Source organism: Staurois parvus, unplaced genomic scaffold, assembly GCF_062004578.1.
Source record: "Staurois parvus isolate SC_StPar_1 unplaced genomic scaffold, SC_StPar_1.0 ptg000144l, whole genome shotgun sequence".
In the NCBI taxonomy this organism is placed as follows: Eukaryota; Metazoa; Chordata; class Amphibia; order Anura; family Ranidae; genus Staurois; species Staurois parvus.
Genome location: NW_028317940.1, coordinates 35,242 through 177,813, shown reverse-complemented (window position 1 = coordinate 177,813; position 142,572 = coordinate 35,242). Strand labels below are relative to the sequence as shown.

General features: G+C 48.1%; 8 protein-coding genes and 2 pseudogenes across 10 annotated transcripts in view; 4 read left to right on the top strand and 6 right to left on the bottom strand.

Moving 5' to 3' along the window:
• The window catches only part of LOC149464989 (uncharacterized), a 27,509-nt pseudogene extending 6,620 nt beyond the window's left edge, over positions 1-20,889 (top strand). The window contains exons 2-6 of the transcript XR_016312247.1: positions 17,209-17,553; positions 17,670-17,767; positions 17,857-18,063; positions 18,599-18,737; positions 18,929-20,889. The product of XR_016312247.1 is annotated as an uncharacterized LOC149464989 (transcript). The remainder of the gene's footprint in view (positions 1-17,208; positions 17,554-17,669; positions 17,768-17,856; positions 18,064-18,598; positions 18,738-18,928) is intronic.
• A 134-nt stretch (positions 20,890-21,023) lies between these two features.
• LOC149464988 (uncharacterized) lies at positions 21,024-36,782 on the top strand. The gene is made up of 12 exons (XM_089673783.1): positions 21,024-23,391; positions 26,310-26,419; positions 27,119-27,463; positions 27,580-27,779; positions 27,859-28,077; positions 28,200-28,341; positions 28,533-29,439; positions 30,997-31,090; positions 34,699-34,816; positions 34,933-35,132; positions 35,240-35,381; positions 35,573-36,782. The coding sequence occupies exons 3-12, from the start codon at positions 27,379-27,381 to the stop codon at positions 36,481-36,483; spliced, it is 3,018 nt and encodes a 1,005-aa protein (XP_089529909.1). The 5' UTR covers positions 21,024-23,391; positions 26,310-26,419; positions 27,119-27,378; the 3' UTR covers positions 36,484-36,782.
• Positions 36,783-38,283: 1,501 nt separating this feature from the next.
• Positions 38,284-45,786, bottom strand: LOC149464987 (uncharacterized). The gene is made up of 2 exons (XM_089673642.1): positions 45,609-45,786; positions 38,284-44,073 (listed from the first exon to the last, which is right to left on the bottom strand). Exon 2 carries the CDS (start codon positions 43,824-43,826, stop codon positions 41,439-41,441), a length of 2,388 nt encoding a protein of 795 aa, XP_089529768.1. The 5' UTR covers positions 43,827-44,073; positions 45,609-45,786; the 3' UTR covers positions 38,284-41,438.
• A 5,205-nt stretch (positions 45,787-50,991) lies between these two features.
• On the bottom strand, positions 50,992-97,512 carry LOC149464983 (uncharacterized; annotated as a pseudogene).
• LOC149464986 (uncharacterized) lies at positions 53,325-54,668 on the bottom strand. The gene is made up of 3 exons (XM_089673725.1): positions 54,162-54,668; positions 53,846-54,045; positions 53,325-53,756 (listed from the first exon to the last, which is right to left on the bottom strand). The coding sequence occupies exons 1-3, from the start codon at positions 54,337-54,339 to the stop codon at positions 53,475-53,477; spliced, it is 660 nt and encodes a 219-aa protein (XP_089529851.1). The 5' UTR covers positions 54,340-54,668; the 3' UTR covers positions 53,325-53,474.
• On the bottom strand, positions 66,545-69,863 carry LOC149464985 (gastrula zinc finger protein XlCGF66.1-like). Of its 2 annotated transcripts, XM_089673734.1 has the most exons (3): positions 69,774-69,863; positions 67,608-67,723; positions 66,546-66,978 (listed from the first exon to the last, which is right to left on the bottom strand). In XM_089673734.1, the coding sequence occupies exons 2-3, from the start codon at positions 67,689-67,691 to the stop codon at positions 66,655-66,657; spliced, it is 408 nt and encodes a 135-aa protein (XP_089529860.1). In that variant the 5' UTR covers positions 67,692-67,723; positions 69,774-69,863; the 3' UTR covers positions 66,546-66,654. The 2 variants fall into 2 exon arrangements, with proteins under 2 accessions (XP_089529859.1, XP_089529860.1); XM_089673733.1 differs by having other exon boundaries at positions 66,545-66,978; positions 67,608-69,839.
• LOC149464984 (uncharacterized) lies at positions 82,865-84,512 on the bottom strand. The gene is made up of 4 exons (XM_089673727.1): positions 84,063-84,512; positions 83,624-83,724; positions 83,289-83,423; positions 82,865-83,202 (listed from the first exon to the last, which is right to left on the bottom strand). Exons 1-4 carry the CDS (start codon positions 84,130-84,132, stop codon positions 82,885-82,887), a joined length of 624 nt encoding a protein of 207 aa, XP_089529853.1. The 5' UTR covers positions 84,133-84,512; the 3' UTR covers positions 82,865-82,884.
• A 160-nt stretch (positions 97,513-97,672) lies between the features above and the next one.
• LOC149464982 (uncharacterized) lies at positions 97,673-106,352 on the bottom strand. The gene is made up of 6 exons (XM_089673719.1): positions 106,282-106,352; positions 101,833-101,949; positions 100,246-100,501; positions 100,035-100,129; positions 99,749-99,955; positions 97,673-99,625 (listed from the first exon to the last, which is right to left on the bottom strand). The coding sequence occupies exons 2-6, from the start codon at positions 101,914-101,916 to the stop codon at positions 99,473-99,475; spliced, it is 795 nt and encodes a 264-aa protein (XP_089529845.1). The 5' UTR covers positions 101,917-101,949; positions 106,282-106,352; the 3' UTR covers positions 97,673-99,472.
• A 10,951-nt stretch (positions 106,353-117,303) lies between these two features.
• LOC149464981 (uncharacterized) lies at positions 117,304-123,391 on the top strand. The gene is made up of 5 exons (XM_089673782.1): positions 117,304-117,408; positions 117,807-117,941; positions 118,028-118,231; positions 118,496-118,739; positions 119,761-123,391. The coding sequence occupies exons 1-5, from the start codon at positions 117,325-117,327 to the stop codon at positions 120,903-120,905; spliced, it is 1,812 nt and encodes a 603-aa protein (XP_089529908.1). The 5' UTR covers positions 117,304-117,324; the 3' UTR covers positions 120,906-123,391.
• A 7,380-nt stretch (positions 123,392-130,771) lies between these two features.
• On the top strand, positions 130,772-133,625 carry LOC149464980 (uncharacterized). The gene has a single exon (XM_089673714.1). The coding sequence runs from the start codon at positions 130,823-130,825 to the stop codon at positions 131,885-131,887; it is 1,065 nt and encodes a 354-aa protein (XP_089529840.1). The 5' UTR covers positions 130,772-130,822; the 3' UTR covers positions 131,888-133,625.
• The last annotated feature ends 8,947 nt before the right edge of the window (positions 133,626-142,572 follow it).

The window sequence follows — 142,572 nt, the reverse complement described above, 5'->3', positions numbered from 1 at the left end:
TTCTGTACTGTCTGCAGTCTCCTGTCATCTTCTGTACTGTCTGCAGTCTCTGGTCATCTCCTGTAGTATGTCCGCAGTCTCTGGTCATCTCCTGTAGTATGTCCGCAGTCTCTTGTCATCTCCTGTGCTATGTCTGCAGTCTCTAATCATCTCCTGTACTATGTCTGCAGTCTCTAATCATCTCCTGTACTATGTCTGCAGTCTCTAATCATCTCCTGTACTATGTCTGCAGTCTCCGGTCATCTCCTGTAGTATGTCTGCAGTCTCCGGTCATCTCCTGTAGTATGTCTGCAGTCTCTGGTCATCTCCTGTACTATGTGTGCAGTCTCCTGTCATCTCCTGTTCTGTCTGCAGTCTCTGGTCATCTCCTGTTCTGTCTGCAGTCTCTGGTCATCTCCTGTTCTGTCTGCAGTCTCTGGTCACCTCCTGTTCTGTCTGCAGTCTCTGGTCATCTCCTGTTCTTTCTGCAGTCTCTGGTCATCTCCTGTACTGTCTGCAGTCTCTGGTCATCTCCTGTACTGTCCGCAGTCTCTGGTCATCTCCTGTACTGTCCGCAGTCTCTGATCATCTCCTGTACTATGTCCGCAGTCTCTGGTCATCTCCTGTACTGTGTCCGCAGTCTCTGGTCATCTCCTGAACTGTGTCCGCAGTCTCTGGTTATCTCCTGCACTGTCAGCAGTCTCTGGTCATCCCCTGTACTTTCTGCAGTCGCGGGTCATCTTTACTGTGTCCCCAGTCTCTGGTCATCTCCTGTAGTATTTCTGCTGTCTCTGGTCATCTCCTGTACTGTCTGCAGTCTCTGGTCATCTCCTGTACTGTCTGCAGTCTCTGGTCATCTCCTGTACTGTCTGCAGTCTCTGGTCATCTCCTGTACTGTCTGCAGTCTCTGGTCATCTCCTGTACTGTCTGCAGTCTCTGGTCATCTCCTGTACTGTCTGCAGTCTCTGGTCATCTCCTGTACTGTCTGCAGTCTCTGGTCATCTCCTGTACTATGTCTGCTGTCTCTAGTCATCTCCTGTACTATGTCTGCTGTCTCTGGTTATCTCCTGTAGTATGTCTGCAGTCTCCTGTCATCTCCTGTTCGATCTGCAGTCTCTGGTCATCTCCTGTTCTGTCTGCAGTCTCTGGTCATCTCTTGTACTCTGTCTGCAGTCTCTGGTCATCTCCTGTACTGTTTCCGCAGTCTCTGACCGTCTCCTGTACTGTGTCCGCAGTCTTTGACCGTCTCCTGTTCTGTGTCTGCAGTCTCTTGTCATCTCCTGTAGTATGTCTGCAGTCTCTTGTCATCTCCTGTAGTATGTCTGCAATCTCTTGTCATCTCCTGTAGTATGTCTGCAGTCTCTTGTCTTCTCCTGTAGTATGTCTGCAGTCTCTGGTCATCTCCTGTAGTATGTCTGCAGTCTCCGGTCATCTCCTGTAGTATGTCTGCAGTCTCCGGTCATCTCCTGTAGTATGTCTGCAGTCTCTGGTCATCTCCTGTACTATGTGTGCAGTCTCCTGTCATCTCCTGTTCTGTCTGCAGTCTCTGGTCACCTCCTGTTCTGTCTGCAGTCTCTGGTCATCTCCTGTTCTTTCTGCAGTCTCTGGTCATCTCCTGTACTGTCTGCAGTCTCTGGTCATCTCCTGTACTGTCTGCAGTCTCTGGTCATCTCCTGTACTATGTCCGCAGTCTCTGGTCATCTCCTGTACTGTCTGCAGTCTCTGATCATCTCCTGTAGTATGTCCGCAGTCTCTGGTCATCTCCTGTACTGTGTCCGCAGTCTCTGGTCATCTCCTGTACTGTGTCCGCAGTCTCTGGTCATCTCCTGTACTTTCTGCAGTCGCGGGTCATCTTTACTGTGTCCCCAGTCTCTGGTCATCTCCTGTAGTATTTCTGCTGTCTCTGGTCATCTCCTGTACTGTCTGCAGTCTCTGGTCATCTCCTGTACTGTTTGCAGTCTCTGGTCATCTCCTGTACTGTCTGCAGTCTCTGGTCATCTCCTGTACTGTCTGCAGTCTCTGGTCATCTCCTGTACTGTCTGCAGTCTCTAGTCATCTCCTGTACTATGTCTGCTATCTCTGGTTATCTCCTGTAGTATGTCTGCAGTCTCCGGTCATCTCCTGTAGTATGTCTGCAGTCTCCTGTCATCTCCTGTTCGATCTGCAGTCTCTGGTCATCTCCTGTTCTGTCTGCAGTCTCTGGTCATCTCTTGTACTCTGTCTGCAGTCTCTTGTCATCTCCTGTACTGTTTCCGCAGTCTCTGACCGTCTCCTGTACTGTGTCCGCAGTCTCTGACCGTCTCCTGTTCTGTGTCTGCAGTCTCTTGTCATCTCCTGTAGTATGTCTGCAGTCTCTTGTCATCTCCTGTAGTATGTCTGCAGTCTCTTGTCTTCTCCTGTAGTATGTCTGCAGTCTCTTGTCTTCTCCTGTAGTATGTCTGCAGTCTCTGGTCATCTCCTGTAGTATGTCTGCAGTCTCTGGTCATCTCCTGTAGTATGTCTGCAGTCTCTGGTCATCTCCTGTAGTATGTCTGCAGTCTCTGGTCATCTCCTGTTCTGTCTGCAGTCTCTGGTCATCTCCTGTAGTATGTCTGCAGTCTCTGGTCATCTCCTGTAGTATGTCTGCAGTCTCTGGTCATCTCCTGTAGTATGTCTGCAGTCTCTGGTCATCTCCTGTAGTATGTCTGCAGTCTCTGGTCATCTCCTGTAGTATGTCTGCAGTCTCTGGTCATCTCCTGTAGTATGTCTGCAGTCTCCTGTCATCTCCTGTTCTGTCTGCAGTCTCTGGTCATCTTCTGTACTGTCTGCAGTCTCTGGTCATCTCCTGTAGTATGTCCGCAGTCTCTGGTCATCCCCTGTACTTTCTGCAGTCGCGGGTCATCTGTACTGTGTCCCCAGTCTCTGGTCATCTCCTGTAGTATGTCTGCAGTCTCTGGTCATCTCCTGTAGTATGTCTGCAGTCTCTGGTCATCTCCTGTAGTATGTCTGCAGTCTCCGGTCATCTCCTGTAGTATGTCTGCAGTCTCTGGTCATCCCCTGTACTTTCTGCAGTCGCGGGTCATCTTTACTGTGTCCCCAGTCTCTGGTCATCTCCTGTAGTATTTCTGCTGTCTCTGGTCATCTCCTGTACTGTATGCAGTCTCTGGTCATCTCCTGTACTATGTCTGCAGTCTCTGGTTATCTCCTGTAGTATGTCTGCAGTCTCCGGTCATCTCCTGTACTATGTCTGCAGTGCCCTGTCATCTCCTGTTCGATCTGCAGTCTCTGGTCATCTCCTGTTCTGTCTGCAGTCTCTGGTCATCTCTTGTACTGTGTCTGCAGTCTCTTGTCATCTCCTGTACTGTTTCCGCAGTCTCTGACCGTCTCCTGTACTGTGTCTGCAGTCTCTGGTCGTCTCCTGTAGTATGTCTGCAGTCTCTTGTCATCTCCTGTAGTATGTCTGCAGTCTCTTGTCATCTCCTGTAGTATGTCTGCAGTCTCTTGTCATCTCCTGTAGTATGTCTGCAGTCTCTGGTCATCTCCTGTACTATGTCCGCAGTCTCTGGTCATCTCCTGTACTGTCTGCAGTCTCTAATCATCTCCTGTACTATGTCTGCAGTCTCTTATCATCTCCTGTAGTATGTCCGCAGTCTCTGGTCATCTCCTGTACTGTGTCCGCAGTCTCTGGTCATCTCCTGTACTGTGTCCGCAGTCTCTGGTCATCTCCTGTACTGTGTCCGCAGTCTCTGGTCATCTCCTGTACTGTGTCCGCAGTCTCTGGTCATCTCCTGTACTGTGTCCGCAGTCTCTGGTCATCTCCTGAACTGTGTCCGCAGTCTCTGGTCATCTCCTGAACTGTGTCCGCAGTCTCTGGTCATCTCCTGAACTGTGTCCGCAGTCTCTGGTCTTCTCCTGAACTGTGTCCGCAGTCTCTGGTCATCTCCTGCACTGTCCGCAGTCTCTGGTCATCCCCTGTACTTTCTGCAGTCGCGGGTCATCTTTACTGTGTCCCCAGTCTCTGGTCATCTCCTGTACTGTCTGCAGTCTCTGGTCATCTCCTGTACTGTATGCAGTCTCTGGTCATCTCCTGTACTGTATGCAGTGTCTGGTCATCTCCTGTACTATGTCTGCTGTCTCTGGTCATCTCCTGTAGTATGTCTGCTGTCTCTGGTCGTCTCCTGTAGTATGTCTGCAGTCTCTTGTCATCTCCTGTAGTATGTCTGCAGTCTCTTGTCATCTCCTGTACTGTATGCAGTCTCTGGTCATCTCCTGTAGTATGTCTGCAGTCTCTGGTCATCTCCTGTACTGTATGCAGTCTCTGGTCATCTCCTGTACTGTATGCAGTCTCTGGTCATCTCCTGTACTATGTCTGCTGTCTCTGGTCGTCTCCTGTAGTATGTCCGCAGTCTCTGGTCGTCTCCTGTAGTATGTCCGCAGTCTCTGGTCATCTCCTGTACTATGTCTGCAGTCTCTAATCATCTCCTGTACTATGTCTGCAGTCTCTAATCATCTCCTGTACTATGTCTGCAGTCTCTGATCATTTCCTGTAGTATGTCCACAGTCTCTGGTCATCTCCTGCACTGTCCGCAGTCTCTGGTCATCCCCTGTACTTTCTGCAGTCGCGGGTCATCTGTACTGTGTCCCCAGTCTCTGGTCATCTCCTGTAGTATGTCTGCTGTCTCTGGTCGTCTCCTGTAGTATGTCTGCAGTCTCTTGTCATCTCCTGTAGTATGTCTGCAGTCTCTTGTCATCTCCTGTACTGTATGCAGTCTCTGGTCATCTCCTGTACTGTATGCAGTGTCTGGTCATCTCCTGTACTATGTCTGCTGTCTCTGGTCGTCTCCTGTAGTATGTCTGCAGTCTCTGGTCATCTCCTGTAGTATGTCCGCAGTCTCTGGTCATCTCCTGTAGTATGTCTGCAGTCTCTGGTCATCTCCTGTACTATGTCTGCAGTCTCTAATCATCTCCTGTACTATGTCTGCAGTCTCTAATCATCTCCTGTACTATGTCTGCAGTCTCTGATCATTTCCTGTAGTATGTCCACAGTCTCTGGTCATCTCCTGTACTGTGTCCGCAGTCTCTGGTCATCCCCTGTACTTTCTGCAGTCGCGGGTCATCTGTACTGTGTCCCCAGTCTCTGGTCATCTCCTGTAGTATGTCTGCAGTCTCCGGTCATCTCCTGTAGTATGTCTGCAGTCTCCGGTCATCTCCTGTACTATGTCTGCAGTCTCTGGTCATCTCCTGTACTATGTGTGCAGTCTCCTGTCATCTCCTGTTCTGTCTGCAGTCTCTGGTCATCTCCTGTTCTGTCTGCAGTCTCTGGTCATCTCCTGTTCTGTCTGCAGTCTCTGGTCATCTCCTGTTCTGTCTGCAGTCTCTGGTCATCTCCTGTTCTGTCTGCAGTCTCTGGTCATCTTCTGTACTGTCTGCAGTCTCTGGTCATCTCCTGTACTATGTCCGCAGTCTCTGGTCATCTCCTGTACTATGTCTGCAGTCTCTAATCATCTCCTATACTGTGTCCGCAGTCTCTGATCATCTCCTGTACTGTGTCCGCAGTCTCTGGTCATCTCCTGTACTGTGTCTGCAGTCTCTGGTCATCTCCTGTACTGTGTCTGCAGTCTCTGGTCATCTCCTGAACTGTGTCCGCAGTCTCTGGTTATCTCCTGTAGTATGTCTGCAGTCTCCTGTCATCTCCTGTTCTGTCTGCAGTCTCTGGTCATCTCCTGTAGTATGTCCGCAGTCTCTGGTCATCTCCTGTAGTATGTCTGCAGTCTCTAATCATCTCCTGTACTATGTCCGCAGTCTCTGGTCATCCCCTGTACTTTCTGCAGTCGCGGGTCATCTGTACTGTGTCCCCAGTCTCTGGTCATCTCCTGTAGTATGTCTGCAGTCTCCGGTCATCTCCTGTAGTATGTCTGCAGTCTCCTGTCATCTCCTGTTCTGTCTGCAGTCTCTGGTCATCTCCTGTTCTGTCTGCAGTCTCTGGTCATCTCCTGTTCTGTCTGCAGTCTCTGGTCATCTCCTGTTCTTTCTGCAGTCTCTGGTCATCTTCTGTACTGTCTGCAGTCTCTGGTCATCTCCTGTACTATGTCCGCAGTCTCTGGTCATCTCCTGTACTATGTCCGCAGTCTCTAATCCTCTCCTGTACTATGTCCGCAGTCTCTGATCATCTCCTGTAGTATGTCCGCAGTCTCTGATCATCTCCTGTAGTATGTCCGCAGTCTCTAATCATCTCCTGTACTATGTCCGCAGTCTCTAATCATCTCCTGTACTATGTCCGCAGTCTCTGATCATCTCCTGTAGTATGTCCGCAGTCTCTGGTCATCTCCTGTAGTATGTCCGCAGTCTCTGGTCATCTCCTGTACTGTGTCCGCAGTCTCTGGTCATCTCCTGTACTGTGTCCGCAGTCTCTGGTCATCTCCTGAACTGTGTCCGCAGTCTCTGGTCATCTCCTGAACTGTGTCCGCAGTCTCTGGTCATCTCCTGAACTGTGTCCGCAGTCTCTGGTCATCTCCTGAACTGTGTCCGCAGTCTCTGGTCATCTCCTGCACTGTCCGCCGTCTCTGGTCATCCCCTGTACTTTCTGCAGTCGCGGGTCATCTTTACTGTGTCCCCAGTCTCTGGTCATCTCCTGTAGTATTTCTGCTGTCTCTGGTCATCTCCTGTACTGTCTGCAGTCTCTGGTCATCTCCTGTACTGTATGCAGTCTCTGGTCATCTCCTGTACTGTATGCAGTCTCTGGTCATCTCCTGTACTATGTCTGCTGTCTCTGGTCATTTCCTGTACTATGTCTGCTGTCTCTGGTTATCTCCTGTAGTATGTCTGCAGTCTCCGGTCATCTCCTGTTCTGTCTGCAGTCTCTGGTCATCTCCTGTTCTGTCTGCAGTCTCTGGTCATCTCTTGTACTGTGTCTGCAGTCTCTTGTCATCTCCTGTACTGTTTCCGCAGTCTCTGACCGTCTCCTGTAGTATGTCTGCAGTCTCTTGTCATCTCCTGTAGTATGTCTGCAGTCTCTGGTCATCTCCTGTACTATGTCCGCAGTCTCTAATCATCTCCTGTACTATGTCCGCAGTCTCTGATCATCTCCTGTACTGTGTCCGCAGTCTCTGGTCATCTCCTGTACTGTCTGCAGTCTCTGGTCATCTCCTGTACTGTATGCAGTCTCTGGTCATCTCCTGTACTGTATGCAGTCTCTGGTCATCTCCTGTACTGTATGCAGTGTCTGGTCATCTCCTGTACTATGTCTGCTGTCTCTGGTCATCTCCTGTACTATGTCTGCTGTCTCTGGTCGTCTCCTGTAGTATGTCTGCAGTCTCTTGTCGTCTCCTGTAGTATGTCTGCAGTCTCTTGTCATCTCCTGTAGTATGTCTGCAGTCTCTGGTCATCTCCTGTACTATGTCCGCAGTCTCTGGTCATCTCCTGTACTGTCTGCAGTCTCTAATCATCTCCTGTACTATGTCTGCAGTCTCTGGTCATCTCCTGTTCTGTCTGCAGTCTCTGGTCATCTCTTGTACTGTGTCTGCAGTCTCTTGTCATCTCCTGTACGGTTTCCGCAGTCTCTGACCGTCTCCTGTACTGTGTCTGCAGTCTCTTGTCATCTCCTGTAGTATGTCTGCAGTCTCTTGTCATCTCCTGTAGTATGTCTGCAATCTCTGGTCATCTCCTGTAGTATGTCTGCAGTCTCTGGTCATCGCCTGTAGTATTTCTGCAGTCTCTGGTCATCTCCTGTAGTATGTCTGCCGTCTCTGGTCATCTCCTGTTCTGTCTGTAGTCTCTGGTCATCTCATGTTCTGTCTGCAGTCTTTGGTCATCTTCTGTACTTTCTGCAGTCTCTGGTCATCTCCTGTACTGTGTCCGCAGTCTCTGGTCATCTCCTGTACTGTGTCCGCAGTCTCTGGTCATCTCCTGTACTGTGTCCGCAGTCTCTGGTCATCTCCTGTACTGTGTCCGCAGTCTCTGGTCATCTCCTGTACTGTGTCCGCAGTCTCTGGTCATCTCCTGTACTGTGTCCGCAGTCTCTGGTCATCTCCTGTACTGTGTCCGCAGTCTCTGGTCATCTCTTGTACTGTGTCCGCAGTCTCTGGTCATCTCTTGTACTGTGTCCACAGTCTCTGGTCATCTCTTGTACTGTGTCCGCAGTCTCTGGTCATCTCTTGTACTGTGTCTGCAGTCTCTGGTCATCTCTTGTACTATGTCTGCAGTCTCTGGTCATCTCTTGTACTGTGTCCGCAGTCTCTGGTCGTCTCTTGTACGGTGTCCGCAGTCTCTGACCGTCTCCTGTACTAAGTCCGCAGTCTCTGGTCGTCTCCTTTACTGTGTCCGCAGTCTCTGGTCGTCTCCTTTACTGTGTCTGCAGTCTCTGGTCATCCCCTGTACTGTGTCCGCAGTCTCTGACCGTCTCCTGTACTGTCTCCGCCGTCTCTGACCGCCTCCTGTACTGTCTCCGCCGTCTCTGACCGCCTCCTGTACTGTCTCCGCAGTCTCTGACCGTCTCCTGTACTATGTCTGCAGTTCATTGTTGCAGAATATTTTTTTTCTCGTTTTTTCTCATAAAACCTAGGTGCGTCTTATGGAGCGAAAAATACGGTATAGCATCTATAAACTATGGTATAGATACTGCAATTTACGCCATTTTTTGCTATACAGCACTGTGCTAGTTTAACTTACAATTGCGCTGTTATGCAATGCTGTACATAAATTTAATTTATATCTTTTTTTTTTTTACACAAATAGAGCTTTCTTTTGGTTGTATTTGATCACCTGTGTGCTTTTTATTTTTTGCGCTATAAACAAAAAAAGACCTTAAATTTAGAAAAAAAACAATATTTTTTACTTTTTGCTATAAAAAATATATAATAAACTATAAGTTAGTCATAAATTTAGGACAAAATGTATTCTGTTACATGTTTTTGGTAAAAAGAAATCCCAATAAGTGTATATTGATTGCTTTGTGTGAAAGTTGTAGCATCTACACACTATGGGATAGATAATAGAATTTACACAACTTTTACTTTCTGACTTCTCATCACAGTTCTTGAGGTGCTAAAATAACAGGACAATACAAACACCCCCAAATGACCCCTTTTTTGTAAGTAGACACCCTAAACTATCTGCTGAGAGGCATATTGAGTCCATGCAAGATTTATTTTTTTCCACAAGTTTTTGAAAATGACAAAAACATTTTTTTTTTTTTACACAAAGTTGTCACTTAAATGATATATTGCTTACACACGCCATGGGTATATGTAGAATTACACCGCAAAATACATTCTACTACTTCTCCTGAGTGTGGGGGTACCACATGTGTGAGACTTTTTGGGAGCCTAGCCACATACAGGAGCCTGAAATCCAATGACCACTTTGAAATTCTGAAGGTGCATAACTTCCTCATTTCACATCCTCACTACCTATCACAGTTTTGAAGGCCCTGACATGCCAGGATAGCACCAAACCCCCCCAAATGACCCTTTTCTGGAAAGTAGACACCCCAAGGAATTTAAAAAGAGGCATGGTGAGTATTTTGCAGATCTCATTTTTTCTCACAAGGTTTCGAAATATAAAAAAAAGAAAAAATTTGTTTTTGTTTTCTTTCTTCATTTTCCAAAAACTTGTGGCAACAAATGAGATCTGCAAAATACTCACAATGCTTTTTATCAAATTCCTTGAGGTGTCTACTTCCCAAAAAGGGGTCATTTGCGGGGGGGGGGGGGTTGTTTAGTGCTATCCTAGCATTCCAGGGCCTCCGAAACTGTGATAGGTAGTCTGGAAGTGTAATGAGTAAATAAAGTCCTTTAAAAGCCTGAAGGTGCTTATTGGATTTTGGGGTCCTGTACTTGGCTAGACTGCCAAAACGTCTCTCACATGTGGTACCCCCATACCCCATGGAGAAGTAGCAGAATGTATTTTGGGGAGTAATTCCACATATACCCATGGCATGTGTGAGCAATAAATTATTTAAGTGACAATTTTGTGTAAGAAAAAAAATTTTTTTGTCATTTTCCAAAAACATTTGGTAAAAAAATAAATTCTTCTATTGACTCAACGGGCCTCTCTGCAAATAGTTTGTGGTGTCTACTTTCCAAAAAAGGGGTCGTTTTGGGGGGTGGGGGCATTTTATGCCCAGCATTAGAAGTTTATGCCACACATCATTCACTCTTCTAACTACCTGAAGACCAAGCCTTTTCTGACACGTTTTGTTCAAATGAAAAAAATCTGTATTTTTGGTAGTAAATTATTTGAACCCTCAAACATTATATATTTTTTTAAAGCAAACACCCTAGTAAATAAAATGGTGGGTGCCAAAATTTTTTATGTCATATAGTACTTGCGCAGCGATTTTTAAAACGCAAATTTTGTGAAAAAAAACCTTTTTTTTAATTTTTTTATTTTAATGCACAAGGACACAATTTATTGGCAAATTATTTGGTAAAGTATACAAGATGATGGTATGCCGAGTAAATATTCCAAACATGACATGCTTTAAAACTGCGCATGCCCCGTGCAATGGCGACAAACTGCAGACATTTTTAATATCCATAGGCAACACTTTAAAATCCTTTAAAAGCTACCATTTTAGATTTACAGAGGAGGTCTAGTGTTAGAATTACTGCCCTTGATCTGACGTTCACGGCGATACCTCACATGCATGGTGCAACCGCTGTTTACATACTGGCACAGGGTCAACTCTTGCGTAAGCAGGTGCGCGGGGGGGGGAGGGGCAAGGATACTTTTTTTTTTTTTTTTTAAGTTATTTTGATTTTTTTAATTATTTGTACACTGTTCCTTTCATTTTTTTTAATCACTGTTAAAGCTATCACAGGGAATTCAAATATCCCCTATAACTTCAATGGGCATTGTCATAGATTCTTTTTTGAGAGATCTGGGGTCTATCAGACTCTAGATATCTCTTCTGCCCTTACATTATCTGATCTCACCAAGATAGGTGTGATCAGATGCTTTCCCAATTTACAAATGGCGCTGTTTATATCCTGCGAAACTGAAGTGATGAAATGCTTGTAGCTTCCGATTTCTTAGACTATAGAGATGATTGGCACCATTCTGGTCTCCATCAGCTCTATGGTCAGCTGGCAGAAACACCGACTGCATTCTCCGGTTCCCCCGATGGCACGGGACTGTCCGAAAAGACTTTGGAAGGCAGCGGGGGAGGGGCGGCATCTTCTCCCGCTGCTTGTAAAAGCAATCCTGCCGCTAATTAGCCACTAGGATTGCTTTTACATGAAAGCTGATCGCCGGCTAAAAAAAACAATACCAGGATGATGTCTGCAGCTGTAGTCCTCATCCTGGTATAACCATTCAAAGTCCAGTGATGTACCAGTACGTTGCTGATCCTTGTTGGGTGTATATGCTATGTTCTTTTTTTTTTTTATGCAGCCTGTGGGCTGAATGGAAAAAAAGAGAAGAAATCTCTGCCAGAAAAAGGGTGTGGTATGCCCACCATTAGAATATACCGCCCTGCATCCACCCACTTCTAATGGTGGGCACACATGAAATGTGCCAACAAATATAAAATATATATGCCGAAGCATAGGGGCCACCCACCCCAGGCCCCCATACTTTGGTATATATGCTCTTTTTAAACTCTGGATGAAAAATCTCATCCGACAGCGCTGTACACACCTACCTATGTCTATTCTGAGAGCAAGGCCCTGCTGCTGTCAGAATAAAGAAGTCGGTGCTGCAGCTGAATGACATTCCTGCAAAGAAAACAACAATGGTTAACAATAAAACAGTAACACAATAAAACAACTTTTTATTGAAATATCTCTGCAAGAAAAAGTGTGTGGTGGTATGCCCACCATTAGAATACCTCCCTGCATCGACCCGCTTCTAATGGTGGGCACACATGAAATGTGCCAAAAATATTATAAAATATATATGCTGAAGCATAGGGGCCATCCACCCACTGGCCACCCCAGCCCCCCATACTTCGGCATATATGCTCTTTTTTAACTGTGGATGAAAAATCTTATCCGACAGCACTGTACACACTTATGTCTATTCTGAGAGCAAAACCCTGTTGCTGTCAGAATAAACAAGTTGGCACTGCAGCTGAATGACATTTTTGCAAACAAAACTGAAATGGTTAACAATAAAACAGTAACACAATAAAACAACTTTTTATTGAAATATCTCTGCTAGGAAAAAGTGTGTGGTGGTATGCCCATCATTAGAATATTCCCTGCATCCACCTGCTTCTAATGGTGGGCACACATGAAATGTGCCAACAAATATATAAAATATATATGCCGAAGCATAGGGGCCATCCACCCACTGGCCACCCCAGGCCCCCATGCTTAGGTATATATGCTCTTTTTATAAACTGCGGGTGAAAAATCTCATCTGACAGCATTGCACACACTGATTTATGTATATTCTGAGAGCAAGTTCCTGTTGCTGTCAGAATAAACAGGTCGGTAGTGCAGCTGAAAGCATTCCTGCAAAGAAAACCGCAATGGCTAACAATAAAACAGTAAAAGTAGAACAGTAACAACAAAATAATAACTACTACTATTTTTGGTTTTTACAATTTTCATTTTTTTTTAGGTGATTGTAGCCGTATTAGTGCATTTGCGACAGAAATAATTGAGTACTGTCCATGATACTTTTTTTATTTGCACTAACATACAATTTTGGGTATGTCCCCTGATTCAAAGTCCAAGCAGTACTATACAAATCACAAAGTTTCAGCAGAATGTTAGAAGAGACGAAGAAAAAAAAATAAAGGCTGGAAATAAGATACATCAAAAGCGAGGAGGGAGGGGGGGGATACTACACTCACACAGAGGGAGTCAAGCTTCAGCTAATAGTCATAAAACTGTTGGATAATGAGTGAGGAATCCCATGTCCAAATTAAGGCCGTTATCTCTTGTGTCAAATAGAATTATAATTCTTAGTTCAAAAGTTTTTCTTTCCTGGATGGATTTGAAATTTCCTTTAAGAACAAAAATATTGAGGTCTCCCATTGTGTGGCCTGGTTGTGTGAAATGGTGTCCCACAGGTGTGCAAAAGTCATCTTCTTTATGTTCCTTGATGGTATGTCTGTGCAAATTCATTCTTGTCTGCAACTTCTGTCCTGTTTTGCCAACATAAGATCCTTTGCTACACTTTCTGCACTGGAGAAGGTACACAACATTACTGGAGGTGCAGCTGTATGATCCGGAGATATTGAAGATCCCTTTTGAGTGTCTGACACTTTTTGGTGGATTGATTTGGTTGCACAGTTTGCAGCGTTTCTTATTGCGGGGTGTGCTTCCATTATTTGTGACATGTTGATCAGAAGTAGGTTTTCTCTTCGTGTTCTCAAAGCTGTGTTTATGCCGGTGTTGATAGTTTTGTCCTTGTAACCTTTCTTATGGAAGCGTCTGCTAATGTCCCGAGATGTTTATCTGTCTCTTGGGTCAGAACATACTCGGTGGTATCTGATGGCCTGACTGTGTATGATGGCACGTTTCATGTGTTGGGGGTGGAAGCTGGAACTGTGGAGGTAGTTGCATCTGTCAGTGGGTTTCTTGTATATTGAGGTGTGAAGTATATCATCCCTGATGTATACTGTGGTGTCTAGGATTTGTACAGTACTGCTTGGACTTTGAAGAAGGGGACATAGCCCGAAAGCTTGTCCTTAAAATTGTATGTTAGTGCAAATAAAAAAAAATTGTTTTTGGAATTTGACCTTTTTATTTATTTTTACTTTTTTTTTTTTTTTTTTTTAAACTTTAACTTTTGAAAAAAGATTTTAGGGTCTCTCCAAATGCAATAGCCAGTCTCCTGACTACCTAACATCTTTTGAGACCCTGTGTATTTATTTACCCTGAGCTGTTCCGTGCTGTACCCTATACTAATACTCCACTAGTGTATGGTAGCGGCGGAAGCAGTCCTTGAAGCAGAGACCAGGTTGCTCAGGACAAGAGGGACAAAAAAAGTGGCGGTCACTCCTAATTCCATGTCTGCTACAGACACAACATCTTTTTTGGGGGGTCCTCTGGGTTGGGGTACCAGGAATGGCATTGGGAAAATGACTCTCATGCAGCCGGCTAACTGCATCTGGGTTGGGGGTTTGGGCCACAGCACCTTCTGGATACAAAAGGACCGTGATGATCTCTTCCTGGAATTTTAGGAAGGATCTACTATGTCCAGTTGCTATGTAAAGAACAAAAGCATTATATATAGCCAATTGAAATAAACTGACACTTTTTTGCACCAGCGTCTGGCTTTTTGGGAAACTAAATACGGCTTCATCATCTGGTTTTTGAAGTCCACCCCTCCCATGTGAAGGTTATAATCGTGGACACAGAGGGACTTCTCAACAACACCAGCTGCCGTGGTAATTTGGATGGCCGTATCTGTGTGAATGGAAGACAGGAGAACATCCTGTTTGTCCTTCCACTTCACTGCGAGCAATTCCTCATTTCTCAAGCAGGCTTTTTCCCCCTTTCTAAGATGAGTATTGACAAGCCGTTGGGGGAAGTCTCGACGATTAGGTCGCATGGCGCCACATGCGCCAATTGTACAAATGTCTAAATAGTGGCACGCTTGAATAAAAATTGTCCAGGTATAATTGGTACCCCATATGGAAAAAGAGTGACACCAAGTCCAAAACTATCTTGCCACTGCTCCCCATGTAGTCTGGGCATCCGGGGGGCTCCACGTAACTATCTTTTTTCTCGTAAATCCGAAATTTATATGTATAGCCTGTTGCCCTCTCACAGTTCTTATACACCTTGACCCATATCTGGCACGCTTGCTAGGGATAAACTGTTTAAATGCAAGGCAGCCAAAACAATGAATGAGGGACTCCTCAATGCCGATGTTTTGCTGGGGAGTATAGACAGCTGCAAATTTCTGGTTAAGGTGATTTACGAGGGGCCAAATTTTATGGAGCCGGTCATATTCAGGGTCACCCCGAGGACAACTGAGTGTGTTGTTGCTGAAATGCATAAAATGCATATATTCTCATATCTAGTCCTGGCCATGGCAGCAGAGAACACGGGCATATGATGAATTGGGTCTGTGGACCAATACAACAGCAATTGCCTTTTTTTTAGTAATGCCCATGTTGAGGGTTAGGCCCAAAAAAACTTTAAATTTAGAAACCGTAATGGGTTTCCATGCGAATGTTCTGGCAAGGTTTGAATTTGGGTTGGCGGCGATAAACTGTTGTGCATATAAATTGCTTTGATCCACAGTCAATACATTCAGATCTTCTGTGAAAAACAGCTCCATAAAATCAAGGGGAGTATTTAAATTTGCTGTTTCCACCTGAATTCTGGGTTGGGCAATGAATGGGGGAAGTACGGGTGCTGCATAATTTGTGAGCTGCCAATCGGGATTTGCAAGCACCTCCGGAAGGACACTATGGGCTCTACAGGCTGTGTGCGAATTCTTGGTGGCTGCGGGACAATGCTTGTGCTCGCCACCGCACCAGCTTGTACTGCACTTATGGGACTTGCCACATCACCAAGTGATACTGCAGTGCTGGTATGTATAAGACCAAGATGTACTAGGCAGCTGGTGCTCGCCAGTTCACCAAAAGGTAGCGCGGCACTGGTACTGGCACTCTGCTGCATATGAGCATCATCATGCATTTGTAACATCTCAGCAACCTGGAAATGGGGTCGGGTACGCCTGACCTTAGCAGGGACCTCTTCTCCGTCGTCCGAGCGATCTGTCTGGGTGCCGCTGCTGTCTACAGGTTCGGATTCTGTCAGTGAGTCTTCCCCTTCGCTCTCAACTGATATGCTCAGAATCCTGTAGGCCTCTTCACTAGAGTACCTTTGGTTGGACATTTTGGCCACTAAATTTACAGGTACCTAGTGCGACTCGCGGGAAAAAGAGCGCGTGGCTGTCAGGGACTGCTTGAACCGCTACAAACAAATGTACCTGCTAGTGCTAACAGAAATCAGGCCTGATTCTGCGAACACCGCGGTTTTGTGTGAAATGTATCAAGTGACAGTTATCTACTTACACTGCACTTGCTGGGGGAGAAGGGGGGGGTGTAGGGGCTAAACGCAGGTGCTGGCAGGTGTCAGGGCTGATCCCGCTTACGCTGCATTTTTGGGGGCGCTACACTAATGTGAATGCTGGTATAGTGTTGATCTGATCAAAGATATTGATCCGTTCAGACACTATACTAGCAATGGAGATTTATTGTGTATAAGCATCTTCCTAGCAATCAAGGGGTTAAATGTGATTACTGGTGTACTAGCGGACAATCTGACGCCATCTGGGAGGGACGCTAACTGACGCTAAGTCGCCAGCGACACTAATACAGTGATCAGCAAAAAAATCTGTACACTGTACTAATGGCACTGGTGACAGGGCAGTGAAGGGATTAAATGGGGGGGGACGATCAAGGTTTTAAATGGGGTTACTGGTGTACTAGCGGGCAAACTGGCGCTATCTGGGGAGGGGCGCCAACACTATCGGAAGTCTCCAGCGACACTAATACAGTGATCAGTAAAAAACCTGTACACTGTAAATAATGAGACTAGTGACAGGGCAGTGAAGGGGTTTACTGGAGGGGGGGGGGGTGATCAATGTGACCTAGGTGTGTTCTAACTGGAAATGTGTGCTGCTTTACTCACGTTTACTTCTCTTTCTGGGACGGAACGTGCCCGGGCAGAGAAGATTGACATCATATCCTGTGCTGTGTAACTGTCAACAGAGGACAGGTTAGGACAGGGACCAATCATCCGACTTTGGCCGGACATCACTGGCCGAAACCAAAGATTGATCCCTCGAGGATCGAATCGTGACACCCCCAGCCCGTGAAAATAGCGGGAATGCGAATTACGTTTATATACGTGATCCTGTGCACAGGGGCCGCCTTGTAGCAGTATATATACTGCGGGCAGTGCCCTAGTGGTTAATAAAACACAGACCTGACAGGAGAGGTGAGGAGGATTCTGGGAGGTCACATGACATCACTCTCATCTCTATTAATAAAATACAGACCTGACTGGAGAGGTGTGGAGGATTGTGGGAGGTCACATGACATCACACCCATCTCTATTAATAAAACACAGACCTGACCGGAGAGGTGAGGAGGATTCTGGGAGGTCACATGACATCACTCTCATCTCTATTAAAAAAACACAGACCTGACTGGAGAGGTGAGGAGGATTCTGGGAGGTCACATGACATCACTCTCATCTCTATTAATAAAACACAGACCTGACCGGAGAGGTGAGGAGGATTCTGGAAATATCATATGATGTTTCTGTTTTATGACAGAGATGTCCTCGTGTGAAGCCTGGTGACCCTATGACCATCACAGTGCCTCCATGTGACTCCCTAAACCCTGAGAGACACAACATGCAGAAGATTCTAGAAGTCACCAAGAAGATGATGGAGCTGCTGACAGGAGAGGTGAGCGGTGCCGGGAATTCTGGGACATTCTCCAGTAACAGACAAGGGATGTGTCTGGATGGTGACTGTATCATTGTGTGTGTCAGGTTCCTATAAGGTGTCAGGGTGTCACTGTCTATTTCTCCATGGAGGAGTGGGAGTATTTAGAAGGACACAAGGACCTCTACAAGGACGTCATGATGGACAATCAGCCGCCCCTCACATCACCGGGTAAGAGGAGACTTTATTGGAAAGGAGAAAGCAGTACGGAGGATCCACCTAGATCCCCCATCATCTGATAAACACATAGAAACAATGGATTCAGTCAGTGTGTGTGTTTCCTACAGATGGATCCAGTCATGGGAACCCACCAGAGAGATGTCCCCGTCCTCTGGATTCCCGGGATTCCACACAGGAAGCTCAAACCATCCCTCACCATCATCAGGTAGATGAGGAACAATCACTGATAGTATCATTAGGATCTGTACATTATCTGCATTGTTACCATTGATGTCATTTTTATTATATATTCAGAGTGGAAACCTTAGAGATTGTAAAGTTGATGGTCAAGAAGAGATAAAAGATGAAGATGAGGATGGGGGGATGGAGGAGTCAGAGATTCCAGAAGTACACAAAGATCCGTACCAGGACATCATGGTGGAGTCATCCAGCTACAAGAACCCACCTCTGTATTCCCGGGATTCCACACAGGAAGGTCACACCATCCTTCACCATCATCAGGTAGTTGATTGACAATTATTGGTGGTTCTGATTTATTCACAGCATGTTTGTTACAATGCATTGTTTATGATATATTACGAGTGGAATCCTCGGGGATGATATTATTGTTCCTAAAGAAAAGTATAAAGAGGAGAATGAGGAGTATGGAGTGATGGAGGAGTTTTCAGAAGGAAAAAAGGAAGATCACACCATCCCTCACCATCATCAGGTAGTTGGAACCAGTCATGGGAACCCACCAGAGAGATGTTCCCATCCTCTGCATTCCTGTGATTCCACACAGGAAGGTCACACCATCCCTCACCATCATTAGGTAGATGGATCCAGTAATGGGAACCCACCAGAGAGATGTCCCCATCCTCTGCATTCCCGGGATTCCACACAGGAAGATCTCACCATCCCTCACCATTACAAGGTTGGTGGGACGGAGAATCTAGAACATGGACTCATGGAGACAATGTGCGGGTTTTCTATGTGATGTCACAATAATAAATCTTCTATCTTACAGATGATATTTTCTCTCCTTCTCTTGATGTAGAGTGGAGATCCAATCGATATAGAATTTGAGGTGAAATCAGAAGAAGAGGCGTATGTGAGGGATGATCAGCAGTCTATGGAGGAGGATGGAATAACGGGGACATTTATAGAGGAGGACACTCCTACAGAGATCAGCACAGGTGGGTCATGAACACAAAATACATTCCTCCACCCATACTGCTCACTGATTGGTCACTGACCCATTTCCTAGTTACCTTGGTGGTGGAATTGTAATCTCTTCAGAGACCAAGCTGCCTGATGTGGGCAGAGTCCTGGTTTGGGGGAACCAATCAGCTCCTGTCTAGTAATCCTCTTTGTCTTTGTATTTTAGTCCATGGCCGGGAGATGAGGAAAACCTCCGAGGATTGTCTCACTTTGGCTCCAGACTGGAAAGTAGAAGATGATGCCATCACACAGTATAGTCCAGGAGCAAACCCGGCTCCCTCCAATGTCCATCCGGCACCACCCAGTGTAGATAGACCATCGGATTCCTCGTATCCTGAGGAACCTCAGACTGTGCGGGACCTGGCCGGCATTCACACAGAGAACAGGTTCTCATGTACTAAGTGTGGGAAGCGTTTCTATTTTCACTCTACTCTTAATATGCATAAGTCATGTCACACAGGTGAAAAGCCGTATTCCTGCCCTAAGTGCGGGAAATGTTTTTCAGCTCAGTCCGATCTTAACAGACATCAGATATCTCACATAGGTGATAAACCATATTGCTGTTCTGAGTGCGGGAAATCTTTCCAATATAAATGTTATCTTAATGTGCATAAAAGATCTCACACGGGGGAGAAGCCATATACCTGTCCTGAGTGTGGGAAATGTTTCCAATCTAAATATGGTTTTACTACGCATAAAAGATCTCACAGAGGGGAGAAGCCGTTTTCTTGTTTTGAGTGCGGAAAATGTTTCACTTTAAAATCGAGTCTTACAGTGCATAAAAGATTTCACACTGGGGAGAAGCCATATTCCTGTTCTGACTGCGGGAAATGTTTTTCAAAAAATTCATATCTTCTCACACATCAGAGATCTCACACAGGGGAGAAGCCATATTCCTGTTCTGAATGCGGGAAATGGTTCACTGCTAAATCCAGTCTTAATGTGCATAAAAGATCTCACAGGGGGGAGAAGCCACATTCCTGTCCTGAGTGTGGGAAATGTTTTTCAAGGAAGTACCACCTTTCCATACATCACAAATCACACTCAGAGGAGAAGCCATATTATTGCTCTGAGTGTGGGAAATGTTTTGCACAGGAACAAGAACTGGTCGTGCATCAACGATTTCACAGGGGAGAGAAGCCATATATCTGCTCTGAGTGCGGAAAATGTTTTAAACAGAAACAAGATTTTGTTGTGCATCAACGATCTCACACGGGCGAGAAGCCATATCCTTGTTCTGAGTGCGGGAAATGTTTTGCAAAAAAAGCACAGCTTGGCAGACATCGTAAAATTCACACAGGTGAGAAGCCTCATTCCTGTCCTGAGTGTGGGAAATGTTTTTTACGGAAGTCCTATCTTTCCACGCATCAGAGATCTCACACAGGGGAGAAGCCATACTCCTGTCTTGAGTGCGGGAAATGTTTTTCACAGAAGATCCATCTTTCCGCACATCAGAGATTGCACACGGGGGAAAAGCCTTATGCCTGTCTTGAGTGTGGGAAATGTTATGCAAATAAGTCCCGTTTGGATTCACATCAGAGACTGCACAACGGTGAGAAGCCATAATCCTGTCCTGAGTGCAGGAAATGTTTTACAATAAAAGCCCATCTTTACACACATCAAAGGACTCACGGGGGGGGAAGCCGTATTCCTGCCCTGAGTGCGGGAAATGTTTTTCAGATAAGTCCAATCTTTCCCAACATCAGAGATCTCACATGGGGGGAGAAGCCGTAGTCCTGTCCTGAGTGCGGTAAATGTTTTTCACAGAAATATATTCTCAACACACAGAAATCTCACACGAGGGAGAAGCCACGTTCCTGTCTTGAGTGAGGGAAATGTTCCTCACTGAAGTTCCATTTTCCTGTACATCAGGGGTCCCACACAACCTTGGAGGTGTATTAGTGCCTTGAGTGCGGGAAATGTCTTGTAGATGAATGTTGCTGGACATCCCAGCTCTCATGTGGGGAAGAAGCACCCCTAATATACACCTCAGATATACTCCATGGCTGATCTTCATCATGGAAGATACCATTCATAAGGAGGTCAGAGTTCACCAAAGACGTGGCTGAAGTGTGGGACTGGGTTGGCCATTGATGGCAGGAGAAGAATAAAGATGGCTTCCTGACCTGTCATTGTCTGAGTGCATTTTGTGGTGGGAGATTTCACAAACACTGAGGCTGCTTTGACATTGGTTCGCCTCAAAAACACCTGAAAAATGACTGTTTTTGGAGCGTTTTTCAAGCGGAACATCCTGGGCATGCGACTTACTTTTGTAGCTCAAATTCGGCAGATTTGTACCTTTTTAAATTCCCAAAAAACCGCTAAAATCAAGTCACGCGGTATTTTAGTTGTGAAAACCAGCTGCTGTCGGTCAAAAACGCTCCAAAAACGCACCGCACATGTGGGAAGGTCTGGCTGTTTCAGCCGTCGGTGGGATTCTCCACCGACAGCTGAATGTAAAAAAATTGCCGGCAATTAAAAAATTATAAAAAAGTGGTGTGGGTTCCCCCCCTCCCCTCCATCCATACCATGCCCTTTGAGTCTGGTATGGTTTTTGAGGGGAACCTCCATGCCAAAAGAAAAAAAAAAGTGGTGTAGGTCCCCCCCATGCATACCAAGCCCTTCGGGTCTGGTATGGATTTTGAGGGGAACCTCCATGCCAACAAAAAAAAAAAAAAATGAGTGGGGTCCCTCACTTCATAAATACCAAGCCCTTCGGGTCCGGTATGGATTTTGAGGGGAACCCCCATGCTAAAAAAAAAAAAAAATGCGTCGGGTTCCCCCTTCATTCATACCAAACCCTTCATATCTGGTATGGATTTTGAGGAGAACCCCCATGCCGAAAAAAAAAAGAAAACTGTCTTGGGTCCCCCCACCTCCATCCATACCAAACCCTTTGGGTCTGGTATGGCTTTTGAGGAACCCCCACGCCAAAAAAAAAAAAAAGTGTGGGGCCCCTTCCATCCTTACAAAGCCCTTTGTGTCTGGTATGGATTTTGAGGGGAACCCCCTCGCCAAAAAAAAATAATGCGTGGGGTCCCCCCTTCATTCATACCAAGCCCTTCATGTCTGGTATGGATTTTGAGGGGAACCCCCCATTCCAAAAGAAATATAAAAAGTGGCGTGGGTTCCCCCCCTCTTCATCCATACCAAGCCCTTCATGTCTGGTATGGATTTTGAGGGGAACCCCCACCCAAAAAAAAACTGCGTGGGGTCCCCTCCATCCTTACCAAGCCCTTTGTGTCTAGTATGGATTTTGAGGGGAACCTCCATGCCAAAAAAAAAAATTTGTGGGGTCCCCCCTCCATCCATACCAAGCCCTTCATGTCCGGTATGGATTTTGAGGGGAATCCCCATGCCAAAAAAAAAAACAAAAACCGTGTGGGGTCCCCCCCCTACATCCATACCAAGCCCTTTGGGTCTGGTATGGATTTTGAGGGGAACTCCCTACGCCAAAAGAAAAAAAATGGCGTGGGGGTCCCCCCAAAATCCATACCAGACCCTTATTTGAGCATGCAGCCTGGCAGGTCAGGAAAGGGGGGGACAAGCGAGAGCCCCCCCCGAACCATACTAGGCCACATGCTTTCAACCTGGGGGGGTGCTTTGGGGCGGAGGTGGCTCCCCCCCAAAGCACCTTGTCGCCATGTTGATGGGGACAATGGCCTCTTCCCCACAACCCTGGGCTGTGGGTAGGGGCCCTATCGGAATCTGGGCCCCCAGATCCGCCCCCCATTTGATTGAGTATGGGAAACATGGTACTGCTAACTATTCACAAAAAAAACCCTGAAGTGTGAAAAAAGACATTCTGTGACCAGTCCTTTATTAAAAGAAGGAAAATGAAAGAATGTCCAACGCAGTACATCCAACGTCAATCACAGTGTCCCCCCACCATCGCCGCCGACCAGGAAAAAAAAAAAAGGCTCCGCTCCCGACACCGGCTCCCTGCCGTCTGACTGCTCCACTGGCTTGGCAGTTCTTAAATATGTAAAGGGCAGGGCCAATGAAAGATGGACCCCCTTATATCAGTGGTCAGTGTAGTGGTCCCTTACATTGGTGACCGATGGGAGAAGGACCCCCTTATATCAGTGGTCAGTGTAGCGGTCCCTTACATTGGTGGCCAATGGGAGAAGGACCCCCTTATATCAGTGGTCAGTGTAGCGGTCCCTTACATTGGTGGCCAATGGGAGAAGGACCCCCTCATATCAGTGTTCAATGGGGGAAGGACATTCTTACATGGTCATCAGTGGGAAGACCTCCCCCCTTACAGATCATTGATGTCAGCTGTTACTGGGAGGCAGAAACTGTTCATTGCTCATGAAAGGCTGGACTAGGTAGTCCTATATTTCTGTCCCTCTTAGTGGGAGTGGAGGTCACCCCTCTATGAGGACATACAGTCCATACACACCCAGCACAAGGCCGGGGTCACACTACCAGACGGTTCTTGGGGCTGCAGTTCCTTTGAGCTCCACAAGAGGTGATCTCACTTCTACCCAGACAAGAAGTCTATGGAAGATAGGAAGTGATGTCAGGTACAGACAGGAAGTGATGTCAGGAACAGACAAGTTCTGGGTGAGAGGTGAGTTGGGAGGAAGTAGAGAGGAGACATTGCTGAAAGTGGCAGCAGAGGAGGTAATAAGATCTGATTTTCTATTTACACCCAGTAACCCCCCATCACGTCTGCCCTCTTCCTCTGCTGTCCTGTCCGCCCTCTTCCTCAGCTGTCCCATCCGTCCTCTGCCGTCCCGTTCGTCATGTCTGTCCTCTTCATCCGCCATCCCATCCGTCCTCTTCCTCCGCCGTCCCGTCCGTCCTCTTCCTCCACCGTCCCGTCCGTCCTCTTCCTCCACCATCACGTCCGTCCTCTTCCTCCATAGTCCCGCCCGTCCTCTTCCTCCGTCATCCCATCTGTCCTCTTCCGTCGTCACTGGAGTAATTAAGTAAAAAGCACATCCCCCCGCCCCCCAAAAAATTGCGGTCACCCCCACATATACAGATGTACAAATGTACAAGCACACGCTGGGGCGCCTATGCATAAAACCGTGGAGTGCGATACACATGTGACATATCGCCGCGAACGCCATGATGACAGCGATAATTCTAGCAGCAGACCTCCCCCGTACACTATACTGGTGACCTAGAAGGGGCTTTAAAAGCGTCACCTATAGCAAATACGAGGGACTGAAGTTCGTTGCCATTTAACGAGCGCACAAATTTCAGGTTTGACATGTTGGATATCTATTTACTCGCTGTGACCGAATCTTTTATATTTTACAAATAAAAGGTGATTTATTGCGCTTTTTTTTGCCCTAAAATTAACTTGTATTTTTTACTGACATTTTGCGGTAATATCCTGCGACATAAAAAATTGGACCTACCGCTATGATGTCATTCTCGCGGGTCTCGGCTTTCAGGAAATATCTCAGGTTTGGGGGGTTTTGTGTCATGTTCATGCCAAAAATGATTTTTTAAACGTGCAAAAAACGGCTCTGGCAGTGAAAGGGATAAAGGATCAGGTGGACATGCCCCTTTCCTGTAGAGCAGCCAATCGGTGCTCATTATACTGCAGGGTCTCTCTCCTCCCTTCTAGTCCCTGGGGGCGGGGCTGGAGACAGGCAGGGGGAGGAGGAGGAGATATACAGCACGAGATATACTGCTAGCCCCCTACTACCTCCCCATGCAGCAACTGCTCTTCCCCTACTACCTTCCCGTGCTGCAACTGCACTTCCTCTACTACCTCCCCGTGCAGCAACTGCTCTTCCCCTACTACCTTCCCGTGCAGCAACTGCTCTTCCCCTACTACCTCCCCGAGCAGCAACTGCTCTTCCCCTACTACCTCCCCGTGCAGCAACTGCTCTTCCCCTACTACCTTCCCGTGCAGCAACTGTTCGCCCCCTACCACCTCCCCGTGCAGCAACAGTTCGCCCCCTACCACCTCCCCGTGCAGCAACTGCTCTTCCCCTACTACCTTCCCGTGCTGCAACTGCTCTTCCCCTACTACTTCCCCGTGCAGCAACTGCTCTTCCCCTACTACTTCCCCGTGCAGCAACTGCTCTTCCCCTACTACCTCCCCGTGCAGCAACTGCTCTTCCCCTACTACCTTCCCATGCTGCAACTGCTCTTCCTCTACTACTTCCCCGTGCAGCAACTGCTCTTCTCCTGCTACCTCCCTGTGCAGCAACTGCTCTTCCCCTGCTACCTCCCCGTGCAGCAACTGCTCTTCCCCTGCTACCTCCCCGTGCAGAAACTGATCTTCCTCTACTACCTCCCCGTGCAGAAACTGCTCGCCCCCTACAACCTTCCCGTGCAGCAACTGCTCTTCCCCTGCTACCTCCCCGTGCAGCAACTGCTCTTCCCCTGCTACCTCCCCGTGCAGCAACTGCTCTTCTCCTACTACCTTCCCGTGCTGCAACTGCTCTTCCTCTACTACTTCCCCGTGCTGCAACTGCTCTTCCTCTGCTACTTCCCCGTGCAGCAACTGCTCTTTCCCTGCTACCTCCCCGTGCAGAAACTGCTCGCCCCCTACAACCTTCCCGTGCAGCAACTGTTTGCCCCCTACTACCTCCCTGTGCAGCAACTGCTCACCCCCTACTACCTCCCCGTGCAGCAACTGCTCACCCCCTACTACCTCCCCGTGCAGCAACTGCTCACCCCCTACTACCTCCCCGTGCAGCAACTGCTCACCCCCTACTACCTCCCCGTGCAGCAACTGCTCACCCCCTACTACCTCCCCGTGCAGCAACTGCTCTTCCCCTACTACCTCCCCGTGCAGCAACTTCTATTTCCCCTACTACCTCCCCGTGCAGCAACTGCTCTTTCCCTACTACCTCCCCGTGCAACAACTGCTCTTCCCCTTCTATCTCCCCGTGCAGCAACTGCCTGCCCGCTACTATCTCCTCGTTCAGCAACTGCCCACCCCCTTCTATCTTTCCGTGCAGCAACTGCTCACCCCCTACTATCTCTCTGTGCAGCAACTGCTCGCCCCCTGCAGCAACTGCTCGCCCCCTGCTATCTCCCATTCAGTAACTCTGCCTCTCATATGAGGTCCCTCTGCTGTTGGAGATGAATGGACAGCCTGGCTTTTATTTATTCTATGGTGATGGGGGATGTGTGGTGCTTTCAGAGCACACTGTTTATCGCGCAGCAAAGTGATGGCGGGCTGTGTACAGATGGCGCTCCAAATACTGTTCCATAATGTGTGTATGCTGCACACCCATTGGTTACATTTATTTTCTAATTCCCTCTAGTGTTCTCCTGAATTGTTACATTGTAGCTCCTCAACTCCAACGAGTGTCCTCCACTGTGATACTTCACTACTGGCCATAATAAAAGAAAAAGGTCTGAGGAATGTTTGTATTCACCCAACTGACATAAAAGAATGTAGATGGAGATTTGTTGAACAAATGATTATTCAAATGTTTATCAGTAGACCCCTAAGTAAGCCAATCTACGTGTTCTCATTCCCCCCGGGGGTGAACCAACTATAGACCCCCCCTCCTAATATTGTACAACCGATACAGTCCACATAATTCTCTGCTATCCGTCTACAGAGAAACCCACATACATCACATGACCAATGAGGATGGAGGAGGACCGAAGTCACATGACCGAGAGGATACTAAACCTCACCCTGGAGATTATCTACCTGCTGACCGGAAAGGTGAGGAGGATTCTGGGAGGTCACATGACATCACTCTCATCTCTATTAATAAAACGCAGACCTGAACGGAGAGGTGAGGAGGATTCTGGGAGGTCACATGACATCACTCTCATCTCTATTAATAAAACGCAGACCTGACCGGAGAGGTGAGGAGGATTCTGGGAGGTCACATGACATCACTCTCATCTTTATTAATAAAACGCAGACCTGACCGGAGATGTGAGGAGGATTCTGGGAGGTCACATGACATCACTCTCATCTCTATTAATAAAACGCAGACCTGACCGGAGAGGTGAGGAGGATTCTGGGAGGCCACATGACATCACTCTCATCTCTATTAATAAAACACAGACCTGACCGGAGAGGTGAGGAGGATTCTGGGAGGTCATATGACATCACTCTCATCTCTATTAATAAAACACAGACCTGACCGGAGAGGTGAGGATTTTGGGAGGTCACATGACATCACTCTCATCTCTATTAATAAAACACAGACCTGATCGGAGAGGAGAGAAGGATTCTGGGAGGTCACATGACATCACTCTTTATTAATAAAACACAGAGCTGACCGGAGAGGTGAGGAGGATTCAGGGAGGTCATATGACACTCTCATCTCTATTAATAAAACACAAACTGACCGGAGAGGTGAGGAGGATTCTGGGAGTCTAACATGATATTCCTATTGGTTCCCCACTACAGAGATTTCCTCTTCTGAAGTCAGGTAATCATATGACCATCACAGTGCCTCCATGTGACTCCCTAAACCCTGAGAGACACAACATGGAGAAGATTCTAGAAGTCACCAAGAAGATGATGGAGCTGCTGACAGGAGAGGTGAGCAGTGCCGGGAATTCTGGGACATTCTCCAGTAACAGACAAGGGATGTGTCTGGATGGTGACTGTATCATTGTGTGTGTCAGGTTCCTATAAGGTGTCAGGGTGTCACTGTCTATTTCTCCATGGAGGAGTGGGAGTATTTAGAAGGACACAAGGACCTCTACAAGGACGTCATGATGGACAATCAGCCGCCCCTCACATCACCGGGTAAGAGGAGACTTTATTGGAAAGGAGAGAGCAGTACGGGGGATCCACCTAGATCCCCCATCATCTGATAAACACATAGAAACAATGGATTCAGTCAGTGTGTGTGTTTCCTACAGATGGATCCAGTCATGGGAACCCACCAGAGAGATGTCCCCGTCCTCTGTATTCCCGGGATTCCACACAGGAAGGTCCCACCATCCCTCACCATCATCAGGTAGATGGATCCAGTCATGTGAACCCACCAGAGAGATGTCCCCGTCCTCTGTATTCCCGGGATTCCACACAGGAAGGTCACACCATCCCTCACCATCATCAGGTAGATGGGTAACAATTAGAGGTAGTCTCTGGTTTTACACAAGCATATGTGTTATAATGAATGTTTATTATATATTCAGAGTGAAAATCATGGAGAATATAACGTTGTTAAAGAAGAGTATAAAGAGAGGGATGAGGAGTATGGAGTGATGGAGGAGTTTTCTAAAGACCCCAATGATCCCTACCAGGACAATATGATGCAGTCATGTAATACCAGGAACCCCCCAGAGAGATGTCCCCGTCCTCTGTATTCCCGGGATTCCACACAGGAAGGTCACACCATTCCTCAGCACTACAAGGTTGGTGGATGGAGAATCTAAAACTTGGACTCCTGGAGACAATTTGTAGGTTTCCTATGTGATGTCACATTATTAAAGTTTGTATTTTACAGATGATAATTTCTCTCCTTCTCTTGGTTTAGGGTGAAGATTTGATAGAAATAAAAGTTGAGGTGAAGTCAGAAGAAGAAGAGGCGTATGTGAGGGATGATCAGCAGTCTATGGAGGAGGATGGAATAACGGGGACATTTATAGAGGAGGACACTCCTACAGAGATCAGCACAGGTGGGTCAGGAACACTAAATCCATTCCTCCACCCATACTGCTCACTGATTGGTCACTGACCCATTTCCTAGTTCCCTTGAGGGTGGAATTGGAAGTTCCTCATAGACCAAGCTGACTGATGTGGGCGGAGTCCTGGTTTGGGGGAACCAATCAGCTCCTGTCTAGTAATCCTCTTTGTCTTTGTATTTTAGTCCATGGCCGGGAGATGAGGAAAACCTCCGAGGATTGTCTCATTTTGTCTCCAGACTGGAAAGTAGAAGATGAGGACATCACACAGTATAGTCCAGGAGAAAACCTGGCTCCCTCCAATGTCCATCTGGCAGCACCCAGTGTAGATGGACCATCAGATTCCTCGTATCCTGAGGACCCTCAGACTGTGCAGGACCGGGCCATCTTTCTAACATGTAAAAGGTTTCCCTGTGCTGAGTGCGGGAAGAGCTTCTATTTTCAATCCACTCTTAATATGCATAAGAGATGTCACACAGGTGAAAAGCCATATTCCTGCCCTGAGTGCGGGAAATGTTTTTCAGCTAAGTCACATCTTAACAGACATCAGAGATCTCACACGGGTGAGAAACCATATTGCTGTCCTGAGTGCGGGAAATGTTTTTCAGATAAGTCTCATCTTAACAAACATCAGAGATGGCACACAGGTGAGAAGCTGTATTCCTGTTCTGAGTGCGGGAAATGTTTTGTACAAAAATCAGACATTGTTTCACATCAAAGATCTCATACGGGCGAAAAGCCGTATTCCTGTACTGAGTGCGGGAAATGTTTTTCAGAGAAGTCCAATCGTAACAGACATCAGAGATCACACAAGAAGGAGAAGCCACTTTCCTGCTCTGAGTGCGAGAAACGTTTTGCAAAAAAATCACAACTTGTCACACATCAGAGATCTCACACGGGAGAAAAGCCATTTCCCTGTCCTGAGTGCGGGAAATGTTTTTCAGACAAGTCCCGTCTTTACAAACATCAAAGGTGGCACATGGGTAAGAAGCCATATTCTTGTCCTGAGTGCGGAAAATGTTTTTCAAAGAAGTCTGATTTTCACAGACATCAGAGATCTCACATAGGAGAGAAGCCACATCCCTGTCTTGAGTGAGGGAAATGTTCCTCACTGAAGTCTTGTCTTCCTGGGGTCCCACACAACCCTGGCGGTGTATTAGTGCCTTGAGTGCGGGAAATGTCTTCTATATGAATGTTGCTGGATATCCCAGCTCTCATGTGGGGAAGAATACACCTCAGATATACTCCATGGCTGATCTTCATCATGGAAGAAACAGTTCATAAGGAGGTCAGAGGTCACCAAAGACGTGGATGAATTGTGGGACCGGGTTGGCCATTGATGGCAAGAGAAGAATAAAAATTATGTCATTACCTGTCATTGGCTGAGTGGATTTTGTGGAGGGAGATTTCACAAACACTTTGAGGTATGGTTTTTAAAAAAATCATTGGACAAATGTGACATATACAGCTCAGTGTACAGAGCGCAGGGGTCAGCAGTATTACTTACACTACATTGCCAGAAGTATTTTGTCCCCCCCAGCCCTCCCAATTATGTGATTCAGGTGTTCCAATCTCCTCCACATCATGTGATTCAGGTGTTCCAATCCCCTCCATGGACACAGGTGTATACAATCAAGCCCCAAGGCATGCAGACTGCTTCTACAAACGGTGAAAGAATGGGTCGCTCTCAGGAGCTCAGTGACTCCAAGCGTGGTCCCGTGATAGGTGGTCACCTGTGCAATAAGTCCATCCGTGACATTTCCTGGCTACTTAATATTCCACGCTCAACTGTTAGTGGGATTATAACAAAGTGGAAGCAACTGGGAACAACAGCCACTCAGTCACCAAGTGGTAGGCCACATCACATGACAGAGTGGAGTCTGCGCATGCTGAAGCGCACAGTGCGCACAAGTCACCAACTGTCTGCAGAGTCAATAGTTAAAGATCTCCAAACTTTGTGTGGCCTTCAGATGAGCCCAACAACAGTGCGTAGAGAGCTTCATGGAATGGGTTTCCATGGCCGAGCAGCTGCATCTAAGCCTTTTATCACCAAGTGCAATGCAAAGCGTCAGATGCCGTGGTGTAAAGCACGCCGCCACTGGACTCTAGAGCAGGGGAGATGTGTTCTCTGGAGTGACCAATCAGGCTTCTCTGTCTGGCAATCTGATGGACGTGTCTGGGTTTGGCGGTTGCCAGGAGAATGGTACTTGCCTGACTGCATTGTGCCAAGCTAAAGTTTGGTGGAGGGGGGATTATGGTGTTCCTCAGGGGTTGGGTTTGGCCCCCAAGTTCCAGTGAAGGGAACTCATAAGGCGACATTTTGGACAATTTCATGCTCCCAACTTTGTGGGAAGAGTTTGGGGATGGCCCCTTCCTGTTCCAACATGACTGCGCACCAGTGCACAAAGCAAGGTCCATAAAGACATAGAGGAGCCAGTTTGGGGTGGAGGAACTTGACTGGCCTGCACAGAGTCAATCCATTCTAGTAGGGGGCTGAGGAGCCATATAGCAGAACATCCGTCCCCTCCCTGCTCAGCCGGGGGCCCCTTTTGCACGGATGGGTCCGGTACAAGAGGGCCAGCTGTACCGCCTTACCAGCAGCCCTGTTTGTAGCTTCACATACATGAAGTTGTCACATTTCGCAACCAGAGCTTCGACTCAACTGAACGCCCATTTAGCTCACCCACCATTCTCCGAACCTCCAAACCTGGGCTCAGTCCACACCCGGAGATCATTCTCCGTGGTCAGGGCAGAGGACCCCCTACATTGGGGGGGGGGGTCCCATTATCTAGTTACAAATTTTAAGGTGAAGAGGGGGAAGGGGATTTGAAGAGGGAGAGGTAGAGATGAAAGGGGGTGATAAGGGGGTAGGGCAGAGGGATGGGGAGGTGATAAAAGAAATTGGGGATGAAGGGGGGGGGCAGGGGAGGTGATGAGGGGGGCAGGAAGGGGATGGGGAGCAATGAGGGGGGCAAGGGGAGAGGACAGTAATGGGAGGTGAAAAAAGGGGACAAGGCAGTAAAAAAGGGAATGAAGAGGGGGTACAGGGAAATGAAGCAGAGTGGAAGGGGGCAGACGGTGATGAAGAAGGGAGGTGATAGGGGGCAGTTAGGAGAGGGATGGGGGGATGAAGAGGGGTGCAGGGCAGCTGATGATGAGGAAGTCAAGGTGAAGAGGGTAATAAGGAATGATGAGCAGATGAAGAGGGGGACAAGGGGGTGGTGAGATGAAGAGGGGGTACAGGTCAATGAAGTGGGGTGAAGAGGTACAGAAGGCAGTAAAGAGGGGGAAGGGGAGGTGATGATGGGGAAGGCAAGGTGAAAAGGGTAATAAGGAATGATGAGCAGATGAAGAGGGGGACAAGGGGGTGGTAAGGTGAAGAAGGGGACAAGGTGGATGAAGAGGGGGTACAGGTCAATGAAGTGGGGTGAAGAGGGGCAGAAGGCGGTAAAGAGGGGGAAGGGCAGGTGATGATGGGGAAGGCAAGGTGAAGAGGGTAATAAGGAATGAAAAGCAGATGAAGAGGGGGACAGGGCAGTGAAGAGGGGGGTGGGGAGGTGAAGAAGGGGACAAGGTGCATGAAGAGGGGGTACAGGTCAATGAAGAGGGGCAGAAGGCGGTAAAGAGGAGGAAGGGGAGGTGAAAAGGGATGATAAGAGGCCAAGTTAGGAGAGGGATGGTGAAGAGGATAGGAGGGTGGAGAGGGGGACAGGGCAGTGAAGAAGGAGATGGAGACAGGGCAAAGATGGGAGGAGGAGAGGGGCACAAGAGGGTGAGGAGGAGGACATGGGGTGTAATGAGGGGTTGCAGAGGCTACATGGGGGTATTTGATCCTGGAAGTGGACAGTTGGCCCAGCACCCTCAATTCCCTTTTCTTCCACCATGCTCCCCTTCTCGGGGCACTACCACCTCTCAGAGGACTGGTGTAGAAGCCATGACTTCTATATATATGGCAGGGTTGGAGAAGCCAGGAACTCATCACCGGACACACCGCAGGAGGAGAATCCAGAGCAGAGCCCATTCCACCCAATGTGTCCAGTGTCCTGATGGACCCGGAGAGCAGGAAAGTCTCTGCCTGACCATTCTCTGATACCCGCCCAACGCTGATCACTGCATGCTGACTGCTACAGCGCCATCCAGGACACTGATTGGTCTCCCATTGCCTGGACCCCAACACACATACATGTCATGCTGTGATTCTCGGGACGAAGACATTGCGGAACAAAGAGCTAAAAAGCGTGACTGTCAACTCAGAGCCGGGGTCACACCACCAGACGGTTCTCGGGGCCGCAGTTCCTCTGAGCTCTACAAGGTGGGGATCTCACTTCTACCCAAATAGGAAGTCTCTATGGAAGGCAGGAAGTGATGTCAGGTATAAATAGGAGGTTCCAGATGGGAGGCAAGTCTGGGAGTAAGTAGAGAGGAGACATTACTGGAAGTGGCAGCAGAGGAGGTAATAAGATCTGATTTTATATTTACACCCAGTAACCCCCCCCCCCCCCCCCATGTCCGTCGTCTTCCTCCATCGTCGCATCCGTCCTCTTCCTCCATTGTCACGTCTGTGCTCTTCCTCCAGCGTCATGTCCGTCCTTTTCCTCCACTGTCATTTCCATGCTCTTCCTCCATCGTCATGTCCGTCCTTTTCCTCCATTGTTCTGTCCGTCATCTTCATCCATTGTCACGTCCATCCTTTTCCTCCATCGTCCTGTCCATCTTCTTCCTCCATCGTCCTGTCCATCCTCTTCCTCCATCGTCCTGTCCATCCTCTTCCTCCATCGTCCTGTCCATCCTCTTCCTCCATCGTCCTGTCCTCTTCCTCCACAGTCGTGCCCGTCGTCTTCCTCCACAGTCGTGCCCGTCGTCTTCCTCCATCGTCACGTCCGTCGTCTTCCTCCATCGTCACGTCCGTCGTCTTCCTCCATCGTCACGTCCGTCGTCTTCCTCCATCGTCACGTCCGTCATCTTCCTCCATCGTCACGTCCGTCGTCCTCCTCCACCGTCAGTTCTGACCTCTTCCTCCACGTTCACGTCCGTCCTCTTCCTCCACCATCATGTCTGTGCTCTTCCTCTAGTGTCACATCCGTCCTCTTCCTCCACTGTCATGTCCATGCTCTTCCTCCATCGTCATGTCCGTGCTTTTCCTCCATTGTTCTGTCCATCATTTTCATACATTGTCACGTCCGTCCTTTTTCTCCATTGTCCTGTCCATCCTCTTCCTCCATTGTCCTCTCCTCTTCCTCCATCATCCTTTCCATCCTCTTCCTCCACAGTCATGCCCGTCTGTCCTCTCCCTCCACCGTCACGTCCGTCCTCTCCCTCCACCGTCACGTCCGTCCTCTTCCTCCATCGTCATGTCCATCCTCTTCTTCCATAGTCACTGTGACATCTTTTATCGCCAGCAGATGATGATACACACATATATAGTGTGGGAACCCAGATTAACCTTCAGGGGCAGAACATTCCCCCACTTCCGGGGCCGGAACATTCTCCTCATTGTGGAGATGTCACCTTTCCCACCAATCAGCTTCTCACCTCCTCAGTCTATACTGATGGATTATACCACTTTTTTTTTTAGGAGTGGGGATGGGCCTTTTATTTAGACACATAAAGAACCTCATTCAGCTTTCTTTGTCACCAGATCAAAAATGAATTTTAAAAAATATATTTTATATAGAAAAAAGACTTTGTGATCAGAGTCTCCTGGACCCCAAAATCATAGAAACACTAAACTGAATGTCTCTGTATGTAACCCCACTTGGGACTGTTCTTACATGATAGGGTTAATCCTAACCCATTCATCCATCTACAGAGAAACCGGCATAGATCACATGACGACATCAATGAGGATGGAGGAGGACCAGAGTCACATGACTGAGAGGATACTAAACCTCACCCTGGAGATCATCTACCTGCTGACCGGAGAGGTGAGGAGGATTCTGGGAGGTCACATGACATCACTCTCATCTCTATTAATAAAACACAGACCTGACCGGAGAGGTGAGGAGGATTCTGGGAGGTCACATGACATCACTCTCATCTCTATTAATAAAATACAGAACTGACCGGAGAGGTGAGGAGGATTCTGGGAGTCTAACATGATGTTCCTATTGGTTCCCCAACACAGAGATTTCCTCCTCTGAAGTCAGGTGATCATATGACCATCACAGTGCCTCCATGTGACTCCCTAAACCCTGAGAGATACAACATGCAGAAGATTCTAGAAGTCACCAAGAAGATGATGGAGCTGCTGACAGGAGAGGTGAGCGGTGCCGGGAATTCTGGGACATTCTCCAGTAACAGACAAGGGATGTGTCTGGATGGTGACTGTATCATTGTGTGTGTCAGGTTCCTATAAGGTGTCAGGGTGTCACTGTCTATTTCTCCATGGAGGAGTGGGAGTATTTAGAAGGACACAAGGACCTCTACAAGGACGTCATGATGGACAATCAGCCGCCCCTTACATCACCGGGTAAGAGGAGACTTTATTGGAAAGGAGAGAGCAGTACGGAGGGTCCACCTAGATCCCCCATCATCTGATAAACACATAGAAACAATGGATTCAGTCAGTGTGTGTGTTTCCTACAGATGGATCCAGTCATGGGAACCAACCAGAGAGATGTCCCTGTCCTCTGTATTCCCGGGATTCCACACAGGAAGGTCCCACAATCCCTCACCATCATCAGGTAGATGAATCCAGTCATGGGAACCCACCAGAGAGATGTCCCCGTCCTCTGTATTCCTGGGATTCCACACAGGGAGGTCACACCATCCACCACCATCACAAGGTTGGTGGAATGGAACATTTTGAACATAGACTCATAAGGATGATGTGTGGATTATTTTGTGAGCTAATATTTTACAGATGATATTTTCTCTCCTTCTCTTGGTTTAGAGTGAAGATCTAACAGATATAAAAGTTGACGGTAAAGCAGAAGAAGAAGAGGCGTATGTGAGGGATGATCAGCAGTCTATGGAGGAGGATGGAATAACGGGGACATTTATAGAGGAGGACACTCCTACAGAGATCAGCACAGGTGAGTTATGAACACTAAATCCATTCCTCCACCCATACTGCTCACTGATTGGTCACTGACCCATTTCCTAGTTCCCTTGAAGGTGGAATTGTAAGCTCCTCAGAGACCAAGCTTCCTGATGTGGGCGGAGTCTTGGTTTGGGGGAACCAATCAGCTCCTGTCTAGTAATCCTCTTTGTCTTTGTATTTTAGTCCATGGCCGGGAGATGAGGAAAACCTCCGAGGATTGTCTCACTTTGTCTCCAGACTGGAAAGCAGAAGATGAGGACATTACACAGTATAGTCCAGGAGAAAACCTGGCTCCCTCCAATGTCCATCCGGCACCACCCAGTGTAGATGGACCATCGGATTCCTCGTATCCTGAGGAACCTCAGACTGTGCGGGACGCTGCCATCTTTCTAACATGGAAGGTGTTTACCTGTGCTGAGTGCGGGAAGAGTTTCCATTGTAAATCCCATCTTAATAAGCATGAAAGATCGCACACGGGGGAGAAGCCGTTTTCCTGCCCTGAGTGTGGGAAATGTTTTTCAGATAAGTCATGTCTTAACAGACATCAGAGATCGCACACAGGTGAAAAGCCATATTCCTGCCCGGAGTGTGGAAAATGTTTTTCAGAAAAGTCACATCTTAACAATCATCAGAGATTGCACACAGGTGAGAAGCTGTATTCCTGTACTGAGTGCGGTAAACATTTTGTACAAAAATCAGAGATGGTCTCACATCAAAGGTCCCACACGGGGGAAAAGCCGTATTCCTGTACTGAGTGCGGGAAATGTTTTTCAGAGAAGTCCAATCTTTACAGACATCAGAGGTCTCACACGGGGGATAAACCATTTTCCTGTGTTGAGTGTGGGAAATGTTTTTCAGAAAAGTCCTCTCTTTCCACACATCAGAGATTGCACAAGGGTGAGAAACCATATTCCTGTTCTGAGTGCGGAAAATGTTTTTCACTGAAGTCCACTCTTTACAGACATCAAAGATCGCACACAGGGGAGAAACCGTATTCCTGTCCTGAGTGCAGGAAATGTTTTTCACAGAAGTCCAGTCTTTGCAGACATCAGAGATCTCACACGGGGGAGAAGCCACGCTACTGTCCTGAGTGAGGGAAATGTTCCTCACTGAAGTCCTGTCTTCCTGTACATCCGGGTCCCACACAACCCTGGAGATGTATTAGTACCTTGAGTGCGGGAAATATCTTCTGGATGAATGTTGCTGGACATCCCAGCTCTCATGTGGGGAAGAAGCACACCCTGATATACACCTCAGATATACTCCATGGCTGATCATCATGGAAGAAACAGTTCATAAGGAGGTCAGAGGTCACCAAAGACGTGGATAAAGGGTGGGACTGGGTTAGCCATTGATAGCAGGGGAAGAATAAAAATGGCATCCTGACCTGTCATTGGCTGAGTACATTTTGTGGTGGGAGATTTCACAGATACGTAGAGGTCTATTTAAAAAAAAAAAAATCATTGGACAAATGTGACATGCTTATCATATACAGCTCAGTGTACAGAGTGCAGGGGTCAGGAGTGTGTTATACACTATATTGCACAAGGTATTGTCCTCACCTCCAAATCATGTGATTCAGGTGTTCCAATCCCCTCCATGGCCACAGGTGTATACAATCAAGCCCCTAGGCATGCAGACTGCTTCTACAAACATTAGTGAAAGAATGGGTCGCTCTCAGGAGCTCAGTGACTCCAAGTGTGGTCCCGTGATAGGTGGCCACCTGTGCAATAAGTCTATCCGTGACATTTCCTGGCTACTAAATATTCCACACTCAACTGTTAGTGGGATTATAACAAAGTGGAAGCAACTGGGAACCTCAGCCACCAAGCGGTAGACAACATCACATGACAGAGCGGGGTCAGCACATGCTGAAGCGCACAGTGCGCAGAAGTCACCAACTGTCTGCAGTTGGCACAATGCAGTCAGGAATGTACCATTCTCCTGGCAACCACCAAACCCAGACACGTCCATTGGATTGCTAGACAGAGAAGTGTGATTGGTCCCTCCAAAGAACACGTTTCCACTGCTCTAGAGTCCAGTGGCGGCGTGCTTTACACCACGGCATCCGACGCTTTGCATTGAACTTGGTGATGGAAGGCTTGGATGCAGCTGCTCGGCCATGGAAACCCATTCCATGAAGCTCTCTACACACTGTTGTTGGGCTCATCTGAAAGCCACACCAAGTTTGGAGGTCTTTAGCTATTGACTCTGCAGACAGTTGGCGACTTCTGTGCACTGTGCGCTTCAGCATGCGCTGACCCCGCTCTGTCATGTGACGTGGCCTACCACTTGGTGGCTGAGTTGCTGTTGTTCCCAGTTGCTTCCACTTTGTTATAATCCCACTAACAGTTGAGCGTGGAATATTTAGTAGCCAGGAAATGTCACGGATGGACTTATTGCACAGGTGGCCACCTATCACGGGACCACGCTTGGAGTGACTGAGCTCCTGAGAGCGACCCATTCTTTCACCAATGTTGGTAGAAGCAGACTGCATGCCTAGGGGCTTGATTGTATACACCTGTGTCCACGGAGGAGATTGGAACACCCGAATCACATGATTGGGAGGGGATTGGAACACCCGAATCACATGATATGAAGGGGATTGGAACACCCATACACATGATTGGGAGGAGATTGGAACACCCGAATCACATGATATGGAGGGGATTGGAACACCCATACACATGATTGGGAGGAGATTGGAACACCCGAATCACATGATATGGAGGGGATTGGAGCACCTGAATCACATGATTGGGAGGGGGATTGAAACACCTGAATCACATGATTGGGAGGGGATTGGAGCACCTGAATCATATGATTTGGAGGGCGGGGCCAATACTTTGTGCAAGATACTATATTTTCTGAAAGCAGAGGCCCTGAAAATAAAATGCTGGTTGTTGCAATTTTTTTATTTCACATGATATTTGAGCAACTGTGTATCAAACTCTTCAGGAAAAAAAACACTTAAATACATTTTAGTACTCACAAACAAAAGTAATACTCAATGTTTTAGTAAAAGATAGCGGTGCACGATTCTCATTGACTAACCGACCGATCCCCCGGGGATGGCTACCCCGCAACCCCCTCCTCCTGTCCTGGTCTTGCCCGCTTTCTTTCTGTATTTCTCATTTTTTTCTTTTTTTTTTTTTTTTAGTTACCCGATTTATTCGTACGCCTCCCTCTTTGGCCCTATCAGGAACGATCTCCATGCAGTGAGGTTCTCCATTTGGCTATCAGTCAGCCAGTGGATGGGATGAATCCCGTATTGGCTACCTTTTATACCCCTCGTGGCCCACTACCTACTGAAGTATAGCTCTGCCACTCTCCATGCTGCTTTGGACCATTTTTTTGTACAATTTGTATGTTACTCAAGTTGTTCTTTTATCTTCTTGATAAAAACATTGTGAAAGAAAGATACATTTTCCACTGAGCAAAAAGATACCAAACATACCAGGATGTAAAATGTTGCATGCCCGTTAAATGGCGACAAACTACAGTAGCTGCAAATCGCCATAGGTGACGCCAGGGCTGTTTTTTCTCAGGTACCCCCCCCCCTTCCGAGTAACCCCTTGTTTCCACCCCCTACCCTACCTCAAGCAACAATTGACCCCCTCAGCAATGATAGACCCCCAGCATCAATAGATATCTCCAACAATAGAGCCCTTCAGCATCCAGCTACAATAGACCGCTCGCTCAAAAGTAGATCTCTCCCAGAAAGTGTTGATCCCCTAACAACATAAGATCCCTCCAGCAAAAATAGACCCCCCCACCAGCAACAGCAAACCTCCCCAGTAACAAACAATCCCCCAGTAGCCAGCATTAACAGACCCTTCAGCAGCAAGATACAATAGACCGCTCCCTCAAAAGTAGATCTCTCCCAGCAAGTATTGACCCCCTAACAACATAAGATCCCTCCAGCAAAAATAGATCCCCCGCCAGCAACAAGACCTCTCCAGTATCAAACGATCCCCCAGTAGCCAGCATCACTAGATCTCCCAGAAGTCAGCATCAATAGACCCTTCAGCAGCCAGCTACAATAGACCGCTCCCTCAACAGTGGCTCCCTCCCAGCAAGTATTGAACCCCTAACAACATAAGATCCTTCCAGCAAAAATAGATCCCCCCACCAGTAACAAACGATCCCCCAGTTACAATAAATCTCCCAGCAGCCAGCATCACTAGATCTCCCAGCAGCCAGCATCAATAGACACTTCAGCATCCAGCTACAATAGACCGCTCCCTCAAAAGTAGATCTCTCCCAGCAAGTATTGACCCCCTAACAACAGAAGATCCCTCCAGCAAAAATAGATCCCCCACCAGCAACAACAGACCTCTCCAGTAACAAATGATCCCACAGTAGCCAGCATCACTAGATCTCCCAGCAGCCAGCATTAATAGAGCACTCCCTCAAAAGTAGATCCCTCCCAGCAACTATTGACCCCATAGCAACTTAAGATGCCTCCAGCAAAAATAGATCCCCCACCAGCAACAACAGACCTCCAGTAACAAATGATCCCCCAGCAGCCAGCATCAATAGACCCTCCAGCATCCCTACCAGTGCTAGACGTGCCGTAACTGCGTTCCGCCACGTTCCCGCTGAAAAAAAGAAGCCTTGGGTGATGCCTTAAAAGTTTTTACAGGTCATCAGTTTAAAGCCAACACAGGATCCAGTGGTCGAATTACGGCTCTCACTCCTGACATTCGCAGCGATACTGCATAGGTGTGATGCAATCAGTTTACTTTCGCATTCGGGACCTTCTTACACGTTTGCATGAGCACAGGACAGGGTCACTTTAAATCTTTTTAAATATATTTTATTTTTAATTTTTTTTTGTATACACACATACATAGATATATAAAAAATTTTTTTTTTACTTTTATTCAACTTTATTCCTATCACAAGGGTTGAATACCATCCCTCGTGATAGTTTGGGACCGGTACTTTTTATTGAGAGATCAGGGGTCTAATTAGACCTCTGACCTCTCCTCAGCAGCCGATCAAACTGAGTTTTATCTCCTGCTTCCCTGGCCAGGTGAACCAAAACCGGCTTCAGTCGTCAAAGAGGAGAGGGAGGAATGGATGTTCGTCCCTCTCCTCTGTGGACAACTGACCCGACCACTTTCAACAGGGCTGCTGTTAGAAACCACGGGGCCCCATACAGCCAACCTAACAAGGACCTCCCCCCACAAATAAAATAAAAAAAACACAGTTTACTCTGCTTCAGTTATGAATGGACACAGTGAGTGATTGGTATCGATCACACATTGTGTTCATTCAGGAAAGGAAGTGGGGGGGGGGGGCTGGTAAATGTCAAATATTTACTGGAACCTTTCCACTCTCTCCATCCTAAAGGATCCTGTTGTGTGCTTGCAGCTGCTGGTGAGGAGGGAATCCGGCAGCACTGCGGGGAGTGGGGGGCACACGGGGGCCTGGGCAATGGGGGCAACTGTATGGTGTGGTGGGAGGGTGATGGATGCAACTACTGGAACCAATCCCCTGTATGTTTAAAAGCCTGCAGAAGGGAGAGGAGAAGCCAGCTTTCAGGTGCTGAGAAAGCCATACAGGGGATCGGTTCCAGTAATTGCCCCCCTGCTGTGCCGATTACCGTCTCTGCCCATATTTGATTCACTCAGCTTCCTGGAACCCCTACAGGAGGACAGCTGGTACCCCCATATCCATGACATTGACTTTCAGTGGAATAGGAGAGCCCAGGGTAGGCAGCAGGAGAGCAGCCCTCCTCCAAGCCCTTTAAAAGTGATTGGGTGGCTTTAGAGGCATCGGATCACTGTAGAGCATCAAAAATGTAGTTGTAGAAGTCGTACACAGTGCTACGAAAAATTTCCAGATGGCCAGTGTGGCCGTACAAAGACATTCATTCTAGGTCTCTAAGCCACGTCCTGAGAACGATTTATTTGAGCTCGTTGTCGGCACTTGACCCATCTCTCATCCCTGTAAAAGTGATTGGGAGGCTTTAGAGGCATCGGATCACCTCTACCTGAAAGCCGATGGCCAGCTGAAAAAAATTTTGATACCAGGATCATGGCTACCGCTGTAGAGCGTCAAAAATGTGGTTGTAGATGTTGTACACAAAGTCTTGGCGATGTGGTTCATACACGACCCCAAAAACCCTCTGACCCCTTGCCTTACTGTACCGACTTCCGTAACTTCCTGATGGGTCAGTTTTGCTTGGCCCAGATTTCGTTCCTCCTGCATTATAATTGTGCTCTAGAATAGCGAGTTGCGTCCTTGCTACCATGGCACCCATGGAGAAGCGGTTTCTCTTGGGTTTGTATTTCAGGGCAGTGCTACGAAAAATTTCCAGATGGCTAGTGTGGCCGTACAAAGACATTCGTTCTAGGTCTCTAAGCCACGTCTTTCTGAGAACGATCTCCTTGAGCTCGTTGTAGGAACTTGACCCATCTCTCAGCCAATTCTTGGAAAGCTTTGAGGTCTCCCTTATGGGAAGATGATGACATGCTTTGTAATGTTCACCCCCATCCCACCGATGAACATTGATCACATGCAACAACAAGGAACACCATTGTTCCTTCAGCACCGTTGGATCACGCTTACAATTCGCAGATGCCCACCACAAATGTTTTTTAATGGATGGAATCCAAGGCGCCAACTCTTCGCATCGTTTTTTTTTAGTGGCTGCATTAAGTTTGGCCCCAATAGACTTCGCCATATGCCGGACGTCATACCGGTGTAAAATTTTTGGATACTTTTCACGGATTGTCTTCCTAATTGTGACGTGCCGGTCCGTAGATAACATTCGTACATGGAGGCCTTTTTGCTGGACTTCGTCCAGTACCTTTACCAAGGCTTTACTCTCCAAAGCCCGAAGTGAGCTGGACCCTGGCGTAAGCTGCTCGACACAAAACCCAACGATTTGCTGAGTTTCAGCTTCCATGAAGGAATAGGTGCAATATTTTGCATTGTCTCGGGGGCCATCGCGTTGGCCAGCAAGTTGGCCATCACGTTGACCATCACGTTGGCCATCACCAGCCAGACAGACCGCTCGTCCAGAGAGTTGAGAGATGACATTTTGTTGGTTCAATTTCCAATGGTAATCAATGGCGGGGAACAACATTTTTTTCTGACATTCGTAAAACACGGCTTTGCTGATGGACACCATCCCCAACAGTTGGAGGAAACGTTCGATTTTTTGAAAACTGGAACCGCTGCACAGGGCCGCGCTTGATATCAGAACGTCGCCCACCGGTGCATTTTTAATTTTGGGTTGACTTTCCCATAGTAGAGCGCGATGACCGTTCCTACACGTGGCGGAAACCGACATGCAGGACCCACTGAGGCTTTTTTTAACTTCGGCAAGAGAAGCGTTGCAGCGGTTAGAAGTACAACGCACCATTGTCAACAGATGATCTAGGCAACTCTCGAAAATCAGGAATTTCCTTTCCCTCCCGCGTTCAGAACCCGACACCGGAGACGGTGGTGTGGTTTGTTTACTGTCGACACGTGGAGTACCGGAGTCGCTGTCCTCGGTTTCTGAAGAAGATTCGATAGAGGGACTGTATGAGAAGTCATTGCCATCAATTTCGATATCGATTTGAAAGGATGACTCTTCCAGTTGGCTGCCGAGAGCTGAACTTGAAGCCACGTCGTGCGTTCCATCCGAGAGGAGTCCTTCAAGGTTCTCTTCCTTTAGGGGGCTATGAATCATTTTTTGGGGGGCCGATGCCCCTTTTTTGGTTTTTAGACGGCGGAATAAATTGCACTGAATTCCAACATTGGCTGTGACCGGACTCCTCTGGATTCTTTTGTTTTTGGTGCCTTGAAACGGGTAAGTTCCAATTTTTTTGTTCTTGGTTTCTCTCGGAAAATCGGTATTGACGCCTTTGGTGGATCTATGTCGTTTCTTGGACCTGAAAAAACTCAATAAAGAATTGTTCTGCACATGCGAAGATTCAATAACCCCCAGCATGGGATCGACCGAACTGGAAATGGATGAGATCTCCGCGGGTGCAGAAGAACTTGGAGAGTGGAGGGACGGACCTTTGTTGCGGTCAGCGACGAGGCAAGAAGAGCGATCGGACAAAGAGGAGGTTGGATCGCGATTATGTTCTGTGCAAAGCCTCTTTACTTTGTCCTCCTCATCATCGCTTAGGTCACTCAGGGTTTGTGGACTTTGGAATATACTTGGGAAAGCATCTTTCTTCAACGACAGCCTACCCCCGACATTTTGGTACATGTCCAACGAGAAATGTTTTGAGCATAGTCGATACGAGTCAGTGGCTTTCCCCACCCAGACCCTGAAAACGGCCTCATTGATGTTACTCTCATTGAACTGTCCGGTCTTCTCCAGCCATTGTTTGATACGGGCCTTGTCTTTCGGAAACACGTGGAAAATTACGTTGACTTCTTTTTTTCTCCAGTGAGAATCACAGTTTTCCACGATACAAGAAGGCATAGCGATCGATGGGTTTTATACGCTGCTCCTGGAGCGCAGTATTATCCCTGCTACATGTGTGTGTCCCGGAGAACAAGGAGCCACATACAAACCAACCAACCTCGGTTATCCCCAACACGTGAGGAGCACCAAGGTCAACAGGAACCAGTAGGAGAATGTCGCCAGCTCAGAATCGAAGTTCATACGATGTAGAAAACAGTCCAAAGTTCATCTTTTTTTTTTTAGAATGAATTATTTTCAGATCAACCTGTGGAAGAAATAAAAAGTTTTACAATTATGCTGAATATTATCCTTCAGTACAGAATGACAGACATCCACTCTCCCCGGACCCCGCATTCGCTACATCAGCTCTCCCCGGACCCCGCATTCGCTACATCCGCTCTCCCCGGACCCCGCATTCCCTACATCCGCTCTCCCAGAACCCCACGTTCACTATATCCTCTCTCCCCGGACCCCGCATTCACTATATCCGCTCTCCCCGGCCCCCGCATTCACCAGATCCGCTCTCCCTGGACCCCGCATTCACTAGATCCATTCTCCCCGGACCCCGCATTCACTATATGGAGGAAGAGGACGGACGTGACGGTGGAGGAAGAGGACGGACGTGACGGTGGAGGGAGAAGCGGACGTGACGGTGGAGGGAGAAGCGGACGTGACGGTGGAGGGAGAAGCGGACGTGACGGTGGAGGAAGAGGACGGACGTGACGGTGAAGGAAGAGGACGGACGTGACGGTGGAAAGCTGGACCGTCACGGTGGAGGGAGAAGACGGACGTGACGGTGGAGGGAGAAGACGGACGTGACGGTGGAGGGAGAAGCGGACGTGACGGTGGAGGGAGAGGACGGACGTGACGGTGGAGGGAGAAGACGGACGTGACGGTGGAGGGAGAAGACGGACGTGACGGTGGAGGGAGAAGACGGACGTGACGGTGGAGGGAGAAGACGGACGTGACGGTGGAGGGAGAAGACGGACGTGACGGTGGAGGGAGAAGACGGACGTGACGGTGGAGGGAGAAGACGGACGTGACGGTGGAGGGAGAAGACGGACGTGACGGTGGAGGGAGAAGACGGACGTGACGGTGGAGGGAGAAGACGGACGTGACGGTAGAGGAAGAGGACGGACGTGACGGTAGAGGAAGAGGACGGACGTGACGGTGGAGGGAGAGGACGGACGTGACGGTGGAGGGAGAGGACGGACGTGACGTGGAGGGAGAAGACGGACGTGACGGTGGAGGGAGAAGACGGACGTGACGGTGGAGGGAGAAGACGGACGTGGCGGTGGAGGGAGAAGACGGACGTGGCGGTGGAGGGAGAGGACGGACGTGACGGTGGAGGGAGAGGACGGACGTGACGGTGGAGGGAGAGGACGGACGTGACGGTGGAGGGAGAAGACGGACGTGACGGTGGAGGGAGAAGACGGACGTGACGGTGGAGGGAGAAGACGGACGTGACGGTGGAGGGAGAAGACGGACGTGACGGTGGAGGGAGAAGACGGACGTGACGGTGGAGGGAGAAGACGGACGTGACGGTGGAGGGAGAAGACGGACGTGACGGTGGAGGAAGAGGGCGGGCGGAGGGAGAGGATGGACATGACAATGAATGGAGAGGATGGACAGGACAATGGAGGAAGAGGACAGACGTGACAATAGAGGAAGAGAACGGGCACGACGGTGGGAGGAGAGGACAGACATGACGATGGAGGAAGAGGATGGAGATGACGATGGAGGAAGAGGACGGACATGACAGGGGCTACTGGGTGTAAATATAAAATACAGTTTTATTACCTCCTCTGCTGCCACTTCCAGCAATGTCTCCTCTCTACTTTCTCCAGACTCACCTGGAACTTCCTGTCTGTCCCTGACATCACTTCCGGTCTTCCTTAGACTTCCTGTCTGGGTAGAAGTGAGATCCTCACCTCGTGGAGCTCAGAGGAACTGCAGCCCCGAGAACCGTCTGGTAGTGTGACCCCAGCCTTGTGCTGTGTGTGTATGGACTTAAAAAAAAAAAAATGAGTGCCTCAGTCCCTTGCGCCCCACGGGATCAGGGCTAGGACCCGTTCTCTTTGAAGGAGGGCCAGATGTACACCTTGTGCACTTTTATGCGTACTTCACTGTTGTGCTCATGATTTTTTGTTTTTTGTGAGTGTGTTCACTACACCACAGGACTTCTAAGAAAAAGAAATCAGGCTATTGAAGTATACACAGAGATATAAAAAGTCCATCTAAAAAATGAAAAGTTCCTTGTACAGAAATTGAGCCACTGGTCGGTAGGAATCGACTAGAGTGGAAAATAAGGGGAGCCCCTTTGGGAAAGTCTCAGGGTTAGTTATTATGTAGTCCTCTGAAGACACGGGGGTTGCTCAGATTGTTTCCTGACTGGAGTTATGAGGTCTTGGCCTACAGATCTGCTGTGGTCTCAGTGGTGGTTGGTTCAGGACCTCCACGCTCAGCAAGGAGTCTAGCCAGTTCAGCACTGATATGACCGGCTTGTCCAGAAACTTGGAAAGGGCTGGGAGCTTGTCCAGAGTATGCAGGTAGAAAGAGGCACTCTGTGTCCGTACTATCAAATGAAAGGGGTGACCCCTCCCGTAAGATGCATACACCTCATGAAACACTTCAAACAGCCGTAGAAGTTTTTGCATGTTGTGGTTCTGGCTAGAGATGCCTGGGAATACCCAGATGACTGCTCTATCGAAGGCAATTGAGCCTTTAGACCAGGCAGGTCCCCCTAGGTCTGATGATCCCCCACTCAGTAGTAACCTCCAGCTCTTCTGATCCCCCACTTAGTAACCTCCAGCTCTGCTGATCCCTCACTCAGTAGTAACCTCCAGCTCTGCTGATCCCCCACTCAGTAGTAACCTCCAGCTCTGCTGATCCCCCACTCAGTAGTAACCTCCAGCTCTGCTGTTCCCCCACTCAGTAGTAACCTCCAGCTCTGCTGTTCCCCCACTCAGTAGTAACCTCCAGCTCTGCTGTTCCCCCACTCAGTAGTAACCTCCAGCTCTGCTGTTCCCCCACTCAGTAGTAACCTCCAGCTCTGCTGTTCCCCCACTCAGTAGTAACCTCCAGCTCTGCTGTTCCCCTACTCAATAGTAACCTCCAGCTGTGCTGATCCCTCACTCAGTAGTAACCTCCAGCTCTGCTGATGCCCCACTCAATATTACCCCCAGCTGTGCTGATCCCACACTCAGTAGTAACCCAAACTCTGCAGATCCCCCACTCAGTAATAACCTCCTGCTCTGCTGATTCCCCACTCAGTAATAACCTCCAGCTCTGCTGATCACCCACTCAGTAGTATCCTCCAGCTCTGCTGATCCCCCACTCAGTAGTAACCTCCAGCTCTGCTGATTCCCCACTCAGTAATAACCTCCAGCTCTGCTGATGCCCCACTCAATATTACCCCCAGCTGTGCTGATCCCACACTCAGTAGTAACCCAAACTCTGCAGATCCCCCACTCAGTAATAACCTCCTGCTCTGCTGATTCCCCACTCAGTAATAACCTCCAGCTCTGCTGATCACCCACTCAGTAGTATCCTCCAGCTCTGCTGATCCCCCACTCAGTAGTAACCTCCAGCTCTGCTGATTCCCCACTCAGTAATAACCTCCAGCTCTGCTGATCACCCACTCAGTAATAACCTCCAGCTCTGCTGATCACCCACTCAGTAATAACCTCCAGCTCTGCTGATTACCCACTCAGTAGTATCCTCCAGCTCTGCTGATCCCCCACTCAGTAGTAACCTCCAGCTCTGCTGATCCCCCACTCAGTAGTAACCTCCAGCTCTGCTGATCCCTCACTCAGTAATGACCTTTAGCTCTGCTGATCCCCCGCTCAGTAGTAACCCGCAGCTCTGCTGATCCCCCGCTCAGTAGTAACCCGCAGCTCTGCTGATCCCCACTCAGTAGTAACCCCCAACTCTGCTGATCCCCCACTCAGTAGTAACCCCCAGCTCTGCTGATCCCCCGCTTAGTAGTAACCCCCAGCTCTGCTGATCCCCCGCTTAGTAGTAACCCCCAGCTCTGCTGATCCCCCGCTCAGTAGTACCCCCAGCTCTGCTGATCCCCCGCTCAGTAGTACCCCCAGCTCTGCTGATCCCCCGCTCAGTAGTACCCCCAGCTCTGCTGATCCCCCGCTCAGTAGTAACCTCCAGCTCTGCTGATCCCCCGCTCAGTAGTAACCCGCAGCTCTGCTGATCCCCCGCTCAGTAGTAACCCCCAGCTCTGCTGATCCCCCGCTCAGTAGTAACCCCCAGCTCTGCTGATCCCCCGCTCAGTAGTAACCTCCAGCTCTGCTGATCCCCGGCTCAGTAGTAACCCGCAGCTCCGCTGTTCCCCCGCTCAGTAGTAACCCGCAGCTCCGCTGATCCCCCGCTCAGTAGTAACCCGCATCTCTGCTGATCCCCGCTCAGTAGTAACCCGCAGCTCTGCTGATCCCCACTCAGTAGTAACCCCCAACTCTGCTGATCCCCCACTCAGTAGTAACCCCCAGCTCTGCTGATCCCCCGCTTAGTAGTAACCCCCAGCTCTGCTGATCCCCCGCTTAGTAGTAACCCCCAGCTCTTCTGATCCCCCACTCAGTAGTACCCCCAGCTCTGCTGATCCCCAACTCAGTAGTAACCCCCAGCTCTGCTGATCGTTTGGTTTGCTGCTTCTCTCTCTGTCCGATACCCAATCATCTCCTGCTATATTGTTTCCATGCTGTGCACCACATTTAACATTGCTAGTTTCTCCTGATCCAGTTCCCCAGCTCTGCTGCTCCTCATTCCTCTCTTTCTTGTCCACGCTCACCTTCTGCTATAGCATTCCCATGTTGCACCCCACGTGTGCTGTCTTCCAGTGGCTCCCCCACAGTTCCATCCCCACTCACCTTCCTGCTGCTCCATGCTGCACACCAGATATGACACTGACACCAGACACTCCCAGAATATCTACACATGAACCGGAAGTGACTGCTGATGACGACTTTCCCCTTGTTCGATTCCCAGTGCATCCTGGGATATCTCGTACCTGCAATACCTCTAAAACAAGGTGAAGCTGAATAAAAGCCCCTCAAAACCTGCAGGGAGCGTTGCCATAGACCTCTATAGAGGCTTTGAAGCACCAAGAAAATGACAGGGGGTATCATTTCTGAATGGAAGCAAAGCAAACACATGTACAGGACTGTAAGGTGACCATTTTATTGAGTGACGGGCTTTCTGCAACAGTTTCAGTCTGTTGTTTTAGGTCCTGTATTTAACAACTTGCCGTCCAGCTGCTGTATATAAAACGGCTGGACAGTGGCAGTCCAGGGGCGGGTTGCTGTTCATAAACAGCGCCCCCCATTTTGGACTCTGTGCACTCCCTGGGAGCGCACAGCACCATTATCCGGTGCCCGCTGTGTCCCCCGGACACAGTGGAACACCGATCGTTGTATGGGACCTCTGTGCGAGGTCCCGATCATGTGATCACTGATTGGCCAATCAGTGATCACATGAAGAGTAGTAAGCAAGAGGTCACTTCTGACCTCATTGCTTACTACGTGTGAAATCTGTGAATGATCACTGAGATCACATGGTACAGGGCCATTCACAACAGCCTTGTACCATGTGACAAGCTGTGACCAATCACAGCTCACACAGTATTTCTCAATGGCTGCAGGAATGTAGCCAGAGAAAAGGAGAAATGATTCCTCTTGCAACCTTTATGGGTGTAAAAGCAATCAGTGTAAAAAAAAAAAAAAATCTTCATCTGCCCCCCACAAGTAGTACAGTGTCACCATGGTGCTGCTAGGGTGACGGAATATAAAAAAACAAAATACCATAAATAATTTTAAAAAAATAAAAATAGTTTTTGGTTATAAACTAATTTGGGTTATTTTTTTTTTTTTTTTACTAAAAAGATAAAAAATAAATTTTGGCCGAGATTTATGATGAAATATTATTTATTTGCAAAATTTTATAAGAAAAACAGTTTTTCAAAATTTTTGGACATTTTCATTTATATAGCAAAAAAAATAAAAATCCCAGCGGTGAATAAATACCACCAAAATAAATCTTTATCTGTCTCAAAAAAATGCAAAAAAATTCATATGGGTACAGTGTTGCATGACCGCGCAATTGTCAAAGTGTGATAGCGCTGAAAGCTGAAAGTTGGCCTAGGCAGGAAGGGGGTGAAAGTGTGCAGACTGGAAGGGGGGGGGGAAGCGTCCGGACGAGAAGATGGTGAAAGCGTCTGGACTGGAAGGGGGGGAAAGCTTCCAAACCAGAATGGGGGGAAAGCGTCCGGACTGGAAGGGGGGGGGGGAAAGCGTCCGGACTGGAAGGGGGGGGGGGGGAAAGCGTCCGGACTGGAAGGGGGGGGGGGGGGGGGGGAAGCGTCCGGACTGGAAGGGGGGGGGGGGAAGCGTCCGGACTGGAAGGGGGGGGGGGGGGAAGCGTCCGGACTGGAAGGGGGGGGGGGGGGGGAAGCGTCCGGACTGGAAGGGGGGGGGAAGCGTCCGGACTGGAAGGGGGGGGGAAGCGTCCGGACTGGAAGGGGGGGGAAAGCGTCCGGACTGGAATAGGGGGGGGGGGAAAGCGTCCGGACTGGAAGGGGGGGGAGGGAGCGTCCGGACTGGAAGGGGGGGGAGGGAGCGTCCGGACTGGAATAGGGGGAAAGCGTCCGGACTGGAATAGGGGGAAAGCGTCCGGACTGGAAGGGGGGGGGGGAAAGCGTCCGGACTGGAAGGGGGGGGGGGGGGGGGAGCGTCCGGACTGGAATAGGGGGAAAGCGTCCGGACTGGAAGGGGGGGGGGGGGGGGAGCGCGTCCGGACTGGAAGGGGGGGGGAAAGCGTCCGGACTGGAAGGGGGGGGGGGAAAGCGTCCGGACTGGAAGGGGGGGGGGGGAAAGCGTCCGGACTGGAAGGGGGGGGGGGGAAAGCGTCCGGACTGGAAGGGGGGGGGGGGAAAGCGTCCGGACTGGAAGGGGGGGGGAAGCGTCCGGACTGGAAGGGGGGGGGAAGCGTCCGGACTGGAAGGGGGGGGGGGAAAGCGTCCGGGCTGGAAGGGGGGGGGGGAAAGCGTCCGGGCTGGAAGGGGGGGGGGGAAAGCGTCCGGGCTGGAAGGGGGGGGGAGTGTCCAGACTGGAAGGGGGGGGGGGGGGGGGAAGTGTCTGTGAAATCTCCCACCACAAAATGCACTCAGCCAATGACAGGTGAGGATGCCAATTTTATTCTTCTCCTGCCATCAATGGCCAACCCGGTCCCACACTTCATCCACGTCTTTGGTGACCTCTGACCTTCTTATGACCTGTTTCTTCCATGATGAAGATCAGCCATGGAGTATATTTGAGGTGTACTTCTTCCCAACATGAGAGCTAGAATGTCCAGCAACATTCATCTAGAAGACATTTCCCACACTCAAGGCACTAATACACCTCCATGGTTGTGTGGGACCCCTGATGTACAGGAAGACAGGACTTCAGTGAGGAACATTTCCCTCACTCAGGACAGGAACGTGGCTTCTTCCCCGTGTGAGATCTCAGATGTGTGTTCAGATTGGACTTCTGTTCAACACAATTCACTCACTCAGGTCAGGAACGTGGCTTCTCCTCTGTGTGAGATCTCAGATGTGTGTTCAGATGGGATGTCTGTGAAAAACATTTCCCGCACTCAGGACAGGAACGTGGCTTCTCCTCTGTGTGAGATCTCTGATGTCTGTAAAGATGGGACGTCTGTGAAAAACATTTCCCGCACTCAGGACAGGAAAATGGTTTCTCCCCCGTGTGAGACCTTCGATGTGTCACAAGCTCTGAATTTTCTAAAAAACATTTCCCACACTCATGACAGGAATACGGCTTCTCCCCCCTGTGCGATCTCTGATGTCTGTAAAGATTGGACGTCACTGAAAAACATTTCCCGCACTCAAAACAGGAATACGGTTTCTCCCCCGTGTGCAATCTCTGATGAGTATAAAGATGGGACTCCACTGAGAAACATTTCCCACACTCAGCACAGGAATACGGCTTCTCACCTGTGTGCAATCTCTGATGTCTGTAAAGATGTGACCTAACTAAAAAACATTTTCCGCACTCAAGACAGGAATAACGCTTTTCCCCCGTGTGAGACCTTTGATGTATAACAAGATTTGATGCTTTTACAAAACATTTCCTGCACTCAGAACAAGAATAAGGCTTTTCGCCAGTGTGAGACCTTTGATGTATGATAAGATTGGACTTCTGTGAAAAACATTTCCTGCACTCAGGACAGGAAAAAGGCTTCTCACCTGTGTGAGATCTCTGGTGTATGGAAAGATGGGACTTCTTTAAAAAACATTTCCCGCACTCTGAACAGGAATACGGCTTTTCACTCATGTGACATCTCTGATGAATGAAAAGATCAGATTTTTGTACGAAACATTTCCCACACTCAGGACAGGAATACGGCTTCTCCTCTGCGTGCAATCTCTGATGTCTGTCAAGATGTGACTTCCTTGAAAAACATTTCTTGCACTCAGGACAGGAATATGGCTTTTCACCTGTGTGAGATCTTTGATGTATGGAAAGATGGGACTTCCTGAAAAAACATTTCCTGCACTCAGGACAGGAATATGGCTTATCACCCGTGTGGGATCTTTTATGCTTATCAAGATACGATTTAGATTGGAAACATTTCCCGCACTCAGTACAGGAGAAGCTCTTCCCTGTTGGAAGGCCGGCCCGGTCCCGCACAGTCTGAGGTTCCTCAGGATACGAGGAATCTGATGGTCCATCTACACTGGGTGGTGCCGGATGGACATTGGAGGGAGCCGGGTTTTCTCCTGGACTATACTGTGTGATGTCCTCATCTTCTACTTTCCAGTCTGGAGACAAAGTGAGACAATCCTCGGAGGTTTTCTTCATCTCCCGGCCATGGACTAAAATACAAAGACAAAGAGGATTACTAGGCAGGAGCTGATAGGTTCCCCCAAACCAGGACTCCGCCCACATCAGGCAGCTTGGTCTCTGAGGAGCTTACAATTCCACCCTGAAGTGAACTAGGAAATGGGTCAGTGACCAATCAGTGAGCAGTATGGGCAGAGGAATGGATTTAGTGTTCATGACCCACCTGTGCTGATCTCTGTAGGAGTGTCCTCCTCTATAAATGTCCCCGTTATTCCATCCTCCTCCATAGACTGCTGATCATCCCTCACATACGCCTCTTCTTCTGATTTCACCTCAAATTCTATATCGATTGGATCTCCACTCTACATCAAGAGAAGGAGAGAAAATATCATCTGTAAGATAGAAGATTTATTATTGTGACATCACATAGAAAATCCACACATTGTCTCCATGAGTCCATGTTCTAGATTCTCCGTCCCACCCACCTTGTAATAGTGAGGGATGGTGAGATCTTCCTGTGTGGAATCCCGGGAATACAGAGGACGGGGACATCTCTCTGGTGGGTTCCCATTACTGGATCCATCTACCTGATGATGGTGAGGGATGGTGTGACCTTCCTGTGTGGAATCCCGGGAATACAGAGGACGGGGACATCTCTCTGGTGGGTTCCTGGTATTAGGTGGCTCCATCATATCCTTGTGCCCTTCAGAAAACTCCTCCATCACTCCATACTCCTCATCCTCCTCTTTATACTCTTCTTTACCAACAATATTACCATCCCCGAGGATTCCACTCTGAATATATAATAAAACATTCATTGTAATAAACATACTGGTGTATAAATCACCAGTGATTTCCGACCACTTACATGATGATGGTGAGGGATGGTGTGACCTTCCTGTGTGGAATCCCGGTAATACAGAGGACGAAAACATCTCTCTGGTGGGTTCCTGTAGCTGGATGACTCCACCATGGTGTCCTTGTACAGATCTTTGTGTCCTTCTGAAATCTCTGACTCCTCCATCACCCCATCCTCATCCTCCTCCTCTTTTATCTCTTCTTTAACCTCAACTGTAGAATATCTCAGGTTTCCACTCTGAATATAGAATAAAAATGACATCAATGGTAACAATGCAGATAATGTACAGATCCTAATGATACTATCAGTGATTGTTCCTCATCTACCTGATGATGGTGAGGGATGGTGTGACCTTCCTGTGTGGAATCCTGAGAATACAGAGGACGGGGACATCTCTCTGGTGGGTTCCCATGACTGGATCCATCTACCTGATGATGGTGAGGAATGGTGTGACCTTCCTGTGTGGAATCCCGGGAATACAGAGGATGGGGACAGCTCTCTGGTGGGTTCCCATGACTGGATCCATCTGTAGGAAACACACACACTGACTGAATCCATTGTTTCTATGTGTTTATCAGATGATGGGGGATCTAGGTGGAGCCTCCGTACTGCTCTCTCCTTTCCAATAAAGTCTCCTCTTACCCGGTGATGTGAGGGGCGGCTGATTGTCCATCATGACGTCCTTGTAGAGGTCCTTGTGTCCTTCTAAATACTCCCACTCCTCCATGGAGAAATAGACAGTGACATCCTGACACCTTATAGGAACCTGACACACACAATGTTTTATAGTTGGTAAGGTTGAATAAAGACAGCAGTCCATCCAACTCAACCTGTGTAGGCGTATTTATGTCCCTACCACTTTCCATATCCCTAAATATTGTGTTCAACAAGATGCCTGTCTAAAAGCTTTTTGAAATTGCCAACACTTCCCGCTGACACCACCACCTTTCCTCATAACTGAGATCTTCCATCCCCCATAACCGAGATCCTCCATAATCAAGATCCTCCATCCCCCATAACTGAGTTCCTCCATCCCCCATAACCAAGAACCTCCAGCCCCCATAACTGAGATCTTCCATCCTTCATAACCGAGATCCTCCATCCACCATAACACCATATTGTGTTCAACAAGATGCCTGTCTAAAAGCTTTTTGAAATTGCCAACACTTCCTGCTGACACCACCACCTTTCCTCATAACTGAGATCTTCCATCCCCCAAACTGAGATCTTTCATCCACCATAACCGAGATGCTCCATAATCAAGATCTTCCACCCTAATAACGGAGATCTTCCATCCCCCATAATTGAGATCTTCCATCCCCCATAACTGAGATCCTCCTTCCCCCATAACTGAGATCCTCCGTCCCCCATAACTGAGAGCTTCCATCCCCCATAACTGAGAGCTTCCATCCCCCATAACTGAGATCCTCTTTCCCCCATAACTGAGAGCTTCCATCCTCCATAAGCGAGATCTTCCATCCCCCATAACTGAGATCCTCTTTCCCCCATAACTGAGAGCTTCCATCCTCCATAACTGAGAGCCTCCATCCCCCATAAAAGAGAGCCTCCATCCCCCATAAAAGAGAGCCTCCATCCCCCATAAAAGAGAGCCTCCATCCCCCATAAAAGAGAGCCTCCATCCCCCATAAAAGAGAGCCTCCATCCCCCATAAAAGAGAGCCTCCATCCCCCATAAAAGAGAGCCTCCATCCCCCATAAAAGAGAGCCTCCATCCCCCATAAAAGAGAGCCTCCATCCCCCATAAAAGAGAGCCTCCATCCCCCATAAAAGAGAGCCTCCATCCCCCATAAAAGAGAGCCTCCATCCCCCATAAAAGAGAGCCTCCATCCCCCATAAAAGAGAGCCTCCATCCCCCATAAAAGAGAGCCTCCATCCCCCATAAAAGAGAGCCTCCATCCCCCATAAACGAGATCCTCCATCCCCCATAAACGAGATCCTCCATCCCCCATAAACGAGATCCTCCATCCCCCATAAACGAGATCCTCCATCCCCCATAAACGAGATCCTCCATCCCCCATAACCGAGATCCTCCATCCCCCATAACCGAGATCCTCCATCCCCCATAACCGAGATCCTCCATCCCCCATAACCGAGATCCTCCATCCCCCATAACCGAGATCCTCCATCCCCCATAACCGAGATCCTCCATCCCCCATAACCGAGATCCTCCATCCCCCATAACCGAGATCCTCCATCCCCCATAACCGAGATCCTCCATCCCCCATAACCGAGATCCTCCATCCCCCATAACCGAGATCCTCCATCCCCCATAACCGAGATCTTCCATCCCCCATAACCGAGATCTTCCATCCCCCATAACTGCGATCTTCCATCCCCCATAACCGAGATCCTCCATAACTGAGATCTTCCATCCCCCATATCCAAGATCCTCCATCCCCCATAACGGAGTTCCTCCATCCCCCATAACGGAGTTCCTCCATCCCCCATAACGGAGTTCCTCCATCCCCCATAACGGAGTTCCTCCATCCCCCATAACGGAGTTCCTCCATCCCCCATAACGGAGTTCCTCCATCCCCCATAACTGAGATCCTCTTTCCCCCATAACTGAGAGCTTCCATCCTCCATAACTGAGAGCCTCCATCCCCCATAAACGAGATCCTCCATCCCCCATAAACGAGATCCTCCATCCCCCATAAACGAGATCCTCCATCCCCCATAAACGAGATCCTCCATCCCCCATAAACGAGATCCTCCATCCCCCATAACCGAGATCCTCCATCCCCCATAACCGAGATCCTCCATCCCCCATAACCGAGATCCTCCATCCCCCATAACCGAGATCCTCCATCCCCCATAACCGAGATCCTCCATCCCCCATAACCGAGATCTTCCATCCCCCATAACTGCGATCTTCCATAACTGAGATCTTCCATCCCCCATATCCAAGATCCTCCATCCCCCATAACGGAGTTCCTCCATCCCCCATAACGGAGTTCCTCCATCCCCCATAACGGAGTTCCTCCATCCCCCATAACGGAGTTCCTCCTTCCCCCATAACTGAGATCTTCCATCCCCCTTAACTGAGATCTTCCATCCCCCATAACCGAGATCCTCCATAATCAAGATCCTCCATCCCCCATAAACAAGAACCTCCAGCCCCCATAACTGAGATCTTCCATCCTTCATAACCGAGATCCTCCATCCACCATAACACCATATTGTGTTCAACAAGATGCCTGTCTAAAAGCTTTTTGAAATTGCCAACACTTCCCGCTGACACCACCACCTTTCCTCATAACTGAGATCTTCCATCCCCCAAACTGAGATCTTTCATCCACCATAACCGAGATGCTCCATAATCAAGATCTTCCATCCCTAATAACGGAGATCCTCCAGCCCCCATAACTGAGATCTTCCATCCCCCATAATTGAGATCTTCCATCCCCCATAACTGAGATCCTCCTTCCCCCATAACTGAGAGCTTCCATCCCCCATAACTGAGATCCTCCTTCCCCCATAACTGAGAGCTTCCATCCTCCATAAGCGAGATCTTCCATCCCCCATAACTGAGATCCTCTTTCCCCCATAACTGAGAGCCTCCATCCCCCATAAACGAGATCCTCCATCCCCCATAACCGAGATCCTCCATCCCCCATAACCGAGATCCTCCATCCCCCATAACCGAGATCCTCCATCCCCCATAACCGAGATCCTCCATCCCCCATAACCGAGATCCTCCATCCCCCATAACCGAGATCTTCCATCCCCCATAACCGAGATCTTCCATCCCCCATAACTGCGATCTTCCATCCCCCATAACCGAGATCCTCCATAACTGAGATCTTCCATCCCCCATATCCAAGATCCTCCATCCCCCATAACGGAGTTCCTCCATCCCCCATAACGGAGTTCCTCCATCCCCCATAACGGAGTTCCTCCATCCCCCATAACGGAGTTCCTCCATCCCCCATAACGGAGATCTTCCATCCCCCATAACTGAGATCCTCCTTCCCCCATAACTGAGAGCTTCCATCCCCCATAACTGAGATCCTCCTTCCCCCATAACTGAGAGCTTCCATCCTCCATAAGCGAGATCTTCCATCCCCCATAACTGAGATCCTCTTTCCCCCATAACTGAGATCCTCTTTCCCCCATAACTGAGAGCCTCCATCCCCCATAAACGAGATCCTCCATCCCCCATAACCGAGATCCTCCATCCCCCATAACCGAGATCCTCCATCCCCCATAACCGAGATCCTCCATCCCCCATAACCGAGATCCTCCATCCCCCATAACCAAGATCCTCCATCCCCCATAACCGAGATCTTCCATCCCCCATAACCGAGATCTTCCATCCCCCATAACTGCGATCTTCCATCCCCCATAACCGAGATCCTCCATAACTGAGATCCTCCATCCCCCATAACGGAGTTCCTCCATCCCCCATAACGGAGTTCCTCCATCCCCCATAACGGAGTTCCTCCATCCCCCATAACGGAGTTCCTCCATCCCCCATAACGGAGTTCCTCCATCCCCCTTAACTGAGATCTTCCATCCCCCATAACCGAGATCCTCCATAATCAAGATCCTCCATCCCCCATAACCAAGAACCTCCAGCCCCCATAACTGAGATCTTCCATCCTTCATAACCGAGATCCTCCATCCACCATAACACCATATTGTGTTCAACAAGATGCCTGTCTAAAAGCTTTTTGAAATTGCCAACACTTCCCGCTGACACCACCACCTTTCCTCATAACTGAGATCTTCCATCCCCCAAACTGAGATCTTTCATCCACCATAACCGAGATCCTCCATAATCAAGATCTTCCATCCCTAATAACGGAGATCCTCCAGCCCCCATAACTGAGATCTTCCATCCCCCATAATTGAGATCTTCCATCCCCCATAACTGAGATCCTCCTTCCCCCATAACTGAGAGCTTCCATCCCCCATAACTGAGATCCTCCTTCCCCCATAACTGAGAGCTTCCATCCCCCATAACTGAGATCCTCTTTCCCCCATAACTGAGAGCTTCCATCCTCCATAACTGAGAGCTTCCATCCTCCATAAGCGAGATCCTCCATCCCCCATAAACGAGATCCTCCATCCCCCATAAACGAGATCCTCCATCCCCCATAAACGAGATCCTCCATCCCCCATAAACGAGATCCTCCATCCCCCATAACCGAGATCCTCCATCCCCCATAACCGAGATCCTCCATCCCCCATAACCGAGATCCTCCATCCCCCATAACCGAGATCCTCCATCCCCCATAACCGAGATCCTTCATCCCCCATAACCGAGATCCTCCATCCCCCATAACCGAGATCTTCCATCCCCCATAACCGAGATCTTCCATCCCCCATAACCGAGATCCTCCATAACTGAGATCTTCCATCCCCCATATCCAAGATCCTCCATCCCCCATAACGGAGTTCCTCCATCCCCCATAACGGAGTTCCTCCATCCCCCATAACGGAGTTCCTCCATCCCCCATAACGGAGTTCCTCCATCCCCCATAACGGAGTTCCTCCATCCCCCATAGCCGAGATCCTCCTTCCCCCATAACTGAGATCTTCCATCCCCCTTAACTGAGATCTTCCATCCCCCATAACCGAGATCCTCCATAATCAAGATCCTCCATCCCCCATAACCAAGAACCTCCAGCCCCCATAACTGAGATCTTCCATCCTTCATAACCGAGATCCTCCATTCACCATAACACCATATTGTGTTCAACAAGATGCCTGTCTAAAAGCTTTTTGAAATTGCCAACACTTCCCGCTGACACCACCACCTTTCCTCATAACTGAGATCTTCCATCCCCCAAACTGAGATCTTTCATCCACCATAACCGAGATCCTCCATAATCAAGATCTTCCATCCCTAATAACGGAGATCCTCCAGCCCCCATAACTGAGATCTTCCATCCCCCATAATTGAGATCTTCCATCCCCCATAACTGAGATCCTCCTTCCCCCATAACTGAGATCCTCCTTCCCCCATAACTGAGAGCTTCCATCCCCCATAACTGAGATCCTCCTTCCCCCATAACCGAGAGCTTCCATCCTCCATAAGCGAGATCTTCCATCCCCCATAACGGAGATCCTCTTTCCCCCATAACTGAGAGCTTCCATCCTCCATAAGCGAGATCCTCCATCCCCCATAACTGAGAGCTTCCATCCTCCATAAGCGAGATCCTCCATCCCCCATAAACGAGATCCTCCATCCCCCATAACCGAGATCCTCCATCCCCCATAACCGAGATCCTCCATCCCCCATAACCGAGATCCTCCATCCCCCATAACCGAGATCCTCCATCCCCCATTACTGCGATCTTCCATCCCCCATAACCGAGATCCTCCATCCCCCATAACGGAGTTCCTCCATCCCCCATAACGGAGTTCCTCCATCCCCCATAGCCGAGATCCTCCTTCCCCCATAACTGAGATCTTCCATCCCCCTTAACTGAGATCTTCCATCCCCCATAACCGAGATCCTCCATAATCAAGATCCTCCATCCCCCATAACGGAGTTCCTCCATCCCCCATAACCAAGAACCTCCAGCCCCCATAACTGAGATCTTCCATCCTTCATAACCGAGATCCTCCATCCACCATAACACCATATTGTGTTCAACAAGATGCCTGTCTAAAAGCTTTTTGAAATTGCCAACACTTCCCGCTGACACCACCACCTTTCCTCATAACTGAGATCTTCCATCCCCCAAACTGAGATCTTTCATCCACCATAACCGAGATCCTCCATAATCAAGATCTTCCATCCCTAATAACGGATATCCTCCAGCCCCCATAACTGAGATCTTCCATCCCCCATAACTGAGATCCTCCTTCCCCCATAACTGAGAGCTTCCATCCTCCATAAGCGAGATCTTCCATCCCCCATAACTGAGATCCTCCTTCCCCCATAACTGAGAGCTTCCATCCTCCATAAGCGAGATCCTCCATCCCCCATAACTGAGAGCTTCCATCCTCCATAAGCGAGATCCTCCATCCCCCATAACCGAGATCCTCCATAACTGAGATCTTCCATCCCCCATATCCAAGATCCTCCATCCCCCATAACGGAGTTCCTCCATCCCCCATAACCGAGTTCCTCCATCCCCCATAACCGAGTTCCTCCATCCCCCATAACCGAGTTCCTCCATCCCCCATAACCGAGATCTTCCATCCCCCATAGCCAAGATCCTCCTTCCCCCATAACTGAGATCTTCCATCCCCCTCAACTGAGATCTTCCATCCCCCATAACCGAGATCCTCCATAATCAAGATCCTCCATCCCCCATAACTGAGTTCCTCCATCCTCCATAACCAAGAACCTCCAGCCCCCATAACTGAGATCTTCCATCCTTCATAACCGAGATCCTCCATCCACCATACCCGAGATCTTCCATCCCCCATAACTGAGATTCTCCAGCCCCCTTATTAGTTTTGTTGTCCTTCTCTGGAATCTCCCCCAGGGTACTGGGTGTAAATAGAAAATCAGACCTTATTACCTCCTCTGCTGCCACTTCCAGCAATGTCTCCTCTTTACCTCCTCCCAACTCACCTCTCACTTGGAAACCTTCTTATACCTGACATCACTTCCTGTCTACAATAGACTTCCTGTCTGGGTAGAAGTGAGATCTCTACCTTGTGGAGCTCAGAGGAACTGCAGCCCCGAGAACCGTCCGTTAGTGTGACCCCGGCCTTGTGCTGGGTGTGTATGGACTGTATGTCCTCATAGAGGGGTCACCTCTACTCCCACCAAGGGGGACAGAAATATATGACTGCCTAGTCCAGCCTTTCTCAGCCAGGGCTCTTCCAAAGGGTTCTAGGGGCTCCTTCAAAGGGTTCTAGGGGTTTTTCCAAAGGGTTCTAGGGGTTCTTTGAGCAAAGAACAATTTCTGTTTTTCAGTAACTGGCATCGATGATCTGCTCTCAGGGTCAAAGGGATTTAAGATTTTCCATACCGAATTAAATTGGTGGGACTAGATGGTGGAGGAAAGCCATCACTGTGTACCATCTTTGGTCCCACTGTAGACCAATAAAAGGAAACGCATATTGTTCTCTTATACCTTGGGTTTAGATTGGATGGGATGGGAAGGAGGGGGGTCCACCAGATTGTCCATTGGTGGCAGAGCCAGTAGATCTGCTTTCAGTGAATGAGTCGAAGAAGCCTGCCTAACTCAAGCAGCTGGCCAAGGCTTTGGATGTTCATGATAACCAGACCAAACCTTGACTAGGTACTTGATTGGGATGTTTCCTATGTCTGGGGTACAGAGGAACATTGCAACTGGACCTGATGGGTGACAGTGACCCTCTGAATGGAGGAGGACAGCTCTTTGCCCAGTGAAGCTCTCCTCCCCCCATAAAATCCACCCACTATAGGGGAGCTTCGTGAGAGAGCCTCTCTCTCTCTGAGCTCCGCTGCCTGTCCCTGAGTTGTGGCAGGAGCAGTGATCTGCAAAGCTTCTTGGGACACCCAGCATCAGCTTTGGGCCCCCCATCCCCCCCTTTATTTACACCCCTGATATCTAAATTTGTTCTCTCTGGGTTGTTGCTTTCTTCTGCTATCAGTACCTAGGTGGTCTTGTCCTGTCTGGTGTGTTACCTGCTGAAGGAAAGTCATTGGTGGGGAGTAGCAGGTTGGGATGAATCTCTCTTGTTGGTTTGTTTGCTTTTTCTGGTTTATCTTTTTAGATATTCTCTTGCCCTATCTGCTCCCCTACACGGAGCACATCCTTTTCCCAGAATGTTACATTTTTTCCTAGGACTGGCCTTTCCAACAAATTCCTTACGAGAGTATTCATCTCCAATTGGTCATCAATGTAAGGGACCACTACACAGTGACCACTGATATAAGGGGGTCCTTCTCCCATTGGCCACCAATGTAAGGGACCACTACACTGACCACTGATATAAGGGGGTTCTTCTCCCATTGGCCACCAATGTAATGGACCGCTACACTGACCACTGATATAAGGGGGTCCTTCTCCCATTGGTCACCAATGTAAGGGACCAATACACTGACCACTGATATAAGGGGGTCCTTCTCCCATTGGTCACCAATGTAAGGGACCACTACACTGACCAATGATATAAGGGGGTCCTATTCCCGTTGGTGACCAATGTAAGGGACCACTACACTGACCACTGATATAAGGGGGTCCTTCTCCCATTGGTCACCAATGTAAGGGACCACTACACTGACCACTGATATAAGGGGGTCCTTCTCCCATTGGTCACCAATGTAAGGGGATACTACACTGACCACTGATATAAGGGGGTCCTTCTCCCGTTGGTGACCAATGTAAGGGACCACTACACTGACCACTGATATAAGGGGGTCCTTCTCCCATTGGTCACCAATGTAAGGGACCACTATACTGACCACTGATATAAGGGGGTCCTTCTCCCATTGGTCACCACCCCACGTTTCCCAGGCTCTGCTATCTCCCCAGCAGATGTTGCCATGCAGAGAGGAGGAAGACCAGTGACCATCAATTCCAATAGACCCCAGATGTCCTAATAAAGAGAACCTGTCACAACAATCTCCAATCACAGAGGGAAGTAATTTGTTCTTATGTAAAAGTAATAAAGTTAATTTTAAAAAAAGTGTAAAAAGTGAAAGACACCCCCCCTTTCCCTCCCATTTTCAAGCACATGCTGCTTCTGCCTACAAAGGAAAATGTCAGTTGTGCTACATGCGTCACATATTCCCCTACACATAGGAGTGACGCAACAAATCCATGATTCGCAGTTATGGCCAAACCCATGACCCGCGAAGGCTTTTAAAGCGTCACCTCCGGGCTGCGTCTGGATACCGGCGTCCGTCACCATTGCACCGGCGCACACAATTTTCTTTATTGTTCAATAACATTTTTATTACAATTTTACTAATAACAAGATTACAGTGAAAAAAAAAATCATGAAATAGTAAAAAGGCAGATTCCCGATTGGTCAGGAGATTCCTTGTCTAGAATGTGGAGTCATTATTGATTGGCGTACAATACACAACGTGTTCCGTTATTATAACAAAGTATTGCAGAAAAGATCCCGACAGACAAAGGGGGAGGGGAAAAATGATCCCACTGATAGAGCACTATTCCTCCCACTGACACCAGCGATGAGGCACTATTCCTCCCACTGACACCAATGATGGGACACTATTCCTCCCACTGAAACCAATTGTGGAGCTCTATTTCTTCAACTGATACCAATGATGGGGCACTATTCTTCCCACTGATACCAATGATGGGGCACTATTCCTCCCACTGATACCAATGATGGGACACTATTCCCCCCACTGACACCAATGATGGGGCACTACTCCTCCCACTGATACCAATGGTGGGACACTATTCCTCCCACTGACACCAATGATGGGGCACTATTCCTCCCACTGATACCAATGATGGGACACTATTCCTCCCACTGACACCAATGATGGGACACTATTCCTCCCACTGACACCAATGATGGGGCACTATTCCTCCCACTGACACCAATGATGGAGCACTATTCCTCCCACTGATACCAATGATGGGACACTATTCCTCCCACTGATACCAATGATGGAGCACTATTGATACTAATAGGGCACTCTGACTCCCATTGACACCAATGATGGGGTATTGTTTACTCCCATTGATGCCAATGATGGGGCATAGTTTATTCCCATTGACACCAATGATGGAGCATTGTTTACTCCCATTGACACCGATGATGGGGCATTGTTTACTCCCATTGACACCAATGATGGGGCATTGTTTACTCCCATTGACACCAATGATGGGGCATTGTTTACTCCCATTGACACCAATGATGGGGCATTGTTTACTCCCATTGACACCAATGATGGGGCATTGTTTAATCCCATTGACACCAATGATGGGGCATTGTTTACTCCCATTGATACCAATGATGGAGAATTGTTTACTTCCATTAATACCAATGATGGGGCATTGTTTACTCCCATTGACACCAATGCCGGGGTATTGTTTACTCCCATTGATACCAATGATGGGGCATTGTTTACTCCCACTGACTCCAGGACATATTCTTCTCCCACTGGTCACTGACATAGGGGTCTATTCACAAAGATTTGTGCCCAAAGAAGGTGAATGTACATTCCTTCTGTGTGAATGGGATTAAAAAAAATGAATGCTATTAGGCTATCGGCTAAACCGGTTCAATGTTTTCTAATAATTGAATGTAAAATACTATATTTAGCTGTGATGGCCGTTCATCTAGAATACATTTCCCGCACTCAAGACACTAATACACCTCGAGGGTTGTGTGAGATCCTTGATGTCCAGGAAGACAGGACTTCAGTGAGGAACATTTCCCTCACTCAGGACAGGAAAGTGGCTTCTCCCCCGCGTGAGATCTCTGATGTGTGTAAAGATTGGACCTCTGCGCAAAACATTTCCCGCACTCAAGACAGGAATACGGCTTCTCCCCCGTGTGCAATCTCTGATGTCTGTTAAGAGAGGACTTGTCCGTAAAACATTTCCCACACTCAGAGCAGGAATACGGCTTCTCCCCCGTGTGAGACCTACGATGTATGACAAGGTGCGTTTTTCTTGGAAAGCATTTTCCGCACTCAGGGCAGGAATAGGGCTTCTCGCCTGTGTGCGACCTCTGATGTGTGTAAAGATGGGATTCCACTGAAAAACATTTCCCACACTGAACACAGGAAAATGGCTTCTCGCCCGTGTGCACTCTCTGATGTCTGTAAAGATGTGACCTCACTAAAAAACATTTCCCGCACTCATGACAGGGATACCGCCTTTCCCCCGTGTGAGACCTCTGATGCGTAACAAGATTTGATGCTTTTACAAAACTTTTCCCGCACTCGGAACAAGAATAAGGTTTCTCACCAGTGTGAGACCTTTGATGTATGATAACGTAGGACTTCTGTAAAAAACATTTCCCGCACTGAGGACAGGAATACGGCTTCTTGCGCATTTGGGATGTCTGAGGACACTCTGTAGGAGTGTCCTCCTCTATAAATGTCCCCGTTATTCCATCCTCCTCCATAGACTGCTGATCATCCCTCACATACGCCTCTTCTTCTTCTGACTTCACCTCAACTTTTATATCTGTCAGATCTTCACCCTAAACCAAGAGAAGGAGAGAAAAAATTGTCTGTAAAATACAAACTTTAATATTGTGACATCACACAGAAAATCCGCGCAGTGGGGGAGGTTCAAAAAACGGGAGCGCAAACAATCTGGTGCCGCGGTGCATAGTAACCAATCGTCTTCTACTTCTTATTGTCAAAGCTTCATTGCACAAGTTGAAGTCAGAAGCTGATTGGTTACTGTGCAGCTGATCCGGATTCTGACTGCTCTAGTTCCCCCCACTGTCTCCACAAGTCCATGTTCTAGATGCTCCATCCTACCAACCTTGTAATGGTGAGGGATGGTGAGACCTTCCTGTGTGGAATCCCGGGAATACAGAGGACGGGGACATCTCTCTGGTGGGTTCCCATGACTGGATCCATCTACCTGATGATGGTGAGGGATAGTAAAACCTTCCTGTGTGGAATCCAGGGAATACAGATGACAGGGACATCTCTCTGGTGGGTTCCCATGACTGGATCCATCTACCTGATGATGGTGAGGGATGGTGTGACCTTCCTGTGTGGAATCCCGGGAATACAGAGGACAGGGAAATCTCCCTGGTGGGTTCCCATGACTGGATCCACCTACCTGATTATGGTGAGGGATGGTGAGATCTTCCTGTGTGGAATCCCGGGAATTCGGAGGATGGGGACATCTCTCTGGTGGGTTTCTGTCATTTGTTGGCTCCATCATATCCTTGTGTCCTTCAGAAAGCTCCTTCATCACTCCATACTCCTCATCCTCCTCTTTATACTCTTCTTTAACAACAATGTTATAATCTCCGAGGATTCCACTCTGAATATATAATAAGATATTAATTGTAACAAACATGCTGTGTATAAATCATAACTATCAGTGATTGTTCCTCATCTACCTGATGATGGTGAGGGATGGTGTGACCTTCCTGTGTGGAATCCCGGGAATACAGAGGACGGGGACATCTCTCTGGTGGGTTCCCATGACTGGATCCATCTGTAGGAAACACACACACTGACTGAATCCATTGTTTCTATGTGTTTATCAGATGATGGGGGATCTAGGTGGATCCTCCGTACTGCTCTCTCCTTTCCAATAAAGTCTCCTCTTACCCGGTGATGTGAGGGGCGGCTGATTGTCCATCATGACGTCCTTGTAGAGGTCCTTGTGTCCTTCTAAATACTCCCACTCCTCCTTAGAAGAAACGGTTCCAGAATTCCCGGCACCGCTCACCTCTCCTGTCAGTAGCTCAACAATCTTCTTGGTGACTTCTAGAATCTTCTGCATGTTGTGTCTCTCAGGTTTTAGGGAGTCACATGGAGGCACTGTGATGGTCATATGATCACCTGACTTCACGGGAGGCAAACTCTATATCGAAACACCAATAGTAATGTCATACAATACTCCCAGAATCTTCACCTCTCTGGTCAGGTCTGTTTTATTAATGGAGAGAAGAGTGATGTCATGTGACCTCCCAGAATCCTCCTCACCTCTCCGGTCAGGTCTGTGTTTTATTAATAGAGATGAGAGTGATGTCATGTGACCTCCCAGAATCCTCCTCACCTCTCCGGTCAGGTCTGTGTTTTATTAATAGAGATGTGAGTGATGTCATGTGACCTCCCAGAATCCTCCTCACCTCTCCGGTCAGGTCTGTGTTTTATTAAGAGATGAGAGTGATGTCATGTGATCTCCCAGAATCCTCCTCACCTCTCCGGTCAGGTCTGTGTTTTATTAATAGAGATGAGAGTGATGTCATGTGACCTCCCAGAATCCTCCTCACCTCTCCGGTCAGGTCTGTGTTTTATTAATAGAGATGTGAGTGACGTCATGTGACCTCCCAGAATCCTCCTCACCTCTCCGGTCAGGTCTGTGTTTTATTAAGAGATGAGAGTGATGTCATGTGATCTCCCAGAATCCTCCTCACCTCTCCGGTCAGGTCTGTGTTTTATTAATAGAGATGAGAGTGATGTCATGTGACCTCCCAGAATCCTCCTCACCTCTCCGGTCAGCAGGTAGACGATCTCCAGGGTGAGGTTTAGTATCCTCTCAGTCATGTGACTCCGGTCCTCCTCCATCCTCATTGGTCTATACAGGTCTCCTTGTAGACGAATAACTTTGGGAAATGACATTAAGAATGATAGGACGGGGATGTGAGGGGGGGGGGGAAGGAGGGTTGCTCTACATTCTAGGACTATGGCCCCCCCATAGGGAACACATTTAGATTGAACTGTTTAGTGTTTGTCCTGCCGGATCAGAAATTCTATTTTCTCTGTTGGGTTTGTTTTGAGTCTGAACTGGTTTTGATTAGTTTTAGATCTGCGAACAAGGAATGATAAATATGATCTGTGAGGTGCTATGAGGTCAATGTCGGGTAATCATGATGTCCAGGAAGGGGAACCTCCTGGATTATGGCTACATTTGCTGGCTAATCATAATTGCCAGAACTCGGTCTGGAAGGCTTCAATCGCCGGCAGCCTTCTGATTGACAGGAGTGATGTCACAGTCACTCTCTGCAGTAATAGAAGGAATTGGATTGGATGGCAGGAGGATGGTGCTGGTGTAGCAGAGAGCTGTGGGGGAGGATTCTGTTCTCTTCCCTCCAATGGCTGCCCAGTGTGGGTAGGAGGACAGCAGGAGGTAAGGGGTTCGTTCTCTTGGTTGCCAACTTTACTATTGGTTCCTGAAGCTCTGAATTGCAGCACCGGGCACTGCCAGAGCCTGTGCCATGGGAAGATATTGGACTGCCAACCCATATGCACAGCACTGAGCCAGGGCCACCCGCGCAAACAGACCTCCTCCAAGAACGAGTGCCTACCAAGAGGTGAAGGATTGCCATTCTTCATTCCACTTGGTAACCAGGAACGTTTTAATTGACAAGTGAGATGGTAAGAAAGTGAAGGTGTCCTTCATTGCCTGGCAGGAAAACTGTAAGGAGGTCAGAACAGTAAGTTCAGGTAGGACAACCATCATAAACCAAGAGCCACCTTAGAGTCTCCCCCAAACCTCAGCCCTCAGTCCATAATGAAAGAAATGTTCCGGCCCTGGAAGTGGGGGAATGTTCTGCCCCTGAAGGGGTTAATCTGGGTTCCCACACTATATATGTGTGTATCATCATCTACTGGAGATAAAAGACGTCAAAGTGACTATGGAGGAAGAGGACGGACATGACGATGGAGGAAGAGGACGGACGTGGCGGTGGAGGAAGAGGACGGACGCGGCGGTGGAGGACGGACAGTGACCGTGGAGGAAGAGGACGGACAGTGACCGTGGAGAAGGAGGACGGACGTTGACCAGGGAGGAAGAGGACAAATGTGACTATGGAGGAAGAGGACGGACATTGACCATGGAGGAAGAGGACGGACGTGACCATGGAGGAAGAAGACGGACGTGACGATGGAGGAAGAGGACGGACGTGACGATGGAGGAAGAGGACGGACGTGACGATGGAGGAAGAGGACGGACGTGACTATAGAAGAAGAGGACGGACGCGACGGTGGAGGAAGAGGACGGACGCGACGGTGGAGGAAGAGGACGGACGCGACGGTGCAGGAAGAGGACGGATGCGACGGTGGAGGAAGAGGACGGATGCGACGGTGGAGGAAGAGGACGGACGCGGCGGTGGCGGAAGAGGACGGACGCGGCGGTGGCGGAAGAGGACGGACGCGGCGGTGGAGTAAGAGGACGGACACAACGGTGGAGGAAGAGGACGGACGCGACGGTGGAGGAAGAGGACGGACATTGACCGTGGAGGAAGAGGACGGACATTGACCGTGGAGGAAGAGGACGGACATTGACCGTGGAGGAAGAGGACGGACATTGACCGTGGAGGAAGAGGACGGACATTGACCGTGGAGGAAGAGGACGGATGTGACCATGGAGGAAGAGGACGGGCGTGACGATGGAGGAAGAGGATGGACAGTGACCATGGAGGAAGAGGACGGATGTGGTGGTGGAGGGAGAAGATGGACATGACCACGGAGGAAGAGAATGGACACAATGATGAAGGAGGAGGTTGGACATGACGATGTAGGAAGAGTATGGGCATAACTATGGAGGAAGAGGATGGACGTGACGATGGTGAAGAGGACAGAGAGGACAATCGAGGAAGAGGACGGACATGACGGGGGGTTACTGGGTGTAAATATAAAATCAGATCTTATTACCTCCTCTGCTGCCACTTCCAGCAATATCTCCTCTTTACTTCCTCCCGTCTCACCTCATCAGTGACTTTTTGTTTATACCTGACATCACTTCCTGTCTGTACCTGACATCACTTCCTGTCTTCCATAGAGACTTCCTGTCTGGGTAGAAGTGAGATCACCTCTTGTGGAGCTCAGAGGAACTGCAGCCCCGAGAACCGTCTGGTAGTGTGACCCCGACCTTGTGCTGGGTGTGTATAGACTGTATATCGGTATCAGACATGGGCACGCTGGAAATGTTTAGTTTTGGATGCATTCGTTCATTGAAGAATTTCATTTGGTCATATTTGTTACATTGAATCTATTCGTTATTGGCATTTTTTAGTATGCTCGTTAGGTGGATTCCAAAAACTTTAGTTTTTCCGTTAGATTGCTATTTATTCAATACATTATCGAATCAAACGGATTCAAATTGGATAGATTTGATATTTTCAGATGCTAGTCCAACCCACCAAAAGAAATGGCACGAGCTGATTGGACAACATCGACTGGCTTCATGTGCATCCGAAGTAACTAATGGAATGAAATTCAGATCCATTCGTTATCCGAAACTGAATTATCGAACAAATTCGAAAATTGAATTCATTTTCCCATATAATTTTTTTTGGGATTTGTTACTATGTCCATTTGGAGATTCCTATACATCCGAATCTCCTAAAGTGAAATTTTCTTTTGGAAAACAAATTGTAACGAAAAGAAACGCACATGTCTAATCCTTAGAGTTGGGTCATCTCCACTTCCACCAAAGAGGGAGAGAAATATATGACTGCCTAGTCCAGCCTTTCTAAGCCAGGGTTCCTCCAAAGAATTCCAGAGTTTCGAGTAATGGACAATTTCTGTCTCTCAGTAGATACTGGAGGTCAAGCATTTTCATTTCCATCAAACGATGGGGCATCCTTACACATCACCCCATCCATGTCAGTATAGAGATCCAGCAGGAGATTTGTCCCCATTGAGTTCTGATGGGTTTTCAAATGTTCCCTTAATTTTTTGAGCAGTGTGTATGACTGCCTAGTCCAGCCTTTCTCAGCCAGGGTTCCTCCAAAGGTTTCTAGAGTTTCGAGTAAGGAACAATTTCTGTTTCTCAGAAGCAACTGGTATCTATGATGAGCTGATTTGAACCCAGCTTCAGACCGAACTTTGGCTGTTCAGATGAATGCCAGAACATTAGCCCGTTTGGAGCCCTGTTCAATGGGAAATAAAAGTCAAAAACAGAAGTTGTATTTCTACTGATTCCATCTGGTAGTGTGACCCCGGCCTTGTGCTGGGTGTGTATGGACTGCATCTCCTTATAGATGGGTCACCTCCACTCCCACCAAGGGGGACAGAAATATATGACTGCCTAGTCCAGCCTTTCCCAGCCAGGGGGCCTCCAAAGGGTTCTAGAGTTTCGAGTAATGAACAATTTCTGTCCCTCAGTAGCAACTGGTATCTAGGGCTGAGCTGATGGCTGGATCTGAACCTAGTTTCAGACTGAACTTTGGCTGTTTGTATGAATGCCAGAACGTTTTTAACCCCTGTTCAATTGGATCCGAAAATCATATATAGAAGTTGTATTTCTACTGATGACAGCATCACGATATCACTGGTCCCTAAGGAAGCAGCTGCAGTGTCTTTAGGAACCATTGATGTCACAGGAGATGAGGGCATGTGTGCTGGTATGGTTCAAGGTTGAAGGCTGGGGGGGGGTGCATGTTTTTCCCCCTTGAAGTTTGAATTGAGGGTCTGGTATGGATCTTCTGTGTGAGGAACCCCCTTAAAATCCATACCAGACTGAAAGGGTCTGCACCAAGGAATTGTGGCATCGATGCAGAAAATTCTGGTAGGCCAAATGTTGCGTGCCTGAAATAGAGCTAGAATTGGATGAGGGCATTGCTATTACAATGGACATTGGTGGTCCTGCTCCAGTGCAAGGGACACATCATCACTATGGGACCTTCAGTGGACTGAATGTTGATTCCTGTGATTGAGAATTGGCTCCCTTTCTCCTGGCCTCCATTATAGCTACAAGTTAGGGTACTCATGGAGCAAGGTTCAGGAGAGGGTAAGTATGTCTAGAAGACAAACGCAGTAACCCGGGTATAGACCATCTACCATGAATCCTATTGACAAAATGTTGAAAGGAACTGCCTGAGTACTTTACAAGGGCTCTAGTCGGAAGTGGCAGTAAAGTAAGCAACCAGTGGTGTGATGTAACACCTGGTCATCCATCTGAGCTCTGAGGAGTTGAAATTTGAAAAGGGAATACAGTCCAAAGACTCCTCCATTAATACAATAACAGTCACAGGGTGACCCTGTCTTATCTGTCCATGATGTTGGACTGTATATAAACTCCAAGCTTACCCATTCATGGTGGGCAAACCCCTGAAGGAGTTTTCAGGGAACAGGTTCTATAGCGATGGACCACCACCCAGGACCTGTATAGCACCCTGCAGCTATCTCTATGAGTGCCAATGTGAGCGCCCCACAGAGGATCCAGTTCCTGAAGCCACATCATAGGCTGTCTTCACAGAGTAGGGTCTGGATACAACTCCCAAGGTTTTATCGAGGTTGCTCTGGCCTGGAGACACTACTTCTCTATAGGACAGTGAGATGTTCATTGAAGAAATAAAAAAAATAAAGAAACTAGTGAAGCCGATTTCTCGATGAAGAAGAGGTCCATCAAGTGCTCCATCGCTGAGTAGGGGAGGTGCCCTAGGCAGGAGTGTCCTCAAATTTTGCACTGTTAGAGAATAATGAGATGCTGATTGAAGAATTCAAATAAAATTAAGAAGCTAAGCCTATTGGATGTCTACATTCCCCATTACGGACTGTTACTCAGCGCGGTGTTGACCGAGCTGTTCTTTTATGATGTGCCTTGACTTTATTGTCGTTTGTGAGTACAACACCTATTTTATTTCTTATTAAACATTTTTTATGATAATGCACTAGGCCTGTGCGCCCTCTGTTTGTTCTTTCCTCATTCAGTATATTTGGATTCCCCCGGTCTGTTGAGGGCAGCAAGGTGTGCATGTTCCAGGACATTCTTAATGTGGTTGCAGCCTGCATCGAGCCCATCCCCAAGCGCAGAAGCATTTGTGTTTGCTGGTTCATTGAGTAGGGTAGGGTTGGTGCCCCAGGAAGGCATGTCCTCAAATTTGCATTGTCTTCACAAAGTAGGGTCTGGATACAACTCCCAAGGTTTTACCGAGGTTGCTCTGGCCTGGAGACACTGCTTCTCTATAGGACAGTGAGATGTTCATTGAAGAAATCAAATAAAGAAAAAAAAAAACCTAGTGAAGCTGATTTCTCCATGAAGTAGAAGAGGTCCATCAAGTGCTCCATCACTGAGTAGGGTAGGGTTGGTTCCCCAGGCAGGCATGTCCCCAAATTTGCATTGTTAGAGGACAATGAGATGCTGATTGAAGAATTTAAATAAAATTAAGAAACTAGTGAAGCTGATTTCTCCATGAAGGAGAAGAGGTCCATTAAGTGCTCCATCGCGGAGTAGGGTAGGGTTGTAGGGGAGGTGCCCCAGGCAGGTGTGTCCTCACATTTGCATTGTTTTCACAGAGTAGGGTCTGGATACAACTCCCAAGGTTTTACCGAGGTTGCTCCGGCCTGGAGACACTGCTTCTCTATAGGACAGTGAGATGTTCATTGAAGAAATCAAATAAAGAAAAAATAGAAACTAGTGAAGCTGATTTCTCCATGAAGTAGAAGAGGTCCATCAAGTGCTCCATCACTGAGTAGGGTAGGGTTGGTTTCCCAGGCAGGCATGTCCTCAAATTTGCATTGTTAGAGGACAATGAGATGCTGATTGAAGAATTCAAATAAAATTAAGAAACTAGTGAAGCTGATTTCTCCATGAAGGAGAAGAGGTCCATCAAGTGCTCCATCGCTGAGTAGGTGTCAGGGAGCGAGGAGCCAGAAACACAAGGAGGTGCAATTAAAGGTAGGTTTATTAATATAAAAATAAGACAAGAGTACATGCAAGTCCAACAGTGGAAAACGTAGCCAAAGCCGGGGTCAAGAGCCAGGAAGAATTGTCGCCAAAGCCGGGATCAGGAGCCAGGAAGAATCGTCGCCAAAGCCGGGATCAGGAGCCAGGAAGAATGGTCACCAGAGCCAGGGTCAGAAGCCAGGAGGAGTCTTAGCCAAAGCCGAGTCGGTATCCAGGAAAGCAATGAGTAGCCAAACAGGAGCTTGCTGTTGTGCAACAGACAGGACACGAATGCAATGGACAGCCACAAACAGCAGACTTATATGTGATAAGCCACCACCTCCTGGGGGAGGAGACGCAGAGGGCTGAAAGCATAAAGGATCCCACAATGCTTTGCAGACACCTAAGATGGATGCCAGCACATCGAGCAGCACAAGGTCTGTGGAAAGGTAGGACCTTGACAGTACCTCCTCCTCAAGGGCCCCTCCCCCTCCACGGCTCAACATAAGGCTTCTGTGGAATGTGGGCGTGAAAAGCGCAGGGGAGGGCAGGAGCATCAACATCCGTGGAAGGAACCCAGGAACGCTCCTCGGGACCATAAACACGCCAATGGACAAGGAACTGCACCCGACCGCGGACCAACCGAGAGTCCAGGATGCGGCTCACCTCATACTCCTCATGACCGTCGACCCGGATAGGACGAGGCCGAGGCGGAGAGGCAGTAAAGCGATTACAGACCAGAGGCTTCAACATGGATACGTGGAAGACATTGGAGATATCCATCCCAGGAGGAAGAGCAAGGGCATAGGCAACCGGGTTCACCCTGCGGAGGATGCGGAAAGGACCAACAAAACGGGGAGCCAGTTTTGGTGCGGGCACCCGAAGATTGAGGTTATGAGTGGACAACCAAACCCGATCTCCGACTTGGTATGAAGGAGCGAGCAACCGTCTACGATCAGCCTGGAGCTTTTGGCGCTGAGCTGAGTCCTTCAAGGACCTCTGAATCTGCCCCCACAAGGAACACGGGGCAGCAAGATGGTTATCCACAGCCGGAATGTCCTGTGGCAAGAACAACTCAGGCAATGCAGCGGGTTGGAACCCATAGTTGGCCATGAAGGAAGACATCCCGGAGGAAGAGTTGACAGCCGAGTTCCTCGCAAACTCTGCCCATGGCAGGAGATCGACCCAATTGTCTTGATGATCAGAGATATAGCAGCGAAGGAATTGTTCCAGGGCCTGGTTGGAACGCTCCGCAGCCCCATTGGACTGCGGGTGGTAGGCCGAAGAGAAGGAGAGCTTGATACCCAACTGGGAGCAAAAGGCGCGCCAGAACCTGGACACAAACTGGCTCCCACGTTCCGAGGCAATCACCTTAGGCAACCCATGCAAGCAAAAGATCTCCCTGGCGAAAACCGTAGCCAGTTCTTGAGCAGTCGGCAATTTCTTGAACGGAACACAATGGCACATCTTGGAGAAACGATCAATGACCATAAGAATGACCGTATGGCCTCGAGACACAGGGAGGTCTACAATAAAATCCATGCCCATGTGTGACCAGGGACGCTCCCCATTGGGAATGGGTTGCAGAAGGCCCAATGGAAGATGCCGAGGAGATGAATTCTTGGCACAGACAGAACATGCCGCTACATATGAGGCGATGTCGGAACAGAGAGATGGCCACCAGAATAAACGAGAAACGACCCAGGACAACTGGTTCCTCCCTGGATGACCGGCGGTCTTGGAATTATGGTAGGTACGCAGCAAGCGGATGCGCAATCCCTCAGGTACGAAACATGTACCAGCCGGTCTCTCAGAGGGAGCATCAGTTTGAGCCACCAAAATCTGCTCCCCAAGGGGAGAAGTCAGGCTGGTACGAATGGCAGCCAGGATCTGATCCGGAGGTATGACCGAGGTTGGCTCAGAGTCCTCCCTGGACAGCTCAGAGTATTGCCGCGACAAGGCATCAGCCCCGACATTCTTGGAGCCAGGCAAATAGGAGACCACATAGTTAAAATGCGACAAGAACAGAGCCCATCTCGCCTGACGGGGCATCAACCTCTTAGCTTCCAAGAGATACGTCAGGTTCTTGTGGTCAGTGAGAATGAGAACCGGAACCCCGCAGAACCCTCGAGCAGGTGCCTTCATTCCTTGAGAGCCTGAATAATGGCCAACAACTCCCTGTCTCCAATCTGGTAGTTGCATTATGCGGAGGAAAGCTTACTGGAGTAAAACCCACAGGGAAGTAGGGGTCCATCGGGCGACCGACGCTGAGGCAGGAGGGCGCCTACTCCCGTCTCAGATGCATCAACCTCGAGGACAAAAGGCAACCCAGGATTGGGATGAGACAGTATCGGAGCCGAAGTGAAGGCAGATTTCAGAGCTTTGAAAGCTAAGATGGCCTCAGATGACCACTCGTGGGGATTACTGCCCTTCTTGGTCAGATCTGAGAGAGGCTTGGCCAGCGTGGAGAAGTTCCTGATAAACGTCCGATAATAGTTGGCGAATCCCAAAAAGCACTGAATGGACCGAAGACCACTGGGACGAGGCCACTGCAGAACCGCCGAAACCTTCTGAGGGCCCATGGAAAATCCCACAGCGGAAATGTTGTAGCCCAAAAGGCAACCTGGGATCGGTGAAATTCACACTTCTCGAGCTTACAGAAAAGCTTGTTCTCACGTAATCGTTGTAGCACTCGCTTAACATCCTGGATATGAGACTCCATGGACGCAGAGTAAACCAGGATGTCGTCCAAGTAAACCACCATGCACTGCTGCAACAAGTCACGAAAGACATCATTAATGAACTCCTGAAAGACCGCGGCGCGTTACACAACCTGAAGGGCATAACCAGGGATTCATAGTGGCCGGTTCTGGTGTTGAACACAGTCTTCCACTCGTCGCCCTCCTTGATCTGTACGAGGTTGTACGTAGCCCTAAGGTCGAGTTTAGTAAAGACCGTTGCTTCCTTGAGGCGGTCGAACAACTCGGTTATCAACGGAATTGGGTAAGCATTCTTAATCGTGATTCGATTGAGACCCCTAAAATCACTGCAAGGCTTCAATTCACCACCCTTCTTTTTCACGAAGAAAAAGCCAGCTCCTGCTGGAGAAGTAGACTTGCGAATGTGCCCCCGGGAAAGTGCATCAGCAACATACTCCTCCATGGCCTGATTCTCCGCAACCGAAAGAGGATACACCCTGCCACGCGGAGGAGTGGCACCAGGTTGTAAGGTTATGGCACAATCGTATGGACGATGAGGAGGCAGAGCACCGGCGCGCACCTTGTCAAACATGTCCAGGTACTCCCCATAGTCAGTGGGCAACACAGAGTCCGAGGAGGCACACAACACCTTAACAGGTCCATGGATGCAACCGGCCCCACACTGTGGAGACCACGAGAGAATCTCGGCCGACCGCCAATCAAAGGTCGGATTGTGCTTCTGAAGCCAGGGATATCCCAAAACCACGGAGTAGTGCGGGGAAGAAATTACCTGGAAACAGGCCAACTCCCTGTGAACAGCCCCAATAGCTACTTCCACTGGCAGGGTCTCGTGGGTAACCTGCGGCAGTTGCAGGGGCCTGCCATCTATCGCCTCGAGAACCAATGGAGTAACTCAAGCCTGCAGAGGAATGGAGTACTGGGCAGCAAACGAACTGTCCATAAACAACCCGCCAGCACCAGAGTCTACCAACGCCTGGGCCGTCACTGAGCCTTCCGCCCAAGAGAGGACAACGGTGATTAGCAGTTTATCTTTGCGGGAAACTGAGGACGAGGAAATTCCACCCAGGATCTGCCCCCGACAGGATCTCAGGTGCGAGCGTTTCCCGAACGGACCGGACAGGACTGCCGAAAATGCCCACCGAGACCATAGTACAGGCAGCGACCCTCCCAAAGCCAAGCGGCCCGCTCTCCCTCGGAAAGGCGAGCAAACCCCAGCTGCTTGGGCTCACCGCCAGACAAGCCATCCCCAGGTGGCGTGGGAGGAGAGGGAGGAACGGGTGGGATAGTAAACGTAGGCACCAATCGGTTAGGAGGCCTCCGCAGACGCTCCTTAAGTGAAGGCCTCTCCCTGAGCCTGGTGTCAATCAAGATTAGGAAGGAAATGAGTGATTCAAGCTCCACAGGCAGTTCTTTGGCTGCAATCTCGTCCTTCAACGCATCTGAGAGACCATGAGAGAAAGCAGCCACCAGAGCCTCATTGTTCCAACCCACCTTTGCCGCCAGGGTACGCAATTCTTTGGTGTACTCGGCAACAGTTTGTGAACCCTGATGCATGGACATGAGCAGCTTAGCAGCAGAGGTGGAGCGAGCAGACACATCAAATACCATACAGAAGAAGGCAACAAAACCGGCAAACTCATGAATCACATGGTTATTGTTCTCCCATAAGGGATTTGCCCAGGCCAAGGCCTTGTCCGAGAGCAGAGAGATTAGCAAGCCCACCTTTGACCTCTCAGTAGGAAAAGCGTGGGGTATCAATTCAAAATATATGCCCACTTGGTTAAGGAAACCCCGACAGTGACTCGGTTCACCCCCAAAGCGCTGTGGAAGGGGGGCTGAACCAGTCATACCTCTGGGCACCGCAGGTGCGGCAGCAGATGCGGAGGTAGGCGCAACAACGGGAGCGACCACAGGAGTGACAACCGGCCTAATAGCACCAGGAGCAAGGTGCGCTGTGCATGCAAGCAGCATCTGCAACGCCTGAGTGAACTGAGCCAACAAGAGATCCTGCTGATCAAGTCTGGCAACCAACATAGGGAGCGGGGGCGTACCTGCACCGTCAGGATTCATGGCATTCGTGTATGTCAGGGAGCGAGGAGCCAGACACACAAGGAGGTGCAATTAGGTGCAACAGACAGGACACGAATGCAATGGACAGCCACAAACAGCAGACTTATATGTGATAAGCCGCCACCTCCTGAGGGAGGAGCCACAGAGGGCTGAAAGCATAAAGAATCCCACAATGCTTTGCAGACACCTAAGATGGATGCCAGTACATGGAGCAGCACAAGGTCTGAGGAAAGGTAGGACCTTGACAGTAGGGTAGGGTTGGTGCTCCAGGCCGGCGTGTCCTCAGATTTGCATTGTCTTCACAAAGTAGGGTTTAAATACAACTCCCAAGGTTTTACCGAGGTTGCTCCGGCCTGGAGACACTGCTTCTCTATAGGACAGTGAGATGTTCATTGAAGAAATCAAATAAAGAAAAATAAAAAAAGAAACTAGTGAAGCTGATTTCTCCATGAAGGGGAAGAGGTCCATCAAGTGCTGCATCGCTGAGTAGGGTAGGGTTGGTGCCCCAGGCTGGCGTGTCCTCAAAAACTTGCCAGTGTCCAATCACATGAAGGTACTTACCTATAACCCATGGTGTATAAATATGTTGCCTGCGTCCCGTACTGTACGATGAAGATAATAAAGATACTCCCAAGCACCTAACCCCCCTCCCTCACACAAATTTTTCAGCACCCATGCCTAGGAACGTAATGCACCCATCGCAGGTGCCCATACGGAATAGTGGTTGCGCTACACACGTTACATATCGCCATACACGCCACAGTGAGAGCAATCATTCTAGGCCCTTTATTCCCAGTTAACTCTAGACTGATGACCTGCAAAGGCTTTTGAAGTGCCACCTATGAGCAATTTTCGGGTAACTAAGTTCGTCTTTATGACACACACACGTAGCACTACCCCCTTAGGGGTGGCTGATGAATTTGGGTCCCCCCCTATAGTCCTGCACAGCCAGTCAATTAGCATCTTACACACAAGCTACGGACCCCCCTCCCACAGCGTACTGCCCATAGAGGCAAACTGTCATGCTGGTAGGTCACTGCCTGTTTCCGGGTGTAGGGCGTGTGTACGCGCGCCCCCCGCAACGAACCTGCTGCGATTTGACACAGCGGGAGTCTGTCAGCAGGTCCCAGTCAAAGGTCCGGTGACCATCCGGGACATGCTCAAGTGTACTGCAAACAAACGGCCCGTAAAGGCCGACTGATGAACTGGTAGGTTACGGGTGTAGGGCGCACAGGGAGTTTGCCAGCAGGTCCCGGCCAATGATTGGGCAGGACCTGCTTATTGGCTGTGTCCAATCACAGCCCAGAGCTCTGTGTTGATAATCAACACAGGGCTCTGTACAGAGGAAACAATCTCTCTGTTTCTTATCCCTGCAAAGCAGGGGTAAGAAACAAAGGAATCTTTAGTAAAAAATCAGCACACATGACATGTCTTAGCACTGGTTCTCCCCCAAGATGTTAACCCCTTCCCAGCCAGTGTCATAGGTACAGTGACAGCAGGGGCGGACTGACCATTTGGAAACTCAGGCACTGCCCGAGGGCCCGGGGTCAGTAGGGGACCCCATGAGATGCCCCTGGTACCTTTTCCATAGGCTTTTTTGAGTTTGGGCAAGGACACAGGGGCCCCATGATCCCCTATTGCCCGGGGGGCCCCATGAGTTGTCAGTCCACCCGAGTGATAGTTTAGAGTATAAGCACCGATCACTGTATTGATGTCAGTGTCAGTTAGTGAGTTTCTCCTCCACCCCCTGGTGTCAGTTACTGAGTTCCTCCCCTCCCTGGTGTCAGTTACTGAGTTACTCCTCCACTCCCTGGTGTCAGTTACTGAGTTCCTCCTCCACCCCGCTGGTGTCAGTTACTGAGTTCCTCCTCCACCCCCTGGTGTCAGTTACTGAGTTCCTCCCCTCCCTGGTCTCAGTTACTAAGTTCCTCCTAAACCCCCTGGTGTCAGTTACTGAATTCCTCCTCCACTCCCTGGTGTTAGTTGAGTTCCTCCCTTTTCTGGTGTCAGTTACTGAGTTCCTCCTCCACCCCCTGGTGTCAGTTACTGAGTTCCTCCTAAACCCCCTGGTGTCAGTTACTAAATTCCTCCTCCATCCTGGTGTCATTTATTGAGTTCCTCCCCTCCCTGGTGTCAGTTACTGAGTTCCTCCACCCGCTGGTGGCGGTTACTGAGTTCCTCCTCCACCCCCTGGTGTTGGTTACTGAGTTCCTCCTCCCCTCCCAGGTGTCGGTTACTGAGTTCCTCCTCCACCCCGTGGTGTCGGTTACTGAGTTCCTGCTCCCCTCCCTGGTGTCGGTTACTGAGTTCCTCCCCTCCCTGGTGTCAGTTACTGAGTTCCTCCCCTCCCTGGTGTCAGTTACTGAGTTCCTCCCCTCCCTGGTGTCAGTTACTGAGTCCCCCCCCCCGGTGTCAGTTAGTGTCAGATTGCCTGCCGCACTATCACAGTCCCACTGTAAGTCGCTGATCACCGCCATTACTAGTACATAAAAAATGAATAAATCCTAATCCCAGTATATATCCCGTATTGGAGACGATATAACCTTCACCCAAAACAATCAATATACACTTACTATTTTTTTTTTTTGTTACCAAAAAATTTATGAAGAATTTATTATGAATTTGACTATTTGACTTGTTTCCATTGTTTTTATTGGATATGTTTAACAGAAAGCAGAAAATAATAATTTTTTTTTTTCGCTTAAAAATACCCCCCCCCCCCCCCCCCACAGTGGTGAAAAGAAAGCTCTTGTTTCCATGAGAAAAAAAACAATAGAACATTTGTTTGGGTGCAGTGTTGCATGACCGCACGATTACCAGTTGAAGTAGCACAGTGCAGAACAGCAAAAAAAAAATGTCCTGGTCATGAAGGGGGTAAAATCTTCCGGAGCTGAAGTGGTTAAATGGATCTCTAAGTGTTTGTGAAATCTCCCCCCACAAAATATCCTCAGCCAATGACAGGTAAGGATGCCATTTTTATTCTTCTCCTGCTATCAATTGCCAACCCGGTCCCACACTTCATCAACGTCTATGGTGACCTCTGATCTCCTTATGAACTGTTTCTTCCATGATGAAGATCAGCCATGGAGTATATCTGAGGTGTATATCAGGGTGTGCTTCTTCCCCACATGAGAGCTGGGATGTCCAGCAACATTCATCTAGAAGACATTTCCCGCACTCAAGGCACTAATACACCTCCAGGGTTATGTGGGACCCCGGATGTACAGGAAGACAGGACTTCATTGAGGAACATTTCCCTCACTCAGGACAGGAACGTGGCTTCTCCCCTGTGTGAGATCTTTGATGTCTGGAAAGATGGGACTTCACTGAAAAACATTTCCCGCACTCAGGACAGGAATACGGCTTCTCCCCCGTGTGAGATCTCTGATGTGTGTCAAGAATGGATTTCCGTGTAAAACATTTCCCACACCCAGGACAGGAATACGGCTTCTTCCCTGTGTGAGATCTCTGATGTCTGGAAAGATGTGAATTCCTTGAAAAACATTTCCCGCACTCAGTACAGGAATACGGTTTCTCCCCCGTGTGCAGTCTCTGATGTCTCTTTTGAGTGGACTTGTCTGAAAAACATTTCCCGCACTCAGCACAGGAATACGGTTTTTCCCCCATGTGGGATCTCTGATGTTTATAAAGATGGGCCTCCTGTGAAAAACATTTCCCGCACTCAAGACAGGAATACGGCTTCTCTCCGGTGTGAGACCTCAGATGTGTGCAAAGATATGACTTCCTTGAGAAACATTTCCCGCACTCAGGACAGGAATACGGCTTCTCTCCAGTGTGAGACCTTAGATGTGTGCAAAGATGTGACTTTCTTGAGAAACATTTCCCACACTCAGAACAGGTATATGGCTTTTCACCTGTGTGCAATCTCTGATGTCTATAAAGATGGAACTTACCTGAAAAACATTTCCCGCACTCAGCACAGGTATACGGCCTCTCCCCCGTGTGAGATACCTGAGGTCTGTAAAGACTGGACAACTCTGAAAAGAACTTCCCGCACTGAGAACAAGAATACGGTTTTTCCCCCGTGTGAGATCCCTGATGTGTGACAAGATCTGAATTTTGTACAAAACATTTCCCGCACTCAGGACAGGAGAAGCTCTTCCCCGTTGGAAGGCAAGCCCGGTCCCGCACAGTCTGAGGTTCCTCAGGATACGAGGAATCTGATGGTCCATCTACACTGGGTGGTGACGGATGGACATTGGAGAGAGCCGGGTTTTCTCCTGGACTATACTGTGTGATGTCCTCATCTTCTACTTTCCAGTCTGGAAACAAAGTGAGACAATCCTCAAAGGTTTTCCTCATCTCCCGGCCATGGACTAAAATACAAAGACAAAGAGGATTACTAGACAGGAGCTGATTGGTTCCCCCAAACCAGGACTCCGCCCACATCAGGCAGCTTGGTCTCTGAGGAGCGCACAATTCCACCCCCAAAGGAACTAGGAAAAAGGTCCTTCAAAAAAATTCCCCCCCAAAAATTATATAAATAAATAAGACAGGACACGCGGACAATGTAGTTGCAATAAAGTCTCCTCTTACCCGGTGATGTGAGGGGCGGCTGATTGTCCATCATGACGTCCTTGTAGAGGTCCTTGTGTCCTTCTAAATACTCCCACTCCTCCATGGAGAAATAGACAGTGACACCCTGACACCTTATAGGAACCTGACACACACAATGATACAGTCACCATCCAGACACATCCCTTGTCTGTTACTGGAGAATGTCCCAGAATTCCCGGCACCGCTCACCTCTCCTGTCAGCAGCTCCATCATCTTCTTGGTGACTTCTAGAATCTTCTCCATGTTGTGTCTCTCAGGGTTTAGGGAGTCACATGGAGGCACTGTGATGGTCATATGATCACCTGACTTCAGAAGAGGAAATCTCTGTATTGGGGAACCAATAGGAACATCATGTTAGACTCCCAGAATCCTCCTCACCTCTCCGGTCAGGTCTGTGTTTTATTAATAGAGATGAGAGTGACGTCATGTGACCTCCCAGAATCCTCCTCACCTCTCCGGTCAGGTCTGTGTTTTATTAATAGAGATGAGAGTGATGTCATGTGACCTCCCAGAATCCTCCTCACCTCTCCGGTCAGCAGGTAGATGATCTCCAGGGTGAGGTTTAGTATCCTCTCAGTCATGTGACTCCGGTCCTCCTCCATCCTCATTGATCTGGTCATGTGACCTAGACAGGTAAGCACATTAATTGATCAAGAAAATATATATATTTAATGGAAATGTTCCGGCCCCGGAAGTGGGGGAATGTTCTGCCCCTGAAGGGGTTAATCTGGGTTCCCACGCTATATATGTGTGTATCATCATCGGGCGTGACGCTGGAGGGAGAGGGCGGGCGTGACGGTGGAGGGAGAAGGCGGGCGTGACGGTGGAGGGAGAAGGCGGGCGTGACAGTGGAGGGAGAGGGCGGGCGTGACGGTGGAGGAAGAGGATGAACATGATGATGGAGGAAGAGGATGGACATGACGGGGGGGTTACTGGATGTAAATATAAATAAGATCTTATTACCTCCTCTGCTGCCACTTCCAATAATGTCTCTCCTCTGCTTCGGCCACAACTTCTTCTCTGTTCCTGACATCACTTCCTCTCTGTCCCTGAACTCACTTCCTGTCTTCCATACAGACTTCCTGTCTGAGTAGAAATGAGATCACCACCTTGTGGAGCTCAGAGGAACTGCAGCCCCGAGAACCATCTGGTAGTGTGACCCCGACCTTGTGCTGGGTGTGTATGGACTGTATGTCCTCATATAGGGGTCACCTCCACTCCCACCAAGGGGGACAGAAATATATGACTGCCTAGTTCAGCCTTTCTCAGCCAGGGGTTCCTCCAAAGGGTTCTAGAGTTTGGAGTAATGAACAATTTCTGTCCCTCAGTAGTAACTAGTATCTCGGGCTAAGCTGACGGTTCGATCTGAACCTCATTTCAGACTGAACTTTGACTGTTCGGATGAATGCCAGAACATTTTTAACCCCTGTTCAATTGGCTCCAAAAATCGTATATATATATATATATATATATATATATATATATATATATATATACACAGTTGCAAGAAAAAGTATGTGAACCCCTTGGGATTACGTGGAGTTTTGCATGAATTGGGCATAAAATGTGCTCTGAACGTCATCTAAGTCACAACAATAGAAGAACACAGTCTGCTGAACATAATACTACACAAACATTAGATGTTGCCATGGTTTATTTGCACATAACATGTAAACATTTGAAGCACCACACTTCTAATGGCACAAAGCAAGAAGCAGACAACTTCAAATATTAAAGAGACTACAGGTGACCTGTTTCCCCATCCAGATTTTTCGTCTCTTACCCCGTCTGCTTCTTCATCTCACCACCATGCACTCCCTACTCCTCCTTCTCACCGATGTATCCTCTCTCTTCAAACTCTCTCGCCTTCACCCCTCTTCTCCACCCCACAGCTTATATATACAGTTGTGTTAAAAATAATAGTAGTCAGACATCACTGACCTGATCAATCACTGTTTTTGGTAGAAATTATATTTCTACATGGCAAATAATTTACTAGCAGGTATAGTAGAGTAATAGAAATCCAACAGACCCAACAGTCATGACATGCATGCTGCTGATTCTGTGTAATTGAATCACTAATTGAAAGGGGCATGTTCAAAATAATAGCAGTGTGGAGTTCTATTAGTGAGGTCATTCATTCTTTGAAAAACAGGTGGCAATTATTGCCCTTATTTAAGGAAGGAAGGCAGCAAATGTTGTACTTGCTGGTTACAATGCATTTCTCTCTGAAATTCTGAGAAAAATGGGTTGTTCCAGACATTGTTCAGAAGAACAGCGTACCTTGATTAAAAAGTTGATTGGAGAGGGGAAAACATATAAATAAGTGCAGAAAGTGATAGGCTGCTCAGCTAAAATGATCGCAAATGCTTTAAAATGGCAACCAAAACCTGAAAGACGTGGAAGAAAGCGAAAAACTACCATTCGAATGGATAGAAGAATAGCCAAAATGGCAAAAGCCAACAATCAGCTCCAGGAAGATGAAAGAAGGTGTAAAGTTCCCTGTGAGTACTGTTACAATTAGAAGACGCCTATGTGAAGCCAAGCTATCTGCAAGAAGCCCCCGCAAAGTCCCACTGTTGAAAAAAAGACGTGCTGAAGAGGTTACAATTTGCCAAAGAGCACATTGACTGGCCTAAAGAGAAATGGCGCAACATTTTGTGGACTGATGAAAGTAAGATTGTTCTTTTTGGGTCTAGTGGCCGGAGACAGTTTGTCAGACGACCCCCAAACACTGAATTCAAGCCACAGTACACTGTGAAGACAGTGAAGCATGGTTGCGCAAGCATCATGATATGGGGATGTTTCTCATACTACGGTGTTGGGCCCTTTTATCGCATACCAGGGATCATGGATCAGTTTGAATACATCAGAATACTTGAAGAGGTCATGCTGCCTTATGCTGAAGAGGAAATGCCCTTGAAATGGGTGTTCCAACAAGACAACGACCCCAAACACACCAGTAAACGTGCAACATCTTGGTTCCAGACCAACAAGATTGACGTTATGGAGTGGCCAGCCCAATCCCCGGATCTTAATCCAATAGAAAACTTGTGGGGTGACATCAAAAATGCAGTTTCTGAGGCAAAACCAAGAAATAGAGAAGAACTGTGGAATGTAGTCCAATCATCCTGGGCTGGAATACCTGTTCACAGGTGCCAGAAGTTGGTTGACTCCATGCAACACAGATGTACAGCAGTTCTCAGAAACAGTGCTTATACAACTAAATATTCATTAAGTGATTCAAAGGAAAGCAAAATCTTCAAACATTTTTCAGTTTATATAGTGAATGTTTGAGTTTGTAAAGAAGAATACAAACACTGCTATTTTTTTGAACAGTCTAATATTCACTTTTCTTCAAATTTTTTAGAGGAACAACACAAATTTTATCTATTTTTCTTCATGTTTTGATTTGGAATAGAATGTGTAATGTTCCCAATGCATTTGTGTGTATGGAAATAAAAGCTATTAGAAGGATTTTCAGCTTTATTAACTTTATTCAACACACTGCTATTATTTTGAACACAACTGTATATCACCCTCACTCCTGTCTTCACCTTACTACTGTACTCAACTCCTGCTAATTCTGAACCTACATACTAAATAAAACCTCCAGGACACTGGGACCTGTCCCTCCATATAAGTCCTACTCCCATATTACCTCTCTCACCCTTCTGCTTCTCCTAACATCTGGAGACATTTCCCCACATCCTGGACCGCCATCTTTTTCCTTCGACCAACACACCCGGCACTCCCTACATTCTAACAGCGACCGCAATCCACACAATCTGGCTACTATTCCTCTTCTTCCTAGAACCAGCCTCCCCTTTTCCTGGGCCCTCTGGAATGCCCGCTCTGTCTGTATCAAACTCACCTCTGTCCATGACCTTTTTATCACAAACTTCTTTAACCTGCTTGCAATTACGGAAACCTCAGACTTCTCCTCTCCTGCTGCCCTCTCCCATGGTGGTCTCCTCTGGACTCACTCTCCCAGGCCTAGTGGACAAAAAGGAGGTGGAGTTGGAATCCTCCTATCCCCTCAAAGCACTTTTCAGGTCCTTCATTCACCTCCCTCTCCTCATTTGAAGTTCACTGTATTTGTCTGTTCTCTCCAGTTTCTTGGACCAGTATCAAGCTTCATCGATGACTTCTCTGCCTGGCTGCCTTACTTTCTTTTTTTCTGAAATTCCCACAATCATTCTTGGTGACTTCAACATTTCTTTTAACTTTAACACTCCTACTATCTCTAAACTTCTGAGCCTAACCACTTCTTTTGACCTAAAACAATGGAAGCATGCTTCTACTCACTCTGATGGTAACTGCCTCGACCTTGTATTCTCCTACCTATGCACTCCTTGCAACCTCACCAACTTTCCTTTTCCTCTCTCTGATCACTCCCTTATTAGCTTCTCTCTCTCCTTGGCTTCCTCCTCATCTTCCAACTAACAAACGGTTACCCGTAGAGACCTTCGTTATCTTAACCCTTCTTTTCTCTAACAGATTGTCTCTATGGCAAAATCTCAGCCCTGTCCTGCCCCAAACTGGCCACTTCTGTATACAACAGTTCACTGTCATCCACCGTGGACACATTGGCCCCCCTCACTACACACAGAACTAGGCCCCGACCACTACAGCCCTGGCCAACAGACAACACCAGATGCCTTAAAACACGTAGCCTTGCTCTTGAGCGTTTATGGCGAAAGACTAAGACTTCGACCAATATAAATCTGCCTTTCAAAAATACAATTGTTATCTCCACACTGCCAAACAGACATATTTTATCACTCTCATTAACACATTCTCACGCAATCCCCCTCAACTCTTTTCTACCTTTAACTCTCTACTTCGTCCTGCTTTACCTCCACCCACTAACTCACTCGCTGCCCAGGAAATCGCTAATCACTTTGAAATAAGATTGATACAATTGGTGACAAGATCTCCACTGTACAGATATCTCCCTCACTCTACACTCCTTGTCCACCACATATCTCCCTCACCCTACACTCCTTGTCCACCAGACGTCTCCCTCACCCTACACTCCTTGTCCACCAGACGTCTCCCTCACCCTACACTCCTTGTCCTCCAGACGTCTCCCTCACCCTACACTCCCTGTCCACCAGACGTCTCCCTCACCCTACACTCCTTGTCCAACAGACGTCTCCCTCACCCTACACTCCTTGTCCACCAGACGTCTCCCTCACCCTACACTCCTTCTGCACCAGACATGTCCCTCACACTACACTCCTTGTCCACCAGACGTCTCCCTCACCCTACACTCCTTGTCCACCAGATATCTCCCTCACCCTACACTCCTTGTCCACCTGCACAATCTATACTTCCCTTGTTTAACCCAGCTACTATAGAGGAGGTTGGTAAACTTTTTTCTAAAGCCCACCTAACCACCTGCCCCCTGGACCCTGTTCCCTCACAAATATTATGGTCACCCTCTGGCTCTATCCTTCATTCTTTAACTCATATCTTCAATCTTTCCCTTTCTACTGGCATCTTCCCCAACTCTCTAAAACATACGCTAGTCATTCCCATACTTAAAAAGGCCTCACTGGACCCCACCAATCTTAGCAACCTAAAACCCATCTCCTTACTCCCTTTTGCCTCCAAACTCCTTAAATGTCTAGTCTACAACTGGCTGAGCTGCCACCTCATTGAGAATAACCTTCACAATCCCCTTCAGTCTGGATTTCACCCACAATACTCCACAGAAACTGCTCTCCTAAAACTCACAAATGACTTACTAACCGCTAAAACCAATGGTCACTATTCTGTACTCTTACTCTTGGACCTTTCCACTGCCTCGGACAGTTGACCACCCCCTCCTTAAAAAACTCGATTTACTTGGTCTCCATGACTGTACTGTCCATTGGTTGGAATGTTACTGTCAGGGATCTCCTCGATCCCCGCCGCGATGGGCTCGGCGCAGGCGCACTGCTCCACCCAGCGCACGGGCACTAGGTCCGGGCCGGCCGCGGCGTTCGAGTTCGCGCATGCGCAGTAGAAGCCGCGGCCGCCCGCTGGGCACCAATGGCAGCGCAGGGCGGGATATTTAAAGGTCCCTGAGCTGTCATTTCGTTGCCTTCTGGTCTTACCTGCTTCCTGTGTTCCTGTACCTGTGCCTAGTAAGTTATTGACCCGGATTGCCTTTGACCTTGCTGATTTCTCCTGCTCAGACCCTTGCTTGCCTGACCTCTCTCCCTGGATGCCCCTTATTAGATCTGACCTCCTGCTGCTGACCTGGCGTGTGACCCGACGATTCTCTGCCTGCTCCCTTGTACCTTACCGTCCTCTACAATACCGACTCGGCCTGTCTGACTACGCACTTGCTCAGCCATCCATCCATCCATCCCATCGGGGTCACCCGACCTCCTCACATCTGGCTCTCCCTGGTTGGAGCCCCTGGCGAACACCACTACCACTGACAGGTGTGCTCAGCAGAGGCGACCTGGTCTCGGGGTACTACAAGTCCATCCCCACCATCAGGGGCCCTGGTGAACAAGTACCCTGGGGCTTAGACTCCGCGCTCTGGGCATGCCTGACCAGTGGAGTGCTAGTGGTGCCGCTCGGCGGTCCCTCACAGTTACCTATCTCACCGTACCTTCAGTGTCAGTTTCAACTCTACTTCCTCCTCTCCTACTCCTCTTATTGTTGGGGTCCCTCAAGGTTCTGTCCTTGGACCTCTCCTATTCTCGATCTACGCTTCTTCCTTGGGTCAGCTGATGGCTTCCCATGGTTTCTAATACCATTTCTATGCTGATGACACACAAATCTCTCTCTACTCCTCAGCTCACCCCATCCGTTTCCTCATGTATCATGGATTTACTAACAGACATATCAGACTGGATGTCACACCACTTCCTACAACTCAATCTATCCAAAACTGACCTCATAATATTTCCTCTCCCACGTGCCTCTTCCACTGATTTCTTGGTCAGGATCAATAGCACCACTATCAACCCATCCCTGCATGCCAGGGTGCTAGGGGTAACCCTGGATTCTGAACTATCCTTTTAGGCCCACATCCAATCCCTGTCCAAATCATGCCGCCTCAACCTCCGCAACATCTCCATAATACGCCTTTTAACCAATGAAACCACAAAGCTCCTAATTCATTCCCAGGTCATCTCTCGCGTTGACTACTGCAACTCCCTCCTCATTGGCTTACCTTTACATAGGCTATCCCACCTCCAGTCCATCATGAATACTGCAGCCAGGCTCATCCACCTTACCAACCGTTCAGTGTCTGCTACCCCTCTCTGCCAATCCCTCCACTGACCTCCAATCAGTGTCCTCCACCCCGCATCCAATCACATGAAGGTACTTACCTATAACCCATGGTGTGAATATGTTGCCTGCGTCCTGTACTGTAAGTTGAAGATACTAAAGCTACTCCCAAGAACATAAGGCCACCTCCACACGTTTCAGCACCCATGCCTAGAAACATAACCCACACATCGCAGGCGCATACATACAGAATACTGATTGCACTACACACGTTACATATCGCCATACACGCCCCAGTGAGAGCAATCATTCTAGGACCATTATTGATGGTTAGCCCTAAACTGATGGCCTGTAATGGCTTTTGAAGCTCCACCTATGGGCAATTTTCAAGTAACAAAGTTTGTCTTCATGGCACATACACAATATTAAGGCTTGACATGTTGGGTATCTACACTATATTGCCAAAAGTATTGAGCTCATTGAATTCATTCTCACACACAACTACTTCACTTTCAATAATGACATCTACACCATATTGCCCCACGTATTGGACCGCCGGCCTTTCCACGCATATGACCTTGAATGGCCCCCCAGTCTTAGTCTGTAGGGTTCAATATTGAGTTGGCCCACCCTTTGCAGCTATAACAGCTTCAACTCTTCTGGGAAGACTGTCCACAAGGTTTAGGAGGGTGTCTATGGGAAGGTTGGACCATTCTTCCAGAAGCACATTTGTCAGGTCAGGCACTGATGTCGGGGAAGGAGGCCTGGCTCGCAGTCTCTGCTCTTATTCATCCCAAAGGTGTCCTATGGGGTTGAGGTCAGGACTCTGTGCAGGCCAGTCAAGTTCCTCCACCCCAAACTGGCTCCTCCATGTCTTTATGGACCTTGCTTTGTGCACTGGTGCGCAGTCATGTTGGAACAGAAAGGGGCCATCCCCAAACTCTTCCCACAAAGTTGGGAGCATGAAATTGTCCAAAATGTCGCCTTAAGAGTTCCCTTTAATGGAACTAGGGGGCCAAGCCTAACTCCTGAAAAACACCCCCACACCATAATCCCCCCTCTACCAAACTTTACACTTGGCACAATGCAGTCAGGCAAGTACCATTCTCCTGGCAACCGCCAAACCCAGACACGTCCATTGGACTGCCAGACGGAGAAACATGATTGGTCACTCCAGAGAACACACCTCCTCTGCTCTAGAGTCCAGTGGCGGCGTGCTTTACACCACAGCATCCGACGCTTTGCATTGCACTTGGTGATGGTAGGCTTGGATGAAGCTGCTCAGCCATGGAAAACCATTCCATGAAGCTCTCTACACACTGTTGTTGGGCTCATCTGAAGGCCACACCAAGTTTGGAGGTCTTTAGCTATTGACTCTGCAGACAGTTGGCGACTTCTGCACACTGTGCACTTCAGCATGTGCTGACCCCGCTCTGTCATGTGACGTGGTCTACCACTTGGTGGCTGAGTTGCTGTTGTTCCCATGTCACAGATGAACTTATCGCCCAGGTGGCCACCTATCACAGGACCACGCTTGGAGTCACTGGGCTCCTGAGAGCGACCCATTCTTTCACTAATGTTTGTAGAAGCAGACTGCATGCCTAGGGGCTTGATTGTATACACCTGTGGCCATGGAGGGGATTGGAAAACCTGAATCACATGATTTGGAGGGCGAGGACAATACTTTTGGCAATATAAGTGTATATGTTTGGGGGTTATAATGGATCTTCCAGCCCAAAATGTTAACGTATGCAAAAACAGCTTCGGCAGTGAAAGGGATAATGAGAGCTAGATGGAATCACTCTCCTGTAATCACGCTCTAAACAATAGAGCTCCCCCTAGCTGCAGCCTGGTAATGACATTTCTAGGAGGTCTATTCGTTGAGCTGCTACATACTTCCCATCTTTAACCAGTTGCCGCCCAGCCTATAGCCAGATGACGGCCAGGCGAACAGCTCATCCCTCCGGGTGAACATCATATGGCGTCCTTTCAGGAACGAGCATTGCGCATGCCCGCGCTGCTGCGAGATCTGTCACCGACCGTGTACCTCAGACACAGCCGATGACAGATCTGTGTACCGGCCCCATTGCCAGTACCATGTGACCTGCTGTGACCAATCACAGCAGACCACATGACATTTATATACATTTGGGGGATACCTGTACCGTCCTGACATTTGGGGGATACCTGTACCGTCCTGACATTTGGGGGACACCTGTACCGTGCTGACATTTGGGGGATATCTGTACTGTCCTGACATTTGGGGAATTTGTACTGTCCTGACATTTGGGGGATATCTGTCCTGTCCTGACATTGGGGGGATTTGTACTGTCCTGACATTTGGGGAATATCTGTACTGTCCTGACATTTGGGAGATATCTGTAGTTCTGACATTTGGGGGTATCTGTACTGTCCTGACATTTGGGGGATATCTGTACTGTCCTGACAATTGGGGGATATCTGTACTGTCCTGACATTTGGGGGATATCTGTAGTTCTGACATTTGGGGGATATCTGTAGTTCTGACATTTGGGGGTATCTGTACTGTCCTGACATTTGGGGGATATCTGTACTGTCCTGACAATTGGGGGATATCTGTACTGTCCTGACATTTGGGGGATATCTGTAGTTCTGACATTTGGGGGATATCTGTACCGTCCTGACATTTGGGGGTATCTGTACTGTCCTGACATTTGGGGGATATCTGTACTGTCCTGACAATTGGGGGATATCTGTACTGTCCTGACATTTGGGGGATATCTGTAGTTCTGACATTTGGGGGATATCTGTACCGTCCTGACATTTGGGGGATATCTGTACCGTTCTGACATTTGGGGGATATCTGTACCGTTCTGACATTTGGGGAGATATCTGTACCATTCTGACATTTGGGGGATATCTGTACCGTTCTGACATTTGGGGGATATCTGTACTGTCCTGACATTTGGGGGATATCTGTACTGTCCTGACAATTGGGGGATATCTGTACTGTCCTGACACTTGGGGGATATCTGTACTGTCCTGACAATTGGGGGATATCTGTAGTTCTGACAATTGAGGGATATCTGTAGTTCTGACATTTGGGGGATATCTGTACCGTCCTGACATTTGGGGGATATCTGGACCGTCCTGACATTTGGGGAATATCTGTACTGTCCTGACATTTAGGAGATATCTGTACTATTTTGACATTTGGGGGATATCTGTACCGTCCTGACATTTGGAGGATATCTGTACCATTCTGACATTTGGAGGATATCTGTACCATTCTGACTTTTGGGGGATTTGTACTGTCCTGACATTTGGGGAATATCTGTACTGTCCTGACATTTGGGAGATATCTGTAGTTCTGACATTTGGGGGTATCTGTACTGTCCTGACATTTGGGGGATATCTGTACTGTCCTGACAATTGGGGGATATCTGTACTGTCCTGACATTTGGGGGATATCTGTAGTTCTGACATTTGGGGGTATCTGTACTGTCCTGACATTTGGGGGATATCTGTACTGTCCTGACAATTGGGGGATATCTGTACTGTCCTGACATTTGGGGGATATCTGTAGTTCTGACATTTGGGGGATATCTGTACCGTCCTGACATTTGGGGGTATCTGTACTGTCCTGACATTTGGGGGATATCTGTACTGTCCTGACAATTGGGGGATATCTGTACTGTCCTGACATTTGGGGGATATCTGTAGTTCTGACATTTGGGGGATATCTGTACCGTCCTGACATTTGGGGGATATCTGTACCGTTCTGACATTTGGGGGATATCTGTACCGTTCTGACATTTGGGGAGATATCTGTACCATTCTGACATTTGGGGGATATCTGTACCGTTCTGACATTTGGGGGATATCTGTACTGTCCTGACATTTGGGGGATATCTGTACTGTCCTGACAATTGGGGGATATCTGTACTGTCCTGACACTTGGGGGATATCTGTACTGTCCTGACAATTGGGGGATATCTGTAGTTCTGACAATTGAGGGATATCTGTAGTTCTGACATTTGGGGGATATCTGTACCGTCCTGACATTTGGGGGATATCTGGACCGTCCTGACATTTGGGGAATATCTGTACTGTCCTGACATTTAGGGGATATCTGTACTATTTTGACATTTGGGGGATATCTGTACCGTCCTGACATTTGGAGGATATCTGTACCATTCTGACATTTGGAGGATATCTGTACCATTCTGACTTTTGGGGGATATCTGTACCATCCTGACATTTGGAGGATATCTGTACCATTCTGACATTTGGGGCATATCTGTACCGTCATGACATTTGGAGGATATCTGTACCGTCCTGACATTTGGGGGATATCTGTACCGTTCTGACATTTGGGGGATATCTGTACCGTTCTGACATTTGGGGGATATCTGTACCTTCCTGACATTTGGAGGATATCTATACCGTCCTGACATATGGGGGATATCTGTACCGTCCTGATATTTGGGGGATATCTGTGCTGTGCTGACATTTGGGGGATATCTGTGCTGTGCTGACATTTGAGGGATATCTGTCCTGTCCTGACATTTGAGGGATATCTGTCCTGTCCTGACATTTGGAGGATATCGGTACTGTGATGACATTTGGAGGATATCTGTCCTGTCCTGACATTTGGGGGATATCTGTCCTGTCCTGACATTCTTGGACCTCAAGAAATGAGATCAGCCGTCAGTACTTCAGGATCGATCGATTTTCAGATATCTCCCATAATTTGTGAACTCTATAACTTTCCTACAGACTAAAAAATACATCCTAATTTGGGTTATTTTCACTCAAAAAATGTAGCAGAATACATCTTGGCCTAAATTTATGAAGAACAATTATTTATTTGCAAACTTTTATAACAGAAACAAAGGAAAATGTGTTTTTTTTTCAAAATTTTCAAACTTTATTGTTAACTTAGCGAAAAATAAAAACCCCAGCAGTGACTAAACACCACCAAAAGAAAGCTCTAGTTGTGTGAAGAAAAATATAAAATGTTAGTTTGAGTAAAGCGTTGCATGACCGCGCAATTGTCATTCCAAGTGTGAGAGCGCTGAAAGCTGAACATTGGCCTGGGGGCAGGAAGGGGGTAAAAGTGCCCGGTATAGAAGTGGTTATAGAAGTGCTGCATTGTGGCCAGTAGCTGGAGCCAATGATCACGGGAAATCATTATATGAAATAAAAATCGACCAACATTCATCAGGGCTCAGGGAATGCTATTTTTAACTTTTTATTTTTTTTTAATCGACTTCTCATAGTTTGCGAAGGTTTACACCATATAATCCACTCAGCCAATGACATGTGAGGACGCCATTTTTATGTTTCTCCTGCTATCAATGGCCGACCCGGTCCCACACTTCATCCACGTCTTTGGTGACCTCTGACCTCCTTATGAAGATCAGCCATGGAGTATATGTGAGGTGTATATCAGGGTGTGCGTCTTCCCCACATGAGAGCTGGGATGTCCAGCAACATTCATCTAGAAGACATTTCCCGCACCAAAGGCACTAATACACACCTCCAGGGTTGTATGGGACCACTGATGTCCAGGGAGTCAGGACTTCAGTGAGGAAAATTTCCCTCACTCAGGGCAGGAATGTGGCTTCTTCCCCCTGTGAGATCTGTAATGTGTGTAAAGGCCAGACTTCTGTGAAAAACATTTCCCGCACTCAGGACAGGGAAACGGCTTCTCGCCCGTGTGAGATCTCTGATGTATGCAAAGATAGGACTTCCTTGAAAAAAATTTCCCGCACTCAGGGCAGGAATACAACTTCTCCCCCTTGTGCGATCTTTGATGTCTGTAGAGACTGGACTTTAATGAAAAACATTTCCCACACTCGGAGCAGGAATACGGCTTCTCTCCTGTGTGCAATCTCTGATGACTGTAAAGGTAGAACTTCTTGGAAAAACATTTCCCGCACTCAGGACAATACAGCTTTTCCGCCGTGTGAGAACTTTGATGTTTCACAAGCTGCTCTTTTTCTACAAAACATTTCCCACACTCAGGGCAGGAATATGGTTTATCACCTGTGTGAGACTTTTGATGTTCGACAAGTTCTGATAATTTTACAAAACATTTCCCGCACTCAGAACAGAAATGCAGCCTGTCCCCAGTGTGAGATCTCAGATGTATGGAAAGCTTGGATTTCGTTATACAAACTTTCCCGCACTCAGGGCAGGAGTACGGCTTCTCACCGGTGTGATATCTTCTGTGCTCCTTAAGATTGGATTTAAAATTGAAACGCTTCCCGCACTCTGGACAGGAATGTGGCTTCTCACCACTGTGAGTTTTTTTATGCACATTAAGACTGGATTTAATACTGAAACATTTCCCGCACTCATGGCAGGAATATGGTTTCTCCCCCGTGTGAGATCTTTTATGCACAATAAGTTTGGATCTATAATGGAAAAATTTCCCGCACTCAGTACAAGAGAACCTGTTCTCTGTTTGCAGGCCGGCCCGGTCCCGCACAGTCTGAGGTTCCTCAGGATACGTGGAATCCGATGGTCCATCTACACTGGGAGGTGCCGGATGGACATTGGAGGGAGCCGGGTTTTCTCCTGGACTATACTGTGTGATGTCCTCATCTTCTACTTTCCAGTCTGGAGACAAAGTGAGACAATCCTCGGAGGTTTTCCTCATCTCCCGGCCATGGACTAAAATACAAAGACAAAGAGGATTACTAGACAGGAGCCCCACCAGAGGTGAGGATGGGGGGAGGACAACCAAGAGGAAGACTGGACTCATCCTGAAGACCACCATCATTGGGGTATTGGCTCCTCCCCCCAGCCTGAAGACCACCATCATTGGGGTATTGGCTCCTCCCCCATCCTGAAGACCACCATCATTGGGGTATTGGCTCCTCCCCCATCCTGAAGACCACCATCATTGGGGTATTGGCTCCTCCCCCATCCTGAAGACCACCATCATTGGGGTATTGGCTCCTTCCCCATCCTGAAGACCACCATCATAGGGATATTGGCTCCTCCCCTATCCTGACCCTAAAGACCACCATCATTGGGTATTGGCTCCTCCCCATCCTGAAGACCATCATAGGGGTATTGGCTCCTCCCCTATCCTGACCCTGAAGACCACCATTATTGGGGTATTGGCTCCTCCCCCATCCTGAAGACCACCATCAATGGGGTCTTGGCTCCTCCCCCATCCTGAAGACCACCATCATTGGGGTAGACTCCTCCCCATCCTGAAGACCACCATCATAAGGGTATTGGCTCCTCCCCTATCCTGACCCTGAAGACCACCATCATTGGGGTCTTGGCTCCTCCCCCATCTTGAAGACCACCATCATTGGGGTCTTGGCTCCTCCCCCATCCTGAAGACCACCATCATTGGGGTATTGGCTCCTCCCCCACCCTGAAGACCACCATCATTGGGGAATTGGCTCCTCCCCCATAATCACTTTCTGGTTGGAGGATGTGATCACATTATCATCACCATGTAACAGTCTGTGCTCCAATCACATCATCCGATATAAAATGTCCAGCTGGTAGGAAATGGGGAGAACAGAGGAGAAGACATATTATGTGTATATATATATATATATAAGAGTGGGGGGACAGCAGAAGTCAGGAGTATTGAATGTACAACACACATTATATAGTGCAGGGGTCAGGAGTATGTAATGTACAACATAGAGTATATAGTGCAGAGGTCAGGAGTATGTAATGTACAACACACAGTATATAGTGCAGGGATCAGGATTATGTAATGTACAATAGAGTATACAGTGCAGGGGTCAGGAGTATGTAATGTACAACACAGAGTATATAGTGCAGGGGTCACGAGTATGTAATGTACAACACAGAGTATATAGTGCAGGGGTCAGGAGTATGTAATGTACAAACAAAGAGTATATAGTGCAGGGGACAGGAGTATGTAATGTACAAACAAAGAGTATATAGTGCAGGGGTCAGGAGTATATAATGTACAACATGGAGTATATAGTGCAGGGGTCAGGAGTATGTAATGTACAACATAGAGTATATAGTGCAGAGGTCAGGAGTATGTAATGTACAACACACAGTATATAGTGCAGGGATCAGGATTATGTAATGTACAATAGAGTATACAGTGCAGGGGTCAGGAGTATGTAATGTACAACACAGAGTATATAGTGCAGGGGTCACGAGTATGTAATGTACAACACAGAGTATATAGTGCAGGGGTCAGGAGTATGTAATGTACAAACAAAGAGTATATAGTGCAGGGGACAGGAGTATGTAATGTACAAACAAAGAGTATATAGTGCAGGGGTCAGGAGTATGCAGTGTACAACATGGAGTATATAGTGCAGGGGTCAGGAGTATGTAATGTACAACACAGAGTATATAGTGCAGAGGTCAGGAGTATGTAATGTACAACACACAGTATATAGTGCAGGGATCAGGAGTATGTAATGTACAACATAGTGTATAGAGTGCAGGGATTAGGAGTATGTAATGTACAACATGGAGTATATAGTGCAGGGGGCATGAGTATGTAATGTATAAACAAAGAGTATATAGTGCAGGGGGCAGGAGTATGTAATGTACAAACAAAGAGTATATAGTGCAGGGGTCAGGAGTATGTAGTGTACAACATGGAGTATATAGTGCAGGGGTCAGGAGTATGTAATGTACAACATGGAGTATATAGTGCAGGGGTCAGTAATCAGTGGTGGCTTAAATATTTAATTAACTAAGTCAAGTTGCAGAGGTCCCACCCCGCTGCCTCCCATCTCCTGAGACTGCACTCAGTGACTTGGGTCTGAGACTATACAGATATATCCCTCCACCCGGCACAGCCAGAAGACAGAGCAAGTGACCCCGGGGGAATTGTTCTGATAGAGATCCTACTATACCCGGGATGGGGCAGGAGACCTCACACACATGCCCCGGGTGTCTAGGCTGAGCCATGCTTATGGTGGAAATCCACATTTTGCTGCCGGATGATCCCCAGAATCTCCATAAATCCAGTCTAGAGACATAAATTGTGTCTGCAGCACAGAGAAGGAAGATTATTCAAGAGGAATTCGGGAATACAGGACGGGGAACACAGCTCAGGAAAGTGATATCACCCCGCCCTACTCTGCACCAATCAGTGAGCAGTATGGGTGGAAGAATGGATTTAGTGTTCATGACCCACCTGTGCTGATCTCTGTAGGAGTGTCCTCCTCTATAAATGTCCCCGTTATTCCATCCTCCTCCATAGACTGCTGATCATCCCTCACATACGCCTCTTCTTCTTCTGATTTCACCTCAACTTTTATATCTGTCAGATCTTCACCCTAAACCAAGAGAAGGAGAGAAAATATCATCTGTAAGATATAAGCATTAATATTGTGACATCACACAGAAAATCCGCACATCGTCTCCATGAGTCCATGTTCTAGATTCTCCATCCCACCAACCTTGTAATGGTGAGGGATGGTGTGACCTTCCTGTGTGGAATCCCAGGAATACAGAGGATGGGGACATCTCTCTGGTGGGTTCCTGGTATTAGGTGGCTCCATCATATCTTTGTGTCCTTCTGAAAACTCCTCCATCACTCCATACTCCTCATCCTCCTCTTTATACTCTTCTTTAACAACAATATTATCATCCCCGAGGATTCCACTCTGAATATATAATAAAACATTCATTGTAACAAACATGCTGTGTATAAATCATAACTACCAGTGATTGTTCCTCACCTACCTGATGGTGAGGGATGGTGACATCTTCCTGTGTGGAAACCTGGGAATACAGAGGACGGGGACATCTCTCTGGTGGGTTCCCATGACTGGATCCATCTGTAGGAAACACACACACTGACTGAATCCATTGTTTCTATGTGTTTATCAGATGATGGGGGATCTAGGTGGATCCTCCGTACTGCTCTCTCCTTTCCAATAAAGTCTCCTCTTACCCGGTGATGTGAGGGGCGGCTGATTGTCCATCATGACGTCCTTGTAGAGGTCCTTGTGTCCTTCTAAATACCTCCCCTCCTCCTTAGTAGATATGGTTCCAGAATTCCCAGCCCCATTCACTTCTCCCTTCAGCAGCTCAATAATCTTCTTGGTGACTTCTAGAATCTTCTGCATGTTGTGTCTCTCAGGAGTCAGTGAGTGAGGTCGAGGCACTTCGATGGTCACACGGTCACCAAACTTCACAGGAGGCAAACTCTATATCAAAACACCAATAGTGACGTCATACAACATTCCCAGAATCCTCCTCACCTCTCAGGTCAGGTCTGTGTTTTATTAACCTCTTGCCGTCCGCCTGCTGTTTATAAACGGCAGGGCGGTGGCAGTCCAAGGTCGGGTTGCCGTTCCTAAACGGCACCCGCCTTTTCTAGCTGTGCGCGCTCCCTAGGAGCGCGCACCACCGCGATTCGGTGTCCGCTGTGTCCTCCGGACACAGTGAAACACCGATCGTCGGACGGGACCTCTGTACGAGGTCCCGGTCATGTGATCACTGATTGGCGAATCAGTGATCACATGCAAAGTAGTAAGCAAGATGTCACTTGTGACATCATTGCTTACTACGTGTGAAATCTGTGAATGATCACAGAGGTCACATGGTACAAGGCTATTCACAACAGCCTTGTACCATGTGACAAGCTGTGACCAATCACAGCTCACTCAGTAGTTATCAATGACTGCAAGAATGCAGACAGAGAGAAAGAGAAATGATTGCTTTTACATCCTATATGGGTGTAAAAGCAATCAGTGTAAAAAAAAAAAAAAAAAAATCTTCATCACCCCCCACAAGTAGTACAGTGTCACCATGGTGACACTGTACTGCTAGGGTGACAGTATGTAAAAATAAAAAATAAAAATAAAAAATAGTATTAAAAAAAATAAAATAAAAATGTAAAAAAAAATGTTTAAAAATTATAATGTTTGGTTATAAACTAATTTGGATTTTTTTTTTTTACTAAAAAAATAACGGAATAAATTTTGGCCAAGATTTAGGATGAAATATTATTTATTTGCAAAATTTTATTAAAAAAAAACACTTTTTTTCAAAATTTTTGGACTTTTTCATTTACATAGTAAAAAAAATAAAAATCCCAGCGGTGAATAAATACCACCAAAATAAAGCTTTATCTGTCTCAAAAAAATGGTAAAAAATTCATATGGGTACAGTATTGCATGACCGCGCAATTGTCATTCAAAGTGTGATAGCGCTGAAAGCTGAAAATTGCCCTGGACAGGAAGGGGGTAAAAGTGTCCGGACAGGAAGTGGTTAATAGAGATGAGAGTGGTGTCATGTGACCTCCCAGAATCCCCCTCACCTCACCGGTCAGGTCTGTGTTTTATTAATAGACGTGAGAGTGATGTCATGTGACCTCCCAGAATCCCCCTCACCTCTCCGGTCAGGTCTGTGTTTTGATAGAGGTGAGAGTGATGTCATGTGGCCTCCCAGAATCCTCCTCACCTCTCCGGTCAGGTCTGTGTTTTATTAATAGAGGTGAGAGTGATGTCATGTGACCTCCCAGAATCCTCCTCACCTCTCCGGTCAGCAGGTAGATGATCTTCAGGGTGAGGTTTAGTATCCTCTCAGTCATGTGACTCCGGTCCTCCTCCATCCTCATTTGGTCTATACAGGTCTCCTTGTAGACGGATAACTTTGGGAAATGACAGTAAGAATGATTTGTATGGTATAGGTCACACAATGGTAGGATGTGGATGGGGGGGGGGGAAATAGGAAGCTTGCTGTACAATTAACAATTACTTTCCCCCATGGGAACTCATTTAGTTTGGACTGTTTAGTCCAGCCCTTCAACTCCAGTACCCCCTAAGGGTCTCCTAGAATTAGCCAGATATCCATTTCCCTTCAAAGCCTTTCCATTCTCCTACTTCTTTCACATCCCTCAGTATTTTCCTCCCTTTGACACCAGTGATGGAACATATTCGTCATGGAAGGCTGGGGAATATCTTCTTCCTCCTGACCAGCAATGTAAGGGACTCCTGACCCCTGCACTCCATCATTGTGTTGGCTGCATATTGTAATGATTGCCCATTGGCTGCCTGTGGTAATAACTGCCCTTTGTAGGCCATGTATGGTCAGGATGGTCATTGTCCTCACTACTACTATGGTCACCCTCTTCTTCCCTCCTATGCACCCTCCCTCCCCAATCTCTCCCTCTCTACTGGTGCCTTCCCCTCCCCTCTAAAGCATGCGCACGTCACTCCCATACTTAACAAGCCCTCCCTGGATCCCACCGACCTGAACAATCTTAGACCCATCTCCCTGCTGCCATTTACCTCTAAACTCCTAGAACGCTGAGTCTACAATCACCTGAGCTCCCACCTCACCGACAATGACCTTCTTGACCCTTTACAGTCTGGCTTTCACTCACTACACTCCACTGACACCGCCCTACTAAACCTCACTAATGATCTACTAACTGCTAAAACCAATGGCTACTAACTCCATACTCATCCCAACCAATGGCCACTATTCCGTACTCATCCCAACCGATGGCCACTACTCCATACTCATCCCAACCGATGGCCACTACTCCGTACTCATCCCAACCAATGGCCACTACTCCGTACTCATCCCAACAAATGGTCGCTACTCCGTACTCATCCCAACCAATGGCCGCTACTCCGTACTCATCCCAACAAATGGTCGCTACTCCGTACTCATCCCAACCAATGGCCGATACTCCGTACTCATCCCAACAAATGGTCGCTACTCCGTACTCATCCCAACAAATGGTCGCTACTCCGTACTCATCCCAACCAATGGCCGCTATTTCGTACTCATCCCAACCAATGGCCGCTACTCCGTATTCATCCCAACAAATGGTCGCTACTCCGTACTCATCCCAACCAATGGCCGCTACTCCGTACTCATCCCAACCAATGGCCGCTGCTCCGTACTCATCCCAACCAATGGCCGCTGCTCCGTACTCATCCCAACCAATGGCCGCTGCTCCGTACTCATCCCAACCAATGGCCGCTGCTCCGTACTCATCCCAACCAATGGCCGCTGCTCCGTACTCATCCCAACCAATGGCCGCTGCTCCGTACTCATCCCGACCAATGGCCACTACTCCGTACTCATCCCGACCAATGGCCACTACTCTGTACTCATCCCAACCAATGGCCACTACTCCATACTAATCCCAACCAATGGCCACTACTGCATACTCTAACTACTTGACCTCTCCGCGGCTTTTGATACTGACCATCCCCTCCTCCTCAAAAAACTCCCTTCAGTCTTCTTCTCACCTCACCCCTTCAGTCTCCTCCTCACCTCGCCCCTTCAGTCTCCTCCTCGCCTCGCCCCTTCAGACTCCTCCTCGCCTCGCCCCTTCAGACTCCTCCTCGCCTCGCCCCTTCAGACGGCTCCACCTCGCCCCTTCAGTCTCCTCCTCGCCTCGCCCCTTCAGACTCCTCCTCGCCTCGCCCCTTCAGACTCCTCCTCGCCTCGCCCCTTCAGACTCCTCCTCACCTCGCACCTTCAGTCTCCTCCTCACCTCGCCCCTTCAGTCTCCTCCTCACCTCGCCCCTTCAGTCTCCTCCTCACCTCGCCCCTTCAGACTCCTCCTCACCTCCCCACTTCAGACTCCTCCTCACCTCTCCCCTTCAGTCTCCTCCTCACCTCACCCCTTCAGTCTCCTCTCACATTACTAACCTACTAAGTGACATATCGGCATGGATGTCACTCCACTTCCTCAATCTTTCCAAAACTGAGCTCTTAGTATTACCTCCAGCCCGTGCCCCCCCCCCCCCACCCCGACTTCTCCATCAAGATCAATAACACAATCATCATTCCCTCCCCTCATGCCAGCGTACTAGGTGTGATCCTAGAATCCCATCTGTCCTTTCAGCCCCAAATCCAATCGCTGTCCAAATCTTGTAGACTTCACCTCCGCAACATCTCCGACCTCTGCAACAACTCCAAGATACGCCCGTTCTTAACCTCAGAAACCATTAAGCAACTTATTCACTCCCTTATTATATCTCTTGCCCTGACTATTCTAACTCCCTCCTCATTGGCTGACCTCATCGCAGGCTATCCTCTCTTCAGTCTATCATGAATGCTGCTGCCAGACTCATCCACCTCACTAACCGTTCTGTATCTGCCACCCCTCTCTGCCAATCCCTCCACTGGCCTCCACTCAGTGTCCTCCACCCCTCTCTGCCAATCCCTCCACTGGCTTCCACTCAGTGTCCTCCAGCCATCTCTGCCAATCCCTCCACTGACCTCCATTCAGTGTCCTCCACCCCTCTCTGCCAATCCCTCCACTGGCCTCCATTCAGTGTCCTCCACCCCTCTCTGCCAATCCCTGCACTGGCTTCCATTCAGTGTCCTCCACCCTTCTCTGCCAATCCCTCCACCCTTCTCTGCCAATCCCTCCACCCTTCTCTGCCAATCCCTCCACTGGCCTCCTTTCAGTGTCTTCCACCCCTCTCTGCCAATCCCTGCACTGGCTTCAGTTCGGTGTCCTCCACCCCTCTCGGCCAATGCCTCCATTGGCCTCCATTCAGTGTCCTCCACCCCTCTCTGCCAATCCCTCCACTGGCCTCCATTCAGTGTCCTCCACCCCTCTCTGCCAATCCCTGCACTGGCTTCCATTCAGTGTCCTCCACCCCCCTCTGCCAATCCCTCCACTGGCCTCCTTTCAGTGTCCTCCACTGGCTTCCCATTGCCCAACAAATAAAATTATAAAAATTAACAATAACATATAAAGCCATGTATAACTCCGCCCTCAAATGACATCACCAATCTTGTCTCCAAATATCATCCAAACTGTCCTCTCCACTCCTCGCCCGACCTCCTGATCTCTCGCTCCCTTGTCTCCTCCTCCCATGCTCGTCTCCAGGACTTCTCCGGAGCTTCCCCATCCTCTGGAACTCTCTACCCCAACTGATCAGACTATTGCCTACTCTGCCCACTTTTAGGCGATCTCTGAAAAACGATCTCTTCAGGAAGCCTATCCCACCCTCAGCTAATAATGGAATCTTCTACTCCTCCTACCAGTCCATCCCCTACAGTTATTACCTTTTGTACCACTAGCCCCTCCCTCCTAGATTGTAAGCTCCAATTAGCAGGGCCCTCCTAACCCTCTTGTATTGAACTGTATTGTGTCCCGTAATATTGTAAAGGGCTGAGCAAACTGTTGGTGCTATATAAATCCTGTATATTAATAATAATAATGTATGGTCAGGATGGTCCTTGTCTTGTCTGTTTATTGTCAGTGCTGCTTGTTAGAGGACCATATTACTAGAATGTATCTCCACAATGAGGAGAATGTTCCGGCCCCGGAAGTGGGGGAATGTTCTGCCCCTGAAGGGGTTAATCTGGGTTCCCACACTATATATGTGTGTATCATCATCTGCTGGAGATAAAAGACGTCACAGTGACTGAGGAAGAGGACAGACGTGACGATGGAGGAAGAGGACGGACGTGACGATGGAGGAAGAGGACGGAGGTGACGGTGGAAGAAGAGGACGGACGTGACGGTGGAAGAAGAGGACGGACGTGACGGTGGAGGAAGAGGACGGACGTGACGGTGGAGGAAGAGGACGGACGTGAAGATGGAGGAAGGGGACGGACGTGACGGTGGAGGAAGAGGACGGACGTGACGGTGGAGGAAGAGGACGGACGTGACGGTGGAGGAAGAGGACGGACGTGACGGTGGAGGAAGAGGACGGACGTGACGGTGGAGGAAGAGGAGGGACGCGACTGTGGAGGAAGAGGACGGACGTGACAGTGGAGAAAAGGGACGGTCGTGACAATGGAGGAAAGGGACGGTCGTGACGATGGAGGAAGAGGACAGACGTGACAATGGAGGAAGAGGATGGATGTGACGGTGGAGGAAGATGGCAGCCATGACGATGGAGGAAGGGGATGGCCGTGGCAATGGAGGAAGAGGACAGACATGACAGGAGGGGGGGGGGAGGGGGTTACTGGGTGTAAATAAAAAATCAGATCTTATTACCTCCTCTGCTGCCACTTCCACCCTTGTCTCCTCTCTACTTCCCCCTATTTCACCTCACTTACTGTCTATCCCTGACATCACTTCCTGTCTACAATAGAGACTTCCTGTCTGGGTAGAAGTGAGATCACCCCCTTGTGGAGCTCAGGGGAACTGCAGCCCCGAGAACCATCTGGTAGTGTGACCCCGGCCTTGTGCTGGGTGTGTATGGACTGTATGTCCTCATAGAGGGGTCACCTCCACTCCCACCAAGGGGGACAGAAATATATGACTGCCTAGTCCAGCCTTTCTCAGCCAGGGCTCCTCCAAAGGGTTCTAGAGTTTGGAGTAATGAACTATTTCAGTAGCAGTTGGTATCTCGGGCTGAGCTCAGTATGAACCTGGTTTCAGACTAAACTTTGGCTGTTGGGATGAATGGCAGAACATTATGCTGTCCTTACCTGTATGATGGGAGCTGAGAATCAAATATAGAACTCGTATTTCTACTGCTTCTATACATGACAGCATCCCGATAGCACCCATGGTGTCACTAGAAACCAGTAACCTCACATGGAATCCTCACCCATTTTAGGCAAAGGGGTGGGAATAGCAGTAATTTCACTGCTTAAACATAGCCACCGGCCCAAAGTATTGTCCCCGCCCTCCCAATCATGTGATTCAGGTGTTCCAATCCCCTCCCAATCATGTGATTCAGTTGTTCCAATCCCCTCTAAATCATGTGATTCAGGTGTTCCAATCCCCTCCCAATCATGTGATTCATGTGTTTAAATCCCTTCCATATCATGTGATTCAGGTGTTCCAATCCCCTCCATATCATGTGATTAAGGTGTTCCAATCCCTCCATGGACACAGGTGTATACAATCAAGCCCCTAGGCATGCAGACTGCTTCTACAAACATTGGTGAAAGAATGGGTCGCTCTCAGGAGCTCAGTGACTCCAAGCGTGGTCCCGTGGCCACCTGTGCAATAAGTCCATCCGTGACATTTCCTGGCTACTAAATATTCCACGCTCAACTGTTAGTGGGATTATACCAAAGTGGAAGCAACTGGGAACAACAGCCACTCAGCCACCAAGTGATAGGCCACATCGCATGACAGGGTGGGGTCAGCACATGCTGAAGCGCACAGTGCACAGAAGTCACCAACTGTCTGTAGAGTCAATAGCTAAAGACCTCCAAACTTGGTGTGGCCTTCAGATGAGCACAACAGTGCATAGAGAGCTTCATGGAATGGGTTTCCATGGCCGCGTAGCTGCATCCAAGCCTTCCATCATCAAGTGCAATGCAAAGCGTCGGATGCCGTGGTGTAAAGAACGCCGCCACTGGACTCTAGAGTAGTGGAGACGTGTTCTCTGGAGTGACCAATCATGCTTCTCTGTCTGGCAATCTGATGGGCGTGTCAATGATCACTGTATTGGTGTCACCAGGGATGTCAGTGGCAGTTGTGACGAACCGTCCTTTGCGATAACATTTTGCCCATTCTATTCTGGTTTTATCCCCTTGGTAAGTGGTCTTCCTGTTCTCCCCTCGGTAAGCGGTCTTCCCGTTCTCCCCTCGTTAAGCGGTCTCCCCGTTCTCCCCTCGATAAGCGGTCTCCCCGTTCTCTCCTCGGTAAGCAGTCTCCCCGTTCTCCCCTCGGTAAGTGGTCTCCCCGTTCTCCCCTCGGTAAGTGGTCTTCCCATTCTCCCCTCGTTAAGTGGTCTTTCCGTTCTCCCCTCGTTAAGTGGTCTTCCCGTTCTCCCTTCGGTAAGTGGTCTTCCCGTTCTCCCCTTGGTAAGTGGTCTTCCCGTTCTCCCATTGGTATGTAGTCTTCCCGTTCTCTCCTTGGTAAGTGGTCTTCCCGTTCTCCCCTTGGTAAGTGTTCTTCCTGTTCTCCCCTTGTTAAGTGGTCTTCCCATTCTGCCCTTGGTAAAGCTATATATGTTTAGCAGCTAGTATGTAGACAGGCATTCTACACTGTTTGTTTAGGGAAATGTGTCCTTGTCTTTTCACTTCTATAGAGTTCATACTGTACTGTTGTGGGTGATGAGTCACCTGCCAAAGTGCTGGCACTGGGCCCAAGGGCCACCAGTCCATGCCCTGGACATTTAGCCATTCCAGAGACTGGGGATTTTACTGACTTTTCTGCTTAAGAGGAACCAGCCGGCGAGCCTCCAGCAGAAGAGCTGGCAACAGGGCCAAACATTACTGAACTCTGCCCAGTACCAACCGGACAGAGGGTCCAGGACCTCTGCCGCACACCTGTGGTAGTTTCAGAGGCCCAGGGGGAGAAGGGAGAGGAGGTTGTTGTCCTCTCTCCTCCACAGTCAGCCAGAGAGGAGGAAACTGTTTTCCCTCCCAAGCCAGGATCTGTGCACCAGGGGGACAGTGACAGAGGAATGTCATCCCAGCAGGAGATCCACAGTCTGGGAGTGGAGGAAGCTGATCTCCCTCCCCTACGGTTAGCCGGAGCAGATGTGGGGTCCCCAGCAGAAGTGCTGGCAACAGGACAGAGCGCCGCTGGCCTCTGCCTAGCAACTACAGTCACCACCTGGATACCCCAGGGATGCTGGGCAGCCGGCCCAGATCCCCCATCGCATGATGGAGTCGGCCCAGCCACCCTGTCTTCTCTCCAGCGACTGAGAAGACTTCAGGGAGAAGGACCAGTCTGTACTTCTCCCTAGTGGTGGGTATGTTCTACGAGAGAGGCAGAGGTTGGCTGGGTGAGTAATGCTTTGTGTGGGACAATTTGCATGGGTTACTGTGTGGGTGCTGGCATTGGGGGACTGGAAGTACAGACTAACTTTGGAGTCCATCTGTCTGGGGTTTCCTCCTGCGTTAGTCTCCTGCCGAAAGGGGACATACAGGTGAAACTGGAAAAATGAGAATATGGTGCAAAAGTTCATTTATTTCAGTGCAGCAACTTAAAAGGTGAAACTAATATATGAGATAGACTCATTACATGCAAAGCAAGATAGTGCAAGCCGTGATTTGTCATCATTGTGATGATTATGGCTTACAGCTCATGAAAACCCCAAATCCACAATCTCAGGAAATAAGAACATTACATGCAATCAATAAAACAAGGATTGTACATAGAACAATATCGGACCTCTCAAAAGTAGAAGCATGCATATGTACTCAGTACTTGGTTTGGGCCCCTTTTGCAGCAATTACTGCCTCAATGCGGCGTGGCATGGAAGCTATCAGCCTGTGGTACTGCTGAGGTGTTATGGAAGACCAGGAGGCTTCAATAGTGGCCTTCAGCACTTCTGCATTGTTCGGTCTCATGTCTGTCATCTTTCTCCTGGCAATGCCCCATAGATTCTCTATGGGGTTCAGGTCAGGCGAGTTTGTTGGCCAATCAAGCATAGTAATCCCACGGTCATTGAACCAGGTTTTGGTGCTTTTGGCAGTGTGGGCAGGTGCCAAGTCCTGCTGGAAAATGAAGTCAGCATCCCCATCAGACCCTGGACTTAATGAAGCACAGTGGACCAACGCCAGCAGATGACATGGCTCCCCAAATCAACACAGACTGTGGAAACTTCACACTGGACTTCAAGCATCTTGCAGTGTGTGCCTCTCCATTCTTCCTCCATAATCCGGGTCCTTGGTTTCCAAATGAGATGCAAAAGTTGCTCTCATCAGAAAAGAGGACTTTGGACCACTGAGCAACAGACCAGGTCTGTTTTTCTTTAGCCCAGGTAAGACGCTTCTGACGTTGTTTGTTGTTCAGGAGTGGCTTGACAAGAGGAATACAACATTTCCAGGATCCGTCTGTGTGTGGTGGCTCTTGATGCACTGACTCCAGCCTCAGTCCACTCCTTGTGAAAGTCCCCAACACTTTTGAATGTCCTTTTCCTGACAATCCTCTCCAGACTGCGGTCATCCCTGCTGCTTGTGCACCTTTTTCTTCCACACCTTTCCCTTCCACATAACTTTCTATTAATGTGCTTTGATACAGCACTTTGGGAACATCCAACTTCTTTTGCAATTACCTTTTGAGGCTTTCCCTCCTTATGGAGGGTGTCAATGATGGTGTCAGGTCAGCAGTCTTTCCCATGATTGTGATTCCTACTGAACCAGACTGAGAGACCATTTAAAGGCTCAGGAACCCTTTGCAGGTGTTATGGCTTAATTAGCTGATTAGAGTGGGACACTGAGCCGAGAATATTGCACCTTTTCACAATATTCTCATTTTCTGAGATTGTGGATTTGGGGTTTTCATGAGCTGTAAGCCATAATCATCACAATGATGACAAATCACGGCTTGAACTATCTTGCTTTGCATGTAATGAGTCTATCTCATATATTAGTTTCACCTTTTAAGTTGTATTACTGAAATAAATGAACTTTTGCACCATATTCTCATTTTTCGAGTTTCACCTGTATGTGATGGGAGTGACTTTTGGGGGTGGGGGGACCCCTGTCTCAGCTCTCCATGTTCTCACTATGTGTAAGTCACCCTGTGCCTGTTAGTGGAGCGTCTGGACTGGAAGGGGGGAAAGTGTCTGGACTGGAAGGGGGGGGAAGCGTCCGGACTAAAAGGGGGTGAAAGAGTCCGGACTGGAGGGGGGGTGAAAGCGTCCGGACTGGAAGGGGGGTGAAAGTGTCCGGACTGGAAGGGGGGTGAAAGCGTCTGGACTAGAAGGGGGGTGAAAGCGTCCGGACTGGAAGGGGGTGAAAGCATCCAGACTGGAAGGGGGTGAAAGCGTCCAGACTGGAAGGGGGTGAAAGCGTTCGGACTGGAAGGGGGTGAAAGCGTCCAGACTGGAAGGGGGTGAAAGCGTCCGGACTGGAAGGGGGGGAAAGCGTCTGGACTGGAAGAGGGGGGGAAGCGTCCAGACTAAAAGGGGGTGAAAGAGTCCGGACTGGAAGGGGGGTGAAAGCGTCCGGACTGAAAGGGGGGTGAAAGCGTCCGGACTGGAAGGGGGGTGAAAGCGTCCGGACTAGAAGGGGGGTGAAAGCGTCCGGATTGGAAGGGGGTGAAAGCATCCAGACTGGAAGGGGGTGAAAGCGTCCGGACTGGAAGGGGGGGAAAGCGTCTGGACTGGAAGAGGGGGGGAAGCGTCCAGACTAAAAGGGGGTGAAAGAGTCCGGACTGGAAGGGGGTGAAAGGGTCTGGACTGGAGGGGAGGGAGCGTCCGGACTGGAAGGGGGTGAAAGCGTCCGGACTGGAGGGGGGGTGAAAGCGTCCGGACTGGAGGGGGGGTGAAAGCGTTCGAACTGGAAGGGGCGTGAAAGCGTCCGGACTGGAAGGGGGTGAAAGCGTCCGGACTGGAAGGGGGTGGAAGCGTCCGGACTGGAAGGGGGGGGAAGCGTCCAGACTGGAAGGGGGTGGAAGCGTCCGGACTGGAAGGGGGGGAAGTGTCCTGACTGGAAGAGGTTGGAAGTGTCCTGACTGGAAGAGGTTGGAAGTGTCCGGACTGGAAGGTGGGGAAAGTGTCCAGACTGGAAGGGGGGTGAAAGTGTCCGGACTGGAAAGGGGTAGATGTGACCGGACTGGAAGGGGGTGGAAGTGTCCGGACTGGAAGGGGGTTGGAAGTGTCCGGACTGGAAGGGGGTGGAAGTGTCCGGACTGGAAGGGGGGTGGAAGTGTCCGGACTGGAAGGGGGTGGAAGTGTCCGGACTGGAAGGGGGTGGATGTGACCGGACTGGAAGGGGGTGGAAGTGTCCGGACTGGAAGGGGGGTGGAAGTGTCCGGACTGGAAGGGGGTGGAAGTGTCCGGACATGAAGTGGTTAAAGTTCATCTAATGCCTGAACTTTTTTTTTCACTTTTGGATGGGATGTGGAAGTATCCAAATATCTGTTGAGTCTTCTTTGCCATCTGAGTCCCCATAACAGAGGTCCTCTATATCTACTCGTCCTGCTCACTAGGGATCAGCTTGAGCACGTTCGGGCACTACAATGGCTAAGTAGTTAGCACTTGCGCCTGGCAGTACTCGGGTCGTCGGTTCGAATCCCAACCACAGCACCACCTGCCTGGAGTTTGCATGTTCTCCCTGTGTCTGCGTGGGTTTCCCATACTCCAAAGCCATGCTAGTAGGTTAATTGGCCCTATTATGTGTATGTATGAATGTGAGTTAGGGACCTTAGATTGTACGCTCCTTGGGGGCGGGGACTGATGTGAATGTACAATATATATGTATAGGACTGCGTAAATTGACGGCGCTATATAAGTACCTGAAATAAATATTGAGAGATAAGTCTTTAAAAAAGTCATTAAGAACCGACATCTCCAAAATGAAATAAAAAAAGCTGTGACAGTATCGGTAATGAACATTTAAAAAAAAAAAAAATATATATACATATATATATATATATATATATATTTTTTTTTTAAATGTTCATTACCGATACTGTCACAGCTTTTTTTAATTTCATTTTGGAGATGTGTGTATATATATATATATATATATATATATATATATATATATATATATATATTTTTTTTTTTTAATGTTCATTACATTTAAAAAAAATGTTTTAATGTTCATGTGAAGTGCGGCGTAAATCGACGGCGCTGTAGAAGTACCTGAAATAAATGCAGAAATATTGAGAGATAAGTCTTTAAAAAAAGTAATTAAGAACCGACAATTCCAAAATAAAATAAAAAAGCTGTGACAGTATCGGTAATGAACATTTAAATAAAAAAAAATAAATATATATATATATATATATTATAATATAAAATACAAATTTATTTATTTATATCTTTTTTTAATGTTCATTACATTTAAAAAAAAAAAAATTTTATATATATTTGGGTGTAGTCATGATGTTGATGACAGAATGGAGGAAGGGTTACTGGATGCAAATATAAAATAATACCTTATTACCGCCTCTGCTGCCAGTTCTAACAATGTCTCCTCCTGAATCGCCTGACAACAGGCACTTCCTGTCTGTAGCTGACATCACTTCCTGTCTACCATAGAGACTTCCTGTCTGGATAGAAGCGAGATCACCTCCTATTGGAGCATGGAGGAACTGCAGCCCTGAGAAACTCATTAGTGTGAATCCGGTGTCCAAATTGTTTACACTCAGGCTGAATTTACACTTGATATTTGTTTCTTTTTTTGTTTTTGTTTTCTTTAATCCAAAGCGCAGCAGCATTCCCTCTTTTCCTGGATTTACACTTGAGCGGTTTGTAGCTTGAAGGTCAAACCACGAAGCTCCAAAAACGCTCAAACTGTAAAAAAAAAAATCGATTGTTCTCTAAGAAGCCTGTCCTTGCGATCAGTTGTGAACAAGCACCATAGAGGACAATGGATTTTTTTTTTTTAAGTTTGAGCGTTTTTGGAGCTTCGAGCCACAAAAACGCTCAATTGCAAATCCAGCCTTACTGAACGCAAACCTACGGTACCTGTACTTTGAAACATTGACCTTTTGCATGTCTGCCGAACAGACCTATGATAATGGATGAAAGATTCTAGCCCCCTGGTGGGCTCCACAAAGTGGTGATCTCACTTCTACCCAGACAGGAAGTCTCTATGGTAGACAGGAAGGGATGTCTGGGACAGACAAGAAGTGATGTCAGGTATAAAGAGGAAGGGGTGAGAGGGGAGTGCGGAGGAAGTAGAGAGGAGACATTGCTGGAAGTGGCAGCAGAGGAGGTAATAAGATCTGATTTTAAATATTTAGAATTTTTGGTTTTACATTTTTGAAGATGTCGGTTTTGCAACAAATTACTTCAAAATGTATCTCTGTATACTGATGTTTTATATCATTTTATATTGGGGGGGGGGTGCTTTAACCACTTTCTGTCCGGCCCATGTACGTAAATGGCTGGACGGGACCAGTGCAAGAGTGGGTGGATGTTTATAAACGTCCTCCCGCTTCCCTGCCTGTGCACGCACCCTGGGAGCATGCGGCAAGATGATCCGGTGCCCGCTGTGTCCTCCCGATCGGAATGCTGTACAGGACCTCTATGTGAATAGACCAATCAGTGATCACATGAATAGTAGTAAGCATGATGTCACTTCCTGCCATCGTTGCTTACTACGTGTGAAATCTGTGAATGATCACCGAGGTCACATGGTACAGGGCCATTCACAACAGCCTTGTACCATATGACAAGCTGTGACCAATCAAAGCTCTCACAGTATTTCTCAATGGCTGCAGGAATGCAGCCAGAGAGAAGGAGAAATGATTCCTCTTACAGCCTTTATGGGTGGAAAAGCAAGCAGTGTAAAAAAAATATATATATTCATCCCCCCACAAGTAGTACAGTGTCACTTTGGTGCTGCTAGGGTGAAGGTATGTTAAAAAAATATTAATAATATAAAAAAGTTAAATATAAATGTAAAAAATGTTTTGAAAAATTATAATTTTTGGTTATAAACTACTTTTGGGGGTTTTTTTTTACTAAAAAGATAGATGAATACATTTTACAAGATTTATGAAGAAATATTATTTATTTGCAAAATTTTATAAGAAAAACACTTTTTTTTTTCAAAATGTTTGGACTTTTTTGTTTATATAGCAAAGTCTCAAAAAATGCTAAAAAATGTCATATGGGTACAGTGTCGCATGACCGCACAATTGTCGTTCAAAGTGTGATAGCGCTGAAAGCTGAAAATTGGCCTGGACAGGAAGGGGGTGAAAGCGTCCGGACAGGAAGGGGGTGAAAGCGTCCGGACTGGAAGGGGGGGGAAAGCGTCCGGACTGGAAGGGGGGGAAAGTGTCCGAATATCTGTCGGGTCTTCTTTGCCATCTGAGTCCCCGTAACAGAGGTGCTCTATCTCTACTCGTCCTGCTCACTATGGATCAGCTTGAGTCGGGCACCACAATGGCTAAGTGGTTAGCACTTCCGCCTGGCAGTACTCGGGTCGTTTGTTTGAATCCTAACCACGGACCACCTGCCTGGAGTTTGCATGTTCTCCCTGTGCCTGCGTGGATTTCCTCCCACACTCCAAAGCCATGCTTTAGGTTAATTGGCCCTAGTATGTGTATGTATGAATGTGAGTTAGGGCCTTAGATTGTACGCTCCTCGGGGACGGGGACTAATGTGAATGTACAATATATATGTAAAGAACTGCGTAAATTGATGGCATTATAGAAGTACCTGAAATAAATAATCCTAGACTGAACCCCACGTGAGTGCGGCCACCAGGACGTTGTGTATGGCCAGTGTTGGTCAGTCATCTCTAAAACACGTGTCCCCATTGGAAGAGTTCCTCAAGATTTTGGATTTTCATCTACTACATAGCACTCACTGACTGCGCCTCCACTACATACCGCTCCCTGACTGCCCCTCCACTGCATACCGCTGAGTGACTGCCCCACCACTACATACCGCTGAGTAACTGCCCCACCACTACATACCGCTCACTGACTGCGCCTCCACTACATACCGCTCCCTGACTGCCCCTCCACTGCATACCGCTGAGTGACTGCCCCACCACTACACACCGCTCCCTGACTGCCCCTCCACTACACGCCGCTCCCTGACTGCCCCACCACTACACGCCGCTCCCTGACTGCCCCACCACTACACGCCGCTCCCTGACTGCCCCACCACTACACGCCGCTCCCTGACTGCCCCACCAGTACACGCCGCTCCCTGACTGCCCCACCACTACACGCCGCTCCCTGACTGCCCCTCCACTACACGCCGCTCCCTGACTGCCCCTCCACTACACGCCGCTCCCTGACTGCCCCTCCACTACACGCCGCTCCCTGACTGCCCCTCCACTACACGCCGCTCCCTGACTGCCCCTCCACTACACGCCGCTCCCTGACTGCCCCTCCACTACACGCCGCTCCCTGACTGCCCCTCCACTACACGCCGCTCACTGACTGCCCCTCCACTGCATACCCCTCCCTGACTGCCCCTCCACTACATACCGCTCACTGACTGCCCCTCCACTACATACCGCTCACTGACTGCCCCTCTACAACATACCACATACCAGGCAATGACTGGCAAGGTAAGGGGGGTTACTGACCACTGTGGTAAGAAAGGCATTCATCATCAAGGGGGACACTGACCAACAAGGTAATGGAGGACACTGACTGGCAAGGTAATTGGAACACTGACCAGCAGAGTAATGGGGGGCATTTGCCATCAAGCTAAAGGGGGGCACTGACCAGTAGGATAAGGAAGGGGCTTTGACCATCAAGGTAAGGAGGGACACTGTCCAGCAGGATAAGGGGGGTGCACTGTCCAGCAGGATCAGGGGGGACACTGTCCAGCAGAGTAATGGGGACACTGATCCACAGGATAAGGGGGGGAACACTGACCAGCAGGATAAGGGGGGACACTGACCAGCAGGATAAGGGGGGGGCACTGACCAGCAGGATGGGGGGGGGGACTGACCAGCAGGAAAAGGGGGGACACTGTCTAGCAGGGTAAGGGGGATGCAGGGGGCACTGACTGGCAAGGTAAGGGGGATGCAGGGGGCACTGACTGGCAAGGTAAGGGGGATGCTGACCAATGTGGTGAGGGTGGCAATCATCATCAAGGAGGGCACTGACCAACAAGGAGAGATACTCACCAGCAGTGTAAGGGGGGGCATTCTTCATCAAGTTAAAGGGGGGTACTCAGCTGCAGGATAAAGGGGGCTTTGACCATCAAGGTAAGGGAGAACAGTGACCAGCAGGATAAGGGGGGGCACTGAGCAGCAGGATAAGGGGGGACATTGACCAGCCCAACCAGCACCTCCTCCCAGCACTCTCCTTGCTGCTTCCAGTGCTGGTCTGACAGGAGTGATGATGATGCCGCTGTCAGGAACTCCGCACAGGGTGCCCCCATCCTCACAATAAACCATTGCACCCAGGGCAGCCGCCCCTCCTGCCCACCCCTTGTCCCGGCCCTGGGTCTTACACATACCACAGGGATACCGGCTCCCCGGGGCTAGGAAAAGGAGAACACAATGACCGGTGCGGACTGAGTGCATCTCCTACTCCAGACAACAGTACAGAGCCGGGCATTGCTTAGAGTAACATCAACCCTCACAATGACCCCCCCATACACTCCCATCCTAATATTGTACAACCAGTACAGTCCAGATCATTCTCTGTCATCAATTATTGGTCTACAGGAAACCTATATAGATCACATGACCAATGAGGATGGAGGAGGACCGGAGTCACATGACTGAGAGGATACTAAACCTCACCCTGGAGATCATCTACCTGCTGACCGGAGAGGTGAGGAGGATTCTGGGAGGTCACATGACATCACTCTCATCTCTATTAATAAAACACAGACCTGACCGGAGAGGTGAGGAGGATTCTGGGAGGTCACATGACATCACTCTCACATCTATTAATAAAACACAGACCTGACTGGAGAGGTGAGGAGGATTCTGGGAGGTCACATGACATCTCTTTCATCTCTATTAATAAAACACAGACCTGACCGGAGAGGTGAGGAGGATTCTGGGCGGTCACATGACATCACACAGACCTGACCGGAGAGGTGAGGAGGATTCTGGGAGGTCACATGACATCACTCTCATCTCTATTAATAAAACACAGACCTGACCGGAGTGGTGAGGAGGATTCTGGGAGTCTAACATGATGTTCCTATTGGTTCCCCAATACAGAGATTTCCTCCTCTGAAGTCAGGTGATCATATGACCATCACAGTGCCTCCATGTGACTCCCTAAACCCTGAGAGACACAACATGCAGAAGATTCTAGAAGTCACCCAGAAGATGATGGAGCTGCTGACAGGAGAGGTGAGCGGTGCCGGGAATTCTGGGACATTCTCCAGTAACAGACAAGAGATGTGTCTGGATGGTGACTGTATCATTGTGTGTGTCAGGTTCCTATAAGGTGTCAGGGTGTCACTGTCTATTTCTCCATGGAGGAGTGGGAGTATTTAGAAGGACACAAGGACCTCTACAAGGACGTCATGATGGACAATCAGCAGACCTCGAGTTTTGTGAAGATCACAAGGAAGGACATTCCCCGGAATGAGATGATATTGAACCTCGCCCTGGAGATCCTCCACCTGCTGACTGGAGAGGTGAGTGTAATGAAGGGGTTAAATCTGATCCATGGGGAACTTCTGGTGGGTCAGTGAGCCTTACTAGGAGAACATTAGTGACTCTATTATAGGACTTCTAGAAGGAGCTATAAATCCGACCCCATTGTAGTCCCGTCATTGGATGGAGATGTCTGTCCTTTGCTGAATTGGGAACATTGCGGCCAATCCCTGGAGGACACATCTAGAGCTGACCATAGAGGTGAGGGATGATGGGAGAGTGAGATTTATCTTTGTATCACACAGAACTGTACAGGAGTCATGAAGAAATCTACTGACAATGAGACCAGAAGGAGATCTCATCGTATGACCACAAGAGCCTCGAGAATCCAGAATCCCATCACCATCCCCCCACCTCCATCCCTGATCCCTACAAGACAAAAGGTTCTAGAAGTCACCAAGAAGATGATGGAGCTGCTGACAGGAGAGGTGAGCGGTGCCGGGAATTCTGGGACATTCTCCAGTAACAGACAAGGGATGTGTCTGGATGGTGACTGTATCATTGTGTGTGTCAGGTTCCTATAAGGTGTCAGGGTGTCACTGTCTATTTCTCCATGGAGGAGTGGAAGTATTTAGAAGGACACAAGGACCTCTACAAGGACGTCATGATGGACAATCAGCCGCCCCTCACATCACCGGGTAAGAGGAGACTTTATTGGAAAGGAGAGAGCAGTACGGAGGATCCACCTAGATCCCCCATCATCTGATAAACACATAGAAACAATGGATTCAGTCAGTGTGTGTGTTTCCTACAGATGGATCCAGTCATGGGAACCCACCAGAGAGATGTCCCCGTCCTCTGTATTCCCGGGATTCCACACAGGAAGGTCTCACCATCCCTCACCATCATCAGGTAGATGGATCCAGTCATGGGAACCCACCAGAGAAATGTCCCCGTCCTCTGTATTCCTGGGATTCCACACAGGAAGGTCACACCATCCCTCACCATCATCAGGTAGGTGAAGTTGAGGGTCGGGAACATAAAGTGATGGAACACTCTGACATGTGGAGACAATGTGTGGACTCTACAAGATGAGATGTTCTATGTGATCTCACATCATAGATCCTTCTATGTTACAGATGTTATTTTCTGCCATTCTGTTGGTTTAGGGTGAAGATCTGATGAACATGAAAGTTGAGGGTGAAGTAGAAGAGACGTATGTGAGGGATGATCAGCAATATACGGAGGAGCCTGGAATGAGGAGGACATTCATAGAGGAGGACACTCCTACAGAGATCAGCACAGGTGACCAGAATATATTCTTCTCTTATCTCTGCTCTGTTACCGCCCCCCCCCAGCCCCCATTGGTTCCTGCTCCTCTGGCAAGGTGGTGTAAATGTAGAGGTGACCTGGGAGGACCAAAGGCCCTTTGAAGAGGGGAAGAGTCCCAGCTGGTTGGGACATCCACAGAGAACATCTGCTCCCTCCTATCTCCCTGATCCAGATGGAATCTTGATGGAAGTGAACTAACCCTCTCCTATGTATTGATGATGTTTTTCTATTTTTCCAGGACCCGCCATGGAGAAACCCTCAAAGGATCGTCTCACTTTATCTCCAGGTTGTAAAATGGAAGATGAGGACATCCCAGGAGCTTGTGCCGGAGAAAAGACAATGAGCTCCTCTATGAATGGTGGACTTCCCAGTGTGGAGAGACCATGGAATCCCTCTGAATCTGTGCAACCTCGTACTGAGGCGGATGGGGCTAGGATTCAGGGGGAGAAGACATTTCCCTGTTCTGAGTGCGGGAAATGTTTTCTCTGGCAATCTCATCTTACAGTACATAAGAGATTGCACACGGGGAAGATGATTAATTCCTGTCCTGAGTGCGGGAAATGTTTTCTTTATAAATCAGAACTGGTCAAACATCAGAGAACTCACACAGGGGAGAGGCCGTTTCCCTGTCCTGAGTGCGGGAAACGTTTTACACACAAGTACAAACTCTATGAACATCAGATGTGGCACACAGGGGAGGATCTTTATTCCTGCTCTGAGTGCGGGAAACGTTTTGTACGTCAGTCTTCTCTCACTGTGCATCAGAGGTCTCACACAGGGGAGAAACCGTTCTCCTGTTCTGAGTGCGGGAAAGGTTTTGTGATAAAATCAGACCTCACTCAACATCAGATGTTTCACACGGGGGAAAGGCTCTATTCCTGCTCTGAATGTGGAAAAGAATTTTCACGCAAGTCTTATCTCACTGATCATCAGAGAACTCATACGGGGGAGAGACCATTTTCCTGCTCTGAGTGCGGGAAAAGTTTTAGCCGGAGGTATCATCTCGATGTGCATCAGAGGTCCCACACAGGCGAGAAGCCGTATTTGTGCTCAGATTGCGGATTACGTTTTAAATGCAAGTCTCATCTCGCTGGGCATCAAATATCTCACACAGGGATGAAGCCACATTGCTGCTCTGAGTGCGGGAAATGTTTCAAAAATAAGTCTCAAATGAATGTGCATCAGAAGACCCACACAGGGGAAAAGCCATATCCCTGCCCTAAGTGTGGGAAACGTTTTCTACGCAAGTCTCACATTGCTGTGCATCTGAGGTCTCACACGGAGGAGAAGCCGTATTCCTGCTCGGAGTGCGGGAAATGTTATAAACACAAACCTCAGCTGAACAAACATATGAAGAGCTCACACAGGGTAGAAGCTGAGTGAGGAAAGTGTTTTGTTTTCTGTGCATCTGATAATCTGCATGGACAGGAAAAGTCGTTCCTTCCCTGCGGGCCAGAACTGGTATCAATAAAAAAAAAAAAACGCAGGGGAAAAGCCATATTCATTGTTTATTGCGGGAAATGTTTTCCATGGATGTGCAATCTTTATGACTATAAAATATTCTATACAGGGGAGAATCTGTATTCTTGTCCTGAGTGCGGGAAATGGTTTCCAATAATGGACAATCTTTATGAACATCTGAGGTTCCACACCGGGGATAAGTCATATTCCTGCCTTGAGTGCGGGAAATGTTTTCTGTTAATGTATAATCTTTTTGAACATCTGAGATTCCACACAGGAGAGAAGCCGTATTCCTGCCCTGTGTGCGGGAAATGTTTTTCAAAGCGGACCCATCATTTCCTGTTATCACAAATTCCACACAAACCTTCAAGGCATATTAGTGTCTCAAGTGCAGGAAATGCCACACCTCAGACACATAGAGAAGGAAGGGGGTGGGGGGTCACTGCTGGTTGGGTCCCTCTTGCGGTGTAGTCTGATCTCCCCTGACCTTCAGCAGAAGCTTCCATGGAGAACATCATGGTGAGATAGGAAGGGGGGGGGCACTGCTGGTTTGGTCCCTCTAGCAGTGTAGTCTGATCTTCCCTGACCTTCAGCAGAAGCTTTCATGGAGGACATCATGGTGAGAGAGAAGGGGGGGGGGTCACTGCTGGTTGGGTCCCTCTAGCAGTGTAGTCTGATCTCCCCTGACCTTCAGCAGAAGCTTCCATGGAGAACATCATGGTGAGAGAGAATGGGGGTCACTGCTGGTTGGGTCCTTCTAGCAGTGTAGTCTGATCTTCAGCAGAAGCTTCCATGGAGGACATCATGGTGAGAGAGAAGGGGGGGTCACTGCTGGTTGGGTCCCTCTAGCAGTGTAGTCTGATCTCCCCTGACCTTTAGCAGAAGCTTCCATGGAGGACATCATGGTGAGAGAGGAGGGGGAGGGTCACTGCTGGTTGGGTCCCTCTAGCAGTGTAGTCTGATCTCCCCTGACCTTCAGCAGAAGCTTCCATGGAGGACATCATGGTGAGAGAGAAGGAGGGGGAGGGTCACTGCTGGTTGGGTCCCTCTAGCAGTGTAGTCTGATCTCCCCTGACCTTCAGCAGAAGCTTCCATGGAGGACATCAGAAGCTGAGTGAGGGAAGTGTTTTGTTTTCCGTGCATCTGATAATCTGCATGGACAGGAAAAGTCGTTCCTTCCCTGAGGGCCGGGACTGGTATCAACAAAAAAAACACCACTGGGGAAAAGCCATATTCATTTTTTAGTGCGGGAAATGTTTTCCACGGATGTGCAATCTTTATGACTATAAAAGATTCTATACAGGGGAGAATCTGTGTTCTTGTCCTGAGTGCGGGAAATGTTTTCCAATAATGGACAATCTTTATGAACATCTGAGGTTCCACACTGGGGAGAAGTCATATTCCTGCCGTGAGTGCGGGAAATGTTTTCTGTTAATGTACAATCTTTTTGAACATCTGAGATTCCACACAGGAGAGAAGCCATATTCCTGCCCTGTGTGCGGGAAATGTTTTTCAAAGCGGACCCATCATTTCCTGTTATCACAAATTCCACACAAACCTTCAAGGCATATTAGTGTCTCAAGTGCAGGAAATGCCACACCTCAGACACATAGAGAAGGAAGGGGGTGAGGGTCACTGCTGGTTGGGTCCCTCTTGCGGAGGAGTCTGATCTCCCTTGACCTTCAGCAGAAGCTTCCATGGAGAACATCATGGTGAGAGAGAAGGAGGGGGGGTGTCACTGCTGGTTGGTTCCCTCTACCAGTGTAGTCTGATCTCCCCTGACCTTCATTAGAAGCTTTCATGGAGGACATCATGGTGAGAGAGGAGGGGGGGTCACTGCTGGTTGGGTCCCTCTGGCAGTGTAGTCTGATCTTCCCTGACCTTCAGCAGAAGCTTCCATGGAGAACATCATGGTGAGAGAGAAGGAGGGGGGGGGGTCACTGCTGGTTGGGTCCCTCTGGCAGTGTAGTCTGATCTCCCCTGACCTTCAGCAGAAGCTTCCATGGAGGACATCATGGTGAGAGAGAAGGAGGGGGGGGGGGGTCACTACTGGTTGGGTCCCTCTAGCAGTGTAGTCTGATCTCCCCTGACCTTCAGCAGAAGCTTCCATGGAGGACATCATGGTGAGAGAGAAGCTAGATATTGCTTGTGGATGAAGAGAAGGGGAGATCAGATTATACAGCAAAACTAACCCGTTCTGTTCAATTGTTGTGACACCTGCTGGCTGAAGGTGGTAAATGACATTCACAGATGTAACCGTTCACCTTCACATAATAAAAATAAAAATCTTCGATTTTTTTTTTAATATAAACCATATGAAAATATATATTTAACAATCATGTACGCTTTATATCAGGATTGATAAACGTGTGCCTTGGATTTGTGTTATTAAATGTTTTTGGTTCCCATGCTTGTTTTCAGTTTCTATCACAAGTAAGGCAAACTGTAGGTTTCCATATCATTCTTATGGCTACATTCGTGTTTTTAGTTTCTTCCATCACCTTGTTGGAACAGCCGACTCTCCCCCTTCTCATAGACCTCAGGACGTCTGTAGTATACTCCAATGATCAGTCCATAGACCCATCTATCATTCCTCCCGTAATTCCTCCTCCACACCATCACCACCTCCAACCACAAGATCATCTTCCTCACTTTCACATCACATCTAACATAGAGAACCCCCCCCCCCCCATCTTTTTTATGTCCCGTGTCCCTCTAAACACGAGGATCAGCATGAATACCAACAGCCCAGTCTTGGGAGGAGCCAAGCCGTGTTTCTGGAACACCAACTCCATTCTCTTCACTGAAACCATCAACATCTCCCATTCTGCTCGGCAGATTGCTCGCTCGGTTACTAGATGACTCTGCTTCGACTTTGTGTGTCTCTGTCCTGATTTTAAGGATTTGCCTCTGACCTAACAGTGTGGGTGTGTGTCTGACCGGACGTTGTGTGTGTATCTTCACATATATGTGTCCTCAAAGAGCTGAGTTCTGTTATTTTAAACTCATTATTTCAAATTTTTACAGACTTTTTCATTGCTGGTTCGGTACCCCTACACAAGGCCAATGTGGGCTCTATAATTAAAAAGGGATCAAATGCTCTACCAAGTAACTACAAGCCGGTTAGCATAACTTCTATAGTTGGGAAGATACCTGAGAGTTTCATAAAAGACCTCAGGACACCTGTAGTATACTCCAATGATAAGTCCATCAGCCCATAGACCCATCTATCATTCCACCCGTAATTCCTCTTCCGCACCATTACCACCTCCAACCACAAGATCATTCTTCTCTTCCCTTTTTTCCCCTTTCTTCTTCTCTCTTTTCTTCTCTTCTTCTCCTCCTCCATTTTCTAGCACTACAAGTACGGCCCATCCTGTAGGTTTTAGTCTTCATCTTGTGTCTTAATAGTTTGGTGTTCCCAGCTTGTCCTTGTTGGAACAGCCGACTCTCCCCCGTCTCAGACCTCAGGACGTCTGTAGTATACTCCAATGATAAGTCCATCAGTCCATAGACCCATCTATCATTCCTCCCGTAATTCCTCCTCCGCACCATCACCACCTCCAACCACAAGATCATCTTTCTTCCTCACTTTCACATCACATCTAACATAGAGAAACCCCCCTCCATCTTTTCTATGTCCCGTGTCCCTCTAAACAAGAGGATCAGCATGAATACCAACAGCCCAGTCTTGGGAGGAGCCAAGCTGTTTTTCTGGAACACCAACTCCATTCTCATCTCTGAAACCATCAACATCTCCCATTCTGCTCGGCAGGTCGCTCGCTCGGTTACTAGTTGACTCTGCCTCAACTTTGTGTGTCTCTGTCCTGATTTTAGGGATTTGCCTCTGACCTAACTGTGGGTGTGTGTCTGACCGGACGTTGTGTGTGTATCTTCACATATGAGTTGCATCATAAAAGATCTCAGGACGTCTGTAGTATACTCCAATGATAAGTGCAGCAGTCCATAGACCCATCTATCATTCCACCCATAATTCCTCCTCTGCATCATCACCACCTCCAACCACAAGATCATTATTCTCTTCTTTTCCCTACTAATCTTTTCTCCTTCTCCATATTCTAACACTACAAGTACGGCCCATCCTGTAGGGTTTAGTCTCCATCTTGTGTCTCAGTAGTTTAGTTTTCCTAGCTTGTCCTTGTTGGAACAGCCGATTCTCCCCCTTCTCATAGACCTCAGGACATCTGTAGTATACTCCAATGATAAGTCCATCAGTCCATAGACCCATCTATCATTCCTCCCATAATTCCTTCTCCGCACCATCACCACCTCCAACCACAAGATCATCTTTCTTCCTCACTTTCACATCACATCTAACATAGAGAAACCCCCCTCCATCTTTTCTATGTCCCGTGTCCCTCTAAACAAGAGGATCTGCATGAATACAAACTGCTATCTACATACCGGGAGTGGAAATAGGGTAAATGGAATTCCTGAATCACCAATGCCTACACTCAGAAGAGTGGTCCCTCCACTATGAAGTCTTCTTTATGTTCTGTCAGAAATGGGAAGCAACAGATATGATACCCAGGATACAGATGTGGTACACAAGAAGTCTAGGACAGCGAGGGAGAACCCAGCCTACCCACAAGTACAACAAAGGTGAGGGTCCTTGGAATGGCTGAGGTGTAGAGTCTAAGAAACCGCCTGGTCTTCTCCAGAGCTGGTGAAGGTGGAGATGGGTTGCACTGTAGGCAATCTTCAGGTTGCATTTCTTGGACTCACCTGAACAGGCAGCTACTCAAAACTAAGGGCTGATAAGCAGATAAGAACCCTCTGCAGAGGTGAGGCTCAGGGTTCACAGGATTGCTGGGAGTACAACCCAAGCTAGTAGGTGGGCATGGAAACACATAGACACTGGGACAAGTGTACAGAGACACAAGCTAGGAGTGAGTAGCAATGCAAAGTGACAAACAGGAATCTTTAGGAGCAGGTAGAGGTGCTCAGGCACACCGAGCAGGAAGCAGATTATAGATACTAAAACAGACTGCAAACACAGGTGAGGCCAACAAAAGAGAAGATGTAACTCACAGGAGATCACAGAGGGGTGGGAAAGCGGGCAAAGGTATACAGGGAAATCTGAGGAAAAGAACACGACAAGTACAAGGATACGGGTTGCAAGCAGGAACACACTGAGAGCCACTAGGGACAGACTGAAAGACACTAGGAACACTGAGGACTCAGAGATCACAATAGAAGGCATTGGGAGACACTTGCAAAACAAAAATAAGAACAAGCGGAATCCAGGTACAGGATCACTAGGAATATTGGAGTCTTTCAGAACGTAAAACACTAGGAGCCTGTCAGAACGTAGAACAATAGGTTTATAAGGGTCACTTGGAATCTTCTCAGGAAGCCAGGGACACTAGGAGTTTTGCAGTCACAAGAAACCTTTTCCGGAAGCCAGGGATGCAAAGAGCTTTGAGGTCACAAGAAATCTTCTGAGGAAGCTAGGGAATCTAGGAGTCTTTGGGTCATGAGGAATATTCTCAGAAAACCAGGGATACAAAGAGTCTTGGAGTCACTAAGAACATTCTCCAGATGCCAGGGACACATATTTTCTGGAAACCAGAAACACAAGGAGTCTTAGAGCCACAAATAATCTTCTCAGGAAGCCAGGGGTACAAGGAGTCTCAAGGTCACAAGGAATCTTCTGAGGAAGCCAGGGACAGAAGGAGTCTTGAGGTCCCAAGGGATCTTCTGAGGAAGCCAGGGGCACTAGGAGTCTTCTAGTCACTTGGAATCTTCTCAGGAAGTCAGGGACACAAGAAGTCTTGGGGTTGCAAAGAAACTTCTCAGGAAAGTAGGGACACAAAAAGTCTCGAAGTCATTTGGAATCTTCTCAGGAAGCCAAGGACACAAGGAGTCCCAGGGTCACAAGAAATCTTTTGAGAAAGTCAGGGACAAAAGGAGGCTTGGGGGTTACAAGGAATCTTCTCAGGAAGCCAGGGACACAGGGGGGTTTATTTACTAAAGCTGGTTCACGCAGATTCTGGTGCAGCTGTGCGTTTTAGCCAATCAGCTTCTAACCTCATCTTGTTCAATTAAGGTTTAGCAAGAAAACCTGGAAGCTGAATGCTTCTATGCAGAAGTGCACGAGATTCTGAGTGAACCAGCTTTAGTAAATAAACCCCAAGGAGTCTTGAGGTCACAAGGAATCCTCTCAGGAAGCCAGGGACAGAAAGAGACTTGGGGTCACTTGGAATCTTCTCAGGAAGACAGGGACACAAGAAGTCTTGGTGTCCTAAGGATTCTTCCAAGGACGCCTTGGACACAAGGAGTCTTGGTGTCATGAAGAATCTTCTCAGGAAACGTGGGACACAAGGAATCTTTTTTTTTTCAGGAAACCGGCCACTGGGGCTTCACTAGAAATCTTCTCCATTAGAAATCATGGGGGGAAACTATGAATCATTTCAACTGGGATCCATGGGAGACACTTGGAATCTTCATAAAAATCAAAGGTGTACCACTAGGCACATTAGCTGTTGCTCAGGCATAGCTCAACTTAAATAAAAGGGGTGATGGCCTAGCTGGGATGGGAGTGTAGCTAACAGGATCAACAGGTGCCTAACCACCCATTCACATGAGTCTTTGGGGATAAGAGTAGAGTCTTAAAAGTTATAGCCATGGAACTACATATACCAGCATGCCTGCTGGTCCTTGGAAATAGAGGAGACAGGAGCAAAGCTGCAGATCGTTGACGATGACCAACCAGTAAGGACCTCCTTATATTAATGGTCAGTGAGAGAAGCACCTCTTTATATTAGTAATCAGTGGGAGAAGGACCCTCTTATATCAGTGGTCATCAACTGGAAGACTGCCCCCTACAGATCATTGATGGCATTTGTTACTGAGAGACAGAAATTGTTCATTGCTCGAGGAACCCTCTAGAAACCTTTGGAGGAACCCGGGCTGAGACAGGCTGGACTAGGCGGTCATCTATCCCTACCCACCTTGGCGCGAGTGGAGATGACCCCATCTATTATACACACACACAGCACAAGGCCGGGTTCACACCACAAGATGTTTTTGAGCTCCAGAAAGCGGTGGTCTAACTTTTACAGGGACAGGAAGTCTCTATGGAAGACAGGAAGTGATGTCAGGTATAAATAGGAAGTGATGTCAGGTATGAATAGAAAGTGATGTAAGGAGCAGATAGGAAGTTGTGGGCGAGAGGTGAGTCGGGAGGAAGTAGAGAGGAGACACTGGTGGAAGTGGCAGCAGAGGAGGTAATATAATATTCTACATTTATATATAAAATCCAAAAGATAAAGAAGTACTTACCGGGGTGGAAAGGCGAACATTTGGTGGTTCTGTTTGTTTCGACCTTTCGATTACGCACAAGCTCACCTTTCTCAGGCTAGACAGTATATATATACGATATAAATGTTTAACGCTTGATGGTCAAGGTACTATTTGTTCTTCATTTTGGACTCATCAGTTTATTTCTTTAAAATGTATTTCTGTATACTCATTATTTCCACAACTCTTTATTTGAGGGCGTGTTGTAGTGTATCTACAACCCAATTTTTTTCTACTTTTGGAGGATTAGAATATTTTTCAGGATTGTATTGCTATAATGGAGATTCTCCTTCTTGACCTGTCCTCGTTAACATGGAAGGGAAGGTGAGAGAAGTTCATAGTTGGGGTTTACATACACTTTAAGGCCAAAGCCTAACTTTACCTTCCAAGTTAGAACAATCGATCGCCCCCTCCATCATTGGCATACTCCACCACAACCAAGACAGTCCAAATATTTATCTTCTGTCTACAGAGAAACCCGCATAGATCCCATGGCCACATCAATGAGGATGGAGGAGGACTGGAGTCACATGACCACAAAGATACTAAATCTCACCCTGGAGATCATCTACCTGCTGACTGGAGAGGTGAGGAGGATTCTGGGAGGTCACATGACATCACTCTCATCTCTATTAATAAAATGCAGACCTGACCGGAGAGGTGAGAAGGATTCTGGGAGGTCACATGACATCACTCTCATCTCTATTAATAAAATGCAGACCTGACCGGAGAGGTGAGAAGGATTCTGGGAGGTCACATGACATCACTCTCATCTCTATTAATAAAACGCAGACCTGACCGGAGAGGTGAGGGGGATTCTGGGAGGTCACATGACATCACTCTCATCTCTATTAATAAAACGCAGACCTGACCGGAGAGGTGAGGGGGATTCTGGGAGGTCACATGACATCACTCTAATCTCTTAATAAAACACAGACCTGACCGGAGAGGTGAGGAGGATTCTGGGAGGTCACATGACGTCACTCTCATATCTAATAATAAAACACAGACCTGACCGGAGAGGCGAGGAGGCTTCTGGGAGTCTAACATGATATTCCTATTGGTTCCCCAATACAGAGATTTCCTCTTCTGAAGTCAGGTGATCATATGACCATCACAGTGCCTCCATGTGGCTCCCTAAACCCTGAGAGACACAACATGGAGAAGATTCTAGAAGTCACCAAGAAGATGATGGAGCTGCTGACAGGAGAGGTGAGCGGTGCTGGGAATTCTGGGACATTCTCCAGTAACAGCCAAGGGATGTGTCTGGATGGTGACTGTATCATTGTGTGTGTCAGGTTCCTATAAGGTGTCAGGGTGTCACTGTCTATTTCTCCATGGAGGAGTGGGAGTATTTAGAAGGACACAAGGACCTCTACAAGGACGTCATGATGGACAATCAGCCGCCCCTCACATCACCGGGTAAGAGGAGACTTTATTGGAAAGGAGAGAGCAGTACGGAGGGTCCACCTAGATCCCCCATCATCTGATAAACACATAGAAACAATGGATTCAGTCAGTGTGTGTGTTTCCTACAGATGGATCCAGTCATGGGAACCCACCAGAGAGATGTCCCCGTCCTCTGTATTCCCGGGATTCCACACAGGAAGGTCACACCATCCCTCACTATCATCAGGTAGATGAGGAACAACCACTTATAGTATCATTAGGATCTGTACATTATCTGCATTTGTACCATTCATTGTTTATTTATTATTATTTATTATATATTCAGAGTGGAAATCTGAGAGATTCTAAAGTTGAGGTTAAAGAAGAGATAAAAGAGGAGGAGGATGAGGATGGGGGGATGGAGAAGTCAGAGTTTCTTAAAGATCTGTACCAGGACACCATGGTGGAGTCATCCAGCTACAGAAACCCACCAAAGAGATGTCCCCGTCCTCTGTATTCCCGGGATTCCACACAGGAAGGTCACACCATCCCTCACCATCATCAGGTAGATGGAGTTGAGGGTGGGGAACATAAAGTGATGGAACCCTCTGATATGTGGAGACGATGTGTGGACTCTACAAGATGAGATGTTCTATGTGATCTCACATCATAGATCCTTTTATGTTACAGATGTTATTTTCTGCCATTCTGTTGGTTTAGGGTGAAGATCTGATGAACATGAAAGTTGAGGGTGAAGTAGAAGAGACGTATGTGAGGGATGATCAGCAATACACAGAGGAGGCTGGAATGAGGAGGACATTCATAGAGGAGGACAGTCCTACAGAGATCAGCACAGGTGACCAGAATATATTCTTCTCTTATCTCTGCTCTGTTACCGCCCCCCAGCCCCCATTGTTTCCTGCTCCTCTGACAAGGCGGTATAAATGTAGAAATGATCTGGGAGGACCAAAGGCTCTTTGAAGAGGGGAGGAGTCCGAAGCTGGTTGGGACATCCACAGAGAACATCTGCTCCCTCCCATCTCCCTGATCCAGATGGAATCTTGATGGAAGTGAACTAACCCTCTCCTATCTATTGATGATGTTTTTCTATTTTTCCAGGACCCGCCATGGAGAAACCCTCAAAGGATCGTCTCACTTTATCTCCAGGTTGTAAAATGGAAGATGAGGACATCCCAGGAGATTGTGCCGGAGAAAAGACAATGAGCTCCACTATGGATGGTGGACTTCCCAGTGTGGAAAGACCATGGAATCCCTCGGACTCCGAGCAACCTCGTACTGTGGGGGATGGGGCCGGGATTCAGGGGAAGAAGAAATTTTCCTGCACTGAGTGTGGGGAATCTTTTCTATGGCAATATCATTTGAATGTACATCAGAGATTGCACACGGGGGAGAAGCTTCATTCCTGTCCTGAGTGTGGTAAATGTTTTCTTTACAAGTCAGACCTGCTCACGCATCAAAAATCTCATCCGGGTGCGAAGCCTTTTTCCTGTTCTGTGTGCAGCAAATGTTTTTCACAGAAGTCTGAACTTGATGAACATCAGATGTGGCACACAGGGGGGAAGCAATATTCCTGTCCTAAGTGCGGGAAACGTTTTTTACATAAATCTAATCTCTCTGTGCATCAGAGGTCTCATACGTTGGAAAAGCCATACTCCTGTTTGGAGTGCGGGAAACGTTTTGCGTTAAAATCAGATCTTGACAAACATCAGATGTCTCACACAGGGGATCTGCTATATTCCTGTTCTGAGTGCGGAAAAGGTTTTACATGTACGTCTCATCTGGCTAATCATCAGAGGTCTCATACAGAGGAGAAGCCGTATTTCTGCTCCGAGTGCGGGAAAAGTTTTGCACGTAAGTGTCATTTCTCCGATCATCAGAGGTCCCATGCGGGGGAAAAGCCGCATTCCTGCTCTGAGTGCGGGAAAAGCTTTCTGAAAAAATCTTATCTCTCTTTGCACCAGAGATTGCACACGGGGGAGAAGCCATATTCCTGTCCGGAGTGCGGGAAATGTTTTACACGTAATTCCCAACTCACTGTGCATTTGAGGTCTCACACCGAGGAGAAGCCGTATTCCTGCTCAGAGTGCGGGAAATGTTATAAACACAAACAACAGCTTGTAAAACATGAAAGATCCCACACAGGGCAGAAGCCACATTCCTTCCCCAAGTGAAGTTTTTTTTAATAAATCCATTCTCTTTGTGCATACGGGTGAGAAGTCATAGCGTGCAGGAACTGTTGTCAACAAAAACCATTTGTCATGCATCAGAGACCTCACACAGGGAAGGAGAGCCCTGTCTGTATAACTCAAAGATCTATTGATCAAAAATTCCATAAAGCCAACGCGTTATGGGAGAAATGCCTCTCTTCCTCAGGGATGATGTAAGAAGAAGTTAGAAGAGCGAAGAGACTGATGATAGGGCTTGTTGGTTCTTACCATGCCATCAGTCTGCAATTGTGGAAAGATCTGACAGCTTTTAGGAAGCCCCATCATAAGGAAGGTGGAGGCCTTTCCCCCGAAACGCGTTGCCATTATCTCTTATTTTTGATTAATAGATATTTCAGGTAGACCCTTGAGTGAGACAAACTTTTGTGACCATAGACAGGTCAGCCCTGTAGAAAGGTCACTGCTGAATGAAGGTATGGAGGAGTCATAGTACAGCTTTTAAGAAGCCCCATCATAAGGAAGGTTAAGATCTTTTCCCCGAAACGCGTTGCCTTTATCTGTTATTTTATATTAATATACATTTTAGGTATACCCTTGAGTGAGACAAACTTTTGAGACCATAGAAAGGTCATCACTGCTGAATGAAGGTATGGAGGAGTCATGGTACAGCTTTTAAGAAGCCCCATCATAAGGAAGGTGAAGACCTTTCCCCTGAAACGCATTGCCTTTATCTGTTATTTCATATTAATATACATTTTAGGTAGACCCTTGAGCGAGACAAACTTTTGAGACCATAGAAAGGTCATCACTGCTGAATGAACGTATGGTGGAGTCATAGTTCAGCTTTTAATTAGCCCCATCATAAGGAAGGTGGAGGCCTTTCCCCCGAAACACGTTGCAATTATCTCTTATTTTTGATTAGTAAACATTTCAGGTAGACCCTTACGTGAGAAAAACTTTTGTGACCATAGAAAGGTCAGCTCTGTAGAAAAGTCACCACTGCTGAACGAAGGTATGATGGAGTCATAGTACAGCTTCGTTTAAGAAGCCCCATCATAAGGAAGGTGATGACCTTCCCCCGAAACGTGTTGCCATGATCTCTTATTTTTGATTAATAAACATTTCAGGTAGGCCCTTGAGTGAGACAAACTTTTGAGACCATAGAAAGGTCATCACTGCTGAATTAAGGTATGGAGGAGTCACAGTACAGCTTTTAGGAAGCCCCATCATAAGGAAGGTGGAGGCCTTTTCCCAGAAACGCGTTGCCATTATCTGTTATTTTTGATTGAGAAACATTTTAAGTAGACCTTTGAGTTAGACAAACTTTTGAGACCATAGAAAGGTCAGCTCAGTAGAAAGGTCACCACTGCTGAATGAAGGTATGGAGGAGTCATGGTACAGCTTTTAGGAAGCCCCATCATAAGGAAGGTGGAGACCTTGCCCCAGAAACGCATTGCCATGATTATTAAGCATTTCAGGTAGACCCTTGAGTGAGACAAGCTTTTGTGACCATAGAAAGGTCAGCTCTGTAGAAAGGTCACCACTGCTGAACGAAGGTATGGAGGAGTCCTAGTATGCAGCACTTTTCGATGTCCTCCCCAATTGAAGCTGTGACTGTTTATTAGCTTCAAGCACAATATTCCCAACGAACACATTCCTGAAGTTGTCTGTAAATGTAGATGGGTGCTGCGGCGACCAAGCGACTGGAAGCCGAAGACATTCAAGGCCAAAAGTATATCACTGGGACACCAAGGATCTCCAAAATGGGCCCAAAGCTTTATTCAGCCATCACATCTTGGATACAAGAGCGATATTTCTGAGAGGTCCTGAAAGGCTCCGAAACGCCTCTATTGCAACCATGATATGATTGCTGAATAAAGGTTTGGGCCCATTCTGGAGATCCTCGGTGTCCCGGTGACATACGTTTGGCCTTGTTTATTAGGTGTGGTATGTGGATCAGTCAACATGAATCTCTCTGAGGAGCCACTACTCCCGATACCTGGGTGTCCTTGGTCCCAGGACCATAATCAGCTTGTAATATGGCGTAAACATCTCCTTTGTAAAGGATGCCTGCAAACACTCTTTGAAGGCATCATTGACGAGTACGATGTGATGATATCATCGTTCCAATGTATGCACGCTTGTAAAAGGGCTTCAAACTGAGCATTAAGCCAGTTAAAGTCATCTCGCAAAAGAAGAATAAAATTATTATTATTATTTATTTTTTTTTAAAAAAAACATTTTGAATTTATTTAACCCCTTTTTTTATAGCCCCAACATTTTTTTTTACTTTTTTTTTAAATGTCATTTTTTTTAGCTTTTTGTCAATTTTTGTTATTCTGTAGTATTGCATTAACAAAGTTATTTTAATCGTTTAATTACATTCATTTTTGTTTAATTATTTACCTTTCTTTGTAACAGAAATAAAATTTTAATAAATATCGGACAAATAAAAAATTAAATTTGCCCTTTTTATCTACAGTAACGCTATACTTTTCGAAAGTGGTCAATGTATAAAAGTGACTGTACATTGTGTAGACCTGTGGGCTTCAAACTGCGGCCTGGGGGCCAGACGCTGCCCTTTTAATCCGGCCCTTGGGGCACTATTTCATCCACTGATAACAACGATTGGGCATAATTCGCCCCACTTACACCAATGAAGGGGCACAATTCCTCCCAATGACACCAGCAATGGGACACAATTCCTCCTAATGACATCAACAATGTCAACCGTTCCTTCCAATTACACCAACGATGGGGCACAATTCCTTCCAAGGACACCAATGATGGGGCACAATTCCTCCCATGGACACCAACGATGGGGCACAATTCCTCCCATGGACACCAACGATGGGGTACAATTCCTCCCATGGACACCGACGATGGGGCACAATTCCTCCCATGGACACCGACGATGGGGCACAATTCCTTCCAAGAACCCCAAAGATGATGCACAATTCCTCCTAATGACACAAATGATGGGGCACAATTTCTCCGAAGGACACCAATGATGGGGCACAATTCCTCCAAAGAACACCAACGATGGGGCACAATTCCTCCCATGGACACCAACGATGGGGCACAATTCCCTCCAAGGACCTCAACGATGGGGCACAATTCCTCCCATGGACACCGACGATGAGACACAATTCCTTCCAAGGACCCCAGCGATGGTGCACAAATCCTCCTAATGACACAAATGATGGGGCACAGTTCCTCTGATGGACACCAACGATGGGGCACAATTCCTCCCATGGACACCAGCGATGGGGCACCATTCCTTCCAAGGACACCAACGATGGGGCACAATTCCCTCCAAGGACCTCAACGATGGGGCACAATTCCTCCCATGGACACCAACGATGAGACACAATTCCTTCCAAGGACCCCAGCGATGGTGCACAAATCCTCCTAATGACACAAATGATGGGGCACAGTTCCTCTGAAGGACACCAACGATGGGGCACAATTCCTCCCATGGACACCAGCAATGGGGCACCATTCCTTCCAAGGACCTGAACGATGGTGCACAATTCCTCCTAATGACACAAATTATGGGGTACAATTCCTCCAAATGACACCAACGATGGGACACAATTCCTTCCAAGGACCCAAACGATGGTGCATAATTCCTCCTAATGACACAAATGATGGGGTACAGTTCCTCCAAATGACACCAACGATGGGACACAATTCCTCCTAATAACACCAACAATGGGGCACAATTTTACCCAACGACACCAATGATGGGGTACAATTCCTCCCACTAACATCAAACATGGAGCATGGTTTTTTTCCCCACTGACGTTGGGACCTTTTCTACTCCCAATGGCCTTTGTTTAAAAAATTTGGAGACCCATGGTATAAACAAAAAACATGCTACACAATATTGGCATGTATGGGAAAGCTGTAGGTTGGGGTTTGAACTTGATTTTGGGCCAAACCCAGAGTTTATTTACAGTTCTGTCAAAAACCAACAAGCTGAAGAAATTTGGCTCACTGGCACATCCTGCCGAACTGGCTAATGCAACGAGAAGTCAATCATTTAAGGTGATATCACTACCACCACTAAATGACATCTTCCCACTGGCTTGTTTTCAAGTAGTAAGTGTAGAGCTACCCCAGTAGGAGCTGCTAAGATGCACAGACTCTTTCCCTGAAGAAGCCAGGCACACAGGAACAGTCCATTCAATCCAGCACATTAAACAGTCTAGGGGATGTCCTTTTAACTTTTGCTTGTAAAAACGTGTAACAGGAGGGGGTTTGGGGTGATATCTTGCTCTGCAGAGCTGTCCCTGCAGCTGTCTTTATCTTTACTACACTTCATGCTTCTGCTTGATTCCAGCATGCAACCATTCATTACCAACCTTTGGTTTGTTCCTTGACTACGTTTCTGCTTGAATCCCAACATGCAACTATTCATTACCAACCTTTGGCTTGTTCCTTGACTACACTTCTGCTTGAATCCCAACATGCAACTATTCATTACCAACGATTGGCTTGTTACTTGACTACGCTTTTGCTTGATCCCAAAATGCAACCATTCATTCCCAACCTTTGGCTTGTTCCTTGACTACGCTTCTGCTTGATCCCAAAATGCAACCATTCATTCCCAACCTTTGGCTTGTTCCTTGACTACGCTTCTGCTTGATCCCAAAATGCAACAATTCATTCCCAACCTTTGGCTTGTTCCTTGACTACGCTTCTGCTTGATCCTAAAATGCAACCATTCATTCCCAACCTTTGGCTTGTTCCTTGACTACGCTTCTGCTTGCATCCCAACATACAACTATTCATTACCAACCATTGACTTGTTCCTTGATTACGCTTCTGCTTGAGTCCAGCCTGCAACCATTCATTACCAACCTTTGACTTGTTCCTTGACTACGCCTCTGCTTGATCCCAACATGCAAACATTCATTACCAACCTTTGGCTTGTTCCTTGACTATGTTTTCACTTGATCTCAACATATACTATTCATTACCAACCTTTGGCTTGTTCCTTGACTACACTTCCGCTTGATCCCAAAATGCAACCATTCATTGCCATCCTTTGGCTTGCTCCTTGACTACGCTTCCCCTTGATCCCAACATGCAACCATTCTTCACCAACCTTTGGCTTGTTCGTTGATTACGCTTCTGCTTGATCCCAACATGCAACCATTCATTGCCAACCTTTGGCTTGTTCCTTGACTACGCTTCTGCTTGATCCCAACATGCAACTATTCATTACCAACCTTTGACTTGTTCCTTGACTACGCTTCCACTTGATCCCAACATGCAACCATTCATTACCAACCTTTGGCTTGTTCCTTGACTACACTTCCACTTGATGCCAACATGCAACCATTCATTGCCAACCTTTGGCTTGTTCCTTGATTACTCTTCTGCTTGATCTCAGCATGCAATCATTCATTGCCAATCTTTGGCTTGTTCCTTGACTACGCTTCCCCTTGATCCCAACATGCAACCATTCATTACCAACCTTTGGCTTGTTCCTTGACTACGCTTCTGCTTGATCCCAACATGCAACCATTCATTACTGTGCTGTTCTCCTCATATTTGTTATTTAACTGTGCATTGTATTACCAATTCTTATTTCACCATGTTGTTTCTATGTCTTGATCTGTTGCTGCCATCTGCTGGCCAGAATTTGCATGCTGCATGCCTTTGTTATAGCTAGTAAGTGTTTTCTCTGCTGGGCGTGGTTTTAGGCAAGCCTTGGTTCTGGTCACTTCCTGCAGCCATTTTATCTGCTATATAGCTGTGTGATAGGACATTCATTACCCTGGGCTTGTGAAGGCATCAGTTTTTGACCAGCAGTTAGCCTCAGGAAAGATATCACAGGACAGCATGAATACCTCTACTACCTTACAGTATTGTATCACTGTTTGTCGCTGTATTTTGGACCAAATAAACCCAGGCTGATTTCATTCCCGTGTATACGTTTGGATCCATCTAACCTGAACATCTTTCGGTCCGGTCTGCTCCACTGCTTGGATACGAAGGTAGGAAGTTACACAGCCATTATCAGATATACCTTCATTCGCCTTCATGTGGGGACAGAACAGTCAAAAACTGCCTTAAAGTCCATACCCCGCTACAGATTCCCTCAGAGTCCAGTACCACACTCAGGAATCTCCCTAGCAACAGCCCCACTTGCAGCAAATCTGCCCGGCTACAGTGCACGTTCCACAAGCCTATGCGGAAGCACTGCGCATACGCAGTATCTATAGTCTCGCCTGGAAGTCCTCCACAACTCGCCAAGCCATTCCTAAAGTCCTATATTAACTTTTCCTTGCATAATAGAAGTACTGTTTATGCACGCTCCTTACATTGCTGTGGCCCGCAAAACCCCGCAATTCACTCTAAACATCTTAGAAATTTTATCAAAGTGCCCTATCGGAGCCGTGCTGCGATTTTCAGCGCCCAATTTAAAACTTCATTTTCTTAAAGGGACAGCGCACCTTAAGTCAAAATGGCCGAAAAGGACTTTGCACAGTTCCCCAGTGATGAACTAAAGCAAATACAACCTGATACTGATCGTTATGAAGGGCAGGGAACAGAATCCACACTTCCAGCAGAACAAGTCGTACGACCAAGACGCTCTCTGAAACCGACAGTAAAAGTCATTGAAAATTATCACACCACGAAAGATGAGCTATGTGATAACCTGGAGGAACAATGGGAACGAGTTTCCTCCCTCATGTCCGGACTTAAATCCTCCTCAGGTGATGCCACAAGCTTACAAGTTGCCATCGGGTGGCTGGACACAGCTCATGAAAGATACAATAAACTGTCCACAAGGTATATAACCTTTCTAAAAGACTCTAATATCGATGAAGCCCTATCAGAACTGAGCAAGGCAGAATCAATAGCCAGACAAAGAGACGTCATGGTGCTGGATGTTAAAGGTAAAGCGGAACTCCGTATCTCGCATTTGCAAGAAACTAAGTCACACAGATCAAATTCATCTAAACATTCCTCTCGGTCATACAGATCATCGTGCTCAAGAAGCTCAGCCTTGAGCGACAGATTACTAGAGGCCCGCATAAACGCAGAGCAATCCAAAGCGAGACGCTCCTTCACAGAAAAAGAAGCTCTTGCAAGGGCAGAGGCCAAGAGGGCAGAAGCAGAGGCAGAGGCCAAGAGGGCAGAGGCAGAGGCCAAGAGGGCAGAGGCAGAGGCCAAGAGGGCAGAAGCAGAGGCCAAGAGGGCAGAAGCAGAGGCCAAGAGGGCAGAAGCAGAGGCCAAGAGGGCAGAAGCAGAGGCCAAGAGGGCAGAGGCAGAAGCAGAGGCCAAGAGGGCAGAAGCAGAGGCTCGAATAAAGATTTTCGAATCAGAGATGCAGGAGGAAATTGCATTAGCTAAAGTAAGACTACTTGAGCAAGCATTGAGCCAAGGTCTTGATCCAGTCTGCTCGCTACCACAGGAGATAGATGATCCAGTTGATCGCACCAGTGACTATGTACTGAATCAGTTATCTGCGCCACCCCCAGTTTGCAGTACCGTCCAAGCCGAGAACACTGAAACCTCCAAGTCAGCTCTACCTGCGGTACCAGTGCCACCCACAGCACCCGAGCAACCTAATAACCGTTACCCGGAAGTGCCCTCTCAAGGACGATTGTTACAGAAAGATCGCTATCAGGCGTTTTCTGGCCTACCTCCACAGCTCAAGCAGCAGTCATCACAATATACAGAGGCTAAACGAAAGCTTAACCCTGCAGCTACATAATTCTACCCGGAAGCATCTCACCCCTTCACACCAGGCAGCCAATACGCCCCAGGGGCATCACAAGTCGTCATGGCAACAAGCAGTGAGAAATCAGATATGTCTGAGTTTGCCAGGTTTATGGTGAGCAGAGAGCTAACCAACACCAGTCTCTCAAAATTTGATGACCGTGCAGAGAGCTACAGAGCTTGGAAGGCAACCTTCAAGGCCGCCATCGCTAACCTCAACCTAACCGCAGAGCAGGAGTTTGACCTCTTGATCAAATGGCTGGGCCCAGGCTCCACAAATCGTGTCAAGAGCCTCAGAACTGTCTACATGGGACAAGCAGAAGCAGGTCTCGCTGCCGCCTGGCAGAGACTCGAACGTACCTTCGGCAGTGCAGAAGCAATAGAGAAGGCCCTATTCAAGAGACTGCAGAACGTTCCAAGGATCAATCTCAAGGATGTCCAGAAGCTTCAGGATTTAAGTGATCTGCTCATGGAACTGGAGCTTGCCAAGGGTGACCCTCGTCTGTCTGGGCTTTGCTACCTGGATACAGCTCATGGAGTGAACCCAATTGTCGTGAAGCTACCATACAGTCTGCAAGAAAAGTGGGCGGCATCAGTCTCAAGGTACAAAAGAGAGCATGACATCACCTTTCCCCCATTTATTCACTTCTGTAGATTTATCGATGAACAGTCCCAGATGAGGAATGACCCCAGCCTCGACTTCCTGGAGTTCAACACTACAGCTTCAGCAACATCATCGTCAAGGTATGAAAGCATCATGCATAAACACAGAGACTTCAAAAGCAGCGTGAGTGTTAGAAAGACTAACCTACCATCTCCTGCAGTACCCACGGGTAAACAGTACACCACCTCATCAGGAGATAAGACCTTCAATCGTGAATGTCCCATTCATAAAAAACCACACTCTCTGAACAAATGTAGAGGGTTTAGATTCAAAACCATACTGGAGCGCAAGAAAATCCTCACCGAGCTCGGGGTATGTTTCAGATGCTGCGCTTCATTGGAGCACATGGCTAAGGACTGTAAATCTGTCATCAAGTGTGAGGAGTGTCATAGTGAAAGACATGCCTCAGCTATGCACCCAATCCCACTCTCCAGAGATTCACCCACTGCCGTCACCACCAGTCCTGCTCCAATTCATGGCGGGGAGCCCCAAAATTACGCTAATGCAGCGACTGCTGTTTCCTGCTCATGCTTGGATGTATGTGGGGAGGGCCAGTGTGAGAAATGTTGTGCCCGAATATGCCTAATCAAGGTCTACCCAGAGGGACTACCAGAAAAGGCAGTAAAAATGTATGCCATCATCGACGACCAAAGCAACCGGTCCCTAGCAGGTCCTAAATTCTTTGAAGCCTTTGGAATAAAGGGACCATCCGAACCCTATACCTTAAACACCTGCTCGGGCCGCATAGAGACTAGCGGCAGAAGGGCACAAGGATTCATCGCTTCTCCAGTCAGTGGGGATACGGAAATACCCTTACCGACGCTGATCGAATGCGATCAAATACCCAACCATAGGGATGAGATTCCTACCCCAGAAGCTGCAGTTCACCAACCTCACCTAAGGCACCTAGCCAACGTTATCCCACCTATGGACATCAACGCCGAGATTCTACTCCTGCTCGGCAGAGACAATCTAAGGGTACACAAGGTGCGTCAACAGTGTAATGGTCCTGACTATGCACCATACGCCCAGAGACTGGACTTGGGATGGGTAATCATAGGAAATGTATGCTTAGATCAACCAGGAATTGACTCTTTCAAAACGTACGTGCGTGCAGATGGACGCACAACTTGCATTAAGCCGTGTCCTCATCACTATGAGGTGAAGGAGAAGTCTCCAGGCCTCATACAACCACCTGACGTCATTACTCCCCTCTTTGCCGACAACTTGGGGAGATCAGTCTTTCATACAACCAAGGACGACGATAAAGTAGCCTTGTCAGTAGAGGACAGAGAATTTGTCAAGATAATGGACAGTGAGTTCTTTAAAGACGAAACCAATCACTGGGTTTCTCCATTACCCTTCCGAGCTACCAGGGTAAGACTCCCGAACAACCGGGAACAAGCTCTGTCTAGATTTAACTCTCTTCAGCGTACCATGAACAGCAAGCCTGAAATGAGAGAACACATCGTCGCCTTTATGGATAAAATATTCCGTAACAACCATGCAGAACCAGCTCCATCCTTAAGGAAGAACGACGAGTGCTGGTACTTGCCTTCATTCGGAGTATATCATCCACGAAAACCTAATCAAATTAGGGTTGTCTTTGATTCAAGCGCCAAACATCAAGGTGTATCTCTTAACGATATTCTTCTCACAGGTCCTAATCTGACTAATAACCTAGTCGGAGTGCTGATGAGATTCAGGAAAGAGCTTGTCGCCATCACTGCTGACATTGAACATATGTTCCATTGTTTTGTAGTCCGAGAGGACCACCGGAATTTCCTCAGGTTTCTGTGGTACAAGGACAATGACACCAACGCAGAGATGATGGAGTATCGTATGAGGGTACATGTGTTTGGAAACAGCCCTTCACCAGCCGTAGCGACTTACGGGCTTCGGAGAACTGTAATAGAGGGGGAATCTGAGTATGGTACAGATGCCAAAGACTTTGTGGAAAAAGACTTCTACGTGGATGATGGGCTCAAATCGCTACCAACTGAAGAAGCGGCTATCGATCTGCTCAAAAGGACTCAAAATATGTTGTACCAAGCTAACCTTAGACTACACAAAATTGCTTCAAACAGCCTAACCGTAATGAGAGCCTTCGAGCGAGGTGATCATGCACCTGGATTCAAAGACATTAACCTGGGACTGGACAGTCCACCTGTGCAGAGGAGCTTGGGCCTCAGATGGGATCTCTCGGCTGACTCCTTTGGTTTTCAAATAAGTTGTGCAGACAAGCCTGTCAGGGATCCCGGCTCCGTCTGCCGCAATCGCGGCTCTG

Excerpts from the sequence above, each read along its gene's own strand:
- LOC149464986 (XM_089673725.1), bottom strand. The coding sequence starts at position 54,339 with ATGGACTGCTGTCTTTATTCAACCTTACCAACTATAAAACATTGTGTG. Across the intron at positions 54,046-54,161 it reads GCCGCCCCTCACATCACCGG|ATGGATCCAGTCATGGGAAC; the intron begins GTAAGAGGAGAC and ends TGTTTCCTACAG. Across the intron at positions 53,757-53,845 it reads CCATCCCTCACCATCATCAG|AGTGGAAACCTGAGATATTC; the intron begins GTAGATGAGGAA and ends TTCTATATTCAG.
- LOC149464985 (XM_089673733.1), bottom strand. The coding sequence starts at position 67,739 with ATGTCATTTCCCAAAGTTATTCGTCTACAAGGAGACCTGTATAGACCA. Across the intron at positions 66,979-67,607 it reads TCTACCTGCTGACCGGAGAG|AGTTTGCCTCCCGTGAAGTC; the intron begins GTGAGGAGGATT and ends GTTTCGATATAG.
- LOC149464980 (XM_089673714.1), top strand. The coding sequence starts at position 130,823 with ATGGAGAAACCCTCAAAGGATCGTCTCACTTTATCTCCAGGTTGTAAA.
- LOC149464984 (XM_089673727.1), bottom strand. The coding sequence starts at position 84,132 with ATGTCAGGAACAGAGAAGAAGTTGTGGCCGAAGCAGAGGAGAGACATT. Across the intron at positions 83,424-83,623 it reads TCTACCTGCTGACCGGAGAG|AGATTTCCTCTTCTGAAGTC; the intron begins GTGAGGAGGATT and ends TCCCCAATACAG. Across the intron at positions 83,203-83,288 it reads TGGAGCTGCTGACAGGAGAG|GTTCCTATAAGGTGTCAGGG; the intron begins GTGAGCGGTGCC and ends TGTGTGTGTCAG.
- LOC149464988 (XM_089673783.1), top strand. The coding sequence starts at position 27,379 with ATGGAGGAGTGGGAGTATTTAGAAGGACACAAGGACCTCTACAAGGAC. Across the intron at positions 31,091-34,698 it reads CCCGGAGATCATTCTCCGTG|ATAAGGTGTCAGGGTGTCAC; the intron begins GTCAGGGCAGAG and ends TGTCAGGTTCCT. Across the intron at positions 35,133-35,239 it reads CCATCCACCACCATCACAAG|AGTGAAGATCTAACAGATAT; the intron begins GTTGGTGGAATG and ends CTCTTGGTTTAG.
- LOC149464982 (XM_089673719.1), bottom strand. The coding sequence starts at position 101,916 with ATGAGGATGGAGGAGGACCGGAGTCACATGACTGAGAGGATACTAAAC. Across the intron at positions 99,956-100,034 it reads TCACCATCCCTCACCATCAG|AGTGGAATCCTCGGGGATGA; the intron begins GTAGGTGAGGAA and ends TTATATATTCAG. Across the intron at positions 99,626-99,748 it reads CCATCCCTCACCATTACAAG|GGTGAAGATCTGACAGATAT; the intron begins GTTGGTGGGATG and ends CTCTTGGTTTAG.
- LOC149464987 (XM_089673642.1), bottom strand. The coding sequence starts at position 43,826 with ATGCCTTCTTGTATCGTGGAAAACTGTGATTCTCACTGGAGAAAAAAA.
- LOC149464981 (XM_089673782.1), top strand. The coding sequence starts at position 117,325 with ATGAGGATGGAGGAGGACCGGAGTCACATGACTGAGAGGATACTAAAC. Across the intron at positions 117,409-117,806 it reads TCTACCTGCTGACCGGAGAG|AGATTTCCTCCTCTGAAGTC; the intron begins GTGAGGAGGATT and ends TCCCCAATACAG. Across the intron at positions 118,232-118,495 it reads TCCACCTGCTGACTGGAGAG|AACTGTACAGGAGTCATGAA; the intron begins GTGAGTGTAATG and ends TGTATCACACAG.